This window comes from Phalacrocorax carbo, chromosome 2, assembly GCF_963921805.1.
Source record: "Phalacrocorax carbo chromosome 2, bPhaCar2.1, whole genome shotgun sequence".
Taxonomy (NCBI): Eukaryota; Metazoa; Chordata; class Aves; order Suliformes; family Phalacrocoracidae; genus Phalacrocorax; species Phalacrocorax carbo.
This window is the reverse complement of record NC_087514.1, coordinates 112,315,504-112,437,399: the sequence shown is the minus strand read 5'-3', so window position 1 is coordinate 112,437,399 and position 121,896 is coordinate 112,315,504. Positions and strand designations below refer to the sequence as shown.

General features: G+C 38.4%; 1 protein-coding gene across 4 annotated transcripts; it reads right to left on the bottom strand.

Moving 5' to 3' along the window:
• Positions 1 to 519: 519 nt before the first annotated feature.
• Positions 520 to 111,379, bottom strand: VPS41 (VPS41 subunit of HOPS complex). Of its 4 annotated transcripts, none has more exons than XM_064443869.1 (29): positions 111,306 to 111,379; positions 107,478 to 107,516; positions 91,185 to 91,292; positions 88,145 to 88,222; positions 68,597 to 68,671; positions 62,740 to 62,802; positions 61,526 to 61,591; positions 51,874 to 51,993; positions 47,925 to 48,071; positions 46,651 to 46,717; positions 38,364 to 38,461; positions 35,862 to 35,991; positions 34,228 to 34,343; positions 32,612 to 32,668; positions 30,228 to 30,289; positions 29,390 to 29,471; positions 25,042 to 25,134; positions 24,417 to 24,544; positions 23,341 to 23,485; positions 20,322 to 20,363; positions 20,142 to 20,192; positions 18,747 to 18,884; positions 15,826 to 15,880; positions 14,626 to 14,766; positions 13,000 to 13,136; positions 5,355 to 5,454; positions 4,494 to 4,538; positions 2,937 to 3,016; positions 520 to 895 (listed from the first exon to the last, which is right to left on the bottom strand). In XM_064443869.1, exons 1-29 carry the CDS (start codon positions 111,324 to 111,326, stop codon positions 815 to 817), a joined length of 2,565 nt encoding a protein of 854 aa, XP_064299939.1. In that variant the 5' UTR covers positions 111,327 to 111,379; the 3' UTR covers positions 520 to 814. The 4 variants fall into 4 exon arrangements, with proteins under 4 accessions (XP_064299939.1, XP_064299938.1, XP_064299940.1 ...); XM_064443868.1 differs by having other exon boundaries at positions 111,297 to 111,343; XM_064443870.1 differs by lacking the exon at positions 111,306 to 111,379 and adding an exon at positions 111,203 to 111,227.
• Between the last annotated feature and the right edge of the window lie 10,517 nt (positions 111,380 to 121,896).

The window sequence follows — 121,896 nt, the reverse complement described above, 5'->3', positions numbered from 1 at the left end:
CCTAGGGATCTTATATTTGAAAGGTCAGATGTTTTGGGTTTTTTTTTCTCCCTGTACTTAAATGAAATCATACACTACAACCATACTTATAAAATAAGTGTAAAGACCTACTGCTCACATTTTAAAAAAAGTTTCTGGAAGAGTTTAACATGAGAAAAGCACACCTTAAACTACTGCAGTGTGAAGATCAATTGAGAAAATAACCAGTTTATAACAAAGTATGAATGTGTAACCATACAACCAAGGTAAATTGCCAATGTGTGGAATTAACAGTTAACGAGTTTGTTAATTTAATGTATGAGTCAGCACACAGCCAGCTTCAAGTCCTGAAGCAGTTCCACTGAAAGCAGTCGGACTCCTATGGGTCTCAAGCTAAACAGTTCACTAATAGACTAAATCAGGACTGAAGCAGTTTGGTGAGCTGAATTCACAGCAATTCATCTTTCTTTGCAACATCTAACCATGAGCCTGATATGGCTCCAAACTGTAAAGCACACTGACCGATAGCAAGCACAGATCTTCAAACCGTTTTTTTTTTCCTTTCCTTTTTATTTCTCTTTTCAGTTCCAGAGTTAAGTAACAAGCTGAGCAAAGGAACAGTGACATATGGATTGCATAACAAAGACTTACTAGGGAAAGATTTTCATATTTTCTCTTTCCCAAAACTGTTTAATAAGCTGGATAACTTACAGGAACCAGTTTTAAATCACTATCAGAATTATATACAGAAACAAAGACTAACAGAAACTGCAGTGGCTCTGCATGGTCCTAACAGAGCTGGTGTCACAGACTGGCACGGTAAACTAGGAGACTGCTATTTCTTCATCTCCAGGATTGTGCTTCCTGGCCCTCGGTGTTTGGCACTGCATATGTTGCAGAACTGGACAGGAGATACCTAGAAATCAAAAAGAAAACAAGAATCTCTTAGAGAGATGCAGCCACATTAGAATGTGGCAAGATGAATGAAAAATGCCTTTCTCAATGTTACGATTCACAGTCAGGCTGCTCCTTATAGACACTCTCGTGGTTTAACCTGGCAGGCAGCTAAATACCACCCAGCCGTCCGCTCACTCCCCCGCACCCAGTGGGATGGGAGAGGAAATTGGAAGAAAGGTAAAACTTGTGGGTTGAGATAAAGACAATTTAATAGGACAGAAAAGGAAGTGAAAATAATAATAATAATGGTAAAAGAATACACAAAACAAGTGATGCACAGTGCAATTGCTCACCACCCACTGACTGATGCCCAGCCAGCTCCTAAGCACGGATGCACCCCCCCGGCCAACTCCCCCCAGTTTTTTGGTCAGCATGACATCATATGGTATGGAATATCCCTTTGGCCAATTTGGGTCAGCTGCCACGGCTGTGCCCTCTCCCAGCTTCTTGTGCGCCTCCAGCCTCCTTGCTGGCAGGGCAGTATGAGAAGCTGTTAAGTCCTTGTAATCACTTCTCAGCAACAACTAAAACATCAGTGTATCAACTGTATTCTCATCCTAGATCCAAAACACCGCACTACAGCAGCTACTAGGATGAAAACTAACTCTATTACAGCCAAAACCAGGACAGACACATTCATGGCTAGGTGCAGGAAGGTGATATAGTGGAACACAATAAAACAGGCTATTCTGGAGTCAGAGCGCAATACACCTCACCACTCACTCCAAGTGTATTACCACCACCCTCCAGGACAGTAAGGCCAAATTTCCTCCAAACAAAAATGAAAATCAGAGAGTAAAAAATGTCACTGATTATCTTCATAGATAAAAAAGACAGTAAGTCACTTGGTCAGCTCTACTGACCACTGGATGTCTTTCTTACAGTTCTGTCTTTGGATATTGTTCTACAGATTTCCAACAGCTGAGAATACGTCCTGAATTCTGTCCATCTGATATCAAATATGTGTTTATTGTTTCTCCTGTGTTTAGTTCTGTGTGACACTTTATGCATGCACTGCTTTCCTTTCAGTATGTCACCAGTAACACAACTGATTACCTAAGGCCAAGAAATGCTATAGCAGTGAAGAATCTGGCTCAGAAATATGCAGATACCTGTGTATTCATACATGCCATAGGACATATATGACGTAATATCCATGCCACATATAAAAATCCCATCTGACATGTTACCCAGTCCTGCCACTTTACTAGTTGTTGGGCTTTCTTTTGCAAATGATCTAATTCATTAAGATTTTCATTATGTTATGAAAATTATAAGTATACATAAGTATACATGTTGTACCATATGGCTATGAGCACTTTGCTTGGTTACTTGCTGATCAAGTGATTCACTAAAGTTATTTTTTCACTAGATGTGCATTTTCAGAGACAGATACAATTTTGCAATTTTGTTACCATTCTGATGCTTTCATTCCCAAATTCAAAACTGATTATATCCAGAAGTTACTTTTTTAGTTTGTTTTCACTGGAGGGGAATAAAAAGTTTCCCTGATGAAGAAAAACATATTCTGAGCATAAAGATGATTACAAAGATATTTAAATATTCACTCTGAAATGAGTGGGATTTTTTTCTTCCAGGTGAGAATCATTTAATATGGTTCACTTGAGAAAATATCTTTATTCTTGTCTTTAATTAAACTTACTTAAAGTGAGAGCTGCAACAGGGAAGAATTTAAAAAAAATCAAACAGGTCGTATTCCCTGTATGTCTCAAAGCTGCATTGCATATTCAGACTGCAGGAAGAGATAAAATACTTCTCAAACAGCAGCAATTTCTTTCTAAATTGGATATACTTTAGTTGCGATTGCCCTAAAAACCCTTTCCCTAGTCACATATTGCTATGGGGTATCACCACAAATAATTACTGTAATCGTATTATAATTCCTGATAGACCCATGCCCTTCTCCACAGTTAACAAAAGGAAATAATTTGCGCTTTCATCTTTGGCAAAGGTGTCAGAGAGATTAAGCTAGTTCTTACTGTGTTGGACACCGGGAGGCACTCTTTGTGAAACATATGCCTGCAGTGGAACACTACCACGTTGAAGGACTTGGATGCATCTGGGAAAGAGAGAAGTAAATTCATTACAACAGGGCAACGAAACAAATGATTCAGTGGTTACAGCAGTATATGCCTGCATTCTATTGTACACACAGAAATATCAAGTAACATCTATCAAATTAATTTCGAAATTATTCTGCCTCATTTATAGATATCATGCAGAGTGATGGTTTCAGGTAATGTGTTCCAGTGATGGAATTACAAGACAATTTTATTCTGTGGTTTAAATGCTGTACACTTTTTCACCAGAAATTTTTCATGTCCAACATGTGCTACATGCTAAATTTGGGGGAAGAGAAGAGTAAACTACCCTCAAATAATTCAGCCATTTTGAAGAAAAGTTAGCAAAAAAATCCTTGTGCTAGTGCAGGGAGAACCAGAACATTAAGCAGCTCTAGCACCTACACTGCCCGCCACAATCCTGAAATTTGGCAAGAAGCTGACTAAGTGCATGATGAGCCTTTTGATTCCCACACGAATATTTTGCCCAATTAGAAGCCTACATACAACATCCACATATTCAAAGAATTACCACCTCACTCATCAGCATCATCCACATTCGATTCCTTGGCTCCCATTCCCTCTACACATGTACCTCAAGGCACTAGCACATTCAGCTCTGCCAGGTTTTCTATCACCATGTGACTGCTCTGGTCTGTACACTGGTGCATGTGATCATAGTATAGTTGTTTGCATTTATTTACTTATTTAAGTGAAAAATGGTAGAAACCAGATTAAAAAACTGTAAGTTATTCTACTGGGCTATGCACATTCAGTAAACAAAAAAAAAAAGGACCATTAATATACTTTGTATTACGTATTCTTGTTTGAAGATGCCGCGACAGATATTCTCCTAGTAAAACTATTTCTTCTTAAGATGCCCAACAACTATATTGGTATTTCTGAAATATAGTTGCCTTGGAGAATGTACATCTTCAAAATAATACCCTGAATTTCTAGTTTCCAGACTAACTTTAGAAGGTGTTTTAAAACTACAGTATGTTAAAGTTGTTTCAGATATGACAGCAGTGACTGAAGCCAAGAGTTTTCCACCACTCAGACAAAAAGTATATTCCATAAAACTATGATCTACAAATTCAGTCTAAATCGTCCAACAGAGTTGGACAAGATTTGGTGACAACAGCCTAGTTTTGTGATTCTAATAATCTTTGAGAACATGTAGGTTGATGGAATTAAAAGTTGCCTTCCATTCCATGTAATTCAAAACAGAAAATAAGAAAGTCAAAGATAAGAAAGAATAAGAAGGAAAATCTGTGTTTACTGCAACAAAAAAAGTTCAAATTAGACTCCACTCTCACCTCAGAATTCATAAGCAAGCTTTGCACAGGAGACTGAAATCTATACAGTGATGACCACGGGAGACTACTATACATTTCTATGAATAAAAGCATACAGTAGCGCCTCTAAAAATAAAAAAAATAGACCGCTTCTTTCTTTTCTAGAAAAGCATCCTACCTGAAGGAAGTATTGGAGACAGACATGATTCACAGATATTCTCCTCTGGAAAAACAAAACAAACGAAACTTGTAACAGCTTTGTTAACAAACTCCATTTTACCTTTTTATAAAGCAGGCGTGAACATACTGCTATTACAGAAACGGAGCTTGGTCTTAAAGTATTTCCTTAAGATGCCTAATGGAGTCTATTAAAAATTGAAGAGCAATACTGAAGCAGCATTTCTACTAACAGCATGAGAATTGTTTACATCTTCTGATTATGATGGTGGCAGAACTGCAGGAGTGAGCCTGTCTAGGATCAGTGTTGTATAGGCACAAGGCAAACTGAAAAAAAAGGAGCACGGGATGGGTGCCTGATTTCTCTGCAGCATTTTGTAACAGAAGCTCTGACCCTCTGTCCTTCCTTCAGCTTTTGCCTCTTGGTATTAACACTCAGCTGGTGTGAAATACAGTGCTGCTCACATGCATCATTAGCACCCTGCAAAATATTTTCAACTGTTTCTGAAAACTGTCTTGCAGCTTTTGCTTTGGTTGCAGATTATTACTGTCTGACTATCCGTGCTGGCACTGAACAGCATTTTTGACCTTTACAGTTTACAAACTGCAGGGCACAATACATTACTGGCTATGCAGAGACTGATCCAGAGAAAACGCTGCATGCTGGGTCTTGTAGTTTTTGAGATACAAGTAGTTCCTTTTCAAAGGGGAAAGCACCTAGTGTCCCACTACACTCTACAAATAAGGTACTATATTCAGGCTTTTGGGCAGCTTCCAAAGCGGACCGTCACGTGGCTTGGGTCTATAAACCAAGTAAAAGACTTCAAAACCCTGAAAACTACCACATTTCCTCAGTACCCACCATCTACTAGAACACCCTTCATCTGAGTTCGATGCATTTTCTTCAATAAAGAAAGAGAATCGGCAACAAGTATCTTCTTGCAACCTTCCCGCAGCAAGATCTGTTGTGCAAAGAACACAAAATACAGCGCTTGTTGAATAGATGGGCAAATCAACTATCTTGGCAAGTCTCCACTGGGTTTCTGCTGCCACAGAGAGCACAAGGTATGTGTAAGACATTTCAAGCTATTATAAAGGAGGGAAAAGAGGAACTCCTGTCACCATCACCTCTACCTAAATGAAAAACCCAGATTATTAAAAACCCAAAAACCAAACCAACTCAAAAAAGTAAAATACTTTACAAATATGCTACTGTCATAAATTAGGATCTCCCTCCTATAAGCTTGCCTTAACAAAAAACAATGGAGAGTGCCCCTCACAATCGGTTTCCAAGCCATTTCAAAACTTCTTCTACCCATATCTTTCCTGTCTTCTTTAGGAAAGGCATTTGATAATCATAAAACCTTCGTAAACACAGCAATTCAAAATTTATTTTGTTAGAACACATTCCCTGTTGAGGTGTCATTTAGTAAGCAGTATTAAATGGCCATTCAACTAACCAAAGGTCCAGAGTTCGTTCCTCCTTAGCAAATGTCTCAGCCCCCTTTCTACTTATTTAATATTTTTTATGAGATTGATGTGTCATTGCCTGACAATGTTGTGAAACAGAAAAAGGAACCAAAGGCATCAAAATTATACAGAGCCTTATTTCACAATACTTAACGAAGCAAGCATAAAAATATGACAAACCCAAATAAGTCTTACGGAATTTTTCTTCCTCCTCTGGAGGTGATGTTTGGAAAGTTGTTTTCCAACATAATAATTCCTCCGAAAAATGCTTTCAGAAGAGTCCCACGGTGAATTTGATGCTGAATAAACCTACCAAAAAGGTGCCATAAAAAGGCAACACCCATTCCTTTCTCCTGATTATTTGCATTACAGGAGGCATTAAGCATCCTGAAATAGTCCAAGATACCACTAATGCAAATACCTAAAAAGAAGTATAATAATGGATTTTACAGCCAGGTCAACACTGTCCAAAACCCTGTCTTCTCACATACACATTTTGAAGTAATAAGGGTACGCTGCCAAGACTGATATGCCGTTAAGACTGCAAATCTGAAATACATTAAAAAAATTGAAGATGAGTAAGACTTTAAGCATTTCAAACTGGACATGTCAGTAGGTAAATGACATTCTCCAGTATTAGACACTTTGAGCTATAAAGGTTTTCAGAGCACCAGAAACTGAATGCAGCTCTACAAGACAAACACTTAGAAAATGAATCAGTTTTATCTGTGATAATCTCAGGAACTATCCGAGTATGTCTTTCCCCTTCCTACTTTATCCAAGGGCAACAGGGAATGGTAAATTCTGCTTTAAATATAGAAAAATGTCACTAGGTTTGAAAAAATACTAGAAACTTTTTGCATGGACAACTGAATGAGACTACGTTTTGGAATGACTGTTTGCCTGATTCAAAATATTCTCAATCAGCAAATTATATCCCAAAGACAGGTACATAACTTACAGTGGATGAGGTCTTGGCTCTATACTGGCGTCTTTGCTAGCTGCACTCAGCATAAGCAGATGAAAAATTCCATGTTTAAATAAAAGGAGCAAAGCAAGCATGTTAAATGAGAGGGGTGGAACAGAGATACAATGGGAAGAAAGGAGCATGATTTACTATTCGTATTTACTTAAAATGCAGTGTGCCAATAGAAAAAACTTAATTTAAAAAAAAAAGAAAAATTAAGAGGGAAATAGTAGACATCATTACGTCACTGGAAAACCTCAATACTGTTTGATGCCTTAAAAACAGAAACAACAGAGATATCTCATGACATATCTTGTAAGATACATGCTCTATCTTTCCCCCATTTTTAAAATTCCACAAAGATTTTTCCATACCACATTCAGTGACTGTTTGTCTGACCTTATTTTGCTAGAAATGGAATACAGTAGCCAGCTGTTGTTATATAAAAGGAAAAGTCACAATGAAGAATGTCAAATGTCAAACCTCAACGTAATAAATCTCAACACTTCTGCAGAAACAGATTTGAAGAGCTCAAAGATGAGATGACAATTTAAGAGTTATAGAAAGAGAAGCAGGAGAGGGAATCTGGAGGTGAGATACAGCAAGAAAGAATGTTTGAATTAACTTCTTTATGTTGAAAGGAAGGAGAAATATACAACTGTGCACCCTAAGATTAGGCTTACCTAGTTAAAACTGCCATTGGACATAAATCTGCAATGAAACCACCTTCCAAGGAGAAAAATAGGATTCAGAGAGAATGAAACTGAAGAACATTTTTTTACCCTTTAAAAGATAATGCTTTTTACTAAATTAATGAAAACTGCTGAAACCAAAATATTTATTGCAAAAAAGAATTCTAGTTAATTTTCTGTTTGTTTAGGGAAGATGCTACTGTGTAATTAAAATCAGAAGCCATGAAAACTTCTATTTAATTAAAAAAATCCTGATTTACAAATGCCTAACATCATCTTTAAGGGAAAACGCTGCAGTATGCAGTTAATTTGAAGGGTATACTCAAAGCACTGGGAATAAATTCAGGCCTGGATTCAGCTTAGCACTCAAACAAGTCCAAGTTTCTCAAGGCCGGTTAACCAAATGCTTCTAAACTGTGTCACCACCACAGTTAAAAGCACAGTATTTTTAGTCTTTACAATGGAAAGGCAGATGTCCCTCTGTGCAAGCTGCCACCTGCCCCCTAGTGCTTCCAATGTGTCTGAACAGCAGCTTATTCATGTTCAGGAGCAAAACCCAACAATTTTTCCAGATGCTGTTTCAAGCAGCATTCTTCAGGTTATCACTGGGGTCTGTTAGTTTATAACCTCTGTTGTGAATGCATGGACATGAATGCTATGAATGGATGAATGTCTGCTACCCAGCAGAATTGCTGCAGGTTCAATCAAAGATGAAACTAGTAATTCAACTTTTGAGTATATGGCTAATCCACAAAACCTAGATGTAGTTTATCTAAAGAAGTTGCTTTTATATTTTAAAACTAGGGAAAACAAGTCTTAGAATAACATAATCTTCTGAAGTCTTATTCTAACAATTGTCATACAAAGGGTGAGAAATCACGCATTTCTCTTTGAAACGAGGTAGGGTATTTAAATCTTTTCCAACTCCACAAGCATTTCCGAAATTTCACTCAGGTATGGACTAGAGCTGAAAAGACACATACTTTATACATCTGGAAAATGTAACAGGCTCATAATGAACTCAAAAGTGCGCAAATAGGGATTTTTATACCAGCCTTCTCTGAGAGATTTGAGTGTGATACAGTGCTTCAGAAACCTGGAGCATGATTACATGACTTATTTTAAGAAAGGCTCCTGTATCTCCCATTCATAAGTTAACACGACTGTGTAATCGGATACCAGAGTCTTAAACATGTGTGAATCATTTCATAATCTTTTTCAATTTCATTTCCAGGGAACTGAATATGGAAGGCAAACACATAGTTCAAGGGTACATTAGAGAAAGAACGTCTTTGTTAAGATCAAACTGTTGTACGACTGATGAGTTCCAGCCCAAATAAGTTGTGTAAAAACAACATCAGCAGCACTGGTTTCCCTGAAAAAAAGTAATACTTTGAATTTCTGTTTTGCAGAACAACACTAATAAACACTGATTTTGCTACAATTTTCAAATAAAAGCATTACTGCCCTAATTGTGTTGACTAAGGCAGGTTTTAAATATAATTGCGCTGGTAAATTCCTAATGGGAACCAAGGTTCTGTATGAGTCTCAGAGAAGCAACATCTATGTGTGGAAAGCAAATTAAAGTGACTGACAACAACTTTTTGACTGTATGGAAATAAAACTGAGTTTTGCTTCTGTGTCTTCGAAAACACTTTTAAATCCAAGCAGTAAAGATGAAAATTATTGATATATATGACTTGACCCAATTTGGTTAGCCTGCCATAGATTTGAATGGTATTTAGTTATGTTGAAAATGTTGACGGAAGAATGGTGCTTTATTTGCCATTAAATAAAAAATGTGCTAGGAACGTGTCATGTCTAATAAATAAACACGTTTCTCCTTAAGACAACACATCTTCACAAGTTTATAAATTCAAAGGAAGTAGTCTGTGTTATATTTTATCTATATATTTATGGTACCAAAGAACCAGATTTCAGGAGTTAGGTATAAAATATAATTTTAAAGTTTTAGACTACACTTTACTGATAAACACTCCTGTTAAAATTCAGACAACTGTAACTTCATCTTTGTTGTCTATGTCTTCATAACTTTGTTGCCTATGAATGTAACTGTATATAAACACTAAAATGAGTATTATTTCAGCAGTAAATAAACTTTCATCACTACCATAAATCAGTGTCACTCGACTATGTTCTATGGTTTTAACACCTTAACTCAGATGATGACAAAGGGAAAACATTATAATAAATGATCCTCAGGAGGGAAAAAACAAACAAACAAAATTAATCACTTGGAGTTTTAATCCCAATTCAGAAAACCACTGAAACAAGTACTTGAACATTTTCCTGTTTAGGAAAATACTTAAGGGTGTGTGTAGCTTTAGGTTCATGGAAGAATTGCATTTCCTGGTTGGAAAATAAAAATGGGTATAAGTTAACCACATTACTTTGAAGCTGAGGTGAGCTTAGAGTAGAACATAGGACAGTTGCGGTGGTGCATCTAATAGGTAGTAATTTGTTAAAGTGAAGCAATCAGTCTGCAAAATATGCCAACATTAATACAAACATATATTATTCAGGGAAGATCCCAGATTAAAAAAAACTACAACAAATTTATTGCATCAGTAGACTTCCTTGTTGGATTCTCTAACGCATACTGTAAGCCACATATGGTATGCTTTGGCAGCCACTCAATTTGATTCACTTGGGTTTGCTGCGATGTAAAGAATTCTTTTCAAAACGACAAAGTCTGTCAAATGCACTGCTTTTAGCTCCTACCTGTATTTCAAATCACATCTAATGTAAAGTTTACTGCTAAGGGAATTTAGGAGCATAATAGGAAATTTGCATCTGCATACTTACATAAGCATAAAACAATCTTATCAGGGCTTGCAAAAGGAGGCCACAATTAAATAATATGATGGCACAGCTGTAATACCTTTTGGAGAGCCAATGTTATGAAAAGATCAGCACAGTTTTTATTGTAGGCAGTGACTTGAGAGCCAAGCAACAGGTTCTAACTTCACCTGCGTACCTCCTTTGTGGATCTTGGCACAAGCTTTCCTTTTTTGCCTTTGAAAATGGGAACAATAAAACTTAAGTGCATACGGAGCTTGAGATCCAAAGACATGAAATTACAGACAGTCCTAGCCAATGAAATTTGGATTTCTGTATGCGTTCAAAATGTCTCGTGTGTTAGGTGATCCAAATCATGAAGTTTTTACCAAAATCCAAAGAGTTGTGCCAGGCCAGAACAGAGGACATAGACTTCTCACCATGAACCTACATAACATGATGTGATGGTGTAACCAGGCGTCATACAAACACACCAAAGCTAGCTTTAAGACAGCTAATGAGGCAGTAGTAATGATGAAGCCAGGGCAGAATAGTCCTCAGCAATGAGAGGCCGGTTAGACATTTACTTGAAGTCCCAGACATGTCCTGAAGCACACACTGAATGCAGAAACAGTCCTGCTCCAAAAAACTGAGCTTGCCAATCTAAGGCACTTAGGTGAGTGTGCAAGAGCTGTGATCACATCTCTAAATTTCACAGTAGACACACCATCTGTTCATAAACAATGCACTTTACATTGCCTGTAACACTTCAGGAACAGCCTCATTTTAAGCTATAGCTTTCATTTCTCTAAAGAAATGAGAGTCCCCCCCTTTTTCTGTCTATATTGTTTTGCCATTGTACCAGCAAGCCAAGTGAAAATTACATTAAACTTCCCTAATTTCTATTTTTCTATGAGATCTCAATTTTAGCCCTAGAGCTATCCAAATCTACTTCAAAATGAATTAATTTGAAATCCATGAAGCATTTCAATGCTAGCAGCAAATAATTTTAGATATCACTCTGAAGGTTAAATACATCCTTTTAATCCCAAACTAATTTTGTTAAAAGGTATTTGAAGACAAAATGATTCTTCTCTCCTCAAAGCATGACCAAACGATGTCATCAGCTTTGTCTGAAGCCAAGCAATACACTTTGCATATGTGTAAAGTTCCAGCTATGCACACAGCACTCTCTCTCTGCCTGCAGACACACCAAAAATTACATTTTGATTTCAGCAGAATGCAAGAACAGGAGGATCAGCAGTGCAAACAGCTGGGTACTGACAGCAGCAAGATTAACATACAACTGTTTTAATGCAGCATGCTACTTAGCTAGTATAATTTTGCAAGGATATTAGTATCTCAAGAAGTCAATTAAAAACTGTAAGTAATGTTACAACATGCATTATATGCAAACTGGTATCTGTTTATCTGGGGTAGCTCCTTGCACATAATGACTGTCAGGGGAACAAGACATCTAAAATGCTTCTTTGAAATACTGCAAGTCATTATCTAAAGCCCATATGATAATACAATAATGGAAAAACCTTGGAAAGCCTTAAACCCTACCTTTTAAAAAGGCCTTCTGACATCACTGAAGGCTCTAACAGATATGGGCTTTATCTGGCCTGGTTAGAGACCAACCATGACCTTACTTAAAACTGTCAATCCCACCTATTTGCTAAAGATGCCCAAAGAATAATAGCAGATGGGAAAAAAAAGTTTGTTCAGAAGAGAAATGAGGTTCAGAAAACTGGAGTTTCAGCTGCTTACTGGGCTATGTTTTCTTGGACTCAGCATAGTCACACCAGAGGCATTCAAACTGTTCTAGATCCTTACGTCTCTCAATAGAAAGGTGCAGAGCAGCATCACAGAGAACTCAAGTTGGGGCCTCCTTTGGTAGCAGGGAGATTTAAAGGATGCAGTGCAACTCTCTCTGTTGTTACTTTCAGGAACATTGAAGGGTACGCTTCTTGAAAGTTCTTACAAACATGCTCAGAAACCAGTGATGTAGGGAACTGCATCTATCTGTACAGTTATGCTGGGATAAGAACACTCATAATCCAATGAGCAGTCCTTTTTTTTTTTTTTTAATGCATGGACATCAACACATTCTGCACAACAGACTTAATTTGATTTTAAAAGTTCATCTTCCTTCAGTTAGTATGACACTTCACACCAGGCACAATACCTGGTGAATCTTTCAGTAAGTGCATGTTGTGTTCTGCCTCAATGAAAAGTATGGGTCATGAGACTTTCCAATATTGGACAATCAGGCAGTATAACATAGTCTGAATCACCCAAGATCCTTCCAGTTCTACTTACCCACCATGCTTATGACAGCATGGAAGCGATTTAGAAGTGCTAGAAGCCATCAAGAGATGAGACTATTCGTCTTGGCAAATTTCTACCCTTTTTGTCATAGTTTTGCACTAACCCACAGCGTCAATCACAGATGTCTGAACAAAATGAACAAAATGAACAAACCTTCATGACAGCCATTTCTCGTGCTGTTCGGCAGCAAAGCAGTTTTGCTGTCTCTCTGAAAATGAGTATCACACGAAGAATACAACACTTACCTGCAAGTTGTAGTCCTGAAGAATTTTCACTAGTGAGTCCCTCAGATTAGGAATCTCCATGCCTTCCTTAATGCGGTGGATCAAAAGAATGGGATCCACATGGGTTCCAATATTGTTCAGCAAACCAGTAATAAAAGCTGTGAAAACCAAGAGGCAAAGAAATTAAGAAAAAAAATCCAGCAAAATACCTGATTAAAGGATGCTTTGGTGACAAGCTAAGGCTTCAGCTGATTCTATGACAGTTCCCTACTAAGAGATGACTCTAAGCCTCTTTTATATAGCCTTCACGTTTCTTGCAGCTTATTTACTCAAACACAGGCCTTTAGGTAAGAGAGGAAGATACAGTTTGGCAGTTCACAGAATCTTCTAGGGTAGGCAGAAAAGGGGTAACAGAGTATCCAGCACAAGCCACAAGTAAATAAAGCACTTCAATAGAAAGGGCACTCAAGATAACAGAGCTAGAAAATTAATTACATTATGTGACTATTCCATTCCCAGTTCCAGGATTTAAAAACAAATTTTCAAGCACTTAACTCAAACATGTTTCTAAACATTGGTGAGAGTCACAGAAAAGAAATCTTTTGCTTTTTGAATTGCACTTGGCTAAATGAAACACTAAAAGGATGAAACTCAAGGCTGTGCTTTTTCTTCAACCTCCAAAACTGAGGAATATCACTGGAGTTGCTCTGCATATGGGCGGATGGAACTGAGAGAATTCTATATGCTTTGAATCCCTTTTGCTCTAAAGATGTCACTAATTGTAACATTACTTTTAGTGATGAACTGCATCTAAGTATGGGTAACTTGAGAATGCCATTCTTCCAAAGGAGTAACAGATTTTTGGTTGCCTTTTCCTGTCAGAATTAGTGGCCAAGAGATGAAAAGACAGGTATTCTGACACTAATTATACAAGACATTCAATCCTTTGGAGATCCCAAGAGAGACTTTAAAGCCTTGCTTAAAAGCCCCAGAAGAGGTTGCAAAACTAATGGAGCAGATAGTTAAAATAATTCTCTATTTTCTCAGTCATATGAACTCCTTTGAACCTTCCTCCTGAACAAAACTGATATTGCTTATGAGATTCTGACAGTTTCTGATTCCATCTAAACTTTAAACTTGAGTAGTTATTCATATAATGGATGAAAGGCAAAATGCACTCATTATTACAGATCTTACTTTTGTGCCACAGAAACAAAACAAAATGGTTATTCTACCGAGGGGCAGAAAGGTGTAGGTTCAAAGGGAAGCAGCTGCAATTAACACACTATGCAACATCCTCATCAAGCTTGCAGACTGTGTTTTGAGGCTGCCTGAAAATAAAGCCTCATTCTGCCAAATTAAAAGCACCGTCCTCCCCTTAATTTGTCATAAGGACATAACTATGCAGAGCTTAGTCAAATGTTAAATCCCTAAATACTCATTCTGCAGCATGCCTGCATGCTGCCTTACTAGAAGTAAGGCACGATAGGACAGCTATGTTGTGCTCCACAAACCAGAACACCTCCCTGGCGATCCACAAACACTTCGTCTAACATGCATGGGGATAATTCAATCTTTTAATTGCAACAGCACTCCACAAAAAAAAAAAATACATATGCAAGGCTTCTGAGAAACTATCCTGCTTACGTGGTTTGTCGATAGAATATAAAATGAGGTCTTCCCAAAGTTCTCCGTCATCTTGTTCTTTGGCAAATTCAATAGCTTTATCTACATCTTGCAATTCTTCCATTATCATCTTCAAGGCGCTGCGGCTATTACCCATTCTGCCTAAAAAGAAAAATAAAGAGATTATAACCCCTAAACGCTTATCAATGCTCAGTGCTTTAAGGAGCTCTTTTAATGTGAATTAGCGTAAAGTTGCCTCAGACTAATACAGCCAAGACCACATCTAATCTAATCTGACGTAGGAATGTAAATCCCAGAGCAATTAGTATAAACTGAGCAACTGCTTGGAGCACTTTGCTTGACTGGGACCTGGAGCCTTTCTTAAGGATGTGTTGGATCATATTAGGGATTCTGCACCGTAGCAACATCTAACAAAGGGAAGTGTGTGTATGTGCATACATGTAAACTATGACATGAAATATCCCCTTTAAGAGCCTGCATGGACACCCTTAATTTGCAGTAAGTATAGTGCAGTTTACACCCATGAAAAATTAGAAATAGTAGAAGCACTGAACTATTCTTTAAGCAAACCTATGAGTAAATCCTACTCTGCTCTCAAATGGTCCACAAACATTTTTCTTACTAAAACAAAGACTGATTAAAAAATGCTTTCCATTTTGTTCATGACTAATAGATAAACATACATAAAAATCATAGTCTTACAACGCCTCCCATTCAGAGGTAAATTCCTTGCTGGGGGAGTTAATTTACGATTAATTTTATTTAAAAAAAATCAAAAACCCAAAACAAAGAGGCAACATAAGCAAATCTTCCACCTCAGCAAAATATTATCTTAAGCTTCTGAGATGTATTCAGAATAAAATATTTGTTTTATTTCTCCCTCTCTCCAAACCGAGAGTATTACTCTGCTCTTCAAGATTGTCTCAAAAATACGCCCCCATCCCAATCTGTTCCCCATAGTGTCCCAACACCTCCAAAACCCCAGAAAAAAATCACAATATCTGGAGTTAAGACATCATAAGAATACTCCAGTGCTTCGTTTTATTTTCTAAATCATGTTATTTGGTCCTACTAACTCTATACCAACTTTGTTTCTGGGAAAGTGTGTTAAACATTATTAGACATACCGTACATTTTCGCAGCATAAACTTTGACAAGATTAAAAGCATGTTGTAATTTATCACACTGAGTGTTACTTACTCAGAAGATAGACTGTCTCTTCTACAAAGTTCCTCTGTTGGCAGATCTCAAGAGCCTTGAATTTAAGGGAAGGGAGGAGGGAAAGAGAATACAGGGAACCATGTAACATATTTTATTGATCACAAATGCTGCAAGAGGCTTAAAGATACTTGTCCATGAAGTTGCATTGTTCATTTTGACAGGAATACAGCTCCCTTAATATGCGCTGTCAGGTCCTCTGGCATTAATTAAGAGGAGAAACTCCATGGCATTTTTTTGATTTTTCTGAAAGATTAGTTACATCTGGGGACAGGACAGGTATTTTAGTCTGGATTATGCCAATTGCTACCTTTAAATCTACTGGCAACTCCTTTCTTCTGCTTCCAAAAGTTGGTTAGTCCAAAGCATTAAGGTTATCTGCTGTCAAGACTTGCTTCCTGTGGGTGGACTTATGAAGTCTCTAGAGATGGAGGTCTGCTTGACATTCATTCATAATACAAGCCTGTAGATCTCCTCAGGGTAACCAGAATGGTTCTGGGAGGTAGAGTGCCCTCCAAGAAGACAATATAAATATAATCCAACCCAGGTATAAAAGAATAAGGAGGAAGCATTTCTTGTAAATTTGGTTTAAAGACCTGAGGGCTAAATACCATCAGCAGTTACTGAATCTATATGCAGTTGACAAACACTGAGCATAATTACCAAAATTACCAAACTGATTACCAACAAGTTTTTAGTAGTAAAAAATTGGCAGGGCTGGTATGCCATAAATGATGCCTTGTCTGTTTCCAAGTTGGAAGTAGAAAGCAAACTCAAGATTCACAGCATTCCTGTGAAGACAACTGTTCACCAATAAAGATTTTCATACTTGGAAATCAAAACTATAAATACATAAGATACAGCTACAGCTAAAGATGTAGGTAGGAATTAACTTCTCCTTCCATTGTTAAATTATTACAGGTGGGTTACTATGAAGATTAGAGATACGGACAATGAATTTCAGGGTAGAGGTAAGTGAATTTCCAACCAGATACTTCAGAGGAATGAAGGTGTGAATAATGCTAATAAGTTATAAACACAGCTGACAGCCTTTTTTCTCTCCACTTAGAAGTTAAACTACAAAGTACCAGGTATTCAGTATTTCTGGATGCTGCACATTTATTGACTGTCATGCTCCCTCTAGAGGAATACAGGGAACATTCATAACTCTCTTCCAGTTCATTTTATAAAACATTTGCTAAACTGCACTTGAATAAAAGTGGCTTACTTTTAAAGAACAAAGAATTATTTCTTCCTGCCAGTTTTGTAATTTCTGAAAAGCAATAAGAAATGTGAATTTGTTCAAATATCATGGGTTTTTGCAATTTATACACTGCACTGGAATCTGCTTAACAGCAACTGAAAATATTGGTAACTGGGAAATTCTTGGTCCCCTTTCTATTTCCTTAGAACAAAGATTGGTATGTGGCAAAAAGTGTTACTATATGATATGTATGTTAAGAAGTATAATTACAGAATTAGCTGTTGGTATCTTTCCTCTCTTCCTTAGCTTCTTACTGAAACATAGTAACATTTTAACGTAAGGTTAGAATGACACTTTTTCTAACATCCTTTGGTGATTCTTGTACCACACCTTCCGAAGGTTCATGGGGCTCTGACATACTCTTGCTCACAGCCCATAACTTCAGCAAACCAGTGCCAGCAATGTGTTTGCATCACTTACACACAGCACTTGCCTGCACCACCCATCATTGAAGACAGGTGGCTAGATCTGCAATAACTAAAACTAATTTGCACCAAAAGAAAAAAAGAAGTGCAGGTAAGGTTTTATACATAAAACCATGATCACACAAATAATACATAAGGCAAAAACGAAGAGAGAATCAGAGAGTTGAAAACATATAAGCCAACGTTGTAGACAAAAGTCTTTGGCTGGAAACCTCTTAGGCTCATTGCCTAAAAAGACCACTGAGACAACCTAGTTTCATGTGGCAGTTTCAACGAAGACCAAACCTGCAACCCTAATGAAGTATTTCCCAGTGTTTGCTGCTCTTGCATGGCGAAGTGGACAAAAGCATGGAAAACAAGAGAGGTGCCAGGAACAGTACTAGTACTCTTCAGAATGTCAACCATGTAAAATGCAATATGCAATATTACATTTAAAAGTCCTCCACTGATGTCATCATTATAGCTGCATACAACTATGCATCCTTTCACAAAGTCTGCTCTGCTTGGCCATTACAACAAATACAAATAATAAAATACTGACCGAACTAAAGAGGAAAACTTAAATTTCCATTCAATTCACCTTAATTCAAGCAGGGGGGGAAACACAAGACTGCCCTTAACCTAATTTATTTTTTGATTTGACAGGAAAGAGCAAGGAAGGAAAATGTAAAAAGGTTAAAGAAGGTGGACACATGGTACTCTGTAAAACCCCAAGTCTACTAGTGGAAATACAAAGACAAAATACTTTTAGCTCTGCTAGTTCAGTGACTGTTACATTGCATATATTATATGAAAACAACTTAGGACCTTAGAATACAAACCTATAAAAACTCCAGTTACAGCTACTCATTTTTCAAAATCTAACACTGATTTGTCCTAGATTTGGCAAAACGATTGTTGATTTCTTGCAGCCACAATCTGCTGTCCAGTCAGGCCAGGCACTGATGCACAGATATGCTGTAGGTACGCACCTAGTGTGAATTCAAAACTTCTGCACTAAAAATCCCCACCGATTCCTGCCCTGTGAGCTGAGAGAGGAAGGTCTCAGCTGTCAGGCAGCTCTGCAAACCAGACTTCTAAGGGTGATGGTCACAAATTCAAAGGATCTCCTCCTTTTGGCGGTAGAGGGCAGTACCAGACACAGTTATACATTTACAACACTACAAGCTACAGACCTCAAAATCGAGGACCTGTGTTTAGTTTTGGGGCCTTACCTTCTCTAGTGGACAGTGCGTGCTGTCTCTGAGAAATGGTAGTAAATTTGGACGATCATATTCAGCATAAAGGCTGATCTGTTTCTCATGATATCGCTGGCCTTTATGGTGGTCTCTCTTGAAAAGCTTGTGCAAATACTAGGAATCAAAAGAGAGAATCAGAACTCAGAATCACTTAGGCAATATTATTTGTTCTCTGCTAATAAAAAACCCCTAATCTCCTCAGGAATATGCTAACACTTACTAAAAGGCACAGAGGTTAATTCCTGATTCAAAAGACTAATTTTACATTTTTCTGAAGAGCCCTCATCACAGCAATCTCTAAAACCAGCTCTTTAAAGGAGGTTTTCAGCAAGTTAAGAAACTGTCCTTTAACCTTCAGTGAAACTACTAGATTTCAAATTTTACAGAAAACTTTGGACAAGTATGTCAAATGATGCATTTTGGTTATCTAGATATACTTGACCATTACTGATAACTATAGATCAAATTTTTACCACATGAAATGTTTTAACCGAAGTACCTCAAACTATAGATACTGGGGCAAAGCTCCTTCTCTGTAGATGAGCACAGAAAAGCCTTGAGAATCACGTGGAGAGTTGCTTTTACGCAAAGGGAAGCAAGTTTCACACTTTGAAACTGATGCTTCCTTCCATAAACTGACAGTCAGTCAGCGGTCTTCGCAAAGCTCCTGGGCTGCAGGCTGCACACTTCATAGAGCTGCTTTCTATAATCAGATCTCTAACACACAAACCTGCTCTCCACCAGATCGATGCCCTGAGCCCCAACTGTACACAGCTGCAAGTTAAACTTCCCTACCTAATACAGCCCAAGCCCATGGTTACATGTTATGTATTCCACTGACAGCACATTCAAACCAAAGAGGTGCTTTTGGAATAGCAATGTGGAGCCACAGCCTTACAGTGATATTGTAATTCTGCACAAACAAGAGCAATCCTGCAGTGTATGAAAGCTACAGCTCTAGAAAGACAAGCAGTTCACTGTCTCTGTGGATCAGCAAAACGTGTTTCAGAGTTGCACCCAACATCCCATCCCATTTTTGTGTAGGGAGAGAGGAGGGATACAAGCAAGAAGTAATTGACCAGGGAAGACAAGTGTCTGCAATGCTATAAGGAATACCTCATGGTACATTAACAAGTAAGCAGTATGTTACTAAGTTCTCACAGGTACACATTTTAAAATTATTTTACTATTGTAATAATGCTGTGACCATGTTAAAAAAATGGATTAGCAAAGTAGCCGCTTTGGCTCTGATCATATATGACATATTAGTGTCACGTACACTTTGCCAGGATAACCACATTTGTAAAAGATGTGCCCAGCAAAGAGTTTATTCAGCTCAACTTGAAACCAATGGAATATACAAATATTTACCACATGCTGTAGTTCAGGCCTGTTTTCTAATTCTTCAACGACTCTGTCAATCTGAAAGAAAACAAATAAAACCCAACAGATTAGCAAATCTGTGATGAACATCACATTTACAGGACTGAAAGAAGGATGGGTAATACAAGCAAGCATTGGACTGCCAGGCCATGACCTTGTAATACTCACGGAAATTTTATCTTCGTTATCCAAAAGCATGTCTACAGCTTTCTAAAGTAAAGAGAGAGAATCCAGTTAAGAAACAGGTCCTCATATTTTCTCACATTCTATATAATATTACGCTTGTCTACTGATGGGTATCAGATGGATATTGCAGACCTACTCTTCTCAGCAACAGTAATTCAGGGAGCAGTTTGCATAACGTCAGCACTCCCTGACAGCACAGCATTACAGGAGAACACATCATGTATTCTTCTAGAATACTTTTCCTAAATTTCCACACTAATAGCAATCAATACTGTGCACTTATATTGCAGGTGAAGTATGCCCATCGAATCATGGGTCACAGAAGGCCACTGTCAAATGATGTAGAAGTTTGTCCCATTGCAAAAGAGAACTGCAAGGTGATGGCTGCATAAGAACCCATGACTCAACTTGCCTTACAACTGGATTCCTCCAAACTATCTGCACACTGATACCATAATGCAAGCAGACAGGATCATGTAAGCAGAGTGGCCACCAGGATTCTGGTTCTGCTTCCTCTTAGAAGAGCAAACTTTGCTTCACGCTCAAAAAAATAAAAAACTACAGACTCCTGATATGATTCCCTCTGTTTAATAAAAAAGAATTATACTCTTCTTTTCCCCATGTAGTTTAGAATTGGCATGCCAAAGATTATAATGTTTGATACAGATGGCTCCATATTTTAGCTCTAGTGCTTGAACAACCACTGCACTGAAAGAGCAGATCTATTCCCCATAAGGATCATACCAAAACTGGTTTTATAGCCAGCTGGGAAGAAAGAAGACTGAAGTCAGCACAAAACACATTATTTTTCGAATTTAGGTTAACAACTTTGCAAACTTTCAGAAGGAAAAAAATTTGTCAGTTCAGGTAGCATTTTCCTCAATCCTCCCCGTAATGGGGGGAGATTTGGAAGAAACAGGCTGCCCAGGATATCAACACCTGGCTCCAGGACAGGTGCAACACCTTGGGCTGCCCGGTCCTCTGAGCTGGAGGACCACAAGTGTGGAAACAAGAACTTTCCATTTGCGGACACTGAAACTGTAAGGGACCAGCTGCATCAGCTGAATCTTCACAAGTCCATGGCGCCTGACATGATTAATTTCAGATTACTGAAGGGACTAGCAGATGTTACAGCAGGACTCCTCTCAATCATCTAGAAAATGTCTTGGGAGTCTGGGGAAGGTCCTGCTGACTGGAAGCTAGCCAACATTATTCCAATTTACAAGTAGGGCATGAGGGAAGACCCAGGAGACTACAGACCTGTGAGTCTAACCTCAGCTCCTGGAAAAAATAAGGAGAAGATCATACTGTGTGCTATTGAAAGGCATTTAAAGACAAGGCAATCATGAGGTACAGTCAACATGGATTCACAAAAGGAAGGTACCGATTAACTAACTTGAGATCCTTCTACAATAAGGTCACCCACCTAGTGGATGAAGGGAACGCAGTGGATGTAGTTTTTCTGGATTTTAGTAAGGCTTTTGATAATGTCCCTCCCAGCGTCCTTCCAGACAAGTTGTCCAACTGTGGGATGAACGGATTCACCATGGCCTGTGTGAAGAACTGGCTGAATGGCAGGGCTCAAAGGGTTGTAGTGAATGGGGCTACAGCTGGCTGGTGACCAGTCACCAGTGGTGATCCTCAGGACCCAATTCTAGAGCCAGTTTAGCAATGATCTGGATGCAGGAGTTGAATGCACCCTTAGTAGGTTTGCTGATGGTACTAAACTGGGAGGTGCTGTTGACTCTCTCGAGGGATGAGGGGTCTTGCAGAAGGAATCTGTATAGATTGTAGCATTGGGCAATCATCAGTGGCATGAAACTGAACAAGTCAAAATGCTGGATTCTGCACCTGGGATGGAGTAATGCCAGACCCAAGTCTAAATTGAGGGACGAGTGGCTGGAGAGCAGCCCTGCAGAAAGGGGTCTGGGGGTGCTGGCTGACAGGAGGCTCACCAGGAGTCAGCAGTGTGCCCTGGCAGCCAAGAGGGCAAACCACATCCTGGGGTGCATCAAACACAGCATAACCAGCTGGCTGAAAGAGGTGATTATCCAGCGATATTTAGATCTGGTGTGGCCTTACCCTGAGTATTGGGTGTGGTTCTGGCCCCCACCATTTAAAAAAGGAGGTTAAGGTCCTTGAATGAGTCCAGAGGAGGGCACCAAAGCTGGTGAAAGGGCTGGAAGGCATGTCCTCTGAGGAGCAGCTGAGGTCATGGGGCTTGTCTAGTTTGGAGAGAAGGAGGCTGAGGGGTGACCTCACTGCTCTCGACAGCTTCCTGAGGAGGGGAAGTGGAGAGGGAGGTGCTGATCTCTTCTCCCTGGTACCCACTGCCAGGACACGTGGGAATGGCTCAGAGCTGCATCCATCAGGGAAGGTTTGGACTTGACGTGAGGAAACATTTCTTTCTTGAGAGGGTGGTCAAACCCTGGAACAAGCTTTGTGGAAAGGCGGTCAATGCCCCAAGCCTGTCAGTGTTTAAGAGGCATTTGGACAATGTCATTCATACCATGGTTTAACTTTTGGTCATCCCTGAAGTGGTCAGGCAGTTGGACTAGATGATCACTGTAGGTCCCTTCAACTAAATTAGTGTATTCAACTCCATTAATTGACTGCATTGAAAGAAAAGTGGCAAATACATTTAACATATGTCTCACAGTAAGTTCACTGCCTCCTTTCTTTGGCTTATTAATAGCATTTTTTTGATTAGAAATCTAGAAAGAATATAATGGTGAAAGTCTACTTGAAAATCACAACACTGATCTCAAATCTGGCACTCTTCCCACTGTGAGTGAGAGTCAAATGGAAATAAAAAGGAAAAAAATCATCCTTGGGTCAATTATTTTGCAGTCTAGGCAAACAACTTCCTCCTTACCTCAGAATGTATCCAGACACAAACAACACACACTCTGCCTCAACACTATTTTTAGCTCATTTATTTTTAATCTGTTAAAATATCTCTAGTGGAAAGTGAATGAAAAAATCATTAAGATCTCCATACCTCTGAATCAAAATCCATCAGCAGAACAATTTTGTCTCTGATAGAACTGAAAAGATTGTGTTTGTGGATCAACTGGAAGACATCCTTATGCCTCAGTGTTAGGTAGATTTCTAGGGCTCTGCCATAGCGCTGGTCATAAGTATACCTGATAAAAAACAACATTATAATACATGTGATCTTACATATCTAAGTGTACGAAAATTACCTATGAGGGAAAATATAAATATACTTTAAGATGTAAAGCTTGTTAGGATGCTACTTGGTTTGATGAATATCTAAATAGTTGCTGTGACTCATTATTGTTAAAAGGAAATACAACACCGGACAACATTAATTTAAACTCTGCTTATATCAGCCACCACATTTGTGTTCTGATCTGTGCTTCTCTATATTTTCATTTTCCCACTTTCAAACCCCTGGGGAAGCCACACAAAACACTAGCTTTTCTATTTTTGGAATCTAATTGGAACTCTGTTCAGAGCTGAAAAACATTGTTCTTTTAAAACTTTGGGACAGACTGTAACACAGCAACAGACAATAGCAACAGACAGTAGCTCTGCTTTCTTCAAAGAAGCAGTACGCAAAGAACTTAATGTAAGAATTAGGCTGAGAAAAACTAAGAGCTTTATCACTGTACAACGTAGCCAAGAACCAGGTCAGTTTTGGCACATTCTTCAGTCACATATTTCCAGCCACATGGTAAAATTAAATATACTACTTTTGAAATAGTGGGGAAAAACACTTTTATTTTCCTGTGGGTAATTCTGAAATGCTTTACAAAAGAGCCTTCCTCTGACAGCATAAAGAGGAATGCTAGCTATTTGCTTTGGAAAGAGGAGTAGCAAATCCAATTTTATACCAAACTCTTTGCTTTCATACTCAGCATACACTTTATAAGGAAGGGAAGAGAATTGTGAAGCTGTGCAATCAGCAGAGTGGAGAGCAGAGAAAGCCAAATACTCTGTAGACTGCTGCAAAGCAGGTATTTCTGTTAAGAGAGTTAGGCAAATATTTATAAACTATAGTACGCTACTTCAAGCTTACTTTTTGTAACAGGAGTTCAAGATTGTACTCACAATTCTGCAAGTGTTTGTAGCAAAGTCCTGTTCTGTGGATCTTTCTTCAGGTGATCCACTACAGCTTGAACTATGATTGTGTTGTTGTAGAGATCTCCAGGCCACTCTTTTATCAGGGTTGCAAACCCCTAAAAGTATAAGAGATTGTAACAGAAATAGAAAGAACTGCCTAAGGAACATTTCAAAACATCAAAGCTTTGGCTAAGCCTCTGAGATGATACCTGCTGTGCTTCACCTCTGAGCCACTTTTATGTGCCCACAGACGTGCGTAGTGCAGAACACAGATTTTCCTTCTTAGGGCAATGTTATTAACATTCATGAAGCTGGATCTCTTTCAGGTGCTGTATGCTTTGCACAGCACCTCGACCACTTGTGCTACATTAAAAAACCTAAAATAATAGTATTTATAATAAGTAACCAATCGCACAGTATTTGCATGCTCTGAAGAATATTCTACCTATTCTTTTAAAATGTAAACCAGATCTTTTTAATCTTTTCATTATTGTTACATTGTCCATTGAAAATCTGTTTGAATACAAAAAATAATTTGCTATCAGAATTCCACATAGCTGAGGGTGTTTTTCTGGCAATGGATATTACATGTTGCCACATCAGGCTGCAGTACCTCATAGTCACTCTCCAAAAACTCATGCAGGACCATTTCATAGATCAGAGGTTTCAAAACTGGATCCCGTCTGGGCAAGTAACGACTAATTGCCTATAGGAACAAAGAGAACAAAGCGTCAGAAGGGGAATGACATGTAACATCCTGGTACACTGATGATAGAAAAAGGAATTGTTGTGAAACAACAAAAAAACAACCAAGCAAGCAAGCAAACAAAAAAAACCCAACAAAAAAAAATCCCAAAAGACCAAAACCAAAAACCAAAAAAACCCCAAAGCTAAGTGCAAAACATGGCTCTTGGTAAACACTGGAAGTGTTGTATATTCATATTTGTAAGTAGTTATTTACTTTAGGATTGTACACATTGGAATTGTATTACCTATCTGAAAGAATTTTAATTAGAAAGAGAGTGGTAGGATACTAGTTAAAATGGGAGAATAAGGCATTGCACTTAGAGAAGTCTGAATATTTACTGTTAGTCATTTAGAAAATAAAACCCACGGAAGATCCCTCAGAAGAAGAAAGTTTTCAAATTCCATTTTCTCCAGCTTTGGTCTTACATCTCATAAAAAGATACAAGCATTCATTAGCTGAAAAATGTGTACTTCTGATTTATGACTTACTGTGAGGTCAGTACATTTTATAAAAAGTTCTGTTTGCCAGCTATTTTTACATACCCAAATGAAAATTAATTTGAGAACACATCTCTCCATGGAAAGGGTGAAGGCGTGTGATCTTTTGCTCTACAGGAGGTGTTAAGGAACTGCATTCTGGCAGGCAGGAGACGAGAACCTGCCAGAATGAATCAGCTCATACCCTGGAATTTCAGCACAGCATCTTATTAGCACTATTATTCCATGCAACTAGAGGCCAAGGTTATTACCGCCTGCCAAAATAAACCCTACCACTGCCAGCTGTGTTGGGATTTGGGGGTTTATAGCTAAAGACCTTACACTTATGAAATTCCTCCAAACACTCAGAGATTTTGCCTGTTGCCCACTAATGGCACATGGTGCAGCAGCATTTTGTTACTGAAGTTGCATGAACAAAGAAGGAGAAATAACATCTCGCTACCACAATTTTTTTTGCAGTTTTACAGACAGCAATGATTATTCACAACAAATTCTCCAAGTATTTAAATCAAAACAATTGCCTAAGTTACTTATTTCATTAAAGTCTTCCAACTGTAGGTGAAAAAGGACATAAAAACAAATGATCAATACAAAAAGCATTCTTAATGACTGTGCAAAAATTAAAAGTTCATTGCTCACAGGAGATCTCATCTCTCTCCATGCTGTTTGAGCTTGGCCAGTTTGTGAAATGTAGTGCACTGCCAACATCAGCTCCCACCTTCTGTTATAGAATTTAATAGCTAACTCAGGGCATGGTCTTGCTAGCTGCCCTGGGGAATCTATTCCTGACCACCTCAAAAAAGCATCTTCTGACCATAAAGCAAGCAAGCTGAACATCAGCTGGAGGCTTGAAGGCAGAGGACATTCTCCAATGACTGTCTTTGTACCCACTTTCTACCTTCCTGCCACCTCCTAAATGAACAGCCTTGCCTGACAGGCTTTGCCTCAACTCTTGGCTGCGGTTCGGCCTCACAGCAACATGCAGAGCAGTGCAGCTGCCTCGTTGTGTGGGGGCCAGGCTGCCTCAGGAAGGAAATCTCTCCTGCCCCAAATCCCCCTTCTTTGAAGGAAAAGCGCAACCACCTCCTGCAGTTTGGCCCCCGTGCTCAGCAAAGACCGAGAAGCATCTGAGTTATTTTTAACTAGGCACAAAGGTGGACTAAGACCTGTCCTGGAGGTTGCAAACTCTTCCTATTTTATTTTTAAGCAGTAGTTAAGGAATGAGGTCAGACGAAAAGCTCAAGAATCAGGACGCCTTTGTACCAATTCCTGAACCACATGGTGAAAGTGACTTTAAATAAAAAGAGGATATTATACACAGAAATATCTTCTTCCTTTGTTTCTTTGTAAGACCTGCTTTCAGACTTTTGATCAATAGGTGTAAGGGCGGGGTATACACACGAAAGTCCATATAAAAGTTGACATGAGATAGCCTAAAACATCTCACCAATAAGCCCAAACCACAATTATTTATTCCTCAGAGGATACCTATGAGATGAAAGAGGCTTTCTGGATAATGCTGCTCTACACTACTCCCACCAGAGTCAGGTAAAGTCTTTCATGTGTCCTCTAGCCAACATTTAGTCATTAAAGCATTGCTGCTGCTAGCTGATCATCCTGCACCCCTGCTGAAAGTCACTGCTGTCACAGCAGAGTCAACAGAACGGAGCATATCCCTCATGCCACAATGGCCAGCACTCACAGGGTTTGGCATCTCCCTCCAAATCCACCTTCCTCAGCTGTTTGAACTGAGACATTGGATTTTACACTGAAGTAACTCAAGCACAAGCATGTAATCCCATCAAGCCACTGCTGCTGGAGAGGAGAGGAGCAGATCGTTGCAAAGCTCTAAAATCTTGAAACTGCCATAACAAGGATTGCTAGAGGACATTCACCGAAGAGAGGAGAGACATCAAGATACTGAAATGCAGCCTCTGGTAGCCAAATAGGACCTTTTAGAACAGAATACTCAAAAAAAAAACCTAAACCCAGAAGCAAACAAACAACATGCATCCCACAGGCTTTGACATTGGGGTATGACTAATTAGTCCCTCTGCAGGAAGGGAAGTTTAAAGCTTTAGTTTTACTGCCACCTTAGTTATTGGCAAATCGCATTATATTGGAAATGTCAGGTTTCATGCAACTGCTTATATGCAGTGCAAATTCTTTAAGAAAATTCCCTTTCAAAATACACTGTCTCCAAATCTGAAATAGAGTCACCTCATCAGGGCTTAAAGCCTTTATAGCCCAGTTACACTATCATGTTTAACACTTGCTGGTTGGATAAATAGGTAAAAATAGCATACAAGTGATCCCAACCGTTTCAAAACCTGCTTCATTTAGGTCTGGCTTAACTTTGGTCATCCTTTATGATATTCAGGTATCTTTAGGAACTTGGGAAAAGTTATATGTGATTGAAATAGTAAAATAAGAAAGGAGTCTTCTAGAACTGCAGCTTGAAGCTGAATAATGTAACGGATTGCATCTTATGTTTTTCTAAGTCTGTTTTCAAGGGGCTGAAAACAACCAAATGTTTAGAAAGGCAGTAATTTAGCAGAGATGTTTTTGCAGCAAACCTGCAAATATTTTTATATTTTACAGTCTGCTGGATGACATAAGTGGAGACAAGAAAAACATCCATTCCAGACACTTGCATCCGAAAAACAAAATGAATCCAAAAGGACTAAGATGCAGTGCATCTAAATTTCACCTGTACCTGCACTTAGGTCCTTTATTGGATTGAAATAGAGAAACATGAGATTTCATCTTCCAAGGTGGCAAAGAGTGCACTGAAAACACTAAGAACTCATACAAAAGGCAAGGCTGTTCTCACACTGGTGTGGCTCTAAAACAAAAGCCAGACATTTCTGAAAACTGTAATGCAGGAACACTTTCGCTCTTCGAACAGAATTAAACAGCTCAAAACCAGCAAGGGACTGCATGCTGTGAGACCTTAATAATATGTCCTTTTTGGCTCATTGAGTTTGAATAGGAAGACATAAAATTCAGAAATAAACGTACACGCGTTACCAAAGGGAGTGTGCATAATGTTTTCTGCTGGTTTGGCAGTGACAGCACTATAGCCTTATGTCCCGGGCAATTTACTAACTGAGAATCTCACGTTAAACATGTACCATTATGGTAGTTGGCTTGCGACCAGGGAAAACACAAGACAGGGCAGACTGCTTCTCTTTCTTGCCACCATTTCTAGCACACAATATAGGTTTTCCCTGTTGCTTTGCAATTTAACCATCCTTTGACACTTAAAGCTGTGTCTCTCTTGCAAGAGACTTGGATTTTCAGGAAAGGCTGGCACCCACAGAGGCTGTCTTCCTTAAGAGTTGGGGTACGATTTTTCAGGACATACTGGAAGGGAATGAAAAGCAAATGGGAAAGACACATTTAACTGTGAGCATCTTTGAAAGTAAAGGCCTTGGGGGTGGATCTTTTACTTGCAGGCTGTCAACAAGTTAAAAATAGGTACCAAGTACCTGGATGTGCTTTGCCTCCAACCCTGTTCTGAGACTTGTTAACATATACACATCAATCTGAATGACAACTACACAACTAGAGATCTGGGGTAGGAATTTCGAGGGCAGTGTTATATCCTGCTACCACACTAGTACCATTAAATGTGATCCTTTAGATATTTGGTCAAAACATGCAGGAAATATAGCATGCCAATTACTTGAGTTCAGAGATAGAAATTAATTTACCTTAAGCTGACCTATTTCTTTAAACTTGTACACTTCAAATTCCCAGAGTTCTGTGTTTTTGCCAAGAATTTTCTGGCACTTTCTAGAAGGAAGATGAAAGGGGAGAAAACAAAAATAGGTACACAGAATAATACAAATGTGACAGCATTGCTGCAATGATTCTTTTCTCCTTTCTTCTCCCTATCAAGATGCTTTCAAAGGTCACTTATTTTGGCAACCATTGCTTCAAGCAGAGTATGCCAGGTACTCCTCCATTCAGATCTTACAATTTATTTGCATCTAATGGAACTTGACTGCTTACTGTGCATTCACCCTTATTGATTAGGGCCATATTAGCTTATGAGTGAAATTTTAAAATCTCTGCTGAGTAAAATTGAGCACTTAAAAAGATACGTATACATGAAAACACAAACCTTCGGTAATTTCTGATCCTTACTTTGGATACCCAAATTTGACATTTTTGTTTACACCCATGTAACTCCAAATTATTTTCTGACGGTCTCACATGTAATGACATGCTAGGAAATTTAAGATTATCAACATCCAAAGAAAATTTCAATTTTGAAAATCTAGTGTGACTGAAAAAAATCAAGGCTTACTTTCAAAAATATGTATGTCTCAATTCTAATTAAACTTTCGAAAGATTACAGTAAATTTTGGGTCACTAAAGGCAAAAAAATAGAAGGTGCAGTAAAACATTGTAAGTTTTGAATCCTCAGAAACTCCAGAATACACAGAAAAATCAACATCACAAAATACTTCAGAATCAATAATTTGCTTTTGCTTTTTCCTCACACAGATACATTTTAGTCAGCAAAGAAAATCTTTAATATGTTACCGGGCAGCCAGGTCATACTCTCCTTTCTCCACTAGGTGATTTATATAGGCTAAGCCAATGTCCTAAAGGGAATAAAAATAAGGAATTAGTTATAAAAGTTTGGAAGTCAAATACTTGACTGCCACAATAACCATCATTCCAGCTGTATGCACCGTTGTTATGTCAAGTACTAGGCCCTAAGTGGATACTCCCAGTTCTCCTTTAAATACAGGGCCCACAGACCAGTCGATACAAAATACTTGCCTAGACCACTCACAGGTTCCAATTTAGATGCTCTTCTCATAATGACATTGACACTGGGAAGACTGTGCCACCTCTACACATTAAGGATTGTTCAAAACACATAGCTGATCAGTCAGTGCTTGCATTAGTTATCTCAGAAATAAAGCCACCAGCCATTGTATGAGACACCTTCTTTGTCAACACAAAGTTTGCAGAGGGAAAAACACTGATTGAGAATATAAATCCTAGTGTTGCTCCATAAGGTAAAGGAATTACTAAGAATTTAGCAAGATTATTACATATTATTACATAATAAATTCCCCTCTCAAGAGTTTATCACAAAGGTTAGCTCTTGGTATGCATCTAATATATGGTAGGCATTTAATATATTAAAATTTTGGTGAAACAATCATGCCTTCTGCTGTAATCCCAACACTGGTGTCAAGGTCAATGAAACCCAGTGTCCCCACTGCATAATTTAAGAATCATATCACTAAAAGCACGTTGTTTCCAGAAAAAAAGAGGGTTGTACAATTAAAAGAAAAGTCATTGCTTCTTACAAAAATCCTCATTTGGGTCTTCTGAGGTGCAACATAAAATTTTTAATCAACTCAAGGACAGTACTGAGTGGAGCAGAATATGAACTGAGGTACCTAACAACTTCAATTGTTCAACCTACTACAAAGTTAAAAAAAAAAATGCACAAACACCAGATTTTAGGATTTCATTCCACTGTAGAAACCACCACTGCACTTTCAACTTCACCATTCTCAAGAATGAAGATTTGTGGCAGTCTCCTTCTCCTGTGGGTCAGCTCTGCAGTGAGTAGGGAAGACAGTATAAGGAAAGGAGCTGTACATCTGTGGTTGCTTAGGACCCTTGCATTCTGCTCACGAGGGGCAGAGGGGCAGTGACCACTACTGCAACTTAAAAAATTGCCAAGACCACCAGACTTGTCAGGTGGTGTGAGTGTGGTTCATTGGTCTAATTGCTGCTGGGCAGTGAGAGCATGAGTTGTTTTAAATCCCTGTACCACTAATCCTTCATTTAGAGCTTGGTGTCAACATTCTTTCCCTCAACACATTCTATGGGTTTTTCATTAAAGACCAAACACTCAATAGCTCTGCTTGTACATACCCACACTGAGTTTCATCCTACCAGAGCTAATTTTTGCAAACCAAGAGAAAAGGTTCCCCCCTCCCCATATTGCCAGGATTTAAGAATTCTTTACATCTTTTGCAAGGGTCACAGAGCAGCTAAATCATACAAACTCTGTGATAGGTGATAGCATGCCATTAGGTCTTGATTCAACTTCTGGACAACACAAGAAGAAATTAATTTTTAAAACATACTGATATACAGTGTGCATATTAAGCAGTAATCTGGCTAAAAATTAAACACATCTTCTAACACTTTGTACTTAAATACAAACTTCCACTTAAAGAAGCAGCAGTATTAATGAAATACCAATGTGTTCACACTGAGGTCAATTTAAACAAACAAAACCCACTGAAATTAGCAATGCTTTTGTAGCTATTACATTTGTCTTTTGTCTCAAACAGCGATACCCTTTGCTGCTCTTTGAAGGGACTATAAACAAGGGAAATAACTATACAGGAGAAAATGAGTTTAACTATGTAAAAAAAATGAGAATTGCAAAGCGACATGAGAGAGTTAGATGTGAAACTGCAACTGAATTTCAATAGCATTTAAAAGGTCTTCCAATCACACCTTTTAAACTCCTGCTGAAACCCTGTCACATGTACAAGGTAAAAGTTAAAGAAAAATGTGTCACCCCCCGCCCCCAATCTCTAATATTGTAATACTGTGTGTTACTTGAAGCAACATCAATTTTAATACAAAAGTAAAAGCAAAAACAAAAACAAAAACAAAAAAAAACCCCAACCCATCAGCAATCAGAGAAGTGCAATTCTCTTCTTTTTAATGCCAACAGCACCTTCACAAAATCCAGATCCTTTTGTGTTTTACACACTAACATTCCTGTTCTGCAGCCAAAACCAGCAAATCGAATGCTAGTTGGAGTATGCCCAACAGCTACTGTCTGGTGCTATACAGACATATACTGGAATGCATTTGTAGCATCTCAGAGCATTCTAAAAGAAATCAGATACTTTGTTTTGAAAAGAAGTTTTGAGACTTACCAAAATCTTGTGCTTTTTTATGGTTTTCTGACTTATCTCAGCTGCCATCAAAGCCTCCTAAAATCAAAAAGTAGAAAACAGAGATACTAGCCAAATACAAAAACTTTCAATACAGAAAGCTCTAGAACTGCATAAATCAACTATTTTTCAGAGCAGGGTGTTTGAAGCACTAGAATTTTTAATGCCATGGATGGATGAACAGCTTTGAATTCATACTCAAACAAAAGCAGTCAACCAAAGAGAAAACTACTTTTGTTTCCATCTGGGTTCACTTCACATTACTATATTAGGATCAAATCGCAAGATTACGATGAAACAGACAATGCAATCGCATTGGATCATTTTCAAATGAGAACCCTTCACTACCAAAACCTGTGAAAAAAATCATCAGGAAAGGGGGTGGGGGAAGACTACCTTCCACTTCCCCAGCCCAAAAGTCTTATCCAGTCAGCCTGATTTATATTTGTCATTTGCCATTCTTCTACTTCTTTCAGACATACAGAAACAAAGCTGGCACTTTTACAAACAAAATGAAACCTTTAGCATACATCATAACACACAAGCTATCTACTACCCTGAATGGCTTTCTCAAAGGCACACGCACAGCTGTCACTTGCAAATTACTGGAGTCTTTGGGGACCAAATGCTGTGATTTACATAAACTGCAAAACTGCAGTCATCATATGAGTTTGCCATTCAGATGCAAAAGCATCCACAAGGATTTAAACAAATATGCACGAGGAATATCATGATTGCATTAACAAAAGGAATGCGTGCTGAATGGCTTTCTCACTTTTTTTTTTCCTTACAATGGGCGTCCAACAAATAACATGTAAATAAGAATCTACAAGTTACTTTATGCATCGTAACAAGTGTTCCAAGTCATTAACTGCAGGACCTCAGAATCCAGAACACAGGGTGCATGTTGATACTGTCTGTAAGAATTTATTATTATTGTTTTAGGTGTTTAGATATACATTCTTAAACACACCAATATTTATGCAACCAAATATTGAGCTGCTCTTTATCCAAGGGAGCTGTATACCTTTGTTTTTTAATATTGGCTCTGCTTTTTTGTGAGTAACAGTACTTTCAGCACTAATACCTACTGTTCGAGCCCACATTATTTTACTTTTAAAAGCTTCAGTGCTAAAGGTAAGTAACACAGAGCAATGCACAGTACCCTAACACAATGATATAGAATGAGAAAAATCTAGTATTGCCCACCAAGTCCATTTCCCGTCCCTCTTTAGGCGGGTAGACCTAGAAAAATATCCACTGTTAGACGACTGTTAGTTAACTGTTCTGCCGCTTTAAAACCAAAACCAGCTTTAATAATTTCCAGTGCCAGATAATACATTTCATATCTTATACTGAGAGCAGTATTCACAGCATCTAGTTCAGCCACCTCACTCGGGTGCAATTCAGATGAGTTGTTTCAGTAGTAAGACTAACGCTCCAGATAGACAGAAAGATGCATAGTCAACTCCTACCCTTTACAAGCATTTAGTCAATGACTGTAGGAACAGAAACTATCCAATCCAAATGACCTAGCAAAGTTCATCATCCCAACCCAAACCAGGAAAGCCTGAAGGAAAGAATGTTATAAAAATTACTTCGTATTTCTTCTTTTCAAGAAGCCAGTCAATGTGGTCATCTTGGTCCCGCTCTTTAGCCACAACCACATCTCTTGGGCTGATGATATAAAAAAGTGATTCACCTTCCGAATACTCTGCAAATGCATACACAGTTTTATTATTATTATGTTTTTCTTAAGTAAAGCCCTGCTTTTTAGTACACCCTTGAGGGGAATTTAAAAAGAGGAGATACAAGGAAGACGGCAAGGCTACTCCTGCAGAACATGCTTGTTTGGGAAGCTGTATTTTCCAATAAATTAAAACTGGTTTAAATGGCAAAATAGCTTTCAGAAAAAAAACAAACCACTACAGCTTATTGCAAATTCTGATTCATCCACTATGTGTAAACTTTATGATGGTTTAGAACACATTATTATACTTTTAGAGGACTATTACACTACATAGCCTGCAATAAACTTATCCTCCCCATCAAGGTCAAGGCCATCAAAAGCATACATGATAGATGCCATAACCCCTGGGGACACAGCACATCATTACAGCAATGCATTTGCAATGCTATAAGTTAAGGTTATATGTATAATGCATTTGCTTATACCATAAGCCTCTATTTTTGAGTAAGCTCAAAGTAAAAATGTACTTAAATGTAAAATCAAACAGAGAAGATGACTGTTGAGAATAGTTATTAGTTCCACAGAACCCATGAAGAAATACCATCAATATTTTGTAGGTACAGGAAAGAAATCCATCCCCCATCCTTTATCTGTATCTATACATGCATACAAATACACCCCTGAACTGATAAGCAACTCACAAAATAATGTTTCTTTTAAAGCTATCAAAAAAAATTTAGGCTTGTCAGGTCAACTAGAATATTCATTAAGCCTAAAAGTACAACTGTGGGCATCAATGTTCTGCTTAGGGACAGGTACAAAGAAATCCCAGTTCTACTGATAGCAGCAGAGATGTTCTGGAGATCAGGAGGAGATATACTATATTTCTAGTGGCTTAAGGGCACTGATGTACACAAAGAGGCCTGCCAAGCCTATGATTTGAAGGATGCTGCCAGAGAAGATGCTTAAAAATCAGATTCATGGATTTTAAAAGCCAGAAGGAATGTTTCTGAATAACACAGGCTATAAAATCTTCACCAAGGAAGGATTTCTGCATCAGCTTTGCCATATGTCTTTCTGAACTACAACACATATATCAGAAAACCACCCCATCTTATTTAAAAGGCTGGTATATATTGTGCCAGAGCTTAATCTCCCTGCCTGTTACATAATTAAGCCTATCTTCTAGGCTGAACTTGCCGAACTCCAGGTCCTATTCATTACATTTTACCATTCTGGGGTCTGTTATACCCCAACAGCTTTGTCAGTACAGGGAAGCTAAACATCAGTGTGCTCCTTTTATGTTGATCCAGGTGCATCTTATTGTTGAAATGACATTTATTTAATCTTTGTCTCTGAAACAGCTTTTCTGGACATTGTATCTCTCATTTCACTATTCCTGAAGGCCCTTGTGCCTGAAGAGACACAGAGCTCCTACAGATCACATGTTGAATACATATCCATTAAAGATACTGCCTTCCGTGCCTACATCAAGTCTTTTTTAAACAAATTATGAAAATAAAAAATATTAAGAACACCTACCTAAATGATAATCTCTACATTCGTTTTCCTGAAATCCTCTTACTGTTAGTGCATCAGAAGAGATTTCTTCACATGACTCAGGTAGGGGTTGTACAATATCCAGTCTAGGCCTTGCACAACACTCCACTTCCTAGAAAAACACAAACATCTTAGCTGCATCCTACACAATTTACCTTTGCAATGTCAACTGATGGTCATCTACAAACAAGGCTGAAATTCAACAGCTGCAAACATTCCCAAAGGTCCAGTACTTTGCACTGGATACTCAGTTGCGCACCATAAAAGTTGCATAGTTGTACTCTACAGAGTAGCTGTAATTGCATCTGAAACACAAAGGGAAATTATTCCTACTTGCAGCTTGCCTCCCTTGAACAGATCAGTGCAGAGAAGGAGGTTTAGACAAGACACAGGTCTAACTCTTCCCCTGAGTTTGCTCACTATTTTCTGCCCTTGGTCACAGAACTTTTCAGGGTTATCACAGATGGTCGTCAACCATTGCATTCAACAAGCAACAGAGCCATTTAAGACATGTTCTTAGCTGGGCTCAGGCCCCGAAGGACAGAGCTCTATGAATCAATGATATTCTGGTACCAAGATGAACTTGTTTTTTTTCAAAACTGGTGTTTAAGTTTGCACTTTTAAGAGTCCAGCAGCAGCAGGGAAGAAATTAATCTGAGAATAATGTAAAACCCTTGCTGTGCTGATAATCTTAGAATATCATGAACTTCCAAGTGCAATGTAGGTGGTTATGGTAAGACAATGTCATAGATTTTCATCTTCTGTTCTAGGGAACCCACTGCCTTCAACTAGCTGTATTTTTAATTAAGGTCCAAGACAATCCCTTATTTTCTGCTTCTGGCTGTGAGTTATACAAAATGCAGAATGAAAGAGTGAGGAGACATATAAAGTGGATTTACACAGCTCTAGCCTACCCATTTGGCAGCATCATCACGTGGGTCTTTTCTCAATTTAATTGTTCCAGTGCAAGTGGGGGGTGAGCAGAGAGGCAGGGAAATCAAAGCAAGCCATGAGTTCAGTTCTGATTCAATTTGTACAAGTAGGAAGCTGTTGCTTCAAAGCTGTGAAATCAAGCATAGGAAGAACTCACAACCCAACAGCATTTTTGGCGAGCAGTACTTCTCCTGGAAGGTCAGGCAGCTTGGGCTCCACGGAGCCAAGATGGCGTTCCCACCACACCAAGACACAGACTCAGTGTCAGGGAGGAGAGGAGTTTTGTTTCTTTGCTAGAGTTACCCGGAGGACCGAGAAGTTATCAAAGTCCAGCATTCAGAGTTTGTTTAAATGGCTAATTAAAAGCCAATACATGAAAAAAACCTCTTTCCTATGTTCTATTACCATTATATCACCTGAAATTCTCATCTTTCTTTCCTGAAGCAGTTAGACTTTAACCTTTATCAGTCACTACCTCCTTTATACTACCTCCTTTCACATGTTGCTACTTCATTAAGAGCAGCTTCCCAATTTTCTTGCTCCCTAGCATTTCAACCCACCTTTTCCTCCCCCTTCCTTATCTGATTTGTTTGCCTCCTCTTCTTTCACTGACTTTCCTGCACTAGAGGACTACTGTACCGGCTCTCTTGGGAAACACTGCTGTGACATTATTTTTCTCCTTAATACAAATAAAGAAATTATAATCTGACATCCTGCAGCAGAGCTAGAAGCTAACCCTATTGATTTCAGCAGGCTCGAGCATTTGTTTGAACCTACAGCATTTCATTGCCTAGCAACTTGTGCACCCAGTTGCTTAAGGTTACTATGGTGATGGTTGTCTAATGCAGACGTACTATCAAAGAGATGATCAAGAGCATCTGCCACTCTCACACCGCATCTTCAAGGATTTCCTCCACTGCCTCGCCTTTTATTTGGCAACATGAAATAAATGCCGGAGACAGACACAGCACTCGCCTGTGCGCAGTAAAAACGGCTGACATGAATTCTAATTTCTACCTATCTACAGATGTATCTTGGTGCACACAACTAAAGGTCCTGGAAGCAAGGGAGACAATGATGCCACTTGCTTGCAATAATGCATCCCACCCCTGCCGCAGTGACTCCTATTGCTTGAGTTGATCAACTTCACTACTCTCATTTCTTCTAAGATGCAGTGTCAGCAAGCTCCTCTTATAGCTAAAAAAGATCCTTTATTTCATCTGATGCAGAAATAGCAGAAAAAGAAAAGGAGTGAAGGGGGGCGGGGAGGGGAGAAGGCATTAAAAAGAAGAGAGAAATACCATCTATATCTAGAGCCCTTCTCTGCCTCTTGCAAGAAACAAAGGAACCCAGATAGGACTTCTGAAAGGTAAGTACATCAGTCATCAGTATCACCTCCACTGACCTTATTTTATAGGTCAGAGAAGTTTCTGTTCGCTACCAGCGGACTACAAATTCTTTCACAGATCAACAGATCTATGAGACTAGTATAAGCACCAAGTCACAGGGCAGTTTAGTGTTGTGAAGAAACTGTAACATAAAAACAATTACCGTTTTTTCAGAAATCTCCTTTACATAGGAAAGTATAACAAGCTGGTCACAGAGAGGCGCAAGTCCACTGATATAGAATTCGGTGTCGAACTGGAAAACTGAAATACAGGAAAGATGACAGATTGTTAAACAAATTGATGTGTATGAACTACTCCCTAAGAAAAACATTCAACTGATTTTCACTGGCGACCAACTCCATGCAGTAGCACTTCAGAGAAATGAAGACTCGATACATATAACAAACCTACAGACTTTTCCCAGTTGGATCAGCAAGATGAAAAATTACATTTAACAGATTAAATTCCATTAAAGCTTGCAAGAAGAAATGTTTGTGCTCCAGGACATGCTAGAGATGAAACATTTGAAATGAATGGTCAGCCTGATTTTCAGTGATCACGCTGAAAAAATGGAAGCAAAACCAAAACCAAACTCAAGAATACAGGCAATAAATAGAACATCTTCACTGGTTTGCATATTCGCAGCTAGTTCATGTGACCATAAGAGAATCACATGTACTACACCTACTGGTATGATAAATGAAAATACAAAGATCATTATTTATTTAACTATCAACACACTAAACGTCACAGCAAGATTTACAGATACCCTCACTACAAAGAAAACATACAGTTAAATAGTCCCTTTTCTTGTTCATAAAACTGAAAATGTAATTTCCCAAAATGGAGACAGTTACATCACAACTATTTTGAGAAAGAAAAAAAGAAAGCTGAACTGCATTTATTAAAAGCCTCATAAAAGCAGACCTCTGCCACAGAAATAGTTAGTTAGTTTTATTCTGCTGGATTTACAGTGCAGGCATTCAACATCTGGGAAGCCCTCTCTCATGGGGCCCAAAACAGGCATCACCTAAGTGCTTATTTTAGAAAAACTTATACCTATAAGCTCTTACAAAAATATTAGATGCATCATCATTTTCTCTCAAAACATGGGTTTAGGAAAATCTAAGTATAAGTAGGAAAAAAAGTTTCCTTGTTTACTGCTTAGCATGCTACATTACTAATATCTACTGCTTACTAAAATAGTTACTGATTATTTTAGTAAAGCAAAGAGAAAATGCAGCATGACACAAAAAAAAGCTAATTTTCTTTAGCTAAGGTAATAAGAAGGAACAGGAGAAATAATCATCTTCCTGCTAAAGGAGAAAAAAATACTGTCAAGTAAAGTACAGATTTGACACCTGCCTCTCAATGAATAAGCAAATACTGTTTTTCTCTTAATGACTGTTGACACTTTGACATCACTGGGGGACCAAAGCACAGCACAAGGGTAGAGCACTCAGTCTATTCTGGGAGAGGGTAGGTTCACATTTGTAATCCTGTACATAATTATTTTGTTCTAGCGTGCAAGACTGATATTACTTTGACTGTGTCACATGTTGCTCTGAGTGATGATTTTAAACAAACCATGTCAGAAACACCTACATAATATATCTTACTCCCAGTTTACAATTTAGTATTTGGCATTTTAAAAGAGCACGGAAGGCAGGAGATAAAACATGGAAAAGAAAAAACCAAGTGAAATCCATAATGCTGGCTAGAAGGACAAGCAAAGAAACTTTGATTTCAGCGTTAAAAAGTGTCAAGGGAAGGCTATCAAAGGCATATAAAATATTGTGGTTTGAATTTGCAGAGGAAAACAGCATGGTGAATGGTACCTTTATAAAGATTACGGGGACAGTTTTAAAAAAAAACATGTGTGCTTCTTTGACTTTCACTGGAACTTTAGTTCCTTTGCCAGTGAAAAAGTACGTAACGTCCACATAATGGTGTATTTAGAATCAAGCAGTGGTACTGTTCCACAAGACAGAAGAAATAAACAAAAATAATCACTTTAAGTTTGGTTTTTAAAGAGTTTAATTTCCTTGGTTCCACTTTCAGCTTTCTCTCAGTTCATCCTCCTCAAGAGGCCTTGTTGAAACACAATGCTCCATCTCTGCTGCTACAGCCTTGAACAAAGAATAGCTGGCACAGACAGTGCATCTTGACCTGATAAAAAAACCTTTGATGCAGCTAATCAAAAAAGTTTTACTGAAAAAAATTATAGAAGTAATAGCTGCACAGAACACTAATAGGTTAATTGGACTTACTCTCTGGACACTTTGTTGTGATGAAAGGGGGGGAAAAATCCAACACACAGGTATTGCAGAGATGCTGTTAATTTGAAAAGGATCCAAAACAATTAAAACAAACATAGTACTGAAGTAAATGGGAATGACCAAGGTTTGGCCATGTGTCATACATGTTTATGCCTGTCATAAGAGAAGATGGAAGATAATGCTGACAGTGGATCTACTCTATGTTCAGCATCTATGTACAGCTGTCAAACAAATCACCAGCAAGCAAAAAGAAGAAACTGGCAAATCTGTTTTGTTGTTCATTAAACGAAATGTATGAAATACACCACACTACAGAAGTAAAACAATAGATGCTACATTATTTACCTAAAGTCTATAACGCAACTTTCTTGGGAATTTAAAGATCCACACACATGTGGTGGACTGAAACTAAAAGAATTCTATTTCATTTAATCAAATCTCAAAACCAGCCCCTGCTTTTCCAGTGCAGATTTATAGAGTGAAACTCTGGTTACATTGATTTCAATGGGTCCAAGGTTTCAACATTGTCTTTTGGGAAAGTAAGCAGGAAGCTGAACTAGCATGCAGAGAATTAACATGAAATTTAATGTGTGGAGAAAAAGATGGATTTTTCATTTTTTTTTAATTCCATATGATATATGAAAGAAATGGAAAAGCCAACACACAAGCTAATTTCTAGGTAGTCCACTCATGTATCAACAGCTGCAGAGCCACAAAGCACCATGAACTGGCCCAGCTTACCTAGAACTCTGGTGCACTGTTAGATGATGGGGTCATGATATTATGCATTCCCAAATCACCTTTTAACCGGCTACTTCAGGCACATCTGCAAAATTTTCAGTCATTGCTGTGGGCCACAGTACAGCATACCCTTAAGTGTTTTCAAGATGGTATCTCCAACACCAGTGCTTTTACCAAGCTAGGTTATTTATGCAAAACAAAATAGTATACAAAATGGCTATGATACAAATATGATCATGTTCACGCAGTTGCATCTGATATAAAATATAAAAAGACTTTTTTCTTCTTTTTTCCACAGTATGTGCATTCAATTCTAGCTAGACGACCAGAAAAGGTCCCATATAAGTATCACTTAAGCTGTCTTCAGATGAATAGAAGCAAATCACAAAGCATAAACATATATACACCGTATATTTTGTTGAAATAAAAGAATATTCTTACTTTTAGGTGTACTACATAACATAATCCTTGAAGAAAATAAAAATCTCCTATTTTTTTAACATTCATATTTTTCTCTGAAAAACCTTCATATACAAACACCTGCCCCAGCATTTAAGTATTTCCCTACAAATCGTTTCTATCTGCCATAAGACTCTGCAACAGTCTTAATACATTCAAATTTTCAGGGCAGACCTACCTCTGACTAGAAGCCTGAGCAGAAAGCTCAGGATGTGCCCAGTTAAAGACAGGTCAACCACAACTCAAAAGAAACTGTGAACTTCTGGGGAGGAGCAGTGCAGTAACCCATATGAAGGTCCTTTATTTGGGCTTGAATATCCTGAGAACTCCCAACTCCCTGCAGATTTTCCACCCATACTACTATATGTTAAATAAAGCAACTATTTACCTAAACATATACATGTTTTGGCATTTTAATGGACTAATCTTCTCCTTGAATTTCAGTAGGAAAGGCAGTAGGGTAAGACTAAAATCGATTGTGGGTCCTATACATCAATGACTAGCAAAAACTGTTGCTTCCAAACTTGGAATTCACACCATCTGCTATTCATTTACAATAGAAATGGGTGGAAAAAATCATATTCAATTTTATTTTTGTTCAAATGTTGAAGGTCCAGAAAAGCTTTGGAGAAAATTTAGCAAGCATTAATCAATCATTCTGTATACAACTTCAAATGCCACATGGCAAAGAGGAGGAGCATTTTCATTAAAGCAAAGCAGGGCAATGAAAATGATACCGTTAATTGAATATAACCACCGAACAAAAAAAGCCACCTGGGTTTAAAATCAAAACCCTGTAAAACCTCTGTCACTGAAAGCTGTTGTTTTATTACTTGCTAGCAGCACAAAATGGAAACGAACAAGAATTTCGATACTAAAACAAAACAATTTACCTCATTTACAATATCACACTAATCAGAAACATCAGGAAAAAAGCCCATTCCCTCCTCATGCCAGTAATCATCCATCTGGTGAGGTCTACTCTTTCAATTAAATCAGAAAAATGTTTTGTCTACTGTAAGCAGTGTTACAATTTGCTGTTTTACCTGCAGTCAGGTTGTGTGAAATAGAAGTGCTACCATGGTGCTGAAATCATCTTACCCCTATTCCACCTCACACAGCAATAAAAATCATCTTTAGAAATAAGGCAATTGCCTGTACAACTCTCCAGCTACAGACACACAGAACTGTTAAAGAAATCCCGTGGAATCCCTGATGACAACTGGAAAGTCAGGAGCTTAAGTTTCAAAGCTTCAAAGTTGATTTTCTGAAAAACTCTTTTTTTCCGTTACACACTGAACTGACAAAACGTTGTTAACCAACAGGGAAAATATTCAGGAGTCTGATAGCTTTGACTAATTTTATCAAGAAATTTATAAATGATCGGCTTGGTTTGTGGCAAAACAGGATGAGCAAAAGTCTAAATTGAATCAGCTATATAAATGGGTTGAGATTTTTTTTTTCTTTTTGGCAATTTGCTTCTTAGAGTGTAGCACACTTGCTCCAAAGAAATGTCTACATAAATCAGCATATAAAGTTGATGACAGGTAGTCACAGTTAATTTTCTGCTCATCACATTCATCACCTGAGCTTTAAGTTCCCTCTATATGAAGAGAAAAATGCTGGTATGGTAGATGCCAGTATCTCACTTTACAAACCAAAAACTAAATACTCCCATGTTTTCTTTTCAGATAAAATGTGCTGTGTCAATGCTTGGTGGTAACTTGCTGTGCAGTTATACAGCTATTCCCTCACAAAACATATGAATGTGTTATTACAAGCATATCCACAAAATGTAATTTTAAAACCAGAATTCTACATTGTGGGGAATTTGGAGGAATGCAGAGGGGGGACAAGTGCTCAAGAGGCGTTGCTGGGTGGTTGGCACCTGAAATTAAGCTGAGATTCCCCAGATAAAATTTGGGCTAAAATAAATTGAATAGGAAGTCGAACTGACAAGTCCTCTACTGACTTCCAGTGTTAATATCTATTTTCCACTATCATTAACAACCTCAGTAACTGAGGCAGAGATAAAGCACTTCTTTATAAAAGTATATAAAATCTCGAGTTACTTGACCAGGCCATCAAAGACTACATGCCCTGTTTCACTTTGAAACGGCACCTTATTAACTGCAAAGTGCTAATTGGTTCTTTAGCAACCACCCTTCTTGCAGGCTCCCGTCGAGGAAAGGTTCTCTGTTCAGACCAGTAGTTGTCCAGCATTACAGCTTTTGTACATACATCAGGAGCAAGCACAGAGGTCAAGCACTCTTTAAGAAGGATCACAATGGCATTTAGTCCACGTTAAGCCTGTAATTCAATACCAATACTTTCTAATCAATACACTACTTCACAGCGGTAGCTGACAGAGCTAAACTGATAGGATCTGCTCATCTAACATACATTTAAACCTAAATAGAAACATTTCACTGGAGTTTATCGTCAACACTGAATGATGACCCATGTAGGCAATGAACTGTAACATATAACCAGAGACAATGGAAAAGATTACTGAAGAAAAGTGCCATTAATATACCGAAAGATGTAAATAAAATTAGCAATGCTACACGGGTCTCAGTGCATGAGACCTGTATAATTAATCTAATTTATTTTACATGTAACCGTGGCATTATCTTCTTTAAAGTAAAACAGCTAGAATAGTTTAGTGGTGTTACTTTTCTACATTATGGGCCATTTGGTTTAGCTTCACAGTAGATACCATATTTATTTCCTGCCTCAGAGTACATATGGCTATGTGTCAAAACAGAATCAAAGATGAGGAGGGCCTTGTTACACAGGATCCTACGTACCTAACCTGCAATGCAGGAAATGCTCTGTTTCCTTATTCAATGGGCTGCAAAACACTGAAGAAACATTTATGATCTACTGATACGATCATGGTTTACTATCATATTATTGTGGAACTTTGGGGCCCTCAGAATGGCTCTGAAAGAGTATAAATCTGAAACCACTGAGATATGAGAAAACACTATATTGTCATAGGCTCCATAGGTATTACCCTGATGAACAGAGTATGAAGTCTCCTACTTTACCTCTGGTTTTTCAAAAAATTTTAAAGGCAGGAAGAAAGAAAACAAACAAAAACACTAAATGTGGCAAAAGTTATACTGTTACGGGTTTCATGATGCCAAGATATTATAAGCCAAAACATCTAAAGGATATTCAGCTATCCTGCCACTGAAGGGTATCATTGCCTTGTGTAAATTCTTAACATTATGAAAGTGTTTATCAGCTTATGCACCCACTTAGGATATTAATGGTCTTGCAAAAAAACTATACTGGCTACTGCTCTGCCGATTAATAATACCAGACGTTCCAGCTATGCCTTTGAAAAGTAAAGTTGAAATAGATGCTATGGCATGACACACAGCTCTCAAGAAGACCTTCTATATGATTACATCAAAAGCTATTGTAATTTATATCAGAGCTTGAACAAATAATGTGTCTCTCTTTTCCCTCCCAATCTAATATCCACGTTCCAATGAGTGCTGCTGACAGCATTTGGCAGAGCTGTTTCAGTGCTTTGACCTGAAACCAGAAAGAAAAATCTAAAGCACATTGTTAACAGGTTAAGTTAGATAAAACACCAGTCCTCAAGAATACAGAGAAGATTTTAGGCTAAAAATTCTAAGATGAAAAAGTTACTTCCACAAAAATCTCTAACCTTCAGGTCTGCACCTAAATAGTCTGATGGCAGCTATTTTATTTTAAATGAAATTCCAATAGTCAGTCACATAAGACTAGCTCACTCCACACAGACACACTATAGCTGAAGTAGAAGTTGCCTCTGTTCACTATGTAAACCCCCCCATGTAATTATTTTCTAAAAGCTACTTATGGGTACAGAAAATATTATATAAAAGATTGGAGACTAAAACTCAAGACTAAACTTCTCCTTGACAAAATTATCTCAAATATCCCAGAATTCTACAGTCAACAATTCTGTTGGGACTATGTAATCTTAAACAACAAATAGCTTTCAGGTCTCAGTTAACTGTCAGGCATGTCATCGCCTCTCAGTATCCAGAGTTCCTACAGAGTTTAACAAGTCCCCTCGTTGATTTTCAGAAGCTATTTTAAAATGTTTCTTTCCTGAAATCAGAAAGCAGAATATACACCTATGTCATGCACCATTCTAATCTGACATGAGTCAGGATCTTCCTTGAACACTCTTGTCTACAATCTCATGTCGAAGTTTACAAACTGTTGTCCGCTCCAGCCTGCATAGTCCCAGAGGGGCTGTTTATCTTCCCAGCACTACCTCTTCATAGATATTTCCTTTCTCCAGAATAAGCTTCTGGGGACAGTTGTGACCTTTTGTTTACATCCCCTCTTCCCCTCCAAATTTCCCCTGAATTCAACTTTACACTTTCCTTAACATACAGTTTTGTCAAGACCTCTTCCATTAATCAGCAATAATGAAATTTATTCACATCACCTAAACCAGACAAATAAGAAAGCGAAGGAGAACATAGAACGCAGAATCAAAAAAGGCAACAAATGAAATTCAAATCCATTTTCTAGTACTAAATGAGAGAGATATTAAAAAAAAAGAGAGAAAAATTATACGCAGTATAGTCAAGCAATACATAATCAAATAAAGTAGTGTCTATTTTCTCCTTACTACTACACCGATCATCAACCAAGATGAAAAACCAAGTTCTCTGTAGGAATCTGCGTGAAGAGAAAGTTAAGACATCCACTTTTCACACAAAGATCTCTGATTTTAGATGATCACAGAATTTAAGACTGTCTATTAATAAAAAAAAAAGAAAAAAAAAGACTATGCAGGAGGCCATTATGACAACCTCATCAACTAAAAATGAGGAGACATTTATGCTACTACTACATGTTGCCTCTGAACTGTAACAGCTTTTTCAGGCTAGAATGTGAAAACAGATCTTTACAGCTTATATCATTCTGAAAAAGAGTGCATTCATACAATCGTACCTATTTCCACATAGCGGTTTGGAAGGTCACGCATTTCGCTGGCATGCCGTTCTTTTACTGAGCAGATCTAGGAAACAGAAATTTGGATCATTATGATGAACAAACAAACTGTTAATTCCTAAAATGGATCCAACTTTTCCCAGAAATTCTTTTTCTTACTGAGGCATTCTCGGACATGCATTTCTGTATTTGAAAAACACAGGCTAAAAAACAGTGTCGATGCACCACTGAAGAAAACCAGACAGAAAAGTTGTAGCTGTAGTCCACTGCCTTATAAATATGCTGGGAGAGGCAAAGTAAGATGGACCACACGAGAGAAATCTGAAAACATCTGCTCACTATGATTTCTTCATAATAGCATATATGTGTTTGGTTTTGGTATCTGCTCACACTTTGCATCTCATTACCTTACCATTTCAGTAAAAATATGCTACTGCAATTTCAAATAACAGGAGGAGAGTATGTACCTATAAAGAAATGCAAATACCCAAATGTCATGAAGCACACACAATACAAGGGGGAAGACAGATGCCAAACTTAGGACAAACCTCCTCATTTTTAAAAGTCTATGTTTAATGCTCCAAAAGGTTTTTATACTTCACCTACCTCACTTTACCCTCCTTTTCCATCTACTCCTACCAAGCACTTCTAATTTCCCACTGTGCAGTGATGTAGCAGCCTGTTATTAGAAAACAGCTAACAGGCTTGTAACAAACTCATGTCAGGTGCTGGTCTGAGCAAATCATAGTCAGTCTGCAGTGCACAAGTTTGAAATGCCAGTTTCCTGTTGAAAGCGGAACAAAACCCCAAGCAGCCTGTCCCCCACCCCATCCCTTTTTCCCCTCCCCACCCCACGGTTGACCAAAATGATGTGGTTGTTTCTGCAGTCACAACCTCCTCAGCCCACAGAACAGTCCTCTCAAAAAATACCTCATGGAAAGTTGTTCTTCCTTAATGCTAATCAAAAGATGTGAATTCAACAGCCCACTAAAAGCTTTCAGAAGAGGAAATCTCTCCAAGGCACAGAGGAGAGAAGTGTCCCCGAGGATTACATTCGCTGCGTGCTCACACACAGAGATCTGTCTGACCGCTGGGTGTCTATCACTCCTCCCCCTCATGAGGGTCAGTTCAATGACATTTCTATGGCAGCAGGAGTTCTGCACACTCTAGTCAAACCAAATTCTATTTTTTTCGATTGTCTTTGCTTTTCAGAAATAATCCTCTGTTTGTCTGTGATAACAGCAAGCATTTATTACAAAGACAGGTAATTGCACCTTTACTGAATTTCCCCAGCCAATAATCAGCGTTAAATTATCCTTCCAGCAAAGGCTGCAGGGATACATATCTGGGCGAAGGCTTATGTCATCTCGAGGCACATTGGTAATTCTTTGCTTGGAGATCATGTCAAGTATCTTCACGCCCTGAAAGTTTAAATACAAGAGAACTTTATTAAGTATGACAAACTCCTACTCAACACATCCCATATTATTTTGTACGCTAAGGCAGCCGTAGCAGTTCATGGCGTAAGTTTCAGGGTAGGGCTGAGTGCGCCAACAGAAAAAGCTCTTGATACAAAGACCCATCTAACCCAGGAGGTGACAGAAGGAATGAAGGGATTAGGGTAAGTTAGATATTTTAAATTCACATGCCAAATGAAAAGATATAGTAAGTAAATGGAAAAGATACAATAAGTGAATGAGTGATAGATTAGCAACTCCAGTCAGGAGCCAGTTCAGCTTCTTGGCCTGCTGCTACTACTGGAGAAATTAAAAAATCCCAGCTCTTCCACAACATCCCCTGTAGAGAAGCAGAGATTTCCACCTTGGAAAAAGAAATGATGCAAAGCAACAGCTCATTAAGATAAATTAGGCCAATCTGTACTTCTCCAAAAACGCCTTTCTACTCTTACATTAAAACAGGAAAGCAAGCGTATTTAAATGATGCCTTGTTTTGTATCCTGAGATTTTTCAATGCCTCCTCAGGAAATCTCCTAAACTAACAGAACAAAAAGTTTAAAGAAAGGAAGATTAAAGTCACTGGGGGAGGGGGGTGGTGGCGGCACAGGGAAGAGCCATTAATCAGATTTTAACATGCCATTTAGAAAAGGTGAGCTATAACCTTTCCAATAGTAAAATGAGACTAATTTCGTGTTAAGTAATAACTTGTTCTTAGTGATTTAAAAACAAAAGTCCCCAAAATAAACTAAAATATTTTAGTAAATATTTCCTTAAAGGTCAGTGAGTAGAAAGAACAACTCTCATGACCATAGGAAAGGGGTTGGAAGGGACCTTGAAAGGTCAGCGTCCAGGATGCTGAAATATAGTTTGGGATTTCTGTTGTTCAGATGTCTTCTAAGTGTCTCATGATGTTCAAGAGATGCCCCCCGCCCAGGTTTGCCTGCCGGTCTCGTTAAGCGTGGTGAAGGTAAGGGGCCATCCCTCTGCCTGGAGGCTCCTGGCTCTGTCTCCAGCGGGTGCCCCGCAGGTGCGGCCGAGAGGGCTGCCTGGTGGGAAGAGTTGGGGCCCCCAGGGACCGGGGCTGTTTGTTGCCCTGGGGAGCCTGTCCCAGCGCGGGAACAGAGTGGGAGCATGGCCGAGCAGAGCCCGAGAGAGACGTGACACCGTCCTCTGGCACGCTCCTGCTCTGCCGTGGGGCGGCCGCCAGCCTGCAGACAGGGGCTGGGCGGGCTGCAGCTGTTTGGGGGGCTGCCCCACTTTTTAGTTTTTAGCAGAGCTCCCCTTTTTCTGGGGGGTGGTGTGTGTGTGTGTGTACCTTTGTAAATGGCACTACTAAAGAGCTGCAGGTTGGAGCAGATTCCCTTGTTTAGTGCCCTTCTTGGGGGTGAATAAAATAGGGGGAGTCCTGGGGGGGGTGATGGCCCCGGTGTCACTGGGGGAGCTGATAATGCATCAGAGGAACAGGTTTCCCCCCACTGCGAGTTTCTATGTCCCCAGCTGTACAGATTCAACCGTTTGTAAGTCAGAGAGTCTAAACATGGGCGTCATGGTCGAAGCCAGGTTTTGCCTTTTCTGTTTTTTTGTGTGTGTGGTTTTTTTTTTGTTTTGTTTTGTTTGTTTTTTGTTTTTTTTAATCACAAGAAACAGTAAGTGGTATGGGGGTGGGCCAGGTTTTTGGTTTTTTTTTTTCCTGTGATCTTTGTCACTGAAGAACTGTGAGCGTGGAACACACTCCTATTGGTGACTCTGAGGTTAACAGCCATCAAGGTTTCAGAAGCAAAAACTTATACACAGCATCTTCAACATACAGAGCCCAGATCTCTGGGTAACATAAAAAAGGAGCTTGTTTTGTTTTTTCTAAGCTCATCTGATAAAATTTGCAATCTTGCTTGAACTGCATTTTAGTGAAGTTTTTTTTTTTAATTAATCTTACCACTTTGACTTCAAGGATGATTTTCACATAAAAGTGACCCATATCACACCTTCTGTTTTTCTACAAGTCAGCAAATCCTCAATGGGATAGACTAGCTTACGTTTTAAGTGCCTTTCAAACCAATAGTGTGGGATCCTCTATAGTCAAAAGTATGCCATTGGCACCATAAACCAAAAGGACTACCAGAGCCAACATCTGACCATGAAAGAGCCTAAAACCTGTTCAAATGGGAGTTGGGCAGCCTAACGCCGCTAAGGATTTGGTCCTCAGGTGTCTCAGTTTGTAAAACTTACACTCTTGGCCATGGAGGAAGAAGAGGGCGAAGCAGCAAACATGGGTTACCTGAGCATCTGACAAGCAGAATTAGACCTTGCCTAAATAATCTGCAGCCCATCTCAGAATACCCAATGTCAAACAAGCTCACATATAGTGTGCCAAAAAATAAAAAGGCATAAGAAAATAAAAACTAGGTAGCAACATACAGAGAGTAAGAAGCAAGGCTATAAAAGATTTTCTCTGACTTTGAAAGAAAAAAATGGAACACAACACCTCGCTAGAGGATGGAGAAATTTTTAAAAGGTAAAGGGGGAAGGGAAAGGCCACTAACCAAATATATTAATCTTTTGGAGGGCAAGTGTCATTTCATTTTTCATTGAAAGATAGGCCCTGACCATGACTTTTTGTCTCTGACAGATGGCTCTCAACATTTTATTAGTATTCTGTGTTCTGATGTGGCACATCATCTCTAGGGATAGCTCTCCTCAACTGTCCTATCTATTCCCAGCAGATTCACCTAGAATATATATTTTAATTGTATGGCTCTGAAAACAACAAAACCTTCAGAAGAGCTAATGTAATGACAATGAAGCACTCACTGAAGTTTCAATTCTAATACAGTTATTAAAGGGGAGTAAATAAACAAAAGTCTACCTCTAACGATTTCATATCAAACTGGTTTTGAAAGGAATAAAAGAACAATGGCTTTAAAATATTTTAATAAATGCTTCCCTTCAGGAGGGAAAAACAACAGAAGGAAAAAAATCTAGTGTTTCAGAAATGCTTTTTCCACATTTTAAAATAAGACTTTGGAATTTAGACGTGATACACACATAAAAACATATCCCTCACTGCTGAGCTTTAAAACACAGACCTTGACCCATCAATTAGATATACAGTGATAGGTGAAATGCAACACTCAGCATGAAAGCAATGGCTCCCTTTAAAATATGAATTACCCTTAGAGGAAAAAGGACCTATTTTCTCCTAAGTCTAGCCTTTTCTAGTGGCCTACCAAAATGAGAAATTGTAACTATCATTTTTTTGTAATCTACAACATTAGAAGCACATATGATAATGCCACTTCAGTACAAATTACAAAATCCAGACAGGTTTGGGGTTTTTTACAGGATGAAAAGTGGGGGTGATGATGGGTTTTTTTTGTTGGTGGTGTTTTTGGTTTTTTTTTTTTTAAATAGATTTACATTGGCATTCCTTCCTCAAACAGTTTGCTTCAGGACATTGCACTGGTCAAAACTCTGCTAGGCAATACTGTATAGCAGCAACCACCCCCAACAGTGGTATGTAGAGCTACTTTTCTTAATTTCTTCAGAAGTGGCAATCATATGGAGAATGCTGCCTAGCCAGCAGGAAATGCCGGAAGAAATGTCTACAAAGAAATAGGATCTAAAACACGATCCTTCAATGCCTTTTATACACGATTCTTCAAATGTACCATTTTTCAACAGAATATTTTGGCAATTAACATTGAAACATTTCAAATAGTGTAATGGCAGTGGTATTTTTGTTCATTTAAAAGAGGTGAAAAATACTTACCATATTATTGGCCCAAGCAATTAAGTGTCCTCTCCATTTTACATTTCTTATATTTCCTTCCCCTTCATGTAAAACCGAAGGCTTCCATCTATTCATCCAGCCTCTCTCATACAACAGCAACTACGAAGGAGTGCAATAAGACATATATTCTGTGACACGCTGCTGTATGTAAACATGGGAGGTATTTTTGCCTCATTTTCAAGGGCAATGAAAAATACACACCTATCACAAAACAAAAACAAACACAATCAAACATTTTCATATAGTACATATGAATTTAAAATCTTGTATCCTACAGAATTCGAGTTACTTCAATAATAATATTAATAAGCAGGCCTTCGTCAAGTTTCTCTAAAGAATGGTAAGTATAATTATTTCCATTTTAAGGACAAGGAAGTGAAGACATTTGAGAACCTAAGCCTACAGCACTAGTGACAACACTTCAGAAATCTGGTAAAGAAACCAGACCGTCTCACACCTATCCACTGATCTGGTGATAGGCTCCTTCTTCCCTCCAAAAAACAGGAGATAGGAAAAGCGTCCCGTATGCCTGGTGTAGTCAAAACTATCAAAGACCCCCAAGACTTTGGCCTTTTGCTTGGACCCACGTGAAACTACATGGCCTTCCACAGGGCTCTGGAGATACTGTGTGTTAGTCCCACATGTGCAAACTGCACTGTACCACAAGTGCTGCTGACTGTAAAACTTGTCTGACTGGGAATCCCAGGTTCTGCAAATAGGGAAGGTATGTTAGAATATCTAAATGCATAGGAGATGTTACAAAATGCTTTGCAGCAGCAAAGAAAAACCCAGCTACATGTAGACAATCTGCATGACATTTCAGCTCTTTTACCAGTTCCTGTATGGTTTTAGGAAGTTCTTTAATAGTATTATAACATGGAATCACTGAATGATGCAAAGTTCAGTGCTTGGAGGGATACCTAAGTAAGAAGCTGAAGTATCATACTCTTAAGGTACCAGTCCTGCCAACTTCTGCATGAGTACGCCCACATACAGACACATGCACAACCTGAACCCGAGCTCATGTAAGTGCACAATGACCATTAAGAGGTGTAAAATTGCTACCTGTAAGGACTTTTGTCATTCTAATACCTAAATCGAGTACCTATGTTGCTACTATTTCCTATTTAAGATCCAGCTGTACATGCTTTTTTATACGTGGTTTCCCCCTGCCCGTATTTGCCATAAATATGTCAAGTGATAAGACATTAGTTGTTTACAATAACATCTTTTTAACAAAATAAGGGATTTTTGACAGCAATTAAACTGACTGCCTCTCTCTCCTAAAGCCACAAGATGGCACCAAAAGACAAGTATTTTCTCCAAACGTTTAAAGCAGTCACTAGCTAGGATACTCTATCAAGAAACTTTTGCGTGACGTATACTGCAGACATCAAACTTCTCACTCGTGTATCTTGTCACTTTAACCCCACCCAATACACCTCTGTGTCCTTCACATAGCTTGCATGAAAGCCCACCTTTTAGACAGTCTAGGGATTTTTTTTCTACCTACAAAAAGGCTACTCAATAAAACTCTCATGGAATATGCTATTTCACAGCAACCAAGGCATGACACTGAAAGCAGGGGTAACATCTGCTCATAAGGCCATGCCACAGAGAGGAATGTGCCTTAGCAGGCTGGTAGGTGGATGTGAAACACAGGAGCAGCCCTCAGCCCAAACTAATTAGCTCCACCCAGAAGCTGGGGATGTCATAAAAAACTAAGTGCTGTGCTGATCCAGACTTGAAAATTACTTTTTTCCTAGTTCACAAACTCCTACGGAGGGGCTCAATGGAAAAAGAACTCATTCAGATGCCTCTTTCAATACAGTCCAGTAAAGGCAGCAGCAAATACATATAATTTTCATCTGAACTTACTGGACAAGGCTGTGAAAACTGATGTGGATGATGTGAAAGGTTAAAATTGCTGACGTCAATTATATTAACTGAACTTTGAATCTTTTCTGCTTGTGACTGAATTGTGATTTAAGTTTATTTATTACTACACACAAGGTCCAGAGTGAGCCTGGAATGATGCTTTGCAGTTATTTTGTTACTCTTCATGGTTCGTGAACACCATGCTTTTTCGCTACCCGAGTAAGAGGCTGCGAAGAGAATAATTGACCTGAGAAAGCACTGGTGAGGAGAAAAGAAAAAAAAATTCTGCTCAACTCTACACACATGCTTAATTAAATTCTCAGACCAAGGCAGTAGAAGACAACAGTCTGATATTGCCTGTAATAAAGATGAGAAGTGAATCTGAATCTCTGCAGCACCCAGAATTCCCCTTTTCATATCATCAAGTGCAATAGGTCCAACACTGAAACCAAAGGACACACAACATTGTGGCTTCAAAAAAAGTAAGAAAAACATCTCAAAACATGCTTTACTAATTTATCTGCAATGTAATTATCTGCATTTTACTGATCTATGATGTGATTTATTTATTACTTCTGACAGCAATGACACCTGGAAACTGAGTTACTGAACCCAGAATTTTGCTATACAGTTTGGAACTGCTATCCACTGAATGCATTGCTCTCAAAAAAGCAGCCTAATTTATTTCTTAGTCTTCCTTTCTGTTTTCATAATGTTTATTGCACCAGAAAGCCATTTAAAACTTCAAGAGAAACCAGACACATAACAAAATCCACCATTTCTGGAGGGGTTCCTCCTACCACCCTCCTCTCTTTTTGGTAGGGGAAAAATATTTTAGGGCTTTATTTCCCATAAATCCTATATTTTGGCAGTCAGCATTCACAGTACTTATATTTCAACAGCAGCCACAAAAATAACTTTCTTGCATTCTCTGCAATACAGTTTATATTTTCCCCTTTTTTATTTGCTCTGGTAAATCTTTCTGGTCCTTTGTTACAATATAGTAGTGCTTAGAATGCAATTCCAGCATCTCTTGCATGTATCGTGAAATGATAATATCGCTAAAATAAAATAAACTTACTTCAAGGGTCCCCACCCACAGTCCTTCAGAGTACACTGCAATCTTCTGATAGTTTACTACTTATTATTTTGGGAGTCTTCTTAACTGCTTATGCTTGTCCATTGGATCATTAAGAAAAAAAGACACACTGAAATGCATGAGACAAGAAGACGGTGCAGGACACTTTTCAGTTTTAAAAATAAGTTGATATAATTCTCTTGGATTAGTGAATACATCTCTCTGTATCTTTCACTACCAGGAGATTAACCTCCTCCAAAAAGAGCTCAAAACTATTTTAGAGCGCATCCGCTGAAGAGAAGAGACTAGTGCTTGGATTTAATGGAGCCTATCATGCAATTAGCATTAACACTAATTACATGTAATCCCAGTCTTTAAACTACGTACAGGAATTCTCAATCCTCTGAACAGAGAGAGCAATGACTGCAGCTTTGGGATCATCAATACAGTGAAGTAATTCAATTCAGTTTCTTCCCACTACCAAATACCACCTTCAAAACACCGAAATAAAAGCTATCTATTCTCACACAGTGAAAAGTTTCAAAAGAAACACACTTTCGCTGATGCGCCATGCACAGCGTCATTGCTTTGTTTCAATATAGCACCTTCTCAGTAAAGATCTGGAGTTTTACAGAAGAAAAAGGCTGAGACTTCAATTTGTAACTGAAGAGCCATCCTTCGTTTCCCTATTACAGCAGTGTTGGATTAGTTTTTATTTCACAGAATAAAAATCAGGAAGAAACCCCCTGTATTTCCCTTGCCCTGTTCTTTGTTTGCCTAAGCGTGAAGATGCGCCTACCTGTGGCATTTGTTCTGATTTTTGGCACCTGTGTCACCAACTCTCCCCTCAGCCAGGCATCACCACAAAAACTTAAAATGCTACTGCCATGGTTACAAGCGATCACTACAGATATTTATTGTTTTCAGCCTAAAAACAACATTTACAGGCACAGCCAAGACTAACAGATATCCAACAGTAATGCAGAACAGCATGCCACATGAAGACTTACTGTTTAATCATGCATCCCTAGGAAAATATATAGCAACAATAAAAAATTATCACTTCTGTTTAGAACAGTGATGGACTGGATGAGCTCAAGCAAGGCAGAGAATAATGTAAGCCTCAAGTTTTCAACTGCAGATGAGTTTCCAAAGCATGGTCACAAAACACTGTTGCTGTCTAAGGAGCTGGGGTGTGGATGGAGGGGAGGGCACGAGGTGCAGTCAAGGGAAATCAAGCAAGGAGGCAGTGGCAGACAACAGCAGCATTGGGAGGTAAGTGATGGCAACAGTGAGATACGAAACAGGAGCTGCTGCTGTAGTTCATGGACAGAGAAGTTAGAGATTTTGAGATGTTCAATACAAACAAATGCCATTGGACCTTTATTAGGCTGTACTTTTAACAACTCAACTGCTAGATTCCAGCTGTCACCTATTCACAAAGAGCTACAGAATTAACACGTTGGAAAGCAAGTCCTGCAGCCTTGCGGGAAGAGGCACAACCTCTCACACATGTCATATGTTTAGATCCTCTTTGCTTGCCACCTCAGGCAATTATAAAAGTTTTCCATGCAGACATTCGCAAAACACACAATTAGAGATTACACGCACACAGGACTGCAATCCACCCTCTCCTTACACAAACCACATTTGTTTGTTACAGCACAAGGAGAATGTTTTGGTTTTTGCGACACACATCCGAATAATAATAAAGAAGAAATGTAAGCTAAATAATCTGCTTATTAAGCAAACAGCACATCACTACATATCAAAGTCTCTTCTGCTCAATAATATGGGATACATCCAAGCATTATACATCGCAGCAAGCAAATGGCAGACATGCATTATTATTGTGGCTTGCTTACTCCTACAGTTTGTTTCCTACTTATGGTAAATTATCCAATGCATGGAAAGAAATTGCCATAGTATTTACTCTTTCTTCACTTAAACCGGACCTTTGAGTATTTACTGACTGACATTTTAGAGCTTACAAAGCAATCTGCCTTTCTTGTCTGGTACTCTTCTACCCAACGTAATGCCAAACAGCTGACTATCTGCTTTCTAAAAATGGACTGTGCTGCAAACAGCATCCTGACAATTTAATAATTTGTCAAAGTAGTCCAACCAGTTATTATGAAGTACATATCATAGGGTTCAGAGGTAAAGGTCATCTACTTACTCAGAAAGCAAAGTGCATCTGCTGACACTAAAAAGCAGACAATTAAAAAAAAATCTAAGGCATTCCCTGGCAGACTTGACTTTAACATACAAATCCCACTACCCATAACAGCAGTTGCAGATCCCCAAGAATGTTATTTCTCTTCCTGCTTGTGCATTGTTCACAATTGCTATCCTTTCTCTGTATATGATGTTGCTCCACGCGGAGCGGAAAGGAATTTAGATCATCTTGTTTCACCTCTCAGGCAGGTTACACCATGGGTCCATCCCAGGATTCTAACATTGAAATATTATTTTAGATTTTTTTTTTTAATAATGAGAAAATTGCCCCAGGTAATGCTAAGTTCTCTCTGCTTTTATAACAGACAAAGAAAAGAGAGTCTAATGTTTAAGCATGGGCATTGATATGCTCAGCTGCTAATTCTGGGAGGATAAATGCGTCGAACATGTTCAGACACATCTACATTTGAAAACCAGTTTTTATAGTGTATTTTTCAAGCAAATGAAATACAGACCCCATTAAAAATGCATTTTTATATCTATTTCCTCCACATATATATAATAAATACACTATGTAGATATAGACACGGATAAAGATATAACTGCTGACAGTCACAGGGTAAATTTTCAGCTTTATCTTGGTTCCCTAGCCCTTAAAATGTTTCAGACTGGATACTCAAATCAACAATTACTATATAAAATGCATGTCCTAGGCAAATGCAGAGCCCAATCCTTTAAGATACTGAATATCCTACTCCATACTGGCTTCAGAATTCATTTGCTTAATTGTTCTGGGTCCCCACTACCATGCTGGGTAGAGAACCCCAAAAAACCCCTTAATTACTACATATACAGCAGACTGACTCAATCACTCCAGAGGATTCACTCTCCTAGGATTTTTACTATAAAAACCTTTGTGTCTGGTTACTGATGTTAGTCGAAACATGAAATAGGAAGTCTCATCAATGCCTCTGCCAAGAAACAAACCTCATGTTGTTCTGCTCTCCTAAGTTATCTTTACATAAGATGCAGTAGCTCATACTTTGACTTTGGAACTGAAATATCCTTCAGTCTTCTCTGTTAGTTCTGCCTCTTTAACCCTCTGGATATAATGTATACTCAAACTTTGCAATAACGTTCATTTAGCTGATGTGTTGGGAAAGATCAGCACTCTAACAGTTAAATAAAGAACACCTTGTTTTCAGCTTTACCACCCTCATTTAGTTGGCTTTTACCCTGTTATTTTTTAAGATCAGACCCTTTTTTAAAAGGTAGAAGGTTATGGCCTTCAATAGCATAGTATTTGTCTTTTCTCTTGCTTTGAAGCTCTGCTGTCTCCTCTGGACAGGAATGCCCTATTATTTACAATATACAGTATTATTATTTCAGGGTTACCATCATCTGCCAAGTCATCACAATGGTGCTGTAGTTAATTGCAGAGATAAGGAGGAGGGGAGCAGTGAAGCACCTTTATTTAGTATGGTACCTATTGCTTCTCACTGTGATCGTGTCAACGTTTCCACAGTACCTGCCTTGTTTCTAGGCAAAGATAACATTCATTCATTTAAAAAAAAAAGGGGTGAAAAAAACTTTTCCAGCCCAAAAAAGAAGGCAATGATATTATCCCAAGCTTAATGAGAGTTGTTTAGTATGCCAACAATTTAAATTGGCTAATTAGTTCCTAATACAATTTAGAGAAAAAACACTCTTAAAAAGACTCTAGTACATGCCTAGTTAAGCAACTGTATAAACATATGCATGGTAGAGTTAAGCTTCAACAGTCTGCAATGACTTAAACAGTTACCCCAGGGAGCACTGCTCTTAAGTCAGCTTTAGGTCAGGCTGAGCTTCTAAGACATGGCAAATCTCAGCATCACACAATTTACCTGAGTTCTAAACATCCACCTGTGTTGGGAACTGAGGACCTGCACCGTGCATCCCTGAAGCATGTCACTTTGCTTTTTTCCCCTCTCTCTACATTTTTTTTTCTTTACAGACATTGCTGCTCACCTTGAACGTTTGCATGAATGCTCTGCACTGGGTCTTTGAACTGAAAAGTGTATTTTTAATACACTTTGTATTGTTATGAAGAACTGTATATTTCTCAAAAAATGAGGTGGTAATTCAAAGTTACAGTCTCCCCCACCCCATTCTTTAAGGATATTACTGAGACAGATGCTTGGCTATAAAATGAATAAATTTAAGCAGATCTTAAAGTGTTTTTTTGAGATGAGACAAAACAGAGTGTTAAGTTCGGGGGGCAAGTTCTTGCCTGTTGTGTGCATCTGTGGTTTGGCTTCTTCGTTTTGTTTCACTGTAAATCAAAATCAGCATGAAATTCAAGTAGGAAATCAAGAGCACCCTTCTCATATTCTGAGACAACAATGTTCGCAATGCAACTAGAAAGGTTTGAGGAAGTGACCAAATTTCTTTCTGGGTCCTTTATCTACTCAGATTATCTTAGCAGACAATATAAAAAAAACCACCAACATTTAAAACGCTAATAGACATTATGTCACCATCTCCCAGAACAACAGAAAACAAAGATAGAGCCCACAACCCTTTGGACAAAGAGTTCACACACTTCACGCTACACACTTACAGAATTATAAAATCATAGAATCATTAAGGTTGGAAAAGACCCTTAAGATCATTGAGTCTAACCGCTAACCTATCACTGCCAAGTCCACCACGAAACCATATCCTCAAGCACCACATCTATCCTTCTTTTAAATACCTCCACGGATGGAGACTCAACCACCTCCCTGGTCAGCATGTTCCAGTGCCTGACCACTCTTTCAGTAAAGACATTTTTCCTAATATTCAACCTAAACTTCCCCTGGCACAGCTTGAGAGCACAGGGAGAGAGATGCGAGGTCCGCAGCCTGAGATGGTATGCTTCAGCCTGCTTCTCCTCACTCTTGTGGACCAACTTCCCATTGACTGGTGCCCCCAGAGAGCTCTTTGGCTTTACACTCAAGGTGAGGTGTAAATAAAAAGCAGGGATGTTTTTCAAGGCATTTTTCTTTTCAGAAAAAGAAGAAAAAAAGTCTTTGATAAATAAGTAGGTGGAATTTAACTTTCTGAATTTTCACAAAGCATTCTGTTGTTGCCTTTATACAAGCACATATGCTCCTTTTGGGGGAAAGGAGAAAAGGGGAAGGGTTTCTACCACAAGGTTAAGAGGTTTTATTTGTTGGGTTTATGTACCAATAAAATCAAATTACAGGTGTCAAGGGACATTTATTTCAATGCTAAATACCTTATGTTAAGATGTCAATTAAAGTTTTCCTGAAGAGTAAAGTTCCTCAGCAAAAAATGAATGCATTAAGAATGAATATACCATTCCCCAGAGGACAGAATATAAAACAAGCTGTCAAGTAATCAAAGATAACCAAAGAGAATGTGTTAACTCCCTGATGTTTTTTTCTGTTCGGCATCAGGTGAATGCAAGCTCTTTTACCACCTGACGGAGCCCTGTTCTATTAACTCCCTGCTTCTCTCTTTCCATACCCCTTTTATCAGCACTAAAAATCTTCACAAACTGGTGGCTGACAGACATACACTGACTGTGCATTATTTTAAGGACAACACCAACTCTGACCAGCCAGCAAAAGCTGTCAAGCATACACGCCACTTAAAAAGCAAAATAAAACACAGCTATGCTTCGAAACATATTGAACTGTTAATGAAAATTAAGTTATATTCAGCACTTTATATTTCTTACATGCCAGCAAGGGAAAGCCATGGCATTCAGTTTGATGCATCTATAAGTGAGGACTATTCTTCTTTAATTTGTAAGAGAAGGCAACAGGAAAAGTCCATGAATTCAAGAAAATGTTCCAAATAAAACATTTCGTATTTTGACTGAAAATATGCAACATGATACAAGATACTTGTAGGACCTGGAAGCAGCTGTAATCTGGAAGTCAGAATTGCGCACTGCACCAATAAGACACTTAATGCACATTTAAAGTAACAACTGCCCCAAGTAGAACACTTTAACTACACAGATACAAGTATTTTAAAAAGTTGGAGCTCTACTCTACCAAGAACTCCTCTGAATTACTTTTAAAAACCACACACACAAAAAAATCACCCACAGGTAAAGCAAAAGAAAAATCCCAAATATCAAGACCAACATGCATTGTGAAAGATCAGTATTCAGGTCTAACTTCTACTCCCACTTCAACAAATTAAAATGAATGGAGAAAATCTGGCCTAGGAAATGCAAATAATGTTTTTTCAGACTATGTAGACAGAAGTGTTTCTACTCTGAAGCTCAACTTGTTGCAATGTGGTTTTAACATAAAAAGTGCACTTCCCCTCCCCCTGAAATTAGTCTTAATTAAGTAAGAATGTTTTGAAATACAATGTATAAAGAGAAGGAAGAAGCAGAATTCTTTACTCTAGGTATTAAAAATCACATACATATCCTGAGCTATTTTTAAAAGCTGTTTAAAGATAGCCTAAGTTCATTATTCTATGACTGCTTACCTTTTTCCCTCCTGTTACAAATTGCTTGAAGTGGGATCTTACAAAATGAGGATGAACAGCAACAATCTCGGGGGAGGGATGGAGTGTGTGGAGAAAAAAAAAAAGAGATTATTTTGTCTTAAATAAGAGTTTACAGGGAGCACCACATCACTTTTTAAACTAGATAACCCTTTGCCAAGTATCAAGTGTTACAGCTGAGTTCTTTCCCTGAAGTAGTTGCTTCAGACATCTCTATTTGTTTTTCCTAGAAAAGAAGAAAATTCTCCATATTACATGGCATGTGACAAGTCACACGCCTGACACTGAGGGCCATGTTACACCAAACGAATACTTCTTTTGCACAGCACGCAGCAGAATTAGGACCGTGCAGTACAGGGCTGCCACAAGCAAGGGTTACCCCAATTAAGTCTTGTTTGGGACCTGCCTAGAGGGCAGACACCTCAGCCCTATTGCAGGACAACCTCACGTAGCATCAATGCACCTTAAACAACCCCTTTGCCTTACACGTTATGTGTCAAGTGTGGAAGATCAAGCTGTAAGAGCGGCAGGGCCCTAGGAGGCAAATGAGTTGCATCTGATGTTTGTGAAAACTTAATGACCTCATTCCTTTCCCCCCCAACCCAAGAGCAGCTGCAACATGGAAGACCCCAAGCAGCAAATTGCAAACCACCTCTCCTCCTGCAAAAAACATTTCTTTTAGAAAAAGCTAGATCTTCCCATATGCCTACTGGAGGTGCTTTTTGAACAGCCAGGCAGCCCCAGGTCTCTCATGCAGAGTATAACTGAAGTTTTCCCTTCAGACAGGGTACATCAGCATCACCACCCATTGCTGTATCCCGAGGTAGGTTTAATGTATATGAATTGGTTGCAAAACATTGACCTCACAGTTAGCAGAACCCTCAGAATTTGTATCACAGATCTACAAGGAAAAAAATATGTTGAGACAGGTAACAGCTGCAACAGGACAATTTCTCTTTCACTTTGCCTTTTGTATTTGAAAAACTCAATAATACTTCTTACAAAACCAAGATCAGCTTTCTTCCTGCCTAAACAGATCAAAAGCTTTTATATTGAGATAGATAACTATTTTCTAGTGACTCGAATAACATTACAAGGAAGCGGTATTCCTCTCTCTCATTTAGATTCAATGTGACCTTTCTGTTATTAAAGACGACACAACAACACAATTACTAAAGATTAAAACAAGCACTTACTTTAATAGGACAGTCAAATGTTTCATGAAACTCTTCTGCTGAATATAATCCAAATACCTGCACCTAAAGAAGTACAGAAAAAAACCCAAAAATATTTACCTAATAACCACCTGACAACTAAAAGTGAATGTAAATCACTAGCAACTAAAAGATCAATCTGAATGTTAACTGTTACATCTTTTTTCCTAAAGAAAAAAAAAAGTCATATTTAACAATTCAGAGTTAATTGAGACAAATTGGGCTTCTATTATGGCATATCTCTAAATATTTGCAGCAGTGCAAAAGTACTTATTTGAATTTTTTTTAAATTTTGGTTTTGTTTTAGTTTTGGGGTTTTTTTTTTGGGTGGGTTTTTTTTTTGTTACAAACACTGCAACACCTACAAGTTCCTTTTGCTTTAGGCTGATCAAATCTGTTTAACAGATACTGATCTAAGGTAAGAGCAACATAATAACATTCAGGGGAAAATAAATTAAAAACTTTTCCTTTCTGAGAAATAACTGTAGGATTTTTTTTCCCTCCAAGCAATACAGGGTTTACATAAGAAAAAAGAAATTTGTGACAATAAAGCAAAACCAGCCTGAAAACCAAGTCCCATATGCTTCTTGCCATCCTCTCCTCCTCCCAGGTGCATTCAGTGCTATTTTGTTTCATTCCATGACCACTGGAAATGTCTTCCTCTGAAGATTCCTCCCTTCTCATCTATGTTGATGTCTCAGTACATTTAATAGTCAGCACTGATGTTGTAACCATAGGCAATCAGAATACCTATTACAGTCAATCTGAAGAAGGCTCAACATTGTTATTAAAAAAATTTTAAAAAAACCCCAAACCAAAGAAAACCCAAACAAAACAACCCAAAACCAAAAAGTATGTTTCTACTGTCAAGTGAATTAACAGATTTTAAAATATTTTCTTCTCTTTACTTCTTTACTTACAGAACTGGTACAGAGTTTATCAAGTGTTAAGAAATATCATTAGACTTAGATGCTATGACTATAGAATAGGGTTTCTCAAGCTTTTTCTAAGTACAACCCTTTTTTGGGCTTATGTCTCTTCATCCAGCACACAACATTCCCTTCCCCAATTATCAGATGAGACAGTTGACAACTCAGTTTCTGCAGAAATCTGGAGTAAAATTGGGTTGAAGACTTATGGCCAGGTATTAGTTCACTGATTTACTAATTATGATTTCCACAAAGAATAATAACTGGTTTGCTGTTTCATTATGATTTTAAGAGGTTTCCCCCCACTGCCAAAGGCTGTTGGAACAAAATCACCCAGCAGGGATGGACACTGCTGGTGGGAGAATGGAGAGAGAAGAGCACCCCATGGAGCAATCAGTGGAAAACTGTATCTGACAGCAAATGTGCTTTAGAAGGTTCTCAGGCAGGTTTGGTCATTCATCTGAATTTTCTGGAAAAAGGTGATCCCTTTGGTAACTCTGCTTTGCATGTTCAACAAGTTGGACTCAAAGATCTAAGAGATTTTTTAACCTTATTTCCTTCTCTGTCTGTATCCCCATCCCCATCGTGATTCCTTCTGGGGGAAAAAAATGGTAACAAAAAACAAAAAACCCACTAGACAAAGATCTGCAGAACAAAGCCAGTAAATACCAGTAATAGGCCACAAAAAGTGAGGCTTAATGGCTCTAAAAAGATCAGTTCAGAGAGCAAGAACCCCCAAAATTCCTGCAGAGAGTCAAGAAGACAGAGCAAAAAAATTAGACTTCAGGCAAACTACAAGAGAAACTAAGCCATCAGCAAGGAACTAAGCCTTCCTCAGGGTGGCTCAAAGTTCAGCAGTCTCAGTGAAGTTAAAAACGTCTCAGACCACCTCATCTCCCTTTCAAGCTTGTCTCCTGGATACATCTCCTAAGCAGCATTATCAGCTCTGGCCATTACTCATTAGTGAATATACTGCCTCTAACAACACGCTTTAAAAATACTGCTGCATGCACTGTGTAGGGCTGAGCTACTGCTCCAAAGGATTGGAAAATCAATATTTGGAGACAGTGAGATGTATCGCAAAGCTGTGATTATGTAAGCCAACCAAAGGGTTGTATTTGAGTTGGGCCTGGCTGTAAGCCTAGAAAACCTTCAGGCTGATGTCTAGAGGATTTTGTTTTCTGGGGTTTTGTTTTCAGCAGCTGGCACAGCATATCCAATGCAACAGACTAAACAAAATAAGAAACAGAGGAAAGAGAAAATAAGACAGAGAGAAGAAAGGAGGGAGAAAAAGAATAGATGTGGTTAAAACACCACACTGCAAATTCCACAGAAGCAGAATCCTCAAAAATAACAAAAGACCCCTCTCAAATTAAAACTAATTAATCAAAATCAACATTAGCAACAGTGCCTTCAACATTTTCATAATACTGCATTGAACATGGCAATATGATATTCCTTTAAGAGTATGAAAACAAAATGGAGCCAGTTAACTAAAGAGGAAAAAACAACTCAGCATAAAATACATGTTATCATGTTTACTCTAGGGACACCGTATAACAGTTTATTGCTTCTTAATGTCTTTTATTCTTCAGAGAGAAAGTGATTCTTTTGATATTACAAACCTATATTGGATTTATCTATTTCTGCTTTCTATCCCTGCTCAGCTCATGATGTTTTTGGGTAGCTGGAAAAAGGATTTCATTATGAAAGTCCACTACATTTTGCCAGTCTTGTCCAATTTTAAATATCCAGAACCCCACCACTCCGGTGCATCCGGACGTAGCTGTTTCTTTACTTCCACATATGGAAGAAGCAGCCAACCTTCAGTGGCCAAAAGGTAGGAAAACAAACACATCTTACCTACAAGCCACATTTAGTGAAAAATGATCAATGTAATACTTCACAGACATTCTTAACATAAATGCTGTTACAGAGATTCAACATGACACTAAAGTATGTAAGCACAGTATCATTTATATTTCTTCGTGTAAAAAAAGTTACAAGCCAATAAGGGTGTAAATTACATCGCTGTTACATAATGACATATGAGAGCTTTAGCAAAATTGGGAGTCAGATCCAGGTTCTTCAAGACAGCATTCAAGTAGGCAAAAAACTAACCCCCCAAAATTCCACAATTCTGAAGCTGCAAGGCTGCTGCTTCCCCTTCTACTTATTCAAGCATCAAAATTCTCCTCTTATACCCTAATGTTTCAACACCCAGCCATTTTCCCCAGCCAGTGGCCAAACTAGAGTGGTGGTGGTGGCGGTGGTGGTTTCGATTTCTGTTCCTTTCCATGCCACTGGTGACCAGATGCAGCTGAGACCATTGGCAAGGAAGATTTTCAAAGAACTAAACGTGCAGTATAGAAAAGCTGCAAGCGGCTCCCAAAGCACCCGTCGGCCACAGATGACATACTGGTGCCAGGTTTTGACATTAGGTCTGGATTCTGCCCAATAAGAAGAGGGTTAGAGAATTGCACTGTGCTGCTATGCTACCCTCCCAGCCAATGTAGCTCGTCTAAATCTAGTTGGAGAGTAGGAAAACAAAGAAACAAGTAGTAAAATAAAATGCATCAGACAGCAGAACAGATAAGAGGAGGGGGTTCTCATCATAAGGACTTCCTTCAAGAAGACAAATGGTTTCCATCTCCCTCATATTGGATCCACTTTGATATGGGAAAATGCACTCCCTGCCTATTGCAAAAATCTTCTGCAGTGGTCTAGAGGACGTGCCCTTATTAATTGGTAGAAAATACTTGCATCTACCCAGCTGGCTCAAAATCCACAGGTCTTTTTACTATACCTCTTTTTTGTTTAAAACTGATTTAAGAAAACTAAGCTGTTTTGCTTTTTTTTTCTTTTTTAAAAAAATGATTTAACTTTTTTTACTTCTTGATCTGAGTTAATGATGACTTAGCAAACTCTTGTACAAGTGTTTACCTTCTTACAATATGAACACTCCCACTGTAGTAAGGAAAGAGCTATAAGGAGTATAAAGTTACACTTTTGTTATGACCCAGAACCTAGAAGTGCTACATTACCTGGCCAGGAATTTCTGCCATTTTCCTTATACAGTAGCACAACATTAGGTATTGTTTTCACCCATTTTAGGGGTGGATTCTTTCACAGAGACACACCTTTCTGGGTCAGGTGGAATGTAGCTTCTAAAACATCCAGACATTTCAAATCTCCAAATAAGATTTTCAGTGTAGAATATGGTGAAGCATCAATGTCCCTGGACTATATGAACACAAATATGATAAACAGTGTACTTGTGATACTCCAGCCCTGTGTCAAAAATATTACCAGAATTAGCCCTGGCTTGGGGACCATAGTTTAGACTGCCTTGTATAGCATGTAATGTCACCTACTGAATCCACAATAGCTATTTCACTAAATCAAGAAAGATTCACCATTTAAAGTATTGGAGTCTTTTCAAATACAGACACACCAGAGTAGGGATTATGGATTTTTTAATAGTTCTGAAATGAAATACATATTTTTAATATTAATTTCATATATGAAAAATGTGCGTGGCTTGTAGTCTTACTGCAACATACATATTTCAAGTCAGTAATCTGCAGTCACATCTGAGGAGCCCTTCCTTAGAGCAAGTGCTTGCTTCCTCCCACCATTCAAAACACCCAAACCAACAATGCTAGCTCAACATTTTTATTACCTTGCACAATTACTGACCCTTTCCTTATCTTGCTTAGACAATTAGGATACTCTTGCTGTGTTTCTCACAGGCTGTAAAATTCTACAACCCACTTTGATAGGCACTAGTATCCCAATTACTGTGTCAAGATACTGACATCAAGATATCTCTGAGAAACAAAAGGCTTGGATACCTAAACTGGCTGCCTGCCTGTTGAGGAAAAAACCCGCTATTTGGAAGCAAAAAACCCAAGTGCATACAGTCTAAAGGGGCTGTTACCCCTTTTGCCTACTGCAAAATCCAATTTTATTTTTAATTGATAGAACTTCTACTGAATGGGATACATCTACTAGGATCACGGACATTCCTCTTTCGCCCAAGTCTACCCTGTAGAAATGTTCTCCTGAAGTCAGACAGATATTGAGAAATTATTTAAATGATTTTTAATGCACTGCATTTGTATATGAGCATTATATTAAAAAAGAAGCTTAAATACACCCTGTGCATTAGAATTTCATCATTGCAAACCAACATTAGAGAAGACTGCCATCGACTTAAAAACAAAAAAGACATTCTTATAAGTGGAAAATCAATCACCAAAACCACTAAATGTCACAGCTCAACATTCCAGAGAAGCACTGATAATTGTTAGTTATACACTGCACAAATGATGTATGTCCTCAGTCAAGGAAGTGGGTGCCAGTTTTTTAGGAAACTGTACATATATTGATTTTACATTTATTTAATGTGGCTGTTGTAAGACACTTTATTCTTCTGATAAACTATGATTGCTTATCAAAAGATTCTATAATTCAAGAGAAACATTCATAACGTGTGTGAAAATGAAAACCACCAGCCCACAGAAATCATGCCCACAAAATCCAATTTTGTGGATTTATAGCAGAAAGGCATTAAACCACTGTCTTGCAGGAGCTGCAGAGTAGTCGCTGAAGTATAACTGGCACAGCAGTAATGATTAAGGTGACATGTCCTCCTGCCACAGCTGTTAATCAGCTTAATATCAGTTACATTATTGACATTCTTGTAATTACTTTTTCTACGGCACTTTCGTGCAAAATATATTTGACTTTAATTTTGAGTATTCAAAGGTGAGTTCAGTTCTCAAAATGGATGGTCAAAGTGGTGGTGCTAAATGTGGGAATTAACTCCACAGATATCACAATTATCTCAAGTGTAATACTGAGGGCTACCAACTGCCTCATTAAATATAAAAATGGGCTTGTTGTACCTTGCCATCTTCTGAGCAAACACCCATGTGTTCTCCACTTTCATCCAGGCTGATCTGATTTATCTTCACCGGGCTCTAGAGAAAGAAAAGAAAGGAAAAGAAAAGAAAGAAAAAATACTTTTAAAGTTGACTTTAAAATTAAATCACCAATCACATACTTTTAACACCCCCCACGCTTCCTGAGATTTATGTGTTAACAGTTCTGTAATGTTTAGGTGCATGAATAAAAAAAACCCCACAGAATAGGTATTTCTGTGAGAGTGTCAAAAGACAGCCTTCTTTCCAGTCTAACCCAGAAATTTGACATTTTTTTGCAGGTACGTGCCTCAGGGCTCTGGAGCTCTCATGAAGCACCAGGCTCACAGACATTAAGCATCTGCACCTGTGCACCACAGCTGTTCATTAAGAACTTCTCCCGCAATCAAAACTCAGCATAAAACATGCTGACCGCACAGGCATCAAGGCAACTGAAAATTCTTCTGGTTTGGTCTGATGGCTATTACTAGTAATTATTTCTTCCTTCAAATCGCTTCTCTTGATTTCATTTTTGCCTCTAATAGTGTTTCCAGAAGCAAGTATTAGAAGGTATTGAAGTGCAACATAGGTGTACTCAGACAAATACTGAGAAAAGCACGAAGACTGCCCCAATCTAATAAATTTTGCTTTCCCTATCCAGATATACTTTTGGTTCTAATCTACAGGGTTATATGGCATCTGTTACTGTTTTCTTTAGCTTAAACAATTATCCTTACCTTAAGTACCAAGGATTAACTTATAACATCATTTGGGTAACACAATGCCTATCCCCAGGCGTACAAAACCCCATCCAATTATATTCAAGTACCAAGAACCTTCTCATGTACCATGACCCTGATTTCACCCTCTGTAACAAATATCTCATCATCTCAAGCATCACTGAAGGATCTTCACCCAAGTAAGTCTCTCTTACATATTTAAGAACAACTTTTCTTACTCTCATAAAATTTTGAACGGATTGAACCACAAAACAGATAATTTCTGGGGTTCTGAGCATGATAAGAGAGAAATCCATCATATGTTTGTGTGAAAAGAAAGCCTCACTGGAACGGTGCTGGAGTTGTGGGGTCACATTAGATGTTACACAACTGTGACTAAAATATCACATGTCCTTATATATGCTGTGGCAGTCAGAATTACATAAAAAGTACATCATAAAAAGTTATATAAAAACACTGTCCAGATGGACTATCTACAGGAGATAAACTGAAGATTTCTCTCAGCCTTTGGAAAGCTTTTCCCCATGATCTTTCACGCACAAAAAAAATTCCAACTCGGGGAAATGAAGTTTTCCCCTCTGCTACTTTGAAAATAATATATGCCAAAACCACATTTCATTTTCTAAAAGCTTTTTTCTAATCAAGGTTGAACAACTGAGCCCTGCACTGCCACAATTGTCTGATGAGTTGGGAGAGGGATGCTGGCAGCCCTTTTGCTGTCTCATTTCCTTGCATGCAGGAGCCACCACTCTTGGTCTCACTTTGTGTCACTGCAAAATGCTACACAGAAATACCGCAATTACTGCTTGTCACAAAGTGGTCTTTCCGCTGTGCGTTGTTTGCCAAAAAGTGCACTGCCAAGGAAGAAGTCAAACTAACTTTCCTTGGCTTATGGGATTCAGCAGTATTTTCATTCACTGCAGAGCAATTATGCTGACTTGATGTGTTTCAAAATCAGAAGCAAGCTCATCACTGGCAGTGCAGGCAGACGGTGCACATTCCCTGAGTGCATTCCTCCCGACACATTTGGTAGGTGGCAGCTGAGGAGCACAGCTCAAGCACATCAGCCTGCTGGTGTGGTCAATATCCTTGTGAAAGCTCTGATTCTCACATGCTACACACACAGCTGGCTAATTCCAGGGCTGGAGGATGTTGAGTAAGGCAAGAAATGTCAGTTGTCAGCCTCAGTCTCACTTTCTAGAAGTCTCATAAAAATGCTAGCACGCACTTTTATTCCTGCCTTACCTTGAAAATGCCTTTCTAAACTTCTGTTTTGCTCATCAAGGTTCAAGAGAATATTTTGTCTCTGTTGAGAGGGGAAAAAAAAAAAGAAATGCCAGCACATCTCCACCATTCCCTCTACAATGAGAGACACCTCTGGCCCTCTGAAAGGACAAGAACAGAAAGTTCAACTGAGATAATCATGGAAGTGGCATGGTTTTTTCTCCTAGGCTGCATCTAAGTTACCATTACCACAACTTTCTCGCAAAGGTGGTTCTCTTCTTTTATTACTCTGCAATTGGAAAGGCAAAAAATCCATCTTGATTAGCCCCACCTTGACACAGGATCATATGCTAAGTTTCGGTGTTAAATTGGCCATGATGTTCTCATCAGCCCCTACATCTGCCATCAGGGCTGACATGACAGCTACAGCAGACCTAGCAGCACTCCTGTGTAATGGGCCTTCTTGGAGACACTCTACTGCAACAAAGCCCAAGACAAAAAGAAACAAAACAGGACACACCAAAAGAGTCGACAGCTCAATCCTATAGTCCACATTGTTCCCATTTTGCTGCCAAATGGCTTTGATAAAGTTTGACACTGAAAAAATGAAGTGCGGGAAGTAGGCAAGGTAGACTGTGTAAGTTATCTTCACATAAAAGTTGAAGACAAGGAGGAGGAGGATGGAATTTATCTGTTGTGCTGCGGTTTGAAAGCAACGTGGCATACTTTGGAGATTAAATGTGTGATTGCACTCAGGTAACCAAACAGTGCCTAGCAAGGCTAAACCTCTCCCTATATGCACACAGAATGTTGTTGGTGGGGCAAAAGGTGATTCCAAAGTATTTGCAGTTTTCCCACAAATTGCACACAATACTTCTCTTTGTTAAGGAGAAATTTCATGATACAGTAGTTTGTAACACTGGATATAACTGAAAACTTGTTACAAGCCTTCTGCATGCCCAACACCTCTATCAGTTGCATTTAACTTTTCTCCAATTCTTTTTTTCCCTGTTGTCTGCACTATACACAGATGACAACCAGGGAAGACAAATAAATTCAACTAAAAGCAGACCTGCTCACTTACACAAACCTCCAGCTAAGTTCTAACACAGACTAGTTTTTTTTCAGCACTCATGTTGATTTGGCACTGCTGGCTACTAGCCTGTTCACTGACTCTACCAGTCAGAACTTTCTGTGGAGCTCAGAAAGTGATGAGAGACCATGAACTTAAAAACAGTCAAGGCTGAATATTGAATGCATTTTAAAATAAAGTTACAGCAAGAATAGCTAATGCCAGGACCTTCCTGTTCAGAGCTGAGTAACATTTCCAAGAACTACATTCCACTGAAAAGCTGTTTAAGATCTGTATCTAAAACTATCCAGGAAATCAGAAATAAAAGACCACAGATAAAATTGGTACATGTGTTATCTAAAACAAATTGTTTCTTCTAGAATCAGCTTCAATTCATCTTTTCATATAAATTACTTTTATAAATGTACTGCTAAGCCAGTCAGCAAAGTTAAGTTACCATTTCAAATTCTGATGTATTTATACCCTGCCAAGACCCTGTGGATAATTTTTGTATTTTAACTCAGAAAAGAGGAGCACAGACAATTCTGTGCATTACCCTCCCTCACACTGCTTTTCTTTTTTTTTTTAAAAACGTTATCAACTCAGCCATGGAGTTACAACTCTCTCTCCCTTGTGGCTGTTTTAGACCTTATTCTAGCTAACCCACTGAAGAGGTTAATTTGCCTGGCAAAAGAAAATAGGTTTTGGTTTTTACAGTACAGAGAATAAATGCCCTTCCTGCAACACCCACCTTTACAGGTCATCAAAATATGAAGAATCACTCAAGGTTAGAGAGGACACAGGTAGTCACTCATCACAATCTGATGGAGTGATCATTTGATACAGTCAGAACTAAGGTACGCTCTGGGGTATGGTCAGTTGACTGTTTTAAAGGTATTTTAAACGTATTTTAAATGGATAGGGAAAAAACCTGTCCAAATTTACAGGCGTCATATTTTAAAAAAAAAATAAATTAAGAATTACAACACTGAGGTCAAAATGTCAATCTAAAAATTAGGAACATATCATCCACATAAATATTAGTCAATTAAGAGATGATCTAATCTTAAACCCTGTGCCATTAAACCATGGGCAGCTGCATGTTGAGGAAATGACTAATAATTATTTAATTAGCACTACACTGGGTAATCTTTTTTTAACCTAGTCAGGGCCCCTAGCTTTAGGCAAAACAAGTAAAAACATACAACTTCTTTGTGGTCACAATGGTACTTCCAGTACTGTATAAATAATAGTAACACACATAGTACTTCTAAAGCAACATAATTCAAATCTGGCAAAAAGGAGGATCCTGTTAGTTATGAAGGGAATACACTGAAATGATTAACCTGGGAACAGCTTCAGAATTTCATAAAGTGTGGAAGTTCTGGCAAAGAAGGAAGAAACGCCTTCAGCTGAATTTCCATTAGCTGCAGTTTTTTTTCTGATGGAGACATGTTTGGAATTCTGGGCAACATAAGTAAGTTTGACTGTTCAAAATCAATAATGTCAAGCTGACGCTACAGAACAAAAAAATGTTACCTTAATGGAAGAAAGAAAAGTTTAGGGAGAGGGAGAAAAAGCTAGCAGGCACCTTGCACATAAAGATCTAAATGCAGGCTTTTGCAAAATCCTGATTTTACAGCAAAGGAAAACCAAAAATATACCTCGTGATAATCAATTACCTAATGTAAAATGCTTGAAATAAACACACTTAATATGGATTATGTCAGTTCTTCAGTTAGGAGTAAATTCACGGCCACTCAGAAAGCTTCTTTTAATTGTGTTCTTTGTGGCAACTCCTTCTCCCCTGACACTCATCATCAACCCACCTTATACTATCAGTCACCCAATGGTGAACCTGAGAAATCAATCTGCTAATGTATAATTTGTAAAGCTTCTCTGACTAACAAATGGATAATTGATTCTTTCACAAATGCTGCATCCCAATGGGTATGAAGTGGATGAACAAGAAACATAAGACTGGATTTCACTCCAATTCTGTGAGAAATGCAGTATTTACAAGCTAGGAATCTAAACGTTTTAATAGTTGCCTGTGACTTCATGCCTTTTTAGCCACGGTTAGCAGGCAAGCAACACACACATTAGGAGTGTGAAAAGCAAAGCAGTGTTCAATCATACTTACAGCAAAGCTCATTTTATTTCAAGAGGTTCCCATTGCTAATACAACCCATTTCAGCAGCATTTTCATTAATTCTATATGAAGAATTTTCAGAAACTTTTCCTAAATTAACCCAAACATTTTTATTTATCTATCTATACATACACTTATATATACATATGCATAGAAGAAAAACACTCAGTGGTCTTTTCTGCTACATTAATATCAATCTGGATCTACATAACCACTCTGTAGCTGTTCTCTATACTAAGGGAAATGGTACATATACAGAGTTTATATTGTAATAAAAAGAATTTAAAAAATAATCTCCTACAAGTGCCTATTTTTTATTTATTCATGTGTTCCCATCTGCATTGCTTTTACATAAACAAGAATGTAGAACTCCAATGTACAGCAATATGACCAACCAATCCACTGCTTAAAACGTCAGCCCACTGAAATAAGGACTACCACTTTTATGCTTGTATTATTTCCACCATGGTAGAGGTATCCAAGTGCAAAAATACTGATTTGGAAACAGAAATTGCCTCAGTTATTGTCATGACTATGCTAAGATCCTCTAAAAATACAAGCCTTGCTCTAGGTAGGATGAGGAACTTGCTCTGTATAGTGCCCCAGCTCTTCAGCTTTTACATCTGTAAATTAGATGTTCTATATATATCAACACCAATGGATTATGAGAAACAGGCAACGCCTTTAAGACTATTGAAAAAAATAAATAAAAATCCAAACCCCAAACCTAGGCAAGTACTAAATATTCTTTCTCCAAGGGTGCCTTTCCAATCTGAAATGATAAACTCAGCCCACCTAGAAGAAAGCCTAATTTACTTAACTTGTCAAAAAAGCAGTTCTACTTTTCAGGGCCTTTTCATTTTGGGAAGTGATAGGAGGTGACAGCAAATAAACCACATAGTGAAACAGTTTTAAAAGAAAAAGAAAAAAGAAGGAAAAGAAAAAAGAAAAATAAAAAAGAAAAGATAAAATAAATGCAACAGCTAAGCACAAGCGTATTACATGTTGTTTGTCCCATCTGTTTTGACTTCAGAGCACTGATGCCCAGAGATCTCCTGTACTGAGGAATTACCTTTAAAAGGAAGAAATGGAACTTGTGCACTTTTCTTGCCCCAGATGCTGAAGTGTTGCACTGACTTACACATATTTCGTATATATGTAGAGTTTTACTGATACAATAGAGGGAAAAGCAACTCAGGAAAGCAATTTCTGTTGCTGTATCATGGTTTATCTATAATAAAATAAAAGTACACACATACCTATGTGTTTATACACAACTGAGAAACATAATGTAGTAACGCAAAGGTTTAAATTCAACAGGCAGCTTTCAAAGTTACAGAGTAAGCTGTTCACCACTTCCTGCAGTAGAAGCAGCATACTTTGAATTTACAACATTTAAATTTTCATCTAATGAAAATTTACTAATATCCACACCAAAGAGGTTTTGTTCAACAATACTAGCAGCAAAATTCTCATGAGTGATAAGTCCTGCTCCAGTGCTTTTCCTATAACACTCCTGAATCTGTCATTCTCCAAATGAAAAATGGGAGATTATATTGGTTAGAAGGGCGAGGGGAAAGCTCGGGCGAGTGACGAGGTCTGGGACACAGAACAATAACAACATTAACTTACTTTGTCTGCAGGAAAGCAGACCTTGCCTACAAAAAAGAAAGATCTCAAGAGCTTGTCTAAAACTAAGGGAATATGAGGACAAGGAATCTCTCATATATAATCTGAGAAAGTGAGAAAGACCAAAAAGCCTAGAGTGATTTCAATATTTTCCACATCAGTGAATCCCTTAATCTTGTTTGTCAACTACAGGGACTGAGGGAAAAAAAAAAAGAAAAAAAAACCCAAAGGAAAAAAAAATCAGCGAGGGATCTCCCTAAACTTGTAGTACTTGCTGGATAATCAGAATGCTTGTCTAGGAATGATGGAACTATTACTGAAAACAAATCTATATTGAAAGCCTACACTGTTTCCTAGCAGAGCTTAACCATTAGCTAATCCTGTTGGATTCAAAGTAGAATATCTCTTCCATTAAAACACTGGTGTGTAAGGAGATACCCTCCCAGGAGCTCTGTACCAAAGTAAACAAATTACTCCTGTTTTTGCCTCTCCCCAGGTCCCCTTCACCATCCGCTGTATAACTGCAGGGCTTCAACTACGGTGTGTCTTAAGCCTGGCTCTACTTCTTTGTTGCTATCTGTGTATTACAGTCATGAAAGAATATGAAGCAATATTCCCCATCCCACACCCATGAGGAGGGCTGAAGTACAAACGGGGGGCTGAGGAAGGGCTGCAGGCAATGTCTACCTACACCTTCCTCGGAAGACCCAGCCCAGCATGGGAGAAGACTATACCAGGCAATCTGGAGGTTCACCTCCCTAATTTCTCTAACTGCTTTCTTTTCAGAACAGCTCCCCAAGCACAATGAACTTGGAGAATTCATCACTGAATTACTTTGAATACTTTCCACACATTACTGAATTATAAATTGGGCTTTGAAGAACAATCCAAAAAAACATATCTAAACCTCTGAGGTTGAAACTTACTGGCGCGCTTTCACAGCTTGTTTCTAACAGAATACGACCACCACTATCATTAATGTATTTAACAGGATTTTATAGAATTCTATGCCCTGAAATAGGAAATATGATATTTTTTCCTCCATTTCTTGATAAGCCACATTTCAGACACATGACTGATGAAAGGTCATACAGTCCAAGTTCTTGTCAGGACAGGTTTTCTTTTGAGAGATTATTTCATTGGTGCTTTGACCAAACAACTTTTAAAGAAGCAAAGAGGCTCTTGACTATTCTTCTCAGGGGTCATCCGTTGTTGTGCCAGCATAATTTCCAGGAAGGTTTTCACAACAGCCATGATATTCATCCCTCTCCCTGACCTACTACAGGAGAGAGGACATGGCCACATCGAGCCTAGCATCCCTGCTTCTCCATACATTCCATTATGTAACCATTATTTTCTCCACAACTACATAGTTTTCTTCTTTATATCAGCTCCTGAAATGAAAAACTGCACTAAGTATTCTTTCCAGTTATTTTAGCCTGTCAACCATTCCACTACAATGATCCTAATCCAATGGCTACTGAAATCAGTGAAAAGAGCTCTCACTGAATCAGACAGAAGCAGGAATATTGTAACGGAAGGAATTCCATTTCCTGGCTGAAAACGATGTAACTAGTCATATTCCTGGCATAGTTAAATATTACACTAGGTGATCAGTGCTGAAGTTCAACCAATAACTAAAGCTGAAGGGCCACTTTCCATGTAAACATTCAGTTATCAACACTGGTAGACTGGCATAAGTCAGAGCTATATGCAATAATAAATGCATTGCCTGCTTACTGAAAGCATTGTATTCAATTTTGGATACTGTTGTGGGTTAACCCCAGCTGGCAACTAAGAACCACACAGCTGCTCACTCACCCCCCCTCAGTGGGATGGGGGAAGAGAATCAGAACAGTAAAAGTGAGAAAATGTGTAAGTTGAGATAAAGACAGTTTAATGGGTAAAGCAAAAACCATAAAAATAAGCAAAGCAAAACAAGGAATTCATTCACTACTTCCCATGGACAGGCAGGTGTTCAGCCATCTCCAGGAAAGCAGGGCTCCTTCACACATAATTGTTACTTGGGAAGACGAACACCTTAATTCTGAACGTCCCCCACTTCCTTCCCCTTCCCCCAGCTTTACACTCTGCGCATGACATCATATAGTATGGAACATCCCTTTGGTCAGTTGGGGTCAGCTGTCCTGGTTGTGTCCCCTCCCAGCTTCTTGTGTATCCCCAGCCTCCTCGCTAGTGGGATGGGGTGAGGAGCAGAAAAGGCCTTGATGCTGTGTAAGTGCTGCTCAGCAGTAACTAAAACATCCCTGTGCTGTTGATACAAATCCAAAAACGTAGCCCCATGCTAGATCCTATAAAGAAAATTAATTCTACCCCAGCCAAAACAAGGACGGACACCAACTCTGAAACTTCCTTTATTTGCAATTATATCATCTGGGAAAGTCTCACAAACCCATCAGAGGCACTCAACAATGATCAACATTGGGTGTCTATTTCTTGACAGGATCCTAAAAACACCTGTAAATCAATAAGATGGGGGGAGAGGGAGGAGACTACTCACACAAGTAGAAACTATGGATCATGAAGTGCACTGTAACTTACTGTAAACAGCATATTGCATGCCATATCCTCACTGTGACAGTAAGATAAGGGAAGCTAAATGTGAAGATGAATAGGTACTGTGCAACTTCCTCAATGCATTTACATAAAAAGAGGCTCTATTTCAATACCAGCGAGGAGTAGACATCATTGCTTATAACAAGCTTTATTTAAAGTAGATCAAAAAGCAGATTAATTCATTCCTCTATCTTTACACTGCTCACATTTCATAGCTTTTGTCTTCAAAACTGCTGAGACCTGCAGCAACTACAGACTTCGACTAGCAGCCAGTTTAGGGTTGCAGAACCTTCCAACACCAAAATACTGTTTTCTGAAATTTCTTATATGTTTATTTCTCGGTGTCACAGGACACTGAGTGAAACTAGCTTCTTCAGCAGCATCACAGTGGGGATGGCCAGCCTGAACGTGGCTACTTTCGTCAGCAGCCACTCTGAGGGTATTAACACCCAAGGCTGGTCAAAACTGGACTTTCCACATTTAGCATTCTATCATAAGTGCAATAAACAACTGCTATACACACTGTCATGTCTTTTAGAACAAATAAGTCTCATCCTTCAGAAAGGAATCTTTATTAGATTTACAAAGTTCATTATCAATAACATCTTAACCCCTATCAGAAAAAATACTTAGGTTTGCCTTCGTGTTTCGTTCATCATATTACGCCCCTGTTATGTCATTCTGTGTTTTTAATAGTGCTGCATTTTTATTGTTAATGGAAACAAAGGGCTGTAGCTCTATCATTAATGTCAACTTGTATAAAACATTGTCCTCCAGAACTCAGTTGCTTTGGACTTTCTAACTAAGAAAACATTTTCTAATGTAAATAATATTTTATTAATGCCAGAACTCTGAATAATTCTGACAAGCAAACTGCTATTATTTTGTATATGTGCACGCAACCGCCTGCCTTCCATACAGAGGAAAATGCCATCCAGGTATAGTATGCCATTTGAAAGGAAAACAACTCTAGGAATCAGCAGTACACCAGCTTCTTAGGAATCAAACCTTTCCAAATCCTCCCTATGCTTCTAAAGGTTGTTAGGGTTTAGAAAACACAGGTCTGTGTTATCAGCCTTTTATGAAAAGACTTCATCAGCGCTACCTGAAACTAGCTGCTTCACTGCTGCCAATAAAAGCTCCAGAGCAACTTGGCCCAGTGGTCCAGCAAAAAGCATTTAGGGAGGGTACGTGACAGATGTGGCACAATATGCTTCCGAGATGACTGGGTGTTCCCCAGGACTCGGTGTTGGGGCCAGTCCTATTCAATATCTTCATTGATGATCTGGATGAGGGGATAGAGTGCACCCTCAGTAAGTTTGCAGATGACACCAAGCTGGGTGGAAGTGTTGATCTGCTGGAGGCCAGGAAGGCCCTACAGAGGGTCCTGGACAGGCTGCATCAATGGATCGGAGCCAATGGTATGAGATTCAACAAGGCCAAGTGCCGGGTCCTGCACTTGGATCACAACAACCCCATGAAATGCTACAGGCTTGGGGAGGAGTAGCTGGAGAGCTGCCTGGAGGAGAAGGACCTGAGGGTGTTGGCTGACAGCCACCTGAACATGAGCCAGCAGTGTGCTCAGACAGCCAAGAAGGCCAATGGCATCCTGGCTTGTATCAGGAATAGCGTGGCCAGCAGGAGCAGGGAAGTGATCGTGCCACTGGTGAGGTCGCACCTCTAATCCTGTGTTCAGTTTTGGGCCCCTCACTACAAGGAGGACATCGAGGTGCTGGAGCTTGTCCAGAGAAGGGCAACAACGCTAGTGAAGGGTCTGGAGAAAAAGGCTTCTGAGGAGCGGCTGAGGGAATTAGGGTTGTTTAGTCTGGAGAAGTGGAGGCTGAGGGGAGATGTTATTGCTCTCTAGAACTACCTGAAAGGAGGTTGTAGCAAGGTGGGGGTCAGTCTCTTCTCCCTAGTAACAAGCGATGGGCAAGAGGAAATGGCCTCAAGCTGCGCCAGGGGAAGTTTAGGTTGAATATTAGGAAAATGTCTTTACTCAAAGAGTGGTCAGGCACTGGAACAGGCTGACTAGAGAGGTGGTTGAGTCTCCATCCCTGGAGGTATTTAAAAGAAGGGTAGATGTGGTGCTTGAGGATATGGTTTCGTGGTGGACTTGGCAGTGATAGGTTAGCAGTTGGACTCGATGATCTTAAGGGTCTTTTCCAACCTTAACGATTCTATGATTCTATGAAAAAGGAAGCAGTGAGTCACTGAGCATGTGTCTTGTGCCCGTCAACATCACCTCATCAAACGAGAAAGTTCCCAGTAGGGCAGGGACATCCCTGATGGTGAGAATCTGTGGTTCTTCGAATACCAACAAACAGTAGAAGACAGAACAACCTAGCACATCTAGTCTTTCTTGTCAGGGACTAAGCCTCTGGAAGGCAGAGAAAAAGTATGTTCCTTACTTTAAAGTTGTTTGAAATTTGTTGGGAGTCTTTTGAGGCTTTCTTCTGAGAGCCAATTACACTCTAGAAAAGTAATCTTTTGCTTAAATGAGAGACAAAAAAATATTATTGTGGATGGGTTTTTTAATATGCTTTTGACATGAGAAACTATGTTTCTGTGTTTTTTCTTAAAAGCAAATAAACTTTGTTGCCTAATATGGTTGTCAAATTACGGTGCATAAGGCAGTTTTTTAGAGAAGAAAAAATCCATAACAGTTGCAAACACAATTTAAATTTTCTAAATAATCACAAGATGTAGCATGCATTCAAACAGCAAATATTATCAACCCTGGATGCTGAAAGAGTCAGAAGAGAAGAAAAGAAAAAAATTGTTTTGATGATTTTGATGTTTCTGCACAATGTCACAAATAATTTTATTCAGAAACATTTGAAAATGCCACATGTAAATTCACTTAGCAGAATTACAATAAGGTCCTCTACTTGATCTTTCACAAAAATAGACTCAGAGTTCCTACAAGGTCTGATAAAAAAAAAATACATTGGAAAATTTGCCCTTTCATTGACCAACAATGCTGTATTAAATACTGTAGTAGTAATGTCCTTCATGTTTAGCATTCTCCCATAATGAGATATTTTACCCCCTAGAATTTTCCAGATTTCAATTTTTTTTTTAGAAAGCACAGAGTACAATAGGATCCTACTAAGTCAAAAGAAACTGAACTATTTACTATGTCTAGATGATTGTGACAAAACAGTATTCAGTCACAGCCCTTTACCTCATTAAGAGGTGACATTAACAATTTCTTACAAAAAAATCAGTGACATTAAAGAGGGCTACTAAGGTACTTTAAACGTATTACCTTAAGAATTGGTCATGAAATTCAACTGACAGACAACAGGATACTCACTCTGTAGCAAAGTGATTGGTATTGGAGAACAAAAAGGAAAGTTCTCCCTATGCTTCTATGTTGAAAAAAAACACATGAGGAAAAACAATGTACATCTGTAGAGTAATGAAGTTGTAAAAGATCATGCAGTCTAAGGATGGGGCTGACATTCTTCTCAAAAGAAGGTACATGGACAACAGAGCTGCTACTGGAAAGTCCAAAAGAGAAAGAAGAAACAACTGGAGTCCCAGAAACAGCTGACAGTACTTAAGCCTTCATACTTTAAATGAAATTAATGTAATTGACAGCATGCATGTTACTGTTTGTGACTGCACAAGCATGTGTTTGATTTGTATGAGCTAATGGCATTCAAGGAGTAAATGACTGGACCATACAAGACCTTCTGTAGCTGAACCCATACTCCCAACTAAACTTTTTAGGTTATTCTGCACTAAGCTACAGAGTTACTGCAAGCTACAAGCTTGAAAGAATAACTGAATAAAATGGTCACGCTTTCCTCAGCTTTGAGCTTATAAAAATTAATCATGTGCAATACTACAATTGTTTAAAACTTCCATATTTCATCCATACTCCAAGCAACATTTCTTGTAGTAATGAATGCCTTCCACACCCATCTGATCTCTCTAAGTAAAAATTTAAGCAATGCTCCCTTCAAAGCAAAGTTATATACAGTGGATACAAAGGTGATGTGCAAAACATCCACGAGAGGTTTTTTGGTTTCAGTCATGTCAGACAAGAAACTTTTCTAGACCTATGGAATAACAGCCCTGACACCACAATTTTTGCTAGTCTAGGCAAGCTACCTCACTTCTCATCCAGTGACAGAAACACAAAGGTACACCATGATTCCTGCCAAGGAAGGGGCCTAATCTTCAATAGCTCCACAGTTCCTACTGGAAACACTCCCAGTCACAAACAACCCAATAAGCACAGTACCAGAAGAAACAACATAAGACATACTTTTCAAGCCTTTGTAACATCCAAAAAGCCAGACTCAAAAGGCCATCTCAGTTACTCCCACAACTACTGTAAAAACCTCTGGATTTCCAAATTATCTGCAGTTAAAATGGAAAGACAGGTAGAGAGAAGCGGAAGAAAGGCTATTAAACAGGGGGTAGACATCCAAGTCTTAGAGCAAAATCCCAAATGATGGCACTTCTCTCCAGTTTTTCCATCGGGCAGAGCTAGGGGTTAACTTTCAGCATTTAAGCCATAGGACTGCACCACCCATTTGGATGGGAGGTCCCATGGAGGGGAAGGAAACCTGTCCCCTGCATAGACGCTCACTCCTACCAAAATGTTAATTTTTACTTTGGATTTTGGAGTCTACATTTACAGCAGCCCAGTTCATTTTGTACGAAACACAGGATTTCAGCTTCAGATTTAACAGGTGCAGTGACACCCTGCAAATACTAACACACAGCTACCCAGATCTTTACTCTAAATTCCGTTGCTTCATTTCATTTCCCAAATAAGTCTTCTTTCATAGTCTGACAGTGACAACTAAAATGATGTAGTTAAAGTAATAAACAGGGAATTTTAAGTAGCCTGTCAAAATAAGTGACATTTATATCATCTTAGTCTTAAACTCTCATGTAAAGTTCCATTCAAAGTAACTTCTTCATTATACAATCAAATGATAAAAGTTACCTTCCCCATTGAAAGATGCTGCATTATCTCTCTCAGCAGTTACTGGGCTCTGCATCATTTCCAGCAACAGCATTTAGTGCTTAACAACAGCTGCTTCTTCATTAGAAATATGTTTTCTTGTTAGCAATTAAACCCTTTCAAAAGCACGTCAAGTCAACAGAAACCTCTGACATTGTTGCAGCCTGCTGAGTTATCAGCAAAACCAACAGGCCACTGACTGACCTTTGAGCAAGTGAGTTGCTTGCTCCAGAGGCTGGTGAGTGCTCTAACTTTAATACACCCAGGGACAACAATACCACCACAGAAGAACTCCCCTTTTAATTTTTCAAGGTAGCAGAGATGACCTAGTGATTTCGGATTTCTGCCACTGATTAAAAAAACATAAAGAAACATTTAATGCTACACAATGTGAGACAATTAGAAAAAAATTGCGAGGCCAGGAAAGAAATACATGGTAAAAGGAAATGCTGCGAGGAGGGGCCTCTACTTAAAGTTTCATTCTTTCTGAAATTCCAGCAGTCTTGAATAGCTCACAAATGTTGCATACTAAAAGGACTTCAACTTCTATGCACTAATAGAAGCTTTAAAACACTATTTACATTGTTTTCTAGGCTCATGCATCACCTCTGAAACACCTCTTATGCATTAAACATTTATATCCACCCTACTTGTAAAAATAGGTGACGTCTCCCCTTCTCACAGAATATCACTGGCACCATTTTTGCTTTAAGCTTGATGTTTATTAGAAGACCAGAATGGGGACAGGTTTTCTTGCCCTTTGATATGTTTCTGATTTGTTACTTAACTAAACGTGTTTGTACAGCTTTCTTAATATCTACAAGTCCTTAATCCACAAGATGTCAGTTGAGGCAATAATTGTATTAATAAATTGTAGACAGTCTAAGAAGAAAAGAAAGATGGAGAGGCACTTGGAATTAACATGCTGTGAATCAGTCCTGCATCATCCTTTGTCAGTGGCATTAGCAGGCTTTTCTCTCCCCCCCCCCCCCCCCCCCCTTCTTGTTGCCTTTTAGTAATAATTTTCAGTGCATTTGACACATTTCATCTCACTCAATGCACTGAACCCTAATACAAGAGAACACCAGTTTGTCAAACATATGTTATTTGAGGATGCATATCAGTTAATCTTAGGTGGCTGACATTGTCAAAGACAGCCACACTGGCAAGGGCTGAAACACGCTAGGCAGGGAGGAAAGGGGGATCATGCAACAGCACAAGTGTGGCTGCTGAGATACCAGCACCATCCAAGGCCAAAGCCCCCAAATTCCTGTCTCTCAGCTCTCCCCAAACCAAAAAGTCTCACACACGAGTTTCAAAGCACACATTTCCACCGCTGTTGACAAGAGGAGTTGCAAACCTGAAAAGACTAGTCATCCACCTGGCACAGGATCCAGCATCAGATATTTTAAGAGCAGGATGAGAGCAAGACTCTTCCAAAAACACTTTTCAGTTGTCTATGTTAGTTTCACAGAAGCCTCTGTGAATATTTACGGGTCATGATCAAGTCTTTGCAGCACTAGGGCCAATATTTGTAACTCGGGATACACACATTGTTTTGCTCCTATGAATATTACAGATTGAAGTCTTAAGGTTTTTTTAAACAGCAAACAAAAAAGTATGTTACAATAGCAGAAATTCTAGGGATGCCAGGCTGTACATTTTGATGTTTCTGACATCTGTTTTTAGCAATTTAAAATGTTAAATGCATTCAGTCTTCAACAGGAAGGCCATCATTCAAAAATTGGCCATTTTTGAGATTATGCAACGTACCTGTGAGTTTTCTCAAAGTTCACAGGAGCTGGAGACATAAAGTAATTATGCTGCTAAACCTCTGAGACCAGCGTCTATTTCTGTTTTACAATTAGGCTCAAATCCACATGTAAGTCAATGTAAGTAAATGATTTATTATAAAAACAAAATTCTTATTTCTTCAATTTCCAAGCCCATTTATATCATTGAACATGGTTACATAAGATTAGGAAAGAAATATGGAAATCAAGAGGACTACAGTAACAGTAATGGTATTTTCTACATAGACTTAATATGAACTTGCAACTAAAATAAACTTTAAAAAAGGTTAAAATAAACCCCCACACCCCATTCTGGTTTATTTCACATACTAATAGTATTTCAGATCTAGTGACTTTTAAAGTTTCCTGTGTATGGTTTGTTTTTTCTATTTACACATTTAACAGACTTAGATGTATAGAAAAGCAATTAATTTATTCCCCAACATGGCTTTCAAAAAAACAAAACAAAAACCACCCTGAAAAATACAGATAAAGATTCAAACGCAGAACAATTCCTTGAATTACATCACTGATTTCTTTTGGACAAAGGGCTTCATGCTGCTATCCTTACTATTAATTTCTGCCATCTCATAAGACAGAAAACATCTGCTGAAAAGATTCTTTCAAAAAGAAAAATATGTAAAAGTCTCTCCCAAGTTACGCTGTTTACTTCAAACAGTGCCAAGATTTCAGTGGTAATATTGCTTGCTCTTTAATGAGAGATTATTTTATTTACTCAGAACAATTTTTATACGCTACTAATTTCCAGAAAGTAGTAACAACTAATACTTCTCCTATTTACAACTTCAAGGTAAAGCCGTATCTGCCATTCCACCACTGGAAATGCTTCTCAGAAGTAATTTGCTCATTTTGGACCCAACAAAGAACCCAAGAAAATACCACTAGAGAAAATACTCTTTGCCCCAGCACATTTACAAGGAATGCTTTGCATCTATAGGACTTCAGGAAGTGACTCACTTTCGTCTCAAGAAAGCGTTAGGTTTTATTTGGGATTTATGATATGGCAATGCTCTAATGCAAATCCCCCAGGATGAGAGACAGTAAAAAGATGCTGGTAGGGGAAAACAGAAGGAAGACCCCACCTAATATTTTGATAGTGATGTCTCTGGTCTGCAGTCCAAGATCTTGAAATTTCAGATTAGAAGGAAAATATTCTGACATACAGCAGCCACTGCAGAACAAACTGTCTATGGGTTCAACAGCCAACAACATTCATTCAGAAAACTTCTCTGTTAAAGCAGCCAAGGATGTCACAGAGCTGCTTTGTTTCTCATGTAGGCAGCCCATTCTGTTCTACAACACTTAGTAGTTCCTTAGAAAACTTTTCTTTTAAAGACAAGTGGTCCTAGATAAAAATCATTTTTCTTCAATCCATAAAAAAAAAAGAAGCACCCTTTCCACCTGATCCATGATATAATTTATCTGTTGCACTGGAGACATGTATGTTACGAAAAGAAACAGGAACATAAGAATAGAACCCAAGAAACACTTCTTTTTCCTATTCTCCATCTCAAAAAGCAGTTCATAGTCAAGCAACAGCTTAAAAAGAAATCATTGCCATGTCTATAAGAAGACATGGCACAAAAATCTTCATCCTGAAGCAGGTCAAGTTTGGAAAATGGATAACCAAGTAAGCACTGCAGAGCAGAAAGTGCTTTATATAGCCCAACCTTAACTTCATCATAAGAAACCACCCTCCCAGCAGGCACTGGTAGGAATTTTCATTAAGGAAAAGCAATGAAAAGAATAGCAGGTTTGGGTGGGTGGGTATAAAGAGAATGTCGGGATTTTGTTTTATAGACTTTAGTAGACAAGAGGTCCCCTTGTTCCTTGCTCTAAACCTAGGCAGTGCCTTAAGTCTTTACAGAAAGAGGAGGATTTCACCTTTCAGAACCATCGTGGGAAAAAAGGCTGTTGGTGATGCACCCAGGAAAAAAAAAAAGGCAGTTCTCCAAATGAACTCTTCCAAGTACCTGACACAGAGTGGAGTGAATACAAATGTAATACATTTAATGAGTGACTCAATAGAAAACCTCCACTTCATTGGAGTGAGTCTTTGAGTCAGTCTTTTACTGCAGAGATGGAAGAATTCAGGTATACTTTAATCCAGCCTGCCCCAAATGGATTACTGTGGAGAGAAAGAAACTGTATCTTTAGCAAGTAGCATACATGTAAAATAAACAAAACTGTAAGGGAGACACCAAAAGCTTTCCCTTTTTTGAAATGCAGTCAGCATCTCCTCTATGGGGCTGATGAGCATACAAAGTTAAAATAAGTAGAAGATCATAATTAGCTTGACTTTCATTAATACCCAGTAAGGTCACTGTCAATCTCACCAATGCTATACATAAAATTTCCTCCAAAGGTTGTGCCTAGGAGTCTAGGTTTTGGCTGTGACTCACCCACCCCGCCCCCCCCCAACCTAGCACAATTGCATAATTAGATTTTTCAAAAATATAAACAAAACCTTTCACCCCTCCCATGCAGCTAGCTGTGTCAGCTTTGGAACATACATTCTCTTTGCAAACATGCCAACATCTTGTGATGAATACTCTGACAAATGCTGACACTGCTATGAAAAACCAATGCTTGGCTACTAGATTTTATGACGATGCCAGGAGAAAAAAAAAAAAATACTAGTTCTCTTCCTCCCACCTCCCATGGAAGGCAGGGAATTTGAAAATGAGATATTAAAAAGCAAAACAAAAATTATCCAACAAATATCCACAACTGAAAGGAACATTTAATACTCTAGAACAAAGCTTTAACTTTAGCATTTCATTCACCCTCTAATATCAGGAAACCACAATAAGGAAAAAGTCTGCTGCTTCTCCTTCAATCAATACAATCCCTTAATAGTCGCACTTCAAAACATTCACATAAAATATTAGCATTATATATTTGCAGGAGATAAACTGAACCAGCAAGGCAATCAATCAATTTTCAATTACTTGTGGCAACTAGATAAGATGATAGCGCACACACTAACGACTGACAATAGCCACCTAATGAGCAGGCCCATGTGTTATGGAAGTCATGAGCCTCTGGGTTACATAATTAATAATACATATTGATGATTCTAAGTGGCTATTTCCTCTTCTGTCTTCAAAAACAATGTTTATTCTATGTATACTGAGATGTGCTCGTCACAAAACCATCCAGTTGTAACTTCTTTTTGCAAGAAGTTACATACGCTGCCTGTTATGTTATGGGGAGGGAGTTCAAGAAATGCATTAGTAAAATTTCAGGTGAAGCAAAAGCATTTACTTATTTATTACTTAGTACATTGCAGCATTTTTCCATCCCAGTAGATGTGTTCTGAATAACGCCATACTTACAACATCAAACTTCTGTGTGATGTTCCCCTGGACATCAAGTAAATAAACTTTGCCATAATGTGTTCCCAGTGCCAAAAACTGTAAAAGAGACAGACTGATTACATAAACAGAAAGACACCGCAACCAACTACAGCAATGCTAAATGAACTCAGGGATGTTTAGCAGATTAATGATTAGCAGCACCAGGGAAAAAACCCACCAACTTCTAGAAACAAACCTTAATTTAACTGCACCTAAAGAAAAAAACAGGGCTTCAAGCCCATATGACTGTGATAGTGCAAGTTAGCTGTCAGAATGAGTCATGAGGACCCTCATCCACTGACAACTAATGGTGTGTCTGCAGTCCGTACACACTGCCTGATGGACTGTGGCAGCAAATTAAAAATGCAGTGTGAAAGCAAGGACCAACACAGACCTGAAATAGTTCCCAGATCCTTTCTGCATCTTTGTTTCAATCATAATGGTTTCTTTTAGGCTTTACTTTCAGTTGCCCTTCACTGTTAACATAAAACCAAGACATTCAAACATAGCAAAAGGCCACCAGTAAGCCACTGGTAAAATACTGCTGAATTATGGAAGGTCTCTGATGCATTTAAGTACACAGATAACCACTGTTGTTTGTTTTCCTTCACACAGTAACACTCTTACTTTGAACACTCTCAAGGCAAATACAGTTTTCCTTGGAAATCTCAGGAGTATCCTTTTAAAAAAATAGTAGCAAAATAAAGAAACCTCCACACAAATGCCTGCTATCGCAAACTTATTTTGATACAAACAAGAAGGGAATTGATTCTGAGCAATCTGCTGTTAATTGAGCCATGTGAACAACACCTAAACAGAAAAGGAAGAACTTCGGTACTACCTGATTTATGACAGTGGTTTCTTTTATTCCCTCCCGCCTTTCAGCATTACTCAAATAGTCTAGGTTCCTCAATTCTCTGTATTTCACTGCATGTGAGCATGCTTCATTGCAACCTATAATGAAATGCTCAAATTTACAGGCACTGCTAAGCGTGTCAGTCAGGCAGCACAATCTTTAAAAAATAACCTTACAGAAAGTCAAGGTTTAAAAGGATTTATCAAAATAGAATTGCTTAAAATGAAATTTCAGTTCAGGCACTTAAAATATGAAGCTACATTAAAAGGAGTCAAAAAAGGGAAAGAAGGGGTTCATTAGATATTCATCCCCTGCAATGCCTTTCACTCCTGCAAGGTTGCCTTTTTTCAGGAAGAAAAAAGTCCCCCGGGTAAAAAAATCAATACTGGTTAATAAAACATCAGGTGTGCAGACATAACTAGGTATGACTATTCCACTGCACAGGCCTGCTTGAATGCACCAGGTGCCATGACGATTAGTCATCCAGTGCAGACAGCAAGCCTGGTGAAAATATGATGCTTTAGCAGTGAAAAGAAAAAAAAATCTGGGGGGAAATTAGTCTGAATACAGAAGCCAGATTTTCAGGATTCCCAGCAAAGTTAAACTGCTTTAATCAGAGGCATAGTTTACATAGTACTGTATAATTTTGCTACTGATGACTCTTTAGCTGAGTTTCCCCTGCTCTTGCGCGGGGGGGGAATATCAAACCAAACCCAGAAGAAAACAGAAAACACCCTTGCAAAACCTATAGCCCAGCTCCATTTTTAAGCTCTCTGTTCTAAGAGACCTATTCCTAAAAGACTCCAGTAGCTGGCTTCTAACAACGTTGATCCTTCTCATAAATAGTGTATCTAGTTTGCTGGAAAACTAAAAGTGCTGGGATGCTTAAACAGCTTTCCTGTATTGTCACTCTTTGTGACATTAAAAGCTGTATCCGCACACATCCTTATAGAAAAATCCTGTTCATCTCTTGGCTTTCAAAATTTACCTGAGCTTCAGGAAAAAAGGTAACACAAACAAGCCACTGACCAGGAGAAAATGCTTGACAATTTTCCAAATATCTGTGTAATTCTAAGTTGTCAAAAAACATTTTTAAAAGACTTATTGTTTTCATTTGCACAGTTAAAATACAAGCTTCATCTTAAGAGCCTCTTGAGCCATGGCAACAGTCCTCTGAGCAAATGAAACACAGCACAAGTCAATCTAAAAATATAGCCAAATAATAGAGATAGAACCCTCAACAGTAACTGTTAAGGAGCTGTTACTGGCTGTGAAAAATTATACATTCAGAAAACAGCTTTTCTGTTTTACATACTAATAGTTACTTGACAAATCATTAACTCATACTTTCAGATGCTCTTCAGCATTCCTCAATATTTTAAAATATTGTTCAGTATTTATAAAAGAGGAGAAAACTCAGAAAATTAGAAAGTAATTGTTTAAGTCACTAAAGAAACATATAAAGTTTCTTCCTTGTAAGAACAAATGCATGATTCTTTGTAAATTTTCTTTGCTTTGCAGTGTCCCTCATTTTCTCCCTCTACTCTTGTAGGTCTCAAACCTTACCAGTATCAGAGCATGCACATTCCCTCTCCTTGTTTTTAACATATTGAATCAGGGAAGGGGAACAGGGAAGTGTTAGTATGACACTCCCCAAAAAACTCCAACCAAATTAAAAACAAATATTGTAATTACTTTCTTCTACACTGTATTAACATAAACTGGGCTGTCTTCCACAGCTGAATATATGCTAAGATGGCCCCTAGCATGACCAAGTCTGACTTCAGTGATTCAGGCTGTACAAATAAGCACACTATACACCAATTTCCTTTCTGAATAAAGAAAAATTGGGACTGTATCCTAATTCTAGTTCATAATACTGTCCATAATTAAAATTGAGTAGTCATTTTCCCAGTAGCTTATGAAAACATCCTTCAATGTTCAATTCACTGCACCTTGAATTCTTACCTCATTTTCTCACTGAGAAAGTGTGCACTGTTCAACACAAGTTTACCATGAATTTTGTTTATATTGTTGTTGGCTTGCACTGCTCCTCTAGATTTGGCAGCAGTTCTACACAGAAATATATTGATGCATTATAAGCACAGATAAATACATAAAACCAAGAAGAAGTTATATCTCTGCCACAGAGTCACATAATACCTTTTCATGCACCGTCATGCAGCTGGCTGCATCCTTCTGGAGAATTTCGGTCACTCCATTAGAAAGCCGTTCATACTTCAGCTTAGGTTCTTCTTCACTCTCATCTTCCTAAATTTTTAAGAGTGTAAGGAAAAGGGAACAAGAAAAACCACAACATTTAGAAGTTTATTTTAAATTAAAACAAATTAAAAGATACCCCAAAACTATCACACAGCAACAAGCGAAGATGGGTCATTATTATCTCTTAAAAACAGCCATTACAATCAAAAGCCAATCTTTCACATATTTATCACTGGAGGGGACTTGGGTTGTGCTTTGCTGTTATTAATTTCTCTTTTTACTCCAAAGTTCTGGGTGCAAACAAAGACTGCATAGCAGCATAACAATTCAGCTGTAAGAGGCACTTAGTTGATATCTAAAAAGCAAGAAAAAAATGTACACCTGTACTTCGTTACATAAAGTTAGTAATTCTAATTTAGAAGAAAAATTAAAAAGGGATGGATATGGAAGAACAGATAATGATAAAATAAAGTCTGCCAATGTAGCCACAATTAACTCTAAACTGAAGCATGCAGGTTACAAGAAACTTCAAGACCTTTACAAGATGCTGCACCTCTGTACGAAGGATAGAGGCAAAATGCTGTGAACAAAAATAAAAAGAATCCACTACAAATAAGTTAATTGTATAAAATGCACCAACAGGTTTATGTTTAAAATAAATAGACTATAAATATGTTGTTGTAAAGCTGTCTGGGAAAAGGATCCAGACACAACATATTCCTATATCATCTGCATGCGAGGAACTTTTTCTGGTAAATACCAAAGCTTTTCTCGCCTTTTCAAGCATGTTAGGTATTATCACCCAACCACTACGTAAATGCAAAGAAAGACAATGCACCTATTGGCTCAGAGTCAAGAGAGAGGAGACTAAGCTAAAAACACAAGCAGCAAATTCATTGATAAAAGAACACCCAACACATTTATCTCTTAGGAAAAGAAAATCCAAGGCCCAAAATAGTTCCCTCATAATAGGTATCTACCTGTAACAGATGGTCTACTGAAATACAATGCCAGAGAGAGATTCCATAAGCTTCAGTAAGCCTCAGTTAATACTATACATGCATAGACATACTCAAATCCATACATATCCCTTGGTCCTCACTGGGAAACAGTATGCCTGCAATAATAGCCTCCTATGCTCACTATTAGTTCTAATGAACACATCAACGTTGAGTGTGTTTCCCACATAAAACATGTCTTTCATTCCTAAGCAACCAGAATATACCAGTGCAGTGCTCTAGTAAAGGAGCACCTTTACTTCCCATCAACCACCGCTTTCCAATCCCTAGACTAGAAAAATAAAAATGCACAATGTCAGCCTATGGCAGAACAACAGTATTTGTGCAACATTTTCTTGTAGGTAATGATGTGAAAAAATACATTTAGAAAAGAGACATGTAATAAAATATATTTTGTTTAAACTGCCTTTGGAGTACTAAAGCCAGTCTCTCTAAAGTTAAATGTTATGTCCATTTACCATGCACGCTACCATCACTGTAATATGTGCATACCCTGATACAAAACAGATGAGCGCCATACAGACATGTGGAAACATTCAAATTTAGCCCCATGCTTACATAAATATGCTGCAAAGAGAGGCCCTTTTAAAATGTTATTTGAGAGTTATATGACAGCATACAAAAGAGATTAATATAGGGATGTCAGCGGTCCATGACGTAGCAGTCTGAAGTGAGGTGTCAAAACGTCCAAAATGTCCAAAAGAAACAATTTTATTCAGTAAATCTAACACTGAACAAAGTTGTTACTAGACAGAATGACAATGTCAAATTACAGGGCTGTATATAAATCAGCCAAATTCCTTGTGCCTAGAGATCCTTAATAAATGACTACGGGGTAGAGGGAGGAGTAAAGTCAAAGAAAAAAAAGCATACATGTGATGGAAGGAGGGCATAAGGAAGTACGTGTCCATTTTCCAGCAATTAATACATTACTGCGTTTTATACATTGCTTACAAAGATTACACTTTAAATGCATGGGTAATCACTGAAAATTTTAGAAAAGTAAAAACTGAACTCCAGTCATCTAGTTTTTGTAAGATCCCATATGTTGCTGGAGTCTGGACATTCAGTGTGCACCAATGTGAAAAAGTTAATTCTAGTCTCTCAAATAGTTTGCATAAAAGCATTCATCCATGGGCCATTAGATAAAGTTACTGTAAGTAAGTTTTGCCTGTCTCATTTATGAGTGAAAATTAAGTAATTTTTCCTGCACATGCATATACAAAAAATACATATTTTCAAAAGTCAGTGCACCGAAGCATCCTGCTAGGCTTCAAAAAAAGTAAATAAAATTAAAACTTCCAATATTAGGCACGATGTTGTACACATTTCGTGCTTTCTTGACAGGTATCTTTTCTGTTAAGTAGAAGTCAATTTAAAGGTGAATTGAAATGGGGCGGGAGACCTTGCTGTAAACAAAATGAAATGAAAAAGGAGATTTGCAAAACTGCAAGATTTCTCTACTGCTTCAGACTCTGCCTCATATATTAAATGCATTCAATGGTCTCTTATTCAGAGTTTAATAATTTTAAAGGTATTTTTCTATCAGGAAAAGCTTTTATGCAGTCTGAACTTCTAAAGTAAACACAAGCCAGTGTTAATAAAAAGCAAATCAATAATTTTTGTTAAATTTTAATAATCCTTAAAACCTACAAATAAAACCATCAACAGCCTGAGTTGAGATGACAGTTAGCTGTGTTTCTATGACAACCTAGAGGAATAGTACAAGTCCTGACTTGCAGCAAAGCTAAGATATAAACAGTGACATTTACCCCATACAGGAAAACGCACAGCTTTCCTGTTTTAAGGGGAGGGGGATCAATTTCTCAACTAACATGGATTTTTACTAAGTGTATGGCACTTTAATTAAAGATAAGTCCTTTAAACCATCCTAGAAGACATTTGAAAAGAAATTTTATAGCACTGCTTCTTGTACCATCGCTTAACACTTCTACTTTTCTGCTTAAAAAAAAAACAAAGCAAAACAAGCTGAACAACACTGAATTATGAAATTCTTGTCAAATATGTTAAGAGGAAAAGAAATATATATTGCATGAAACATGTAAAGTGCTCCACATGTGGCTGACTTAAATTCTGAAAGGGACAGAGAGACCCACAGAGCTGACAGGAGGAAGCTACCTTCGTGGTGTTTTAAAATAATGACCATTTTTCAACCACAAGAATGCTAATTTGAAGCACATATTCCATCTAGTTTTCTACTTGCCTTTTACTGCTGAAGGTAGCAGTCAAATTGTTAAAAGTACACTTTAAAGAACAGGTATCCATAAACTTTTCCCATTGAAAGCACATTTCCAATGGAATGAAATACTCTAAATTAACCAGTAAGACTAATACAAATCCCTTCCTACTAAGAGCTCTTCCATTTGTCACTGCTGAACTCCAGAATTGAAAACAAACACCTCTTCCCACACCTAACACCTAGTAGGTCTGAAACTCACTACCAACTCTTCTGTAGCAGACTTACAAAACCGAGGAAAACTGCAAACATGCAATAAACTCTCAAAAGGCCAGTGCCACAGCAAGGGATGCTCATCTGCCTTTCTGAATGCAGGTTCGCAGCCTTCTTCAGATATTCTGCCCCGCCTCTCCCAGCTTTGCCTACAGGAAGAAATGCAGTGGAATCGCAAGTACAAAAAAATAAATCTTCAATCAGTCCTCACAAAGAAAATTTCCAGAAGGAACCTGTGGGCAGCTCCCGGAGTTATTCCATTAGCCCACATTTGCTCCTGCAGCAGAGGATCTGCCCACAGGACAGTCTGTCACATGAACTACATGCTCTACTGATTGCGGATACTCTAATTATGTTACGGGCACTGACAGCAAAGTGTCATCCTTCCTGCAAGATTTGCCCTCGAAGTTTTTCAAAGCCTTTATGGAAATAAATGGTGCATACATTATAAGGCAAGTGCCTTTCCTCTTTGCTGCACATCTTCTGTCCAGTCCCAGCTAGAATTCCAATTACTAGAGGTCGCCATTCCAGCCTTGTTTACACCTGCAAGTTTTGACCCTGCAAAGCATTTAAACTCAAATACAAAGATAATAGAAAGATATGTGAGGTCCATCACTCAAGCAATTTCAAAGGAGCTACACTCACACTCTATCACAACAAGGCCCCGGTGTCACAGGTGTTCCTAAAAGGTCATGTCTTGAAAAAAGACAAAGCAAACAAACAAAACCCACAGCTCATTTTCATTTTTTTCATGTTTGCTTTCAAGTTCATTTCAGAGATTATAAGAAAAATGTTAAATTAGCTCAATTTCCTCCTAGTTTAGAGGCCATAAAAAGTGCTCTGCCTCTGCATACCTGAATAGTTAATGTTTAGGACACACTCTAAAATTTCATTTAAAAAAACAACAAACCAACCAAAAAAAAAAACCAACCAAAAAAACCCACTCTGCTGCCAAAGTGCAAACCCAACATTCCTGCTAAAAAGTGAGAAGCTACTTAGCAATTTGTGAGAATAGCTTTTCATGACATTTAATACAGGCCAGATCTTTGGAAACCCATGTAAAAACCTACTAAGAAATCAGCATTTTTATTTAAAGTCATCACTACCATGCAGAAGAAAAAAAATAAACTAATTAGTTAAATCTCCAGAATTATTAGTTTACAAACTATGTGAAAATCTCTAGTAGAGCCAAAAAAATCAAGTCCATTTATTTTTGAGTTAAAATAAAGGTTCACTGAAAATCCTCAGTCATGCAAAAGTGAAGAAATGCTCCTTAGTGCTCTGCTGGTGGCAGCTACACCTATTACAGAAATTCAATGTCAAATACAAAAAAAACCCACACAAACAAACAAACAAAACCACCATAAAAAGACCTCAGGCCCCAGAACACAGTTTCAAGGAAGAATAACTTAATTCTCTTCTACATGTACCGAAAGTGCATCAAAATACCCAGCAGAACTCAGCTGCCAAGATCATGTATTACCTTTTTGGTCTTGACATCCTGACTTGATCCAAAGCATAACCATCTCCAACTGTTAAAATTTTAATGGAAATTATGTCTTAATCAGGGGGTTGGACTGGTTGTCTCAGTTCTGTTTTTGAGGACCTGTGGGATGGTGGACTGGGAAGGATCTTTCCTCTACAAATCCACTAAGCCACTCATTGCTCCAATGACAATTACCTGAGTGGCTGGTACCCTGCTGAGAAGCAGAATGGGTGCCTTCTAACCACACTCCTATAAAGATGCATCATCAGTGGGGATTTACAGCATGGCCTGACCCCCAGGCCATCCACTAACCCCTCCTATCATGAACATTGCCTGGGAGGGCAGGACTGCACCAGGGAGGGCATGCAAACCTCAGTTTGGACAAGGGGTCCCAACAAGCGCCTTAGAAACTTCAGGATAACTCTCACACGATTTCCATGAGGAAGCAGGTACTACCCAACAACAGATACAGCTAAAATTTTTTATTTAACCTTCACCTCATTACCATACCTGGGAATTGTACCACATGGGCCCAGAAAAGAAATTATTTTCAGTCTTTATCCTCTCCAGTTCTGATCCCAGACCTTTGTTAGGACCTGACTACCTTGCTTCATTCAGGGTCAAGAGATACTGATACACTAATTTATAAATGAACCCCAAATTCTTCAGAGAAGATACTTACCTAACACTGAGTCCCTCAGACAAGCAGGTTCACTGTTCCATTAATTTGCCATCTCTAGTTCTCTCTACCCAGATCATATTTAGGCTAAATGTAGCCCAGATAACCTGGTAATCGAGATGACCAGACACCAGTCTCCATATTCCTATACCACACCAGGAATATCCATGGGTATCATTTCTCACTTCCTGCTTTACCAAATATATTTACTTTTTCTAATATTTGTATGCTAAAACAGTGAGACTTCCCATATTTTTTGCACCTAAAGGCACTAACTAGGCCTGACACACTGTATAATTTCTCCAACCTGGAAATAATGCTTCAGTTTAGACACCCTTGCTCAGCTAGGACAATGAGCAGTTTCTTCAGCCTGGCCTGAAGGGCAAGGCAAGATGCAGGCACAGAAATTCTATACTGCAGTTCTGCAGGGCTGGCTCTGCTCACTGGGCTACTCTGGATTTTGGGATGCCAATGGAAAAGGAAACAAGTGACTGCTTGCCACAATACTACATCAGACAGAGGTTGAAGGGGGTGGCCTGACTTTAAAGCACCAGCCAATCCTACCTACAATACAACTATCCTAAGCCAACAGGTTAAGGGTGCTGGCTCCCAGTATAAAACTTAACTCCACTTTTAAGACTGCAAAGTCCTGAACCCTCACAAGCAAGAGGAAATATAACCTTGCCCTAGCCTCCCACTTCCAAACCCACTCTGCTTTTTGTCCCCTGGTAACCACCAGATGATACCCTAACTCCCCTCAAACACTTCACCAAACCCTTCCGGCCCGGAATCCCATGCTAATTTCATCACCGCCAGTGTGCCTGCCAGGACACTGATTTTCTTAGTCTTCAAAGCCACCACATCCTCAGCTTGAAGCTCACTTCCAGCCAGGCAACCCTCATGGCTGAACAGCTTTCCTACACGGAGCTTTTAACAACTACTTATAGCCTGGCATGAAACAGCTCTTCACAAGACACCAGAACCAACATGAAAAGCTCAGCAAATACACTAACTTTGGATCTAAGGAAAAGCAAGGCGCAGCTCCCATCCCAGCAACACACCCATGCCAGCTCACAGACACTCAGAGGGGCAGAGATCAAGACTGGGCAAGATGATTCAGAGATGCAGACAACTACTATCCTGTATTTCCATGTCCTCTGCCCATGCCTTAACAGCATAGATGTTCTTCAAATGCATGGAAGGAAAATGTTTTATTTTACTAATTCAGGATTCACATACGCAAGTGAACACACTGCCCACATGTATTGCAATACATGGGAATATGGCTAGTGAAATAAAAAATTAAGCAAAAGTCTGCTACAAGTGAAAACATCACCCAGGAGCAACACATGTAACAAATTGCTAATGTCTGTTGATGAATTTAAGGAAGTAACGTTATAATGTCACAACATAGTTTGGAGATCCCTTCACCTTCCATCCCAGATCATGTTTTAAAGTCCCTGTATTGTCTGATAATTACATGGAATAGTTTTTTTGGTTTGGTTTTTTTGAGAACACAAAAATGAACAAAAACTCCTACTCTATCTACTAAATGCCTTATCATGCTCATAACTCTAAGTATGATAGTTTTAGGTATGATAACACCTTGGTTATACCTGTGATGGGGTAAACTGGCCTTCTCCCGCTCTTCATTGTTATACTCCCATTTAATAGTCACAAACCACTCAGTCTTCATAAATCCTACTCTTGCCTTATGATTGCAAGGATCAGATTATCACTTGTACTTTAAAGACGAGAGGTAAAACTTTTTAACCCTATATATTAAATTAGAATTAGTATACCATTTATTTGCTATAAGAAGAGATCCAGGAATATTTTTGGACATTTGTCCACTTCCCTCTCCCCAAAAGCAAACATGCTTTTTGTTTCCTTACAGCAACTTTGAGTAACCTGACCTTCTATTAACACATGCTGCCTCAGGCATGCATGCCAGCAGTGTCTTACTCTTCCTCAGCACCATTTGGAAAGCTCACCTTATTCGAAGATGATGACCAGAGATGGTGGGAGAAGGGAGGTTTGCCTTTGGAAAGTTTTAGAAGACAAATTTGTCAAAAGATGCAAATTATTGAGGCAGTGCAAAGAGGGCATATTACTATCTTTGTAAAAGACGTAGTTATTTTCTCAAATTTCTTCCATTGTAACATCTGACTTCTTCAGTGTTTGCCTCTGATACTGCCATCTTTGAAGGAAACCACCCACAGGAGAATCTACTGCCTGCCATTCTGACACAGGAGTCAGAAAATCCCCTAGCCCAGCTCAGGTTTCTCCTCACAAGAAGTGGAACCTAAATACTGGTTTCGAAAAATAATTTAAAGAATCATTACTTCTGATAAGAATAGCTGGAAATTCAAAGATTTGCCAAAATTTATGTTTTCAATGTTGCAAAAACAGTAGAGGATTGTTACTTTGTAAAATCAAAACCACATAAAGTCCAATTTAAAAGCCCATTCAGCCCTTAAAAAGAAAACACCTCGAAGTCACGTATTGAAGATCTTCAAGCAGATCTGGCCATATTTCCTATTTAAAAAGATTTCTATGTTCTAAAATCATGCAAATATCACACCTTCCCTGCTGCCCATTTCTAGGTCTTACCCTGCCTTCTTTTAAAAGAAAAAATAAATCCAGAACAACCAGAAGAAAGCAGTCTGTCCTCTGCAGTTTCGGCACATATACCCACTTGTGCTGAAGAAACAAGTGACACAGAGCAAACAAGCAGAATTATAGCAGAAGAATACATAACTATTGCAAAGTGCAGCTTCATCATTATTGTTTCTCCATCCCTAGAATACGGTTTCCAGACTTGTGTTCCTGTCTCAATGGTAAAGGGACTACCTACGCTATTTTCACGATTAGGATCCTGACTCAATTTCTCTCAGTGCAATCAAATCTCTAACACACAAGGGATGCCAAGAAAAACTCAGACTAAGCCCTTTAACCTTCGGAAGGCTAGTTTGTTAGGTAGTGCACAAATTGGAACACAAGATTACTGCAAGCTGTTGTTTTATTTACTGTCCTGAATTTAAACAACAAATACTTTACCAGACCCTCTTAAGACTAAAACTTACTGAAAAAACATAAACCTCTTTTCCTTTGTTACTTTCATATTAAAAGGTTTGTTCCTACAAGAAAATTTTAATGAAGGAGAAAAAATAAATTATTTGGTTTAAGAATGAGAATAGCAAATCTTGAAGTCACTGGTCCAAAATCAGGTAGAGCAATAGCGAATAAAAGCTAGAAACAACCATGGTCTTGTTTATTAGCCTACTTAGCCAAGGGCGGGGGGCAGGGATCCCCCCAAAATTTCTTATAATATGGCTCTTTTTTTCATAAAACTCTTGATCTCAAGAGACAACCTGGGTAGTAACTTCAACAAAGATGCAAATTCTTGAGGCAGGCATGGAGGACATAGCATTATCTTTGTAAAAGACCTGATTATTTACTCAAGTTTTGTAGAACACTTGCAGGACAGTATAAAAGAACACAGGCTGCTGTATTTTGCACCCTATATAAAAACAGGTTTTGTAAGAATTAATACAGTTTGGAACAAATGTTACAATAATTTGGAATAAATACTAAAAACCTATTCAAGTTTCCAACTTCTACAAGAATTAATTTCTATTATGCAACTATTGCTACACAAGACAACAAAAGACATGAAGACTGAAATTTCTAAACCATGAAAACACATTTGTGACTTACGCTGCTAAAAATATTTTCCCCTAATTCTATGGTGAAAATACACTAATGTTAGCACAGTGAAGGAATTTAAGTGAATAACCTCCCATCCAGTTCCTTTATGATTCCTCATAAGGCAAATCATGAACACTTTTCTCAGTATCTGGCTGTAAAATTGGCAAATATGGATTAGGATGGTAAAATTTCACACAGCAGTTTACTGTTCTCCCCATACATTTTCCACAGGGATTTATTTAATACCTTGGCCTCTTTGGGAAAATGCAGATATACACCAGGAGCAAGGAATTAAGATGATATGGCTGCCTGTGAATATGAATCAAAATGGGCTGCATTCACAGTATGAAACGACACACAGATGAAAGGCAAAGCAGAGAGCATTTTATTTCTTCGCAAAACTGTTGTGGTATACAGAATGTCACACTATATTTGCAGAACACCAACTGAAGATTCACTCCTATCGGTTTGAAGGAGCTGGGCACCAGCCAAATTGTGAAGCAGAAGTAACACACAGATGACATACTGCACATCAGCATGGCATGTTTAAAAAATAAAAAATTAGTAAAAAGTACATATAGTACAATTTGGTTTCACTTTAACTCCCATCAATTTTTTTTATTTTACTGGTAGTTTTGTTCATGGCAAAGAACACCTGAAAACTTTCAAATCCACTTCAGTGCTCAAAGCACAGAATCAGCCCACCCACATCAAGTACACCATACCGAGGCAGCACAGGATAGGCTGTTTTATCTTCCATGTCCAAATCCAATTCCAACACTGAAAAACCCAAACGCAGTTCAAATCTCAATGAAACTACACATTTCTACTTATATTTTCCTTTTGCTGAGTAAGGAACTTGGGCAAACATTTGTTTCCCCCACGAACACTACTCAAGCAGCCCAGTTGCCACCTCGTGATGTACTGCATATGAAAACCCTACAGTGCAGTTTTGGGAACAGTAGTTTTTAAAGTTCACCCGCTCACCACAGTGGAAGAGCTAGATGGTAAATAGATTAATTTCCCCACTACTTTCCTTTTTCCAGCCCAGAGTGTTATTCCACCCAGATAAATACATTTAGTATTTTGGAAAAGACAGGACTGCATACTCTGTTAACACCCTAGCTTTGCAACTGCATTTAATTTATGTAGCACGCACAGAAGCATTTTTACTCTTTATGTATTCTACAACACACAGATAGAACAGGCATTTCTGGTTAATATTAATAGCTCATTAAATGAAGCATCTAATTTTCGCTCAAAACCAGAGGATATTAGAAGAATATAGCAATAACCCATTTTTCCTGCAAGTCAGTCCTTTAACAATGTATATTATAATGTTAGTTACTAGTCACTGCAAACTTGTTTTTCAAATTAATGTATGAAAAGATTCCATTTAAACTTCAATAAATAATTTACTATGCTCATCCTACTGACTCAAATTGATAAATTATTTGCGTGATACATTTTCTCATTAATAAGAACTTTCTATTTGGAATTTATATATCTCTTCCTTCCACTCTCCCCATTTCAAAGGCCAATTTCACTTAGAGCCATGGAAGGGGAAGCAACCTCTCTTCGGATTGCTCAGGTATATGAAACAGAATATGCTTTTGAAGCATTTTTCTCCAATTTCATGTTTTTAAAACAACTGGAAAAATGGCAACCTAGTGTAGAGCTATTAAATAATAAGGAAAAAAAGGCATGATGAAAATAAATACTTTACCAAAGGTCATATAAGAGACAAAAAACAAGGCAAGTTGAACTGAGGTACACTAGCCAAATCTACTTTTAAACCATCCATTTTTTGTTGTAATGGCGATGCCTCTTCAAAAACTACTAGCCACAGAAGAGCTCACCTCTTCCAGCCCAATGCTCCACACTCCATGTTAAGAGAACATTTTGACGGAAACAGAGTATGACAAGGAGCCTTTTTTACCAGATGCTTTATTTACTTGAAATGATTTAATTGCTTTGACCTAATCCAGACCCAACCTACAAGACTAAGATCTGGAGTGCACTGAAAAGGAAAGAAAATAGCAAGGCTTTTTAGTTGCCTCTTTTCAAGGCTTACATGTTTCCTAACTGTGTTCCTGCTCTGATCCGTTTGCAAAACCTTAAAGGACAAACCATTATCAATTTCAGTGGTAAAAGTGTATTAGTGAGGGATATTTCTAAACCACCATAAAATGTCTGAGCACTGGGTTAACCAAGAGTTTCTACAATACTTTCCTCTCTACAAACTCTCACCGACTTTATTAATATAGTGTTTAAATAACTAAAAGAGTAAACTAAATGAACAAACATATCCCTTTCACAGGGCACCAATGATCAAAGATCAGAAAACAGGCCAAAGAAAATTAAGACCAGGAGATATAAAAATGGAAGTGCTATAATGAAAACCTATGCAACACTGATGACTAACACACACAAGTACCTACTTAAAAAAAACCAGCAATGCATAAATTAATGTAACTTTAAAAAAATATTATTTTCAATAACTTTCTTGCAGAAAATTAACATCTGCACCCCCCACCTTTTTTTTCCATTGGTGACTTCCTTTGTGACGTGCCAACAATACAAAACAAAAAACGTACCCTGTAGTGCAGCGCCTTAAAAAAAAAAAACAACAGTGAAACTCCTTACATAATCACAGGATCATTTCATGGGACACAGTGCACATTTTAGGATTCCAGTGACACTTGTTCTTGAAAAAGTACTCCTTTTAAAGAAGATACATACTGGACCAGGGCAATCTGCTCATAGTCCCAGCAGTAAATTAGAAAGGAGCAGAGAACTTTAACAAGTAACTAACCAAATTCCATGATGATAACTTAGCTTTGATTCCCTCATCAAGTAGGAAGGTTCTGGTTTTTGATGCACCAGGATCAAAATTTTATCAGTACCTCACACTCCCAAATGGGGTTTGAAATCCTCTCTTTACTTCTCAGAGGTAGGAAACTATTGCTCCATTTTATAAGGGGTGGGGAAGGATGCAGGCAAGAAAGAGGCAAAGCATAATTAACCTGTACATGAAGTCTGAGGTTTAGATAGAAGCTGTAGGTCCTGGGATCCCAAGGCATGGTTCCAAACATTCTTTTGCTACATGCAAGTTACCTGAAATAACTGTTACTAATTTATGCAGAACAGAAATTTCACAATACATGCTGTTGTGTGCGCTACTGTACTCTAATTATTCCTTGTTTTAAATTGAAGAGCACTTGTTTTGTTACAATAAGACGACATTTAAATCACTCCACAACAGTCCATTATGCAATATCACAGGATTCTCTCATTAAAAGAGAAACTTTCAAAGACAAAATTACAAGCTGAGCAGCAGCATCAACTTAAATGCATGAAAAATACCATTGTGCATCTCACCTTGCCACCATGTTGCACTGCTACTGAAGAAAGCTTAACTATTTGCTTACACATTTATTAGTGTCACCTTTTGCTAATCCTTTGTCAAAATATAAATATCTGCCTGACAAAAAACTGCTCAACTGAGAAAAGTAAGATTTTACAGAAACAGACACATTGCAAGGAAGACAATTAATTTGAAAACAGAAATTCAGATTCAGGCTGTACATAATTTATCCAGACTTTTTTCCTCTACAGTTTACAAACAGCCAAAAGTCAGATTACTTTATTGTCTATTTTTAAGATCTCATCAAATGTGCAGTCTAAACATGTAGCTCCAGGTGCTGTAAAATAAAATTAAATAAGCCAATGAAACTACACTGTACTAGGACTTTTCAGCCAAACAAACCTGCTCAGGCTCAGCTCCAAACACAGCATATTTGATGATTAGATAGGGTTGGGAGAAGTAAAGCAAATACACTTCACAAGCACAATTAAAAAAAACAAACCAAACAAACAAAACCAGAAAATATAAAATTAAAATAATTGTGCTTCAAAACTTCAGTTGAATTACTTCACAAACCAAGTAGGCTTTTCTCTTGAGAACTGAAAGACTGTGTTAAATATACTGCTTCCTCATCACAAAATGGTATAAAATATATCATTCTGTCTATAGGAACAGAAAAAGCTTGTATATGATATAGGGCATTATAAGGATATGGAATAAAAGTGTAAGTTGTACTGTAGTTACCAGGAAAGATCTATTACATTTCTACAAGTGCTGACACGGCTACCACTATCTCCACACTGAAGTGTCTGCTTAACATCTGAACATATGCATCACCTCTGCTAATTAACACCTCTGAATTTTACACATTCTGATTTAAACCACTCAAAAAGCATTAAATGCTTAAGCAGCCTTAGGAACTCAACTTCCTGGGAAGCAAGAGTTGGAACCAAACTTACAATGAACGGCTCTTAGCTGACCTACATTCAAGACAGTCAATTTTTTTGCAGACTCCCACATTTGAGGCCTCATTATAAAGCTCTACCACCAAGTATGTGCAAATAAGCATCCTGGCATTTGTTAAACAAACCAAGCAGGTAGCAAGTTAGAATTAGCATCTTATAGACTAGGAGCTACTAAAGGAATGATACTAAAAGTTATTCCATAAAAAGGAATCACTGTACGTTTGATTCTTTACCAAGACAATGGCACAGCAGTGTAAAAAATACAGAAGAAAATATCCATATTTTGTTTACACATCCAGTTCAGACAGGGACACCATTTACTCAAAACAAAGAATTTTAAAGTTACCCTCCTCCATAATAGAAAAGCCTCCTATAGTGTAACTTGGATGTGCCATGTGCCCTCTGAAACCAATAGTAGTCATTTTCAATTTTATGGGAAGAATTTAAATTAAATTAAATGCAAGACAAAATGTATATGCAAAAATCTTTATTATCATGATGATGTCTACAGAGTCCACACCATAAATATTGTATTTTCTTAACAGGTAAAATGGGACACAGGCTTCAAGGATTAAAGTCTCAGATTCTAGTACTGCCACCATAAAATCTATCCCTGAGTATTCAAACTATGAGCCACCCAAAAGAAACTCTACAATTTTATGATCACAAGATTTAAGTGTGAAGCTATCAGTTCAATCTTATCTCTTGACTATACTTCAAACAATATAAGCAAGCACTGCCAAATTTAGATTTTGTGATTCTACCACTACTTTTGGTTTCTATCTGAATGATCATTAGAAATAGTCTAACAAGTAAACACTAAGATTGTGAAAATTGTTCACTCCTTCCTTTGAGTAATTTCTAAACGTGGTTTCAAAGTTTCATTTCATCAGCTACCTCCGCAGTGTCAAGACACTACAGAATGGACATATTATTCAAAGACAACTCATGAAAAGCATTTTCATAGGCATTAGAATGATGACTGGATTGTTCTTTAGGTCCAACATCTACATTCTCAACATGAAAGTTTCCTTTTTACTTCTCCATGCATGTAAAATTAACATTAAAAACAGACATCAACTTTAACAAAGGTCTTGTTGAAATTTTGTGAGTTTCAATTTTGTGAAAGCTGCATGGTGCTTATTTTTACTTAACGTAAAAACAAGCAAAACCCTGACAACCTGGCAACCCATTTATGATTAATTCTGCTGTAAATACTTATTTACTATAGGCTGAAATGTTGAAAGGCCACTAAAGAGGCCACTAAAACAAGCTCTCACTTGCAATAAGCTTTAAAAAAAAAATGCCTGGGCAGGTAAATATTTGTGTTCACCATGCTGTGAATGTCAACCCTTGAGAGGATTACTAGTCTACTAAATACTGAGTCCTCACCCAGTCATTGTGTACACGTGCTTCACATCACAAAGCAACATCCAGAATTAAACCACTGCACACTGGGCAAAAACATCTGGTCCAGGTGTCTGTTCCACACAGCAGCATTAAAGGGCCAAAGAAATCCCTGCTTCTCAGCAGGGATGCCCTATGGTGTCACTGCAGAAAGGCACTCATGAAAACGCAGAGGGAAAAATTATCCCACAAGAAACAAAGCCACCATTCTCTGCGAAAAGATTTTTTTTCAAAATCCACCACGGCAGTCTCTGCAGTAGCCACTGTCTTGGAAATCAGGATTTCTGCCGCCTTAGTGCTTAAACCCAGATCCCAAGCATGAAGATTTGTCCCTAGGTAAAGAACAGAAAATCTTCCTAACAGCAAGTCCATTAAAGTTTTGGAAGTCTAGGAGTCACTTTCATTTAAATACATAACGGGTGAAAACACTTTGTCACGGTAATACTCTGTTTTGTATCACCTGTCCTGGCTGGTGACTACAACTGAAGCTGCTCAACTGCTTTTATGTCTTTCTTCCTGTAGCTATCCTAGACCACACTGAAGTATCTCCTCCTAGATCTCTTATGGTTCAACAGTGGCAGGTTCGGAGTTAGTACACAACTGTTCAGGGACAAATTCTTGAACCCTCTGCAGCTCCCTTTCTCTCCCCAGCATTGGACATCCTTTTCCAGCACCTACAGCAGGGTAGACAGACCTCTCCAGAACATGAGACAATTTATGACAAGGTCATCTCAAGACCAGAGACTCTACAGAACATTATTAAATCTAGACTATGAAGTTACTAAAATAACACAGTAATTACCTGAATGTAGTATTACTGCATATATAATAATACTGACAATTAAATTTTCATTTGATCAAAACCGAAGTGCATGCACTTGAATTTGTCTCAACCTAATTCATTTCACTATAATGGGGCGATTCTGTTTTTATATATATATATAAAAAGAAGCTTCTAATAGCAAATCACAGCTCTTTTTTAATAATTTAAGCCCAGCTTAACATTCCTTGCTACATATTGCAGGCAAAGCTTCTAAAAACAACCAATGAGGTAGTATTTTTCCCTCCACACTGACAAAGACCTAGCAATGACACAGATTCAAGTATGAAGCATTTTAAGCAGGCTTACCTCAGATTCATCTGTTGATTCCTCATTAGACCTAGTTTCCTGAAAATGCCACAAAGAACAAAGGGATAATTAGCTAAGCACATACATAACTGAGCAGTATTTCCCCTTTTAAAGTACTTTAAGCTTTATTAAGAGACAGAGGACAAAGTGGAAGCGACTCAAAGTTAACAGTGTCCATCCTTTCGATTCACACCCAATTTTGTATGTTCACTTGTAATCTATAGCCACACTGACACTGAGTGGCACCAGTTGACTGTGATACTATTGTCAGTTACCCTAAAAGAGTGTGACTGGGTCATCTGTGAATTTGACCCTGTGTAAGTTTCCCTCCTTCCAGAAGCGGTAGCAAGTTTTGCAAAGCAGCTGCCCATGTCTGGACTTACAAGGCAGAATAGCATTCTCAAGTTATCCACAAACTAACTTTGGTGTTCAATTATTCAGCTGTTAATATAGGCTTATTTTAAACCTAAATAATTCCAAACCACTTTCCATAGAAATCCAGCATTTAATTACTTTGTCCTTCGCATCCCATATCAATACAAGCCACATGGCTTTCTCTTGTCTTTGAAGCAACTGTACCTTTAAAACATCTCTTTCTGGAAAGACAATAATTCTTACTGTCCTACAAAAAAAATTTTCTAAGTCAACTCCTGCTAATCTCTCACCTGTCCACTGAGAAAATCTGCTGATGCAATGCCTCCTCAAAGAGGTCAGCAAAATGAAGATTTACTTAACGTATTTATTGTTATCAATAGCAATAAACGGTTACAACTAATATGCTGACAGTGAATGTAAGCATTTTAACAACAAAATATGATATAAACAAAGAACAAGCAAGAGAGAGGGCAGCACCACTTCAAATCTTATGAAGTAGTATCTGGACAGTAAGATAAATAGGTACAGAATTCCACCAGAGAAGGAAAAAGAAAAGGAAGAAACAAGAAGAGAGACATAGTTACCAACTGTTTAAAGAGAAATAGAAAGGGAAGAAAATTTAATGCACTGACAACCAATGTCAGTTTTAGTTTGTCAATGTATTTATTTTCTGTGTTTATAAAATGCACTGTTTATGACCTCTAGCAAAAAGCAAATGCCTCCTTTGCATTAGTGGAGGCTCACCTTTAGTGACCATCACAATAGACCAGAGATACAGATGGGGGAGAAGAAAAGCAGTATTTCTACTTGCTACTTAAAACTCAGTGCAAGTTGTTACCATGATTGCTGCCATCTGTTTCCTCCATTTTACTTACCACAGCCAAGCCCACCTACACCCAACATACACCTGATAGAAGGGTTATCTGTGTCATCTATACGCATGACATGAGTTAGGAAATGGCAAGTAGAAGGAACATGGGAGTCAAGGAAAGACAAACAAGGAGTAAAATCCTAGCATCCTTTCAAGCTCAGGTTTGACTTTGCAAGCACAACAGTTTGTCTGTCAGTCTCACAGGCTCTACTCACATGATGCAGTTACCTTTCAGGAAACAATGACTTTGTTACATATAATCTTTGTGCATCTTAAATTCTAACTAACAATATGAAATGAGGACACAACTAAAATTTTGTTGTGTGACACTGTCAGCCTAGAGCAACACAGGAATCCCAGTGCAAAATATCACCAGATTCCCAATAAAAAAACCTGCCTTTCTCTACTGAATACCAGGAGTTGCCTATTCAACTCCTTTATAAATCAAAGGAATTAGCATTACTATTTTGGTATTTTTATAAAGTTCACAGTTTCTACCAACAGGAGGATTTGTTTAGAAAAAAATCTGTTCTCCCAAAGTCAGCAATTACAGCAAATTATATTTTTGCTGGTACATACAAGTCTTTCTAGTGCACCTACACCAGTTACAATTTTCCCCCCACGGTCCTGATTGCTTGGCTATTCAGGAGAACACAAATATCTGGAAAGCTAGAGATGAGGATCTGTTTTGATTTGGGACTTATACCCTAGTATCCCAACCGTATTCACAAGCCACTGCAACTGCAGCTACTAAATTTCATAAATGGCATGCAAATTCGGGCAAATGCTTCATGGCCTTTATGTTTTACTCCAGAAAATAACATGCCAAAATTCAGACTCTGTCCTGGCTTAGAAAAGATATGCAGAAACTGTATTTGTTCCCTGCCAAGAACTTAGCTAAAGGTGCTTAGAATTGACACTTACCTACCAACTCACCTTGCTAGCAACTTACTATGAAAAGCTTTTTGCCTGAGTTCTCCCACTTGCGCAGGGAACTGGAAGAGCAAACTGCTGTTACGACTGCCCTAGGATTTTGTTAGGTTCCTCTCCCCCTACTCCAAACGCATGAACTGAGAAGATTATCCCCCACTTCTACTTTTTAATAGCCTCATAACTGTGAAAAGGAAATCCCTCAACAGGGATTTGTAGACAATCAGAATCCCAAATCCTGTAGGAATAGCTGTCATTGGTAGGTCTCAGACTCTAGGGGAAAATCAGTAGTACACTTCAGCGAGGTGGCAAATGCTGTTGCTCAAGCAGCCTTAGAACAGAGAAAGGGAGTATGGATGAGGAAGCCACAGGAATGTGAAGTAATCTCTCACCATTATAATCTCTCCCTTAGCAGATCCAACATACCTTCTCAATAAAGTCTTAAACTGGCTTTCCAATATGATGGATATAGGGGTTTCCCTATCCTGCCTTTACAAGCACGAGGTGCTATCCATTATAGGCCCATGACTTAAAGCTGCTGTGAGGGGAAAACAATGAAACTGGGGTCTCAAAGAACCTGCCACCCCCCACCTACACACACAACATACACACCCCTTTCAGTAGGTGTGTGCATGCTCCCCACAGGAAATAAACAGAAACAAACGAGGTAGCTTTCCTGTCACAGTCCAAAGAGGGCAAAACATGGGTTGTTTTAATCTCTTATATCATTAGAGAAGAAGACATGGCAGAGTTGGTTTTATCCTAAGAACCCTTTCAAATGCTGCCACAGTTAAAAGCCCACCAAATCAGGGGATGATGCCTCCCCCAAAGAAGCCAGCTTTTCCAACAAACCCCTGACAGCTGGGAAGGTGGAAACCAGATGTCAGCCTCCAACTAAGGCCAAATCTCTTGAGGTAATTCTAAGACTCTCCCACCTTGAGGCATTCAGGACAAATATCACACAGTCAAAGCCTTGGCTCAGTAAAGAAACATTGAGAAAGTATGTGAAAGGACTGGGAACTTCACTTCGTGCTTTTATCTTTTCTTCAGGAAGGAGTGGTTCAGGCAGGGGGCGATTTAGGACAACGCCCACTTTAGAGAACCACCAAACTCCTCAAGTTTTATCTCAGGAAGAAACTCCCCTGTTGAGATGAACTTACTCACGTCTTCTGCGCCACTTGGTAAACCACAGCTTCTCAACCGTCTCAGACGAACCCTTCAGCTCTTTCACCGCAGCTCTACAGCTGTGCCAGCTGCGTGTATAAACCCTCCCCTCCCGCCCAGCCCCCAGGTTCCTGCACCGGGTACTACCTAAAAAGCGGAGCCCTCCACCACTTGCGCCGCACCTCCGGTCGTTTCTCTAGGTTTTTAAACACAACCCGACGGGCAGCCCCGTCGGCGCAGCGCAGCGGGGAAAAGGAGGCCTCGCCTCGCCGCCTCCACCTCCTCTCCTCCGTAGTGAGGCTCCGGCCGCCGCTCCCGCCTCGCCACCAGCCCTCACACACGCCCCGCAGGGCCGGCTGACGCCCTCTTTCCCCCTTGCACGCACCCCATCCCTTCGCCCCTCTGTTCCCAAGGGCCGCCCCGGCCCGGCGCTCCCGCCGCCGCCCTCCTCGCCCCCTCGGACGGGGCAGTGCCCTCACCGCCTCTACCTTCTCCTCAGCTTCCGCCATGGCGCGGCCGGCGAGCCGTCACGTGAGGTGCAGGAAGCCGGCGGAGGCACCCTGGGAAGTGTAGTTTCAGAGGAGAGTGTGCTTCCACCACACACCCCCCTCCCCCCCCCTTTATAGTTGCGGTTGGGCCTGGTTATCTGGGGGGTTGGGGTGGTTTTTGTTTAGCTGTGGGTGTGGTGCTGCTGCCGCCTTACAACCTACACCAAGGGCAAGGCTGGGCTCAGTATCGACAATGTGTCCCAGTCTGGTGTTTCTTCTGCCCTCCTTAGCTGCAAGCAAGACACTTTTTAAAGCTGAATTCCTTTGATTCCCTCAGGGAGACCCCTGCACACCCAGCTGTGATGAGACTGAAGGCGGCCACCACGGTGAAAGATGAGATGGCCTCTGGTGCGTGGGGGTTTGGGTGTAGTTGAAGCCAAGAACTGCTTGCAGCATATCTGTGCCTACTGGCATGTTGTGCGCTGGACTGCTAGTTCTTCAGGACAAGGCCCATTTACTGGCGCCCATCTGAGCAGCACTTGGCCGAGAACATCTCTGGTTTCCATTAGATCCTCTGGTGAGGCATGTAGCAGCCTCTGTCTCCTCTGTACGTTTTACTTAATTTGTTAATATTGAAATTGCGCACACATGCTTTAGTGTTAGTAGAAGGATTTTAGAAAGCCTACATATCTTTCTACAATTCTAGGAGCTGCTGCACTTTCTCTTTTAAAACTTTAAAACACGACCTGAACATCTTACTTGAACCCAATTATTTTTTCATACGTTAAAAATATAATTAAAGCTGAAAAGTAGTAGGCAGTACTTCTTATCACTCAGGTTTTGTCAGTGGAGCTATTCCAAATCTAAGGTGGAGCTACAGTTGCTACCCTTGGGATCAAAGACAAGAATTTAAAAATGTGCAGGTCAACTTTGGCAGTAAAAGAGAAATCTTAGAATACTGTACTGGAGCTGGATCACCATAAGGCCGTACAATGTAAGTTAGTTGCAGAGGGTATTATCTTGGATATGATAATAATGTATATTGTTGCATACCATTAGAAACTAAGAGCCAGAATTTTAACTGAGAGGAGATACAACTCTCCTTTAAAATCACACTGAGAGGGTGACACTGAGGTGAGAGATAGCTATCAGAGTTAACAGTGTTAGCACAAGAACGTATAAATATAACTATCATGAATACATTTCATTTGCAAATGACATAATATAATAAAACCTTCTTTCTTGGTCTGTTACCGTATGTCCGTAGACTGTCAGTACCATGGCAAAGGAGTGTGTAAATGTTACCCTGACCGTATAAGCCAAGGGATGCCTACAGAGAAGATGTTTGGCTGCCATTGTACAAAATATTGTTGACACCTCGCCTCGAAATGACGGTAAATTTCCAGTCACCTTTGTTGCAAAAAAGATTAATTCAAACTGGAAGGGGAAAAAAGACCACTAAAAGGATCACAGAATTTAAGGTCCGTTCTATTGGAGATGGCTGGGGAAAAAATGGCTTGGCTTCTTCAGTCTGGAAATAAAAAAGAGCTAAAGAGGAAAAAGAGCTATTAGAATAAAAGGTATGTGATCAAATAGGTATCAGCTATTTTAAGTGCATTTAGGCCGGAAATGAGAAGTAGATTCCCATGTGTCAGACAAGTGTGATCCTCAGAAGAACCTTGCTGGCAAGAAATTTAACTGATTTCAAGATAAGACTTCATAACTTATATAAGAGACTATAAGAGAAGTTTGCTGACAGCTGTGTTGCTTACCCAGAGAACTCATTCCAACTCATTGAAACTTAGTCGTGTTCAAATCAGTGAGAAAAATATTGTACCTATCAATGGAACCAGGATTTCTCCTGTAATATTTAATGTACAAGCTGTCTTATCTGGTACTTGAAGACTCTGTAATCTAGTGAAAGGAAACTTTGCCTGACTACCTGTGTAGCTGTTTTGGGTTTCAAGGCTGGTTTTTGTTTTGGGTTTGTTGGGTTTTTTTCCCCTCAACAGAGACATTTTGTGGCACTTTTTAAATGGGAATGAACATTAATAACTGACTTTATAAATGCCAAGAAAAACAGGGTGTAAGGGAAAGGATGGCAGATCTTGTAAACTTTGCTATTATAACAGCTAACAGGGCACATTTGTTACAAACAGAGCAGTCAAGGAACAGCTGTTCTTGTTTTCATTGCATGTAGAGTAAGTGGTATAAATGTGATTTACTTATAGTGTGCTACTTACTTCTGACAGAAACATACAAAACTAATTTTTTTCTTGTTTAGACTTAAGGTATGAATTCAGTCTGCCATGATTACAGGTTTTATTGTGTCAGGAGAATTTAATATGTTGGCATCTGATTCTGCCACCTCTCCCACTCCCACCCTCCAAAAGTGCTGAAAGCCATCAAGAAGCAATGACGTCAATGGGTTTTAAAATCTTTCAGCACCTCCCGCAACGCACTCAGCATCCTACACACTTGGGCCTGAGAACATCCCAGTCAACCTTTGGAGATAAAAAGTTTAAGCATAGTTCAGCTTAAGTGGAAAATATAGCATTGCCTAAGGGAAGTAAATGCTCTGTCCCAACATTAAAAACTATTCTGTCTCGTTGTCTGCCAGCATGTAGATCTGAAGTTTGGGTTAAGTCAGTTGTACAAGTACAAGAGATTTGGGATCCCTGGTGAGATTATGAATGCTTTGAAGTTTAGGTAGAGCGTTTTGGCTCAGATCTGTCTCAAGTGATAGGCTGGCTCTACCTTATCGTTTAGTTTTAACTTGAATCACCAAAAGTAGCACTCTTCATAAGTCTTTTTAAATAAAGGTTTTAGCCATACCATGAAGCTTTTGATGTTCCTAGTGGAGTTAGGACTTTAATGCAGAGCTTCCAGTTGACAGGAATTCTGCAGGACACTTCTAACAGGTTGCTGAAACCCCCATCCAGCTTTCTAAAATTCAAGTCTGTCAGGAGTTTCTGATTTATCTTTTGCCACAGAAATCAGAATTATCATTGAAACTTGGACCTTGGCAAGCATTTAGATTCTAAATACTGCTAGAATTTTTATCTCTTGCTTTAACACACTTTCTCCCTGACTACTGTGAAACATAACAAGTAGCAAGTATCCATGGTGGAGATTATTGTATTTCAGTCTCCAAGAGCTCTCAGTTGCTTTCAAGTAGGACTGATTCATCCAACAAAATATTCAGCTGGGTTATCTCTCACCACTCTCGCCACCACTTATTCAGTTAAAAAAAAAAAAAAAAAGCACTGTTGTCTGTAAGTTAATAGCATTTAAAAACACTATGCTGGATAAAACATGGCTAATATTGTTGTCAGAACAAAGAAGTTCAAAGGCTTTCCTCTTTCTGTTTGTTTGTTTGTAGAAGAAAACTTGCAAAGGCTTTTCTTTTTTTTTTTCCCTTGCTATCAAAGAATTATTTCTGTGAAGATACTTTCAATTTGTACTATAACTTCCATAAATATAATCTTTAATTTCTTCAGGAACTTTGTACTTTAAAAAAGATCCTATTTCCCCTGCTAGCATTATATTATTTTGCAGTTGTTTACTTTTTTCTTCTTAATCCACCTCTAAAATTTATTACATTTCTTCCTGAAATAAGTAATAGAACAATGACTATTAAAAAAAATTAAATTATAAATAGATACACTTTAATGACCTGAAGCTCGATAAACCATGCTCCTAAAGCTAAGCTCATATGCAAATCTTTATAGCAAAGTCATTAACAAGGTTAAATAAATATTTTTTTATTAAACATAGTAATATCATATAAGCATCAAGTAACTGCCTTCTTTAATTAGAGCTAAAGATTACCCCTGTGTAATTTGCCATATCACCAAAAAGGCAAGGTAAGAAATGGAAGTACCCATTACCACTATGTCCCACCACTGCAGCGTATTTAAATTAAATTTAATTTATCAGCTATTTCTATAAAATAAGAGTGGTAATGATATCAGAAAGAGTATTAAAAGTTCTTTAAAATAGTTGGTCTGGATCCCCTGACATTTAAAGACTATTCCAAATGATAGTGAATTATTTTCAAGTCCTTCAGGAATAACATTTCCCTTAGTCCTTTTTCTTCCTCTAACCCTCATTTCCCCTGTCTGTGTTTCTTCTGCTCCCTTTCTTCATCTTCACTCTCAGGCAATCTTTATTGAAAGATACCTTCTTCTGCTAGGTAGAGCACACAGAGAAGATGAAAAAATGTGAAGAACAATAAACAACATAAAGCCAGTACAGTTATCTATTTATTAAAGATAAACAAGGGCTATATATAAGGGGAGAGGTTGTACGGGACCCTCCTAAAAAACTTATAGTTAAAAATATTAAGGACCTGGTAAAATAGGAGCAAGTCTGAAATTGAAAACTTATTATACTATGAGAAAATTTCATGGATCTGTAGATTATGAAGCCAAATGGGAATAGCACTGTGATTTAATCTGAACTCCTCCCCCAGCATGGGCCATGAGATTTACCTGAATTAATTCCCCTTTGTACTATTTTTTTAAAAGAAAACATACCTTGACGTAACATTTCCAATTACACAGGACTCTGCACTTCTGGTAAGCCATTTCAAGTGCAGTTATACTCACTGCTAGAAAAATAAAGAATGCAAAAGAAATGTCTTACCAGGTCAGAACAGGGGTCCATCTAGTATCTGTTAACGAACCCACTGTTGATGAATTTGCCTCTGTTGGAGCTGCTGATGCTGCCTGCTTCCACAGTCTCCTGAAGCAATGAAGCTGAGAAGCACTTTGCCCGCCACTTAAAGAAGTTCTTTCATTTTTTCCTGTTTTAAACTGCTCTGCTATGGCTCTCCTACTAGTTTTGATAAGCGCCTCTTAGTTCTAATATTGCAGGACTTGGTATGTAATGGGTTTTCTTTATCCCTATGGCAAATTTAAATTTGTCTTACTTCAGCTTTGAACCACTCCATTATGTCCACTATGGCATTATGTGTCACCAATTTCTGAAGGTTCTGTATTAAAAAATTTCCATTCCCTATGTGAGTACTCAAAGCCTAACATGCAATTACTTCTTAGTTATTTGTTAAGTTAAATAGAAAGATGCTACTGATTCTTTCACAGATGATGTTTTACATCCTACAAATAATTTTTTTGACTGTTTTCTGTTATACCTCCAAACTGTTATGGTATTTCTTATTTTGTGCCTGGTGGGACATGACTATTAATGTTAAACTAATGCAAGATACTCACTCCTCTTGCATTTATTTTATTATTGTGAATAACTCTACCATTTCCAGCTGTCCTTCTGGTTTTAGGATTCCTTCTCCTTCCTAATAGAATTAGGACACTCCTTGGCTTGAATTCTTCTAACATTGACTTCTTTTTTTCCATTTCCTAGAATATGTATTGTTATGGTTCCTAGGTTTTAATTTACTGTTACCACCACTGATTTTTATCTCTTTGAAACAAAATATAAAAATGCAAGTCTATAGATTCAAACCTATAGTAGATGCTTTCATGTCTTCCTCAAGGATATTTTGTATTTTGTTGTCTTGTCATAGAGTCCTTGCTATTCTTTTAAGAGTTCCCACTTCCCGTTTATACGTTCGTCCTAGCTGTTTATTCATTAGTTTCACCTTTTTAAAGCAGTGTTTGTTTCTAGTAAAAGCCATATTCCATTGTCAAACATAAATGTAATTTGAGTAATGAGCATTTTAATCAAAGAAATTTGATCTGATTTAAAATAAACTCATAATGGTTAGACCAGTCTTAAGATACTGTTTGGTCCAAGAGTCTCAAGAACAAGCTTAAATTTAATCCCCATGTTCATGTTTAGGTTTTGTTAGCTTTTAGCAATTGAATTCCTTCCTATGTATCGGGAGCTGCTGTCTGTCTTTTAAGTGAGACCAATTCTTAAAAGAAAATACACATTTAGGTAGTACCCCAAATCCTGGCTCTAGGATTTTATAGTTTTACTAACATTTCTGGGAATTGAAATTGAAAATCCAGGATCCCGATTTCTAAAACTTCAGTCTAGGTTAAGATAACTTTTACAAATCATGTGCCTTACAATGTGACTTTAACAGAACTGTTTATCAGGTCCATTATGATATCTGTTATCATGTTTATCAAGTACATTAGTGGCGCAATGAAGTCCCTGTCATTACTGAATTATTGAGACACTTCTGTCTATATTCTTGTCATAGGTTGCACCAGCAAGAGAGTCCTGGTTCCCAAGGCGATTGGTACACACTGGCTTGGGGCATTGCTTTCATGTGAGTTTCCAATTTAAGTACCTGAAATTATTTGAGGGTAGTGTTTCTGTCTGTCAGGTGGGTGTCTTGCATTATGCTGAGATTTTTCATGTCCAGAAAGGAGACACAAAGGAACATTCAAAGGCACAAAGCCTTCTGGGGTACCACTGGAGAACTCTCTCAAGAGGAAGGAGCCACACTTGATGGGGTCCGTCATGGTATTATCAGTCGATAGCAGACCCTGGAGCAAACTGTCACAGAGGACACTAGTTTCCTTGCTACAGAGGGGAGCCTGGATGTGAACAGCCGCGCACACAGTTCTGGTGATCGAGGCAACGGGGTACTGGAGATAAAGAGTGAGCCAAGCAGGCCATATGGACCCACACACAGAATAATTTTGTGCTTCTGTGGTCTTACTATGTACAGGTGATATTACCCAAGTATTTTGCTATTATTTTCCTTAGGCTGTTACAAATCTGCATGAATCTCAGTAATAGACTGTTGCTTTCATTCATACTTGCCACAACTGCTTCCAGGTATTGATCATGGGTAACCAGAAGATGATGTAGTAGTAAGTTTCCCAACAATTCTGTGCAGTGTGTGTTTCCTTTTAAAGATGACCACCTATTTGAAAAGCATCTTTCCAAGTGGCTTACCTAAACTGACACATCACAAAAATTTCTTTTCTACAAATCTTACTCAGTGACATTCTTCTATATTACAGTGGTACACAGACATACCTTGGATATAATTGGCCTACTTGTATTTTAATCTAAAGAAAAAGGAAGTTTCAGGATAGAACAGAACTAAATCAATAGAACATCAACCATTCTTCTTTTAATCTTAAATTTCATGCCTGATGAGGGTTCTTCCATTGTTTGCTAAGAGGTGTTCACTAAAAGGGGCAGCAGTAGCAACGTTTGTTCAGGTTTGTTAGAGATGAATTTTGCAAAAACAATGATTACTACCTATTATGTCATCAGATATAATATGGAAGAAAATGTAATATGGTATATTCATATAAATGGTTGATAGATGAGTTGTCACAGGAATATGAAGCTTCTGTATATTTGGCTTGGGCTGCCTCACTTGCTGTTTTGTGAAGACACAGTAAATCAGTCAGTTTATGCCACGTCTTCTCACTGTTAAAGGTTTGGAGTTCTTTTGGAAGTCTTTTCCACCTGAAACAAAAGTCATATTCTTTTTGAACTTGTCATATTTGGTATGATTTCCAGGTAAAAAACTATAGATTACATATATTTTCAAAACAACCCTCTCCCTCCACACACCAAAAAAAGCTCTTATAAAGTTATATTTTCAGAAGCAGCTGCTTATCTTGGCTGCCAGTGAAGCTGATAGGAGTTTTATTATAGATTTCAGTAGGAAAAGGTTTAGGCCAACATTTTATGCTTTTGAAAATATCAACCATTATTCTTCAAATAATTAATATATAAGAAATAAATACTTAAAATATTGGCATGTAGATAAAGAAAGTTCTGTTTTCTTTGCAGCTGTGTTGTATCTTGCCTTTGACTCTCAGGAGTCAATCACCAAAGCCTGGTAAAGCTCTCTCCTATTCCTTTCCTATACAAGTGTTATTTCTGATAATTATTTTCCCTCACTACTTGTGATCTGCTTTGTTACTGAAGGTTTTTAATGGAGTCAATGTTAAATAGATCATTGGAAAATCTATTTTGTATTTACAGTGAAAAACACTTCTTCTTCTTCTTGATATACACTTAACCTCAAGGAAAAATACTTATGTTTCCACTTACTTAAATAGTGTACATAACGTACAGGAAATGATTGATGAGGTTATCAGAGTTCCTACCTCAGGAATACTGTATGTTTTCCATGCATAATATTCTTCTTATACCCATAGAGCATGTTACACTAACATTCTGAAGTTAATTTTCAACTTTGCCATCTTTGTGTATTTATTTCGTAATACTGCTTAACTGAGATCCGGAGAATGGAAGGAAGGAAAGAACTAAAAACATGGAAAGGGAGGAGAAGAAATAAAATAAATTAAGACATGATTAGACTTCTGCCAAGCAGATAGCTACTGATACTTCCATTTGACAGATGTGACATAAAACCCTGGTTCCACTAAATTGAATAAGGGTTTTGCTATTCATCAAAAAAGGGTTAAGACTTCACCCAAATATCCCATATTCCCTGTTAAACCAAGGATTGCCACATCAATAGGTTCAAACACATGAAATTAGAGGCACCTAGCTGGTTACAACAGAAAAAAAGAATGTCCATGTATTTTCTGATGATGTAATGTTGACTTCATTCCCAGTTATTACAGCATAACTGAACCTTCTTAATTTAGGTACAGATCCTGCAATTTCAGTCATGAGAGATGTCCAGTTAACTTTTGTGCAGTCCAAAACTTTTAATTAAATGTGTCAAAAGCCTGTACAGCCCCTCTAACTGGTGTTACCACGATACCAAGATGCTACACTGAGCAGAGGTGCAGGATGGAATCTGGCCAGCAGAATAAGTCCTTGATTGTTTCAATTACCTCCCCTTTCTTTCCATTTGTGTATGACATTCACACAAAGAATCATTTACATTTCATACCCTTTTTACACTCGCAGCAAACCAAATTAAAAAAAAAAAAGCCTCAGTCTAACTGAGGATCAGGCCATTAGTTTATTGCCATTGGGCCTTTTAATCACAAATTCCTGTACCTATGAGACGACCTCTGCGTTTACTGAAAGCATGGTCTTCATTATGTGTTCTGTTTTCTGATGCCCTTATCATAACCTAACTTAGAAAATAACGCTTAAAACTAGTTCTTTCTATCATTACACCTTTAGCTATGTGTATCAATGCACTTCTTTGCACAGTTATGCTTTCCTTGCCATTTCTTCCCATCCTCTTACATCCCCTCAGGATTTGACCCTCGACCATGTAGCTTAAGTCTGACAGTTCTCCCTGGGACAAACCTTGATTATGAAGCAAGTTCAGAGTCAAAATCCAGGTCCCTGGGGTGCAGGGTAGTGCCTGTGAGTGGTGCCTGAGGTAATATACAGACTATTCAAGTACCTCCTCTTACCTCCCTCCACCTTGGAGTGGAATACCTTTTTAGTCAAATACATTCTTGGTAAGTTTTATTTTGATGTGGGAAACATACCTAGCTCTGGTAATGTATCAGCAGATTTCAGCAAATTCAAATGTATGACTGTTGATGTTACATAATCCAAAGGCTGCAGATTTTAAAAATGCTGTGCAATCCACCAACTTCTGACATGGAAACAAAACTAATGAGATGTTAACAGTCCTGCCCAAGTCAATGGTCCCTACTAAGGAAGTGATTCACCTCCAAAGGTTTCAAAAGATATGAGTATTTCATAGAAAAAAAAGCCCACCCAGCTTTTATACATAGCATTCCTACATGGCTTTCCTACAGCATGTGGTTATATTATAAAAATATTAGTGAGATGATTGCTCTCAACAATAGATGTGGATAAATACAGCTGCCACATGGCAATAATAGGATGACATCCTCCCAAAAAGCCATTTTTAAAATTTGAAATACATTCTTTCCATTGTTCTCATTCTTCAGCCACCAAGAAGGTGTTTTGTGGGTAATAACACTTTTATGAGCTCTTACGTCAGATATTAAAGGACTCTACCCATTGCATGCTAAGTGTGCATAAGTAGATTTTAGGTACGGTGCTAAGAAGCAGCCTCAGTTTTATCTGTGCCTGGATTGCTGTCAGCAGTGATAGTGACAGGTCACCAGCACCACTTCTCCACAGTGTTCACTGCCAGGCCAGAAAATATCCATAGTGCTTGAAAACTGTTATCATCTGTTTGCTTCATGCAGCATCCAGGATCCGCAACTTCCCATTTTTCAAGTGGGGAAAGTGAGACAAAGAGCAATACTAACTCATTTTTAGCAATTTAAAAGGAAAATCTCCATTTCCTGATTCCAAATCCTTATATATATTTGGATATATATATCCAAAGCCTTATGCTTTGGATACAGGACAGCCCTTCTGCCCTTGATGGCCTGCCTCAAGTATTGCCTTTTTCCATTAAGCAAATATTGATTTTGTTCTCCTGCGTGAAAACAGAATAGAAATAAACATGGCTCTTTTTGGTTACTTCATTGTTTGTGAATGACTTGGGAGTAGTATTTATTAGTTAACTGCTGTTGCTCATCCAATGGGCATTCACAACTTTTTTTTCCTATGGTATGTGTTAAACAGCGGCTATTAAGAATGCTCCTCCATGACAAAGTGCCAGGCTTTCCCGTTAGCTATTTAACATCATGCAGACAGTCCAGGCCCCAATGTATAAAACAGATAATACGATTTAGAAGAAACAGGACAGGGG

Coding starts and splice junctions, on each gene's coding strand:
- VPS41 (XM_064443868.1), bottom strand. CDS start 111,326: ATGGCGGAAGCTGAGGAGAAGGTAGAGGCG. Junction 35,992..38,363: donor AGGAGATTTCTGAAAAAACG/GTAATTGTTTTT, acceptor GTGTTTTTCTAG/GAAGTGGAGTGTTGTGCAAG. Junction 32,669..34,227: donor TTGAAAAGAAGAAATACGAA/GTAATTTTTATA, acceptor TTTTGATTTTAG/GAGGCTTTGATGGCAGCTGA.